Here is a 110640-nt window from a genome sequence, read left to right as displayed (position 1 = left end):
GTCTCAGGGAGTGTGAGTGACTTGCGGTCAGAAGCCATGCCGGGGCTAGAACCTGGGTCTCCAGACTCCACTGGAGGAGTCCGTGTTGCCTGTAATTTTAAAGAAAAGACTTTCCTCCCTGGAGAGGCTTCTGCAACTAGAAATTTATGCTTATGGACTTTCTACCTATCTTCCTTTGTACTTAAGTAATATGCTTGCCCACCTAAATGGGGAGCATCCTCCTTACTGTTGTAGCAAATTCTGTTCTTGCTTCTTAACCCAGTTCTTGAGGACTGGGAAGGGACCTGTTATCCCAACCTGTCCCTTCAGATATACCATGACAAGATACCTAGCAGCTAGTAGGCAGTATGGCGGAAGAAGTTGGGTTTGTTATCTGGCTAGGAACAAAACTTGACTCACAGGTATATGAGCAATGGGTAACTCCCTTCTCTCCAAATGTCTTTTAAAGTTAGGATTACCTCTTCCCCTTAAGTACATTTCTCAGGCCACACCCTCAGGTGTCTGGATGATAGAACTATGAGTGATTGTTTTTCTTCTGCCTCCCTCCCTCTCTCTCTTTTTTAACTTTTTGAAATGAATGTGCATTACTTTTGTAATTCAGGCATCGACCTCCTTGTCCTTGGAGATTGAAGTAAGAATGGGTTGTGGAGGTCAAAGACTTCCCTAAGATTTCTGCAAATTTCTGGAGATTTATATTCTTCTGAATCTCTCTGCCTCCAGGTTCCTGTTTCTGCCAGGCTGCTGTAGTGCCACAGTTCAAAAATGTAGAAACGAAGCCCTTCCTGAAGACTGCCCACACCTCTTCCCACACAAAACATTCATGGGCAGAGAAGACATTATGACGCTTTGGGCCCTGGAGCAGGGTCACATGATGCATTGCAAAAGGTTTAAACTTACACATCAGACATTCCTTAGAGTCTTTTCTGAACAACCTATTTGAAGTTTTCTGATTGGCCCTTCACCTCTTAGGGCCTTGCCTTCTCCCAAATCACTAGTCTCCTCCCTGGCCCACCATTCTCTCCTCTATCCCACCCTCTCTGGAGAAAAAAACAAATTCTTCCTCATTTCCGGGCAGATAGAGACATCTTAACCCCATCTCTTTTTGCTAGGGTTCCAGCCAACACTCCAACCCTGAAGATCTTACTTTCTACCCTTAGGAGGCTTATGGCTCAGTCAGTTAAGCATCTGACTCTTGGTTTTGACTCAGGTCATGATCTTGCTGTCCTTGAGTTCGAGCTTCACGTCGGGCTCTGTGCTGACAGTGTAGAGTCTGCTTGGGATTCTTTGTCTCTCTCTGCCCTTCCTCCTCTTTCTCTCTCTGTCTCTCTCTCAAAATAAATAAGTAAACTTTAAAAAAAGATAAAATAACAACAGCTCCCTTCCTAAAAGAAATTCTGGGAGTACTGTCAAGATATTACATTTTCCACCTCATTTCATTTTTATATTAAAAGATAGATAAAGAAAATATTTTACATAATATATTTAGCAAGTATGTATTTAACATTTAGAGCACATAATTCTATTGCTCATTGCAATATTATTTTTAAAAAAAACTGGAGATAACCTCACTGTCAACAACAGAGAAATGTTTAGGTAAATTATTTTGTATGCTCCTGATGGAATATTATGATTTGTAGAGTTGTAAAAAAAAAAAAAAAAAAAGGAAAAATGTTATGATAGTAAGTGGAAAAAAGCAGTATCTGATGATATATAGGGAATATATAGCTATGTATACTGTTGGGCAAACAAAAAGGATAGGAAAAAAACAAAGGAAACGCTAAAATTTTATCAGCAGTTGTCTTTGCGTTCTGTTTTTATGAGTTATTATCTTTCTACATTTTTAGTCTGAGCATTTTTTTCATAGTGGAAACATGGTTTGGTTTGGTTTTGTTTTAAAGAACAAAAAATAAAAATCTTCCTCATATTGAGCAGAAGTTTATATCTCTGGTGCACCTACCCAACAGTGTCTGTCCTCTCCCTTGGAAGTAAACTAAGTCGAATTGTTTTCCCTATAAGAGACCTTCTGGTGTTTGATCCCATTCCCCTATACAACATCCCTAGTTCCTCATATAAAATGATTGTGGCTCCCTTTGCCACCAGATTGCTAGCCTCAGAATGTGCCATTTTCTGTATATCCGTCCTCTTCAAGGCTTCCTTGTTTTTGGCTACCTAACTTCTGAACCATCTTCCCATATTTGGGGAATCTCCCATTTCATTTTTTTAAAAAAAATTTTAAACGTGCATTTATTTTTGAGAGACAGAGACTGAGCATGAGCAGGGGAGGAGCAGAGAGAGAGGGAGACACAGAATCTGAAGCAGGCTCCAGGCTCTGAGCTGTCAGCACAGAGCCCGACACGGGGCTCAAACTCACAAACCACAAGATCATGACCTGAGGTGAAGTCAGATGCTTAACCAACTGAGCCACAGGCACACCTATTTATTTATTTTTTAAAAGCTTATTTACTCATTTTGAGAGAGAATGAATAGGTGAGGGGCAGAGAGAGAGGGGGACAGAGAATCTGAAGCTGGCTCCATGCTGACAGCAAAGAGCCCAATGTGGGGCTCCAACTCACAAACCACGAGATCATGACCTGAGCTGAAGTCCAATGCTCAACCCACTGAGCCACCCAGGCGCCCCAGGAATCTCCCACTTTAGACTCTTCCTCCACAGTAGAAGCTGGAAAATGTCAGGCATTTGCTTCCAGCTCCCTTTTCAACTAGGGTATTGCCACGTGACCAAGGCTCCACTGGAAGTTGGGAAGATGAAAAACTGGGAAGCACACATAATCCATTTGGGTAAGTGGCCCAGCAGCAGCTCACCTGATTTCTAGCTGTAAGAAGCAGCAAGAAGAATACCAAACCAGTGGTATTAGCCACGGAATCAGCAGCGACTATACCCAGACGAAGCAGCTAGGGTGTCTTCATAAGCACTGCCATGTGCCATAATTTGAGGTATTGTTCCTGACTATACAGCCTCCAAGCTGGCTTTCTCTCATCCTCCCAGTTATTTAAGGAACTCTTCTATACTCTATTAATAAATCCCCGCCCCCCTTTTTTAACTTAAATCAGCCAGTTTCTGTTTCTTGAATCTTCATTTTGACTCGATTTGTCCATAGGCAACTCAAAGGGGGAAAAGCTGGTCGCTGCCAAGCCTCTGCAACCCTTTCCAGAGCAGCCAGAGGTCTCAGAACCCTGTTCTGATGCCTAATTATAGCATAACTGAATAATAACGTATGGTGTGAGATAAAGCTAGATTTGCTTTGAATTGGATTCCAACCTCCACCACAGCCATTTAGCCTCCTAAAATCAGTCTCCTTGGTATTTCCCTTCCTCCCCCTTCTCACCTACAGCAGGGGCCAGAAAAGCGACTCTCAGCGGGGGAGACCTTGCACTTGAGCTGGCGGCACCCTGGCGGCACCCTGAAGATCCTGGCAACAATGTGCAACAGCCTGTTGCACTGCAGCCAATCGCCCTACCTCCCTGCTCCTCCTGCCATACAAACTAGACTGGGATGACTTAGGACCACAATGGCTGTGCTTTTCACATGGTCCCCAGAGTTTATGATTATCTCTGAGGGCATCAGAGATTGGATACACACTCCTTTGTCCAGGATGTTGGAAAGGGCAGAGGAGTTACTTTCTAATCCTGGAATGAAAAGACTAGAAGGTATGGTGCACCTGGGTGGCTCAGTCAGTTGAATATCTGACTTTGGCTCAGGTCATGATCTCGCGGTTTGTGGGTTCGAGCCCCACGTTGGGCTTGCTGCTGTTAGCGGCAAGCCCGCTTCACATTCTCTTCCTCTGTCCCCTTTCTTGCCCCTTCCCCACTTGTGCTTTCTCAAAAATAAAATTTAAAAATTAATTTAAAAATTAAAAATAAAAAGACTGGAAGATATCTTCTCCTGCCCCCTAGTTATGTCCCTCAAGACTGAGAGCTTTTCGTACCGGTTCCAATATGGATGGCATTCAGGCATCAGGGCTATCTTCCCAGCAGTATCTCAACCATCAACGCCTCCCTGTGGCCAGTTATAGAATATTCCAAAACCTGGAATGGACCTCATTTACAGGTGAGGAAACTGAAAGTTTAGGGATTGGCTTGCCACCTCAAGACTAAACTCTACCTAGTCTCCAAGAATGTCTGCAATCAGGCTTCATTCTACCTTTCTAGTCACGGGTGGTAGTCTTCAGATTGTTTTGCCTCTCTATTCCTAAATAGTATATAAGTATATATATATATAGTATAAAGTACACAACTACGCATCTCCCTGCACATTTTTAAGGTGACATCTAATATTTCTCACCATTAGTTTAAAACTTAGAAAATGGATATAATTTCTATTTTATAAATATTGACATTGCCATATAAAACTGCTTTATTACCTTTTTCTTTTTGAGAGAGAGAAAGAGGGAGCAAGTGAGGGGCAGAGAGAAAGGGAGGGAGAGAGGGAGAAGCAGGGCTCACCGAGGCAAGGCTCAAACTCACCTGAAGTGGGGCACGAGCTTGCCCAATGTGGGACTCGAATTCATGAGCCATGAGATCATGACCTGAGCCAAAGTCAGATGCTTAATGACTGAGCCACCCAGGCACCCATTACCCTTTTAAATGTATTGAATAAGCCCCAAATCCCATAGTGATTTGATGCTTACCATCATCCATCATCCATCTTAAAAATACATGAAGAAGCTCTTCTTTATCAATAAAAAATTTTACATTGTCTCCTTTTCTCCTTGCACTTGCATTTTAGTTCCAATTTCCCCTCAAAAATCTGATCAATGTAATATATATTTTGCATTTTTTATTGATTACTGTATCGTACATCTCTGCAACCAAAATATGTGTATAAGTTGAGAATTTTAAAAAGTTTCAGTTTCATACAACTTTATAGTTTTATATAGTTTTTACAGTTTAGAGTTTTATAACTCTAAGTGAGAATTTTTTTCTGGTTTGAGTGGCCATTACAAAATTAGTAATACCCAATTGATCGGATCAATATAAATATTATGATTTTTATAAGTAATACACATAAACACAAACCATACATTGAAAATGTATTTTTAAAGTTTATTTATTTACTGATAAGAGAGAGAGAGAGAGAGCATGAGTGGGGGAGGGACAGAGTGAGACAGGGAAAGAGAATCCCAAGCAGAGCTTGAACCCACAAACTGAGATCATGACCAGAGCCGAAGTAGGTCACTTAACCGACTGAGCCACCCAGGTGCCCCGGAAGTGTGGGTTTTTTTTTTTTTTTTTTAATGTTTCATGTATTTTTGAGAGATAGAGACAGAGCACAAGTTGGGGAGGGGCAGAGAGAGGGAGACACAGAATCCAGAGCAGGCTCCAGGCTCTGAGCTGTCAGCACAGAGCCCGACGCGGGGCTTGAACTCACAAACCGTGAGATCATGACCTGAGCCAAAGTCAGATGCTTAACTGCTCAACCAACTGAACCACCCAGGCACCCCCAGAAAATGTATTTCTTAATGAGTGGATGGGCTGTTTTTTTCCCTAGGTAGTTCATATGCTTATAGTTGAACATGACTTACTTCAGGAATTCTGCATTCAGCATCCCTTCCAGGCCCATGTTTTCATTTTTAAGCTGAGAAACCTTGTTCATATCAGTAAGTATATGGGAACTGAGAGTTTTGACAGAGCAGTGGCATCTAAATCTCAGTTGTTTACCAAAAAAAAAAAAAAAAAAAAAAAAAAAAAAAATCACAAAGATCTATTATAAAAAGAGATTGTTAATGATTTTTCAGCTGATGATGCAATTAAGTCCTTCTAGGTTTTGAAAGCAAAGATTTAGAAACCTCCTGCTTGAAAACAAAAAGAATTTGTTGTCCAGCTTTTGAGCCATTCATTTCCTCAGCACCCACAGGCACCACCAGCATTGCAAATTGTTGCTTTGTTTAGTGTTCCAGGGCGTTTACCCCTCTGGGTAGTCCGCCATTGAAAGATAGTGGGTGAGTGAGTGGTGAACCTTGTTACTGAAAGTAGGGAAGTTGGCATTATGAAGGAGGGAAGCAGTTTTAGTAGAGGGAACACTTGGAAGTTGAGGATCTGCACATTGATTTTCTTAAAATTCGTTGTACCCTAGAGACACCGCACTCCAATTAGAGGACAATTGATCCTCCCAGTCGATATCCAGAATCCAGATTTCTTGTGCTCACAGATGTGTTATGCTTCTTTCTACTTACCTTGTTTCCATGTTCTCCTGCTTTCCTTCCTTTTTAATGTTTTTTACTGTTTGCTTATTTTTGAGAGAGAAAGAGACAGAGCACGAGTGGGGGAGGGGCAGAGAGAGAGAGGGAGACACAGAATCCGAAGCAGGCTCCTGGCTCTGAACAGTCGGCACAGAGCCTGACGTGGGGCTCAAACCCACAAACCGAACCGTGAGATCATGGCCTGAGCCAAAGTCGGATGCCCGACAAACTGAGCCACCCAGGCACCCCTCTTGCTCTCCTTTCTTATTAAAAATTTTAAGGGCCGGGGTGCCTGGGTGTCTCAGTTAAGTGTCCAACTCTTGATCAGCTCAGGTCATGATCTCAAGGTTCATGACACTGAGCCCCAAGTGGGGCTCCACACTCTTAGCAGAGATTCTCTCTCTGCCCTTCCCCTTCCCCTGTGCACGTGCTCTCTCTCTCAAATAAATAAACTTAAAAAGAAAAGCAGGGGCGCCTGGGTGGCTCAGTCGGTTAAGCGGCCGACTTCGGCTCAGGTCATGATTTCGCGGTCTATGAGTTCGAGCCCTGCGTCGGGCTCTGTGCTGACCGCTCAGAGCCTGGAGCCTGTTTCAGATTCTGTGTCTCCCTCTCTCTGATCCTCCCCCATTCATGCTCTGTCTCTCTCTGTCTCAAAAATAAATAAACGTTAAAAAAAAAAAGTAAAAAAAAAAAAAGTAAAAAAGTTAAGGGCCATTGTGAATCCCAGTTCCTGCCTAATGCTTCCCTTTCTTCTGAATTCCTGAATTGTACTGCACTTAGAGTTTGAACCTCACTTCCCATCCCTGAAATACGTATCATGCTATACTGGTAGTTTCGTTTCATGGCACTTTACATAGACTATAATGAAGTTCCTTGCAGTAGAGTTTGGGGTACTGGCAAAAGATTTGAACTTTGATATCAGACAGCACATAAGCTACAGGAGGGCAGCGACTCTCTCTTGTTTTGTTCTGTGCCCTATAGCCAGCACCTAGCATGATATAGGAGCTTAACGAATAATTCATTGAATAAATGAATGGGCTTGAGTTTGAATCTTAGCTACTTTATCACTTTTAAGCTGTGTGACACCCAGTCATTCATTTTAGAATTTAATTATTCAACAAACACTGTTGCATGTTTGCTAAGAGCCAAGCACTGTACTAGGCACTGGGGACATAAGTTGAAGAAGATACGTCCATGCCCTCAAGGAACTCATGCATCTAGTTATGAAGGCTGTTATGTGAAGTAAGGTGGGAAGGGCAGCCAGCGTGCAGGCCCAGGGGAAGAAAATGAGAGAACTGTTAGCAGATCTGTAAAGCAGAGGCATAGGAAGCTTTCCTGGGCCTCATGTGCCACATAAGGGAATGTGAATTTGACTTGACTGATTAGATATGGGGCAAGATGAAAAAGGAGTCAAAGGTGAGCAGGCAGGAGAATACAAAGGCCTTAGGTTAACCACAGTAGCAGCCACAGTGGCCATAGAGAGGGACTGAAAGCTATGAGAGAGTAGAGCAGAACCTACCACATTTCATGATGGTTTTGCACGAGGGGGATGAGAGGAAAGGAGCATCTTAGATTCCCATATCTCTGCCTTGGGTGACAAGGTCAGTGAGTCAAATAATATGGGAAAAGAAGCAAGTTTGGAAGGCTTTGGGCAAGTTATCTGACCTCTCTGAGCCTCAATTTCCCCACCTGTAAAATGCGAATAATAACATCCACCTCTCAGGGTTGCCATGAGAATTAAATAACAGGGAAGTTGTGGGGCATAGAATAGATGCTCAGTAAACACTTTTGGGTGATACTAATAATAGTCCTTGCTCATGTGCCAAGCACTTGATCCTCACAACAACCCTATAAGTTACATCTTATTATTATTCCTGTTTTACCAACACAGGAACTGAAACACTGTGAGGTGAACAAACTTGACCAAAGTCACCCAGTTGGTAAGTGGCAGAATGTACTTTCCTAGCCACTGCACTCCACTTCACTCCTGAGACTTATAACTGGACTTGAGGAAGGAAGAGAGGACGTGGCAGGAGAGATGGACGGCAGACCTGATCAAGGATTCACTCCAAGGGCAGTTTTTATTTAGAAACGTGCCTCTACAGCTTGGTGGCAGTCTGAGGGCACATGCCGCTGGCTTGCTTGCTTGTTTGGTCTCTTTTCCAGCCCAGGGCATAGGGTCCTTGGGGTTAAGGCACAGGATCAAGTTCTCAAGGATCAACATCCCAGACAGCCTCAGTGGTCAGGGGTCTGGGGCTGGTGCCCAAAATAAACAAGGCTCCGTTCTGGACTGTTTCATGGTTAGAGGGCCTGGGCTCCTGGCACCAGGTCCTCAGCTCCCTCTTCTGCAGGGGTTGGCATCACCCACAGGCCAGCTGTGGCCAGGTTCTGGTGGGTATGAGGTTGGGGGGTGGGGAAGGGGATAGCAGAGGCTAATTTTCTGGCGATGGGTCCAGTTTATCTTCCTGGGGGGTGGAAGCCGAGATGGGAGCCTCATCCCCACCGTTGAGGGACTTCAGCTGCTCACTGCTGCTGGGTGAGGGGGTCCTGTTGCCCTGGGATCCCCAGCGGGTCAGGCGCTTTAAGGAGGAGTCACGGCGGGCAAGTGGAAGGGGCTGGAAGCCTGTGAAGGAGCTGCTGGTGGTGGGACGCTTGTCTGGCAGAGAAAAGGCAGCCGTGTGTAAGGAGAAAGGTACGTGCAAAGGGGACAGGTTGAAGGGCCTTGCCTCAGTCCCTGGGGTAAAGGAGAACCTCCTGACCTTTGATCCCCTGCAGACTCTGTAGATCTGGAGGTATCCCTTTCTCCTTCCCTTCCCTCTCCCCACTCCAGACAAAGCTCCAGGGTCTACCCCTTCTCACCTCCGGGCTCAATTGGATGCATGAGTCGGTTCATCTGAACATTCCAGTGTTTCACATTGGTGCTGGCCTGGCGCAGCTTCTTCTGGGCAGCCTGTGGGGGACAGGGCCAATGGGGAGTGGGTCAGAGACCCACTGAACAGACCATCCTAAACAGGGTGCCTTGACCTTTTCAGGTTTGCAGGCCCCTTAGAATCTGACAAAGGCTATTGATCACCTCCCCAGAAAAACTCACACATGTTCATAAAGAGTGAGATATGTGAACAGAGTTCGCTTCCAGTTTCAGGGGTCTCGTGGGTCCCCAAAAGGTCAAAAATAATCATAATTATGGTTTCCATTCATTAAGCAGCTAAGATGTGCAAAGCATATTTATTATTTTAGTTAACCTCCAGAGCAGAGGCGAACAACAAGGAAGGGCAAAAGAGGTTAAGTGACTTGCCCAGGGACCGACGTTGACCACCGCACCACACCACCTCTGCAGGACCTAATGCAAAAGCTCTGCTCCGCTGCTCACCCAGCCATTAGCAGTGGTTGTAGGGTGAGGGAACCACGGAGGAACTTTCCCTTTCCATGGTACATATTTCTGTGTTCAAATTTTTTACTATGACCATGTCGGCCAACAAAGCGAATAAAATGACATTAATAAGAACATCAAAAATTGTAAAAGAACAACAACGACGACGACGACGACGACGACATCAAGCCCTCTTCCACGGAGATTAGAGCCAAGGTATAGGGACAGCAAGGGAGGGGCTTGGAAGAGTAGGAGAACATTTTGCGCAGATCAATAACCATGAAGCAAATAGCAGCTAATGTTCCCTCCGCACTTGCTACATGCTAAATACCACATATCATCTCCTTTGGTCTTCATAACAATGCTGTTACGGTCCCCTTCCCCGGGTGAAGGACTTGAAACTCAGAAAGGTCAGGCAACCGGCCTGAGGCCACACAGCCAGGAAGGGTTTCAGGGTTTTCGGGGTTTCAGGGAAGGCTCCGGCTCCTGCGGGTTAAGGCGCTCACCCCGCCGGCCCCCACCCTCTGCCACTGCGGGCCTCACCTCCACGTCCTCGTCGGCCCTCTGCCGGTTCTGCCGCACCTCCTCCAGCTGCTGCTGGGCTCGCTGCAGGGAGCGGCTCTGCAGCGCCATCTCCTGCTGCAGCTCTTGCTTCTCCTGCTGCGCCCGCTCGATGTAGCGCTCCTGCTCCTCTTTCAGCTGCAGCAGCTGCTTCAGCTTCTCCTCCTCCTCCTCCAGCAGTCTGCCGGGCGCACACTGTGTCGTCTCCACGGCCGAGGCACCTCGCGGGGGCCCCGCCAGCGGGACGCTGGGGAGTCAGGGAGGGGAACCAGGAGGGGTCCCGCTCAGTCCTACCTGGTCTGGGCTAGGCGCACAGCCTCCTCATCCCGCCGCGCTTTCACCTCCAGTTGCAGGGCCTCCTGCAGCCTCTGCTGCATCTCCTCCAGCTCTTGGATGCGCTGCCGCTGCCGGGCAGCCTCCTCCTTCTTCAGTTCCATCTCGGCTTGCATGGAGGCCCGGGCCTGCGCGGGGACACAGAGCCGCGTCCATGGGGGCAACGGCGTGGGGCAGGGAGGGCCGCCGGTAGGCTGCCCTTTCCCCAGGGCTCCGCTAGGCTGGCCCAACTAGCTGTCTCCCGGTGAGGGTCTGGGGGGGCTCCTTCATGTTGGGGTTTCCTGATCTGACCCCTTTCCGGGAGCCTGACTAGGTCAGATAATGGTCAGTGAACAGAGGCTACATGGGGGAAAGGGGCTCGTCACCCCCTGCCTAGCACCAGCCTTAATAATCAGTATTATGTCCTATTAATATTAGGCATTATAACTATAATTAAGGCTAGTACTAGGCAGGGAGTGACTATAATTATAATAATTGTTGTAACAACTAAAGGTGTTCCTTCACTTGATCCTCACCATACCTCTAAGAGCACAGTTCTGTTAGCACCAACATGTCACTGATAAGTAAATGAGGCACAGAGAGGCTAACTTGCCTGAGATCACGAGGCTCCTAAGGGGCAGAGCTGGGATTGAATCCAGGTGTCTGTAACTCCAGTTCTAGATCTCTTAAATCCTATATCTAATTCACCTACATGCCTATCCGCCTCCACATTCGTCCCTCCTTCCTCCCATCCTGCGTTCCCCGAACTGGTTCCACTGTAAACTTAGATCAAGTGTAGTCCAACCTAGTCCAGCGTGGGTCCAAACTCATCCCCAAACGCCGTCTTTAGTTGCCCCGCCTCCAGCCAAGGCGTCCGAATTCTACACCTGTAGCACTCAGCTCCCAGCCCCACCCCGTCTTCCATCTCCAGCCATCACTTGGATAGGTTCCTCCTGCACTCCCACCCCTTATCCCGCCCCTGGCACTGGCCCTGTCCCATACGCTTGTTTCATTCAGGTGCACAGGCTCTGTTCCAAGGCCCTCATTCCAAGCCCCGCCTCCGCGCACCTCCTTCCCCAGCCCGTGGGCTCCGCCCCCGGCCCAGGCCCCGCCCCCGGCCTTCAGCTCTCTAGCCGGGTCTCCCAGCATCTCTCTGCCAGCTGTCCCCCGCCGGGTGCGGTCCCCACCTGCTCCGCCTCGCGCAATTGGCCCTCGAGGGTCTGCTGCAGCTCGCGGTGCTGGCTGCGGCGTCGTTCCTCCTCCTCCTGCAACAGGCGCTCGGCTTGCCGCTGCGCCTCCTGTAGCAACTCCAGCTCCTGCAGCTTCCGTTCCTTCTCCTCCTGCAGCTGCTGCAGCCGCAGCAGCTCCTCCTCCTTGGCTGCCCGGCGCCGCTCCCGCTGCTCCCGCTGCTCGCGCCGCTTCTGCTTCAGGTCCTTGTGCAACGACGTCTTCCCCTCCGCCTGCAGCCGGATCGCGGTCTGGATGGCTGCGGCGGGAGAGGGAGGGGGTCAGCAGAAGGCTAGCCGGGGGCAGCGGGGTCCTCGAGGTGGTCCACCTCCGGAAAGGGGCCTTAGGAGTTGCTCGAGTCAGTCTCCGGCCTCCCGCTGGACAGTGTTACCACCCCCTTGTCACTAAGGAGGCGACCCAAGCCAGCCCGCGGCGAGCACTCACCAGCTGTCCATTCCTGGCGCTGGCGTGTGTCTGAGGCGCTCATCTCGTACGTTCGGGAGGCTGTCTTCACACAGAACATGCAGCGCTTCCCCTCTCGGTCGGGCAGCACCTGGGAGAGGGCAAGTGGCCCCAGATACGCTGGCTTCACTGGGGTCAGGGCCACACCGGCCGCAGAGACGCTCCAGTTCCATCCCCTACCGGTCCTCGCTGACCATCCACCCTGGGCACCGCTCCTACTCTGCCAGGAGCCTGGATGGCTTGGCATGGGGGTTAGTTATGGGCGTACTGTGTCCCCATAACTCTTGTAGTCCCTGCTCTTTGGAGGTAGGGCGGGGCCGTTTTCATCTTGGTATCTCTCCATGGGGCCTAGCATGTAGCCCATTACTGAGTGCTTATGCAGATCATTCTTGAACACCTCCTGTGACACGGTCCTCACTATCCAAATCATTCATTTTCACATAGCCCTGCCTGTTGAGAAAGTTCTCCACTCATTCATTCCACAGATATTTTGGAGTGTCTACTGCAGACAGCTTATTGTTCTAGGCATTTAGGATACCGAGGTGGAGGTGTGCCTAACAGACCGAAATCCCTGCCTCCCCTAAGTCATATTCTAGCGGAAAATAACAGCTACCACATATTGAACTTCTTATGCTCTAGAGGCCGTAGTAGTGCTATATGTGCATCATTTTTTTCACACCTCCCAAACAACCTTGCCAGGCAGGCATTATTGGCTCCACTTTACAGAAAAAGAAACTGAGGCTCTCACAGGTCGTGGCGCGTGCCCAATTCACACTGCCTGTTACTGGTGGGGCTCAGCTTTCTGCCCAGATCTATGCTCTGTCCTCAGTGACACCTGTTTTCTTACGTGACAAAAAATGGGCAGAGCCTAGGATGATTTTTAAAAATGTAAAACAACAAATGTTGATGAGGATGTAGACGGTGGAACCCACGTACACTGCTGGTGAAAATGTAAGGTGGTATGGCTGCTATGGAAAACAATTTGGCTATTCCTTAAAAAGTTAAACAGCATTTCCATATGATCTCGCACTTCTACTCCTCAGTGTGTACCCGGAGAAGTGAAAACATATGTCTACCCAGAAACTTCTGTATGGATGTCCAGACCAGCATTATTCACAACAGCAAAAAGACGGAAACAACCCGTTGTCCATTAATGAATGAGTAGATAAACAAAATGTCTGTCTACACAATGGAACATTATTTAGCCATAAAAAGGAGTGACGTTCTGATCCACACCACAGCATGGATGTACCTTGGAACATTATGCTGAGTAAAAGAAACCAGTCACAAAGGGACAAATATTATATGATTCCATTCTACTCCAGGTACCTAGGACAGGCAAATTTATGGAGACAGAAAGTAGAAAAGAGGTTAGCAGGGGGTGGGGGAGGGGATGAGTTATTTTTTAATGGGTAGAGAGTTTCTGTTTGGGATGATGAAAAAGCTTTGGGAATAGTGGTAATGATTACACACATTGTGGATGTACTTAATGCTATGAACTGTACACTTAAATGGCAAATTTCATGATAGATGTGTAGTTTTTACTACAATTAAAAAAAGTTTAATGTTTACTTACTTCTGAGAAAGAGTGAGACAGAGAGAGAGAGAGAAAACATGAATCGGAGAGGGGCAGAGAGAGAGGGAGACACGGAATCCGAAGCAGGCCCCAGGCTCTGAACTGTCATCACAGAGCCCGACTGGGGGCTTGAACCCACAAACCATGAGATCATGACCTAAGCGGAAATCAAGAGTCAGACATTCAACCGACTGACCCACCCAGATGCCCCTCCCCCCACTTTTTACCACAATTTAAAGAATTGTTTTAAGCCACTAAAATAATAACGGGACAGAGCCAAGGGAGGGAAAGGAGAGGGATGTGGAGAAAGATGAAGGAGGTATATAGAGTTGTCAAAGGGAATGGAATTTGGGTGAAGGAGAAAAACTTTTCAAGAGGATTCCTAGAACATTTTGCTGTGTTGTGTGAGGCATAAGCCATCTCTTCTGAAACCGTTAGCAAAATTCACACCTGTGTTCTACCCCGTCACCGTCTCCCTCACCTCCACGCAGCACTGTGCGTCCAGTGGGATGGTACCCCTTTTCTCCTTGCACTCTTCACTCCCAAAATAGCAGAGGCAGCTGGGCTGCAGCTGGAACCAGCGTTCTGTCCAGTTCCTCCTCAGGTGCCCTCGCTTCCACAGGTAGCCCTGCCAGCCAGAGCAGAGTCAGAGGCCTCACCGGCACGCCCCATCCACCCCAGCTGGGGGTCCTCCTCCAGTTCCCAGCTTGGCCTGACCTGCTTCAGGACATCTTGGATGAGTTCCTGATAGACTTCATGGATGGCCATGCTGAGAGTGTCCCGCCCCACACCTCGAAGGCAGCGCCCCGAGTTGAAGAGTTCCAGGAACTGCCAGACGCTGAGCCCTCCGCTGGTCTGGGCTGCCTGGGCTTCCTGGGCCAGCAGCTCTTCCAGCTCACCCAAGCCCACCTCCAAGCTCATGCTGCTGAGCACCTTCTTCAGCAGGTATTCCACCTGGAGGAGAAGGAAAGCCTGGTGGCTGCAGCAGGCAGTGTTGCCTGCGACAATACCAGAGGGTGCCCCCTCTCGCTCCCCAGAGCCTAGACAGGGGTGACCAGGTACAGGGAGTGGGGGACCAGAGGACTAAATGTTGGTGGAAACCAGGGTAGATTTGGGAGGGAATCCTGGAGCCCCAACCTCAATTCAGGCATCCCCTTCCCCTCCCCAACCTCCAGTCCCATGTCCCACTCCTTCATGCTTTAAATTAAGGGCAGGGTGAAGGCTGAGGGCTAGGGGCCAGGCAGAGGCAGCAAATCATAGAATACATCAGAGGGGGTGCAAGGGCTCTGTCATCCAATACCCTTACTTTGCAGATGACAACACTGAGGCCCAAAGGGGGAAGTGACTTGTTCTAAATCATACAGCAAGTTGGTGGCAGCAAGAACTCGATTCAGATCTCCTGAATCCCATCTGAGTCCTTATTCCAAGCCCAAGCTCCAACCCAGAGGATCCTTCCCTTATGGGAGGTTAAGGGGATTGGGGGTGGTGGTAAGCAGGGCAGGGACAGGAAACCTGCTACAGAGGAACAGGAAGTAGTGGTTGGGGTACATCCTGCTGCAGTTTGTTCATACATGTTGATCGCAGCAGCAAACAGCCTTCTGGCCAATGAGGGTCCACCTTGCCCTGACAGGAGTCTGACAGGGGTGCTGAACCAGGTGTAGAGAGACACATGTCCCTTTCCTGCCCCAGCAGCTTCTTGGGAAACTCTCTTGCTCTGGAGCCTCCTGGGTCTCAGCTGGGAGTGGGGGGGGGGGTGTACCAGTTCAGGGATTAGATATTTCCCTCACCCTTCCCACAAACAGAAGCAAGGAGACAAATCTGAGTGCAGTTGGATGTGCCAGGACTTGTAAACACGGAGGATTCCTCCCCTCTATACCTTAAGACCTAAATTGACCCTGGCATCTTCATAGTCACCAAAAGGTCAGGAGAAGGCTGAACAGATGGGGGAGAGAGGTGGGAAGTGGGTTGGGGGGCACCTGAGTTGAGGCAGTAGAGCCTCTACTCCCAGCATACCCTCTCTGGAGCCCTGATTTGGGTTGGCCCTGGCTCTCCCCAAATTACAGAAGACAGGAAGGGAAAAATCTAGAGCCAGAGCCAGATTTGGTTGCCCCACCCCCCTGGGGTAATTGGACAGCTATCCCAGGAAAGTCTCCCTTCCTCTCATATAGTACCCTTCTCAGACTGCTACGGTGCCTTAAATCCTGCCATTTGATCTTAAATGGTTTTCATTTTTAAAAGCCCAGTAAGGTATCAGGCATTTACAGCTCTGTGTACATAGAATCTACAGGTCATTTTCCTACTTTGAGGGTTAACAGAGGCTTGAAATAAGTGTAGTTTTGGTTCTCCCTGGGGGACGGCACAATTATTCTGGTCCGGGCAATTCTAGCATCTGGGGACAGCTGGGGGCAGAGAAGCACCAGCATGGGAAGACCAAGAAGAAGGGGGTTGTGGGAAAGTTGCAGAGATGATTCATGGTTTTGCTGAGGCCTGGCCCCAGTGATTCTGGGGCTGCCATTACCCTCACCTCATCAGGAACCATGATCAGAGGGTACTTGTCCTCAGACAGGAAGTTGAAGAGGCACCAGAGGCGGAAGGCATCCTCATTGGAGAGCATGCTGTTCCCGTTGCTGTCCACCCGATAGTTCTTCTTGGCCGTCAGGGTCCAACACAGCTCATCAAAGTGCTCCTTAACGAAAGCCCCCTCCTCCACCTGCCACCAGGCCTGCATGTCAGCCCAAAGGCCGCCCCATCCTTGCTCTACCACCAAACAAGCCTGCAGCTGCTTTCTTGGGGTCACCTACTCCCCTGCTCCCTACCCTGCCAAGTTGGGGCTCTAACTTGAGGAATCCCTGAGCTGCTTACCAGGTAACTAGCTGATTCCACACCTCCCACACCAATCCACACCCACCCGTGTCCCCTGCCAACAGAGAAACACTAGCCCCTCAGCCCAGGGGAAAGAGAAGCGGAGGCCAAGGGAGGATGGACAATCAAGAAGAGAAGAGAAGAGAGTGACAGCTGGGAGGAGCAGGAGGCACAGCACTGGGGAGGCTGGAGAGCCTTCTGTAAAGGTTACAGCTGGAAATGGGGGGTGAGTCTAGGTAGGAATGGGGTGGAAGTGTGGAGGCTGAGGTGAGGGAGATTGAGGGTGAGTTAAGGGAAGCAGGGAGGGGGACAGGGGGCTGCAGTGTGAAAGAAGGAGCTGGGAGGGTGGGGATGGACAGTGGGGACAGAAGTGGGGGTTTATAGGTGGGAGGGGTTGGGGTGGCAGTGTATTGGGGTGCTGGCCAGACTGGGGAGTGGGGAAAGGTTAGAGGTGCCCCCTCAAGCTAGGCCCCACCTTGTCCAGGATGTACTTGTTGAGGTAAGGCATGTATCCTTGGCTGGACACGGGGCCATCGTCATCGTCCCGGAAGTGCTCCTCCAGAGCCACAGGGTCGTGGGGGATGTGCAGGACCGTGTACAGGTTGTGGGACAGCACCTGAGACAGAGTGGCAGTTTGCCTTCCTGTGCCCCAACCAAAACTGGGCCAGAGGACTGTTCCCACCTCCTGGCTTGTCCCCATTCCCATCCTGGCTAAGTCCTCTGCACACATGATGCAATTCAATCATAACTAAAACTTACGTATTTATATAGACAACGGAATACAATTCAGTCATAAAAAAGAAGGAAATCTTGCCATTTGCAACAACGTGGGTGGAACTTGAGGGCACTATGCTAAGTGAAATCAGAGAAAAATATATACCATATGATCTCACTTACATGTGGAATCTAAACAACAAATAAACACCCCCTCCCCCGCAAGCTCACAGATACAGAAAGCAGACGTGGTTACCAGGGGCAGGGGGTAGGGAAGTAGGTGGAATGCATGAAGGGGGTCAAAAGGTACAACTTCCAATTATAAAATAAGTTATGAGGATGTAAAGTATAACATGGAGACTATAGTTAATAATACTGCATACGTATTTGGAAGTTGCTAAGAGTGGATCTTAAAAATTCTCATTACAAGAAAAAAGTTGTAAAAAAAAAAAAGAAAAGAAAAAAGTTGGGTAAGTATGTATGGTGACAGATGTTAACTAGACATTGTGGTGATCATTTCACAATATATACAAATATCACATCATTATGCTGTATACCTGAAACTAAGATGTTATATGACAATTATACTTCAATAAAAAACAAAAAACAAAGAAACCTAAAACGTATACCCTTACTATGCACTAAGCACACTGAGTGAAGTACTTTACACATAATTCATTTAATCCCCATAACAACTGTTAATATCCCCATTTTACAGATGAGGTGAAAGAGCTGGGCTTCAAACCCACGCAGCCATGTTCTTAGCCACTTCGTTAGGTAGGGATGTCCTCTTTCTACAGACAAGGACACTGAGGCTCAAGGGATTCAATAACTTGCCCAAGGATTCACAGTAAGCAAGAGTCTGGGATTCAAATCCATCTCTGAAGATCCCAAAGCCCAGGCGCTTCCCAGGATGCTGGGCTATCTATCAGCAGGGAGGTGGCTGTCACACCAGGGCAGAAGCCTCCAATGTCTCATCATTTCCATCAAAGACTCAGTGTTCGGGCTGCAGTGTGCCTAGCTCCGGGAAAGGCAAGTGCATTTCCAGTCACTGCCCTTCAAAGATGGAAGGGAGCTGGAAAGGGCTCAAAGAAGGGTCACGAAAAATGGTCTGTGACATGTGGAGGAAAAGGCCTAGAAGGGATGGTGGCCATGGTGGTGTGGAGGGGAAACACGGGTTGGTTAACAAACCCATGATATAAGAACAAAGAGGTTGAAGTTGGAACAAGAGCAGGAAAAAATAAAACTGCCTCGGGTAGTTCTCTTATAGCACGTATCACAGTGGTAATGATGAAAATGGTCATTATTGCACACCTACTATGTGGCAGCCACTGTATGAGGTGCTTTCTATACCCCATGTCTAAAATCCACAACTGCGATACACAGATATAATTATCCCCGTTATTTATTTATTTATTTAAAAAAATTTTTTTTAACGTTTATTTATTTCTGAGACAGAAAGAGACAGAGCATGAATGCGGGAGGGTCAGAGAGAGAGAGGGAGACACAGAATCTGAAACAGGCTCCAGGCTCTGCACCGTCAGCACAGAGCCCCACGCGGGGCTTGAACTCAGGAACGTGAGATCGTGACCTGGGCCAAAGTCGGAGGCTCAACCGACTGAGCCACCCAGGCGCCCCGGTCCCCGTTTTTTAGATGAAGGTGCTCAGCCTTGGAGAAGTTGAGAGTAAGTGGCCGAGCTGAGGCTGGAACCAGGTGTGCCTCCCTATTAAAATACTGACCCTGAGACTCTTTCTCCAGGTAGACGGTGAACTCTGGAGGCAAAGTTTCTGTTCATTTCTACCACCCAGCCCCTATGTCCTCTTTTGCACACTGAAGGCAGTCAACAAATGCTGTGTTTAAGGGCTGCTTCCACCCACCAACAGTTAAGCTTAGGGTCAGGTCCTGAGGCAGGAGCTGGCAACACCCCAGGGATGGTACCATGCCAAGTCTTCACTTCTTTATTCTCTTATGAGAGAAGATGGGACAAAGGATTGACACTTGCCCCCAGTATTCTGCTGGGCCTCAGGCTCGACTTAACAAAGAGGGAAGTTGGAAGACCCAGCAAGAGGGTGTTTCTGTTTTCGCTCATACCTCTCTGGGAAGCCATCCCTGACCCCCACCCCAACCCTGGTTCCCGTGCTCTTCAAATCATCTCATGTGCCATATTTGGTTTTGCTTCTCTTGTTCTAGAGGACATCTTAAGTTTCTTCCTGATAAACTCTGCCTTCTTCTCCCTTATTTGGTAATGGAGCCCTGATTTTTCTTTGAGAAGCACCTCTCCCCCATTCTCAATATCTGTGGTAATTGACCGCGTGTACCCTGACCCGACCTGGGGCAGGGGGTGGGCACATCAGAGTCACGGCGATTGGCTGAAGGAAAGGCACGTGACCAAACCTGGGCCAATAAAAATCAGCCCTACGATTTAGGCTTCCTCTAGTGGAAAGAGGTATACTTTGTTAAGCTGTTAGAAGGTAGACACCTTCACCCTCTACCCCTCAGTTTCATTGTCAGTAAAACAATGGGATAGTAACTGTCACCTGGAGAGGCTGTGAGGCTGGAAAGGATTATGGAGAGTGCCAGAGTTAGGTCTGCACAGAGCTAATGTTAGTTCTCTTTCTGCTTAGAAAGTGCAATTAAAAATTTTTTTTTTCAACGTTTATTTATTTTCGAGAGACAGAGACAGAGCACGAGCAGGGGAGGGGCAGAGAGAGAGGGAGACACAGAATCCGAAACAGGCTCCATGCTGTCAGCATAGCGCCTGGCGCCAGGCTCGAACAAGGCAGTCATGAGAACTGGACCTGAGCCGAAGTTGGATGCTTAACCAACTGAGCCACCCAGGTGCCCCCAAAGTGCAATTTTTTAACCTCACATATGGACATAGATCTTGACTGATATCAGGTACTGAAGAGACTATGAAGAAATGGGGATTTGAATGCTCTACTGCTGAGGTGTGAATTAATCTCTCTGGAGGGCAAGAACCTATCAAACTTAAAATTGGGCATGACCCCCAAATTTCTAATCATCTAACCTATAGATGCTCAAGGGAACAGAGCTACATGTACAAGAATGTTCACTGAAGCATTGTTTATAATATGAGGAATTGGAGACAGCTAGGCTTCTTCAGTAGGGGGACAGGTACACCGTGTCATGGACCTATGTGTGGTTGGAAATATTTTACCTCTGACACTTGTGTGCTTATGGGCAAGTGGTTTAACATCTCTAAGACCTTATCTCTTCTGTGAGAATAATAAGGGGGCCTACTCCAAAAGGTTTCTTAGGGGCGCCTGGGTGCCCTCAGGCAGTTAAGCATCTGACTCAAGTCATGCTCAGGTCAAGGTCTCACAGTTCATGAGATGGAGCCCCCACTCCCTGCTGAGTGTGGAGCCTGCTTGGGACTCTCTCTCTCCCCTGCTCTCTGCCCCTCCCCCACTTATGCTCTGTCTCTCTCAAAAAATAAACAAATAAATAAATAAATAAACATTAAAAAAATTCCCAGAGGTGCCTGGGTAGCTAAGTTGGCTAAATGTCTGACTCTTGGTTTTGACTCAGGTCATGATCTCACAGTTTGGTGGGTTCCAGCCCCGCATTGGGCTCTGCGATGGCAGCGTGGAGCCTGCTTTGGATTCTCTGTCTCCCTCTCTCTCTCCCCCTCCTGCACTTGCACTATCTCTCTCAAAATAAATTAACAAACAAACATAAATAAATAAATAAATAAATAAATAAATAAAGTAAATAAATAAATTTCCAAAGGGGTTTTTTTTTGTTTTTTGTTTTTTGTTTTTTTTTTAGAATGAAGAGGTCAGCATAGCACCTGGTAGGGAGCTCATTGTTTAATAAAAGTTGTGTGCTATTTTTATTATTATGCTTTTATGAACACACATGGAAAGATATGCATAATATACTGGTTGGTGAAAAAATAACAAGCTGTAGAGTGGAATGTTTGTAAAATAAATGTGTGCAAAGATTAGGTTGAACCATAGCAAATTGCAGTTTTAATAGGTTGAAACAATAAAATGTCAGCAATTTCATATGGCCCAACCTAATGTGTTTATTTGTATATAGGAAAAATCTAGAAGACTCAGCAGACTGTTAACAGCTATCACCCCACCATCCTTCCCCAGGGAGGGGAGGAACTTTCATCATATTTAACATTACGTTTGTCTTTGAATTTTTTTTAAACCAGTAACATGTTTTACTTGAATAAATTTCATCTTCTCTAAAATTATATTCTTCTACACTCTGAATTCTTTTTTTTAACCAAGAGGATTTGTTTTTATGACAAAAATTTAAAGCCACAGAGATAAAAAAACAAAGAGTGCCATTAACCACTAATGCACCCTGTTATTAAGTTGGTCTATAATGACATTTATTTGCTATTCCCTTTTTGTGCGAGCATTTCTGGGTGTTCTACATTCCTTGAGGGCAGCAAGGACTCTAAGCTCAGGCCTGATTCCAGAGTTCAGTACCATGTCCCCCACAAGATAAATGTTTTTGTCTGACTCAAGTCTAACTTACATGCTCCAATGGTTTCCCATTTTTCTCAGAGTAAAATTCCAAGTCCTTCCAGAGGCCTCAGGCCCCATGTGACCTGGCCTCCTGCACCTTCTCTGACTTCATTCCTCTTGCTCACTCCTCTGCCAGGCACACATTTGCCTCAGGGCCTTTGTACTTGCCATCCCTTCAGCCTGGAACATCCTTCTTCCAGGTGCAGGCATGGCACATACTCTCTTCTCCTTCCCGTCTTTAACTGAGATGTCACCTTCTCAAGACCACCTTATTTAAATCTATAACCCCATCCCCTCTACCCCAACCCCCCACTCTCCATCCCCATTTCTGCTTTATTTACTCTCATGTCATGGATCATCTTCCATCACGTGATACATTTGTACTTATTTTATCATCTGTATTTTCTGACTAGGATGGTAGCACCACCATGGGGGGATTTTTGTCTGTTTTATTCACTGCTGTATCATGGGTCTGGCACCTAAGAAACTCAGTAAATATCTGTTGAATGAAATTAAACGCTTCATGGGAAGAAGTGTGAGAAATACAAAGTCAGGCAGACATGTACTGAATCTCTCTGAGCAAATTAACCTCACTGGGACTTAGTTTTTGTATCTCTAAAAACAGCATTCAAAGAGATGCTGTGCAAACCCCCTTCCCACCCCCGGATGGAACCTGCCACACGGCAGTGCAGTTATTTGAGCTGTTCCTCACTTCGGTTCATTCGTCCACACTGTCCTCTAAGACATACCTTCCTCACCTGTACCTTTTGCCAGTGGAATCTGAGGGGCCCGGGACAGAGGCTCCAATCCCTGTGAGCCGTCAGGTGTCGGGACCAGAAGCAATTAAGGCTCCAGACACTCAGGGCTCAGGGCTTCTCCCCCAGAGAGCTCGGTAGACCTCAGACTGCCAGGCTTCCTGTGCCTGGGTGCTGGTTGGGGCTAGAGGTGGTGAGAGGGTGTGACCAGGGGAGGGTCAGGCTGGAAAGGAAATGGCAGGGGCGGAGGCCAGAATGCGCAGGAGCTCACTGGGCTGATTTCAATCAATCCTCAGCCCTGGAGGCAGGGACTCTCATTATCCTCCTTTTACAGATGAGGAAATCAAGGCTCAGAGAGGTTAAGCATCTTGCTGGAAGTCTGCCTCTAAAGCCCTACTCTTGATCTCTCTGCTACATTAGCTCTGGCTGAGCATCACAATCACCTGGGGAGCTGGTGAAACTGAAATACGCTGGGGCCCGCCCAGACTTACTGACTCAGAGTTTCCAGGGGTGGGGTCCAGGTGCCTGTCGTTCTCACAAGCCGTCATTCAGGCTCCCTCACAGAGGACTCTCACAGTCTCACCCCCAACCCAGGCAACCTCTGACCTCTGAGTTGACAGCAACTGACCTTTGAGAGGTTTCATTTACCCACTGTTTCCTGTGGAGGCATGTGGGGAAATGGTTCTCCTCTAGGGGCTTGTGAGTTCCCTAAAAACTCAAGTGTGGGGATGGGGCAGGTGCCATGGCCCATGGTCTTGCGGTTCCCAGACTTCACTCGGGAACTCAGATATGAGGGGTTTGGGAACCCATAAGGAGCACCAACTAATGGCTGCAAAGACAGTACATAATCTCTCTTTCCTATACGGCCTATCGTTTTTTAAGTGTATCTCGGTGTCAGGAGATACTTTTAAATTATATAGATCCTTTAAAGAGTTACAACCAGCAGATAATAAAGTATAACTACTATCAGGAGGGAGGAGCCCTGGGGATTTCAAAAAGGTGAGAATCTCTGAATGAGTTGTGCGCCTGCTGAGAGCAAGAAAGGGCTAGAAGGGGCTGAGGGCAGGCACCAAAGAAAGAGGCTCAGAAAAGGGAAAAGAGAGGCTGCATCAAGGATCAATTTCACCTACTTGATGTACTTTGTCAAAATTTATTTTAGTAGAAAAAAAACCCCTTTTTATCTTAGTAATCTAGCTGGATAGCTTGGAGATCCCCAGTTCAACCCACTGGCTTTACAGATGAGAAACTAGAAATTCAGAGATGGGCAGTCACTTGCCCAAGGTCACCTAGCTGGCAAGGAGTTTAGAAGTCCAGGCCTATGTGGCTCTGAGTCAAGTGTTCTGCACACCACGAAATCATCCTCCCTCTGCCCACCATCCTCGGCTGGGGAGGCCAGCAGTAGGTAGGGGTCAGAACAAAAAAGCTGAAGATCGCAGCCAGCAGGTTCCTGGACTGGAGTTGTTCTTAACCTCCCCTCCACAGAGGAGAAGGCTGCTGTCCCTCTCCTGAGGCAGAGCCTGAAGCTCAGGAGCCTGAAAGACCTAAAAAAGTCAAGTGGGGGGGGGGGGGGGGGTGCCTGGATGGCTCAGTCAGTTAAGCGTCTGACTTCAGCTCAGGTCATGATCTCATGGTTCGTGAGTTCGAGCCCCACCTCAGGCTCTGTGCTGACAGCCTGGAGCCTGCTTCGGATTCTCTTTCTCCCTCTCTCTCTCTGCCCCTCCCCTGCTCATGCTCTGTCTCTCTCTGTCTCAAAAATAAATAAAACATTTAAAAAATAATAATAATAAAAAGCCAAGTGGGTAAGGACCCAGCTCTTGCCTGTCAAGGGGAAGGGGTAGGCCTGCTGCCTCCTGAGATCTCATCGAGCCAGAGACTTTCTGCTCCATCCACATCCCCAGTCTCAGGCCCCTCACCCCCAATTCTCAGCTAATCCCCCACTAGGCTCAGAACCAAGACTGCTCCCCTAGGGAAGAGGAGTCCTCAACTCCTGGCAAATTTTGTGCTCAATCTAAATCCATCCTGGGCAGCAGTGCCATTCATATTGGCTAACTGTACTTTCCTCAACTGGACAAAGGCCATTGTACTTTCTACAAGAATTCAGAGAGAGGAAGACTCATCTGCTCTGTCCTCCAAGTCTTCTCTTCTCCAGAGAAAACAATCCTGACTCCTTGGGTAATTCTCAGAGGGCTTGCTGACAGCCAGTGGCAGCCCTTCTCCCAACACATCAGGGAAGTGGTGACTGTCACAGACAGGCACAGCTTGCTGGGCTGGTTCAGTTCTCTGGCCTGGTCCCAACTGAGGACCCCAAGGCCAGGGACAGTGTTGGTGAGGACAGATTAATCCCAAGATCTTTTCCCTTCTCTCCCAAGTCTTTTCAGGGGTGGGGTTGGCCCCACTGGTATACCTCTCATCTGCTTCTTCCTCTGGCTTCTGACCACTTCTCTATTGCTCCTTTGCCTTTCCGGCATCCCCACCCCCAACACTATCACTACTTCCTCCTCTTCCAGTATCCACCACTATGGTCTTGGGAAAGAACTGCCTTCCCTATCTTTCTCGTGTGTGACATGGGCCTTACCACTTCTGCCCCACCCACCACCTGGTCCAAGACTCCTACCACTAGCACAGATTCTCAGAGTGGACGCATTTTCTGTTGAGTGGGGGAGAAATCTACCTTTGATCCTATGTGGCCATAGCTGCTGGCAGTGGGCTCAGTTTGAGCTGTGAAGGGATACAGACAGTGGACAGTTCAAGTATGTAAGCTCCTAATATAACCTTCCCTGCAAATACCCAACCAGTGGGGGTGAGGTGTGGGCATCGATCCAGTTGGGAGGCCAAGAAAAGAAGGTTAAGGTAGAAAGCCTTACTGGCTGATAGCCAGGAAAAGGGGACCCACCTGAGGGCTGTACCTTCCATAGATAGCCTGGAGAGGTTATAGGAGCTATAGGTAATAGAGAGGCAGAAAATGGTATCTTGGAGACAACAAACTATGGAGGTTGGGATTATTTCTATAAAATATTAATGAGAGTGGGAGGTGGATGCAGGGCACGGGTTGTTGCAGGGATGGATTTTGGATGATCTACTTTTCTTCTGTCTGTACTGAAGTCCCTGCTAGATGACATGATCTGCAATAAAATGATTTAAATAGAATGTAAGGAAGAACCTGCCTGTTGAGGAATCCTCCCAGATGATCAAAGGTGGTAACGGACTATCTTTCCTGGGGGTGCCAAGAATCATTTTTTGGATGCTCGTAAGTCTGGCTAAGGGGTAGTTTATGGGATAGGACCAGTTTGGCACATCCAAGTTTATTGCATTGAAATTCAGCAAAGTAGGAGGTTGGATTGGGGGTGGGGCATAGTGCCTATCCTGCCCCACTCATCTCTCCCAGGTTTCCAGGCATCTCCTACCTTAATCATTAAGAATGGAGGTTTCCTTGAGGCTACATTCCACCTTTGGGGGTGCCCAGATCGGACACCAGAAATTTAGGGCCTAGCTTCACGCGAGGCACATAGTTGCTCAGTAAACATGTGAATTGAATGAATGGTCCCTTAAGAGAGGTCACAGAGAACCGAGGCTTACCCTGTTCCTATCTCCCAGTGTTCCCTGGTTTCAGTGGCCTAGGGCCTTGCTTCTTCCCCACTAACTAGGGTGGAGAAGGCCACACTAAGCTAGCACTAGAGGAAGGGAGGAAACTTTTTGATCGCCTAGGAATTAATTGTCTAGGACCAAGTACTGAACCGTACATAGGACAATCACTGATGGAGCTCTTCCTGGGCTCAGATTCCACTCCCTCCCTACCTGAGGTCCCAAGGCCAAAGGGAACAGTTTCCCAACCTGGTGTGTGGGAGGAGGGGAGGCTGAGCTGGGCAGCAGCAGAACAGGGTCTTGGTCCTTGCCCCTTCCCAGTGCTGTTGCACCTGGGAGACAAGAGTTCAGAGGAGCTGTTCTCTGCCAAAGATGACCAAGTCAGCCTGGTTTGGAACTGGGAGAGGCTCTTTAAGCCACTCTCTCAGCTCCGGGAGGAAGTGACTGACAAGTACTAGCTAACTGTCTCTCTTCAAAACCAGGAGGAAGCAGCAGGAAGGAGTAGGGTGCGTGCCCAAGCTTCACTCTGGGGAGACGTGTGCTCAACACACGGAGTATGGGATGTCGCCTGGCCTGTTGGCCTTCAAAACCTAATGATGCCACCTCCACCCTCCCAAGAGTTGGGGGGGGGGGGCAGGGCTCTGGGCAAAAGCTCTGCACGTACTTCCCTGGGGCCTCAGAACGTGGGCAGCAGGATCTACCAGGCTATGTTGTCCTGCTTACCCAGTACTGTCTCCCCTCCCCAGGCCTGGGCCTCTGGATGGCTGAGTGCCCGGGGAGCAGCACAGCGTTCATGCCTGGCTCCTGGGCTGCAGGGGCTGATGAGGCATGTCTGCCGGCCTCCCCTGGGCCCCGGGTGCCCCTCACCTTGAGCTGGGACTTGGAGACCTTGCCGCTCTTCTCCACGTCCAGTGCGGTGAAAGCGTACCAGATGGACTTAAGCAGCTCCTTGCGCAGGGCCATTGCTGAGGTGCCCGCCCGGCCCGGGGGCGGCTCTGACACCGAGATCCGGTTTCAGGAAATGCAAACGGCTGCAGAGACCGCAGAAGGGCCATGGCGCGGAGCAAGAGCTCCACCTGCCTGCTTGCATGGGGCTCCCCGTGCTGGCAGGAACCAGCCTGTTGCTCTTGCAGCGCTCAGTGGCCCCACTCTCTGCGTGGGACCTCGGCACCAGACCCTGGAAGGCCAGAGCCCTTGTTCTGTTCAGTGCAGCTCCCTAGGCGTGAGGCCCTTTAGAAGCCTCCTCAGCCCCACAACCTTCTGGGGCTTCCTGCGCTCCCAGAGGCAGCTTGCTGAGGGGGAAAAAGCAAGTCCACCCTCCTGACTGTGGAAGGGTGGCATTAGGGGATATCCTGTCTCAATTCCACACTTACCAGACAGGAGGCCTTGGATGAATTACTTAACCTCCTTGAGCAGTTTCCTCATAGTAAAGCAGAAAAATACCCACGTCACAGAGTTGTAAAGTCCGGGGATGGATGTGAGGCAGAGCAGGCCCTGGATAAAGCACATCTTTTAGGGCCATCTAACACTGTGGTGGTGGGGCTCCTCCCAGGCGGAAGAAAACAAAGGCAACAACACAAAGTTGGCGGAGGAATTGGGCCAGGGCACCTCTCCAGGTCAGGCGGACTTGGCACGTGACTTGTTGCCTCCCCATCCTCTATGCTTAGGCTCTCAAAGGCCTCAGCTCAGAGCACTGCCCACTCTGGGGCTCACTGGCCTTGAAGACCACAGCATTTCTGAAGCACATGGGGGTGAGCCTTGTGGGGGGGCCCGGCTTCAAGGCTACTGGCGGCAGGAGGCTTGGGATTCAGGGCCCTCCACATCAATGCCTCCCTTTCTTTAGATCCAATGCCTGTGAGGGCTGGGACATGCTCCCTCCAAGAACAGCAATCATGGATGTTGAAGAAGTCTGCTCAGATAACTGAGACACCCCTCTTCCTGGGGGCGTGCCTCTGCTTCCAAAAAGCCGGTAACAAGAGTAAAAGGAAACTTGCTAGACGTCCCAGGAGAGGATGATTCCTGGGCTGGGGGAGAGGGTTCCATTCTCAAGTGGCAGGAAGGGACTTGGGCACATCTATCACCGTGGAGAGAGGAAAAGAGGCACCCCCAGTCCCTGCAATGCTCCCATGTAGGAGAGTCAAACCCAAAAAGTTCTTTCCATCAGATCTCTTCCTCTGCATCCCTCCCTTCTCACCAGGGCTGATCTGGTCCTCCCACATACTTTTCACTAGGGTCCAGTTGTGCCTTTGGGATTCCACAGCACAATCCCAGACACCTCAGTGGGCATCCCCAGAACTGGGACTTGAGCACTAGAGCAGATGAGTCATCAGAGACCTTCACTAGCCTTGGCAAAGGCACCTCCTACCCCCACTCCAACGTGGTACTTTGCCCACTTGGAGCAGCTGACCATACGCAGTGTGTGGATGTGGAGGTGGCTGGGCATGGAAGGGCTCTCCAGTACACAAGTTAAGGTATGAAAAAACAGAATTCCTCCAGTCAAACATCCTGATGCCTGAGATCCAACCAGAGCCTGGAAGCAGTGGTCCCACTGGTCCTGTTTGGCCCCCTGCAGCCTACCTGCTCCTTTGTGGGCAGAAAGCCACTGATAGCTGTTCAGGGCTTTTCTTACACCCGGGCTTCCTCCCACCTGTGCCCCTGGTGAGCCAGACCCAGAGGTCTGGCACTGAGGCTCAGTGGGGTTGTGCCAGGGATACAGGGCTAAGAGCCTGATTTGACCAGTCCTGGAACCAGAGACCAAAGCTGAAAGGAGGGAGGGAGGGACCCAGGTGGAAACTTGGAACTTTATTAAATACTCATTCACCCATTTGCCACCACCAACCAGAGCAGGAAAAAAAATTATCAAAATGGAATTTTAAAAAACCAAACCAAACAAATGAAACCCAATCCCCAGTATATACAGGGCTAACTCCCTGCCTCTCTGCCACAGAGAGGACAGGGGGCAACTGGGGGCGGGTGGGGCTGGGCACCTTTTCTCCAGCCACAGGCCCCTGAGCAATTCTGACTATGATGGCAGGAAATCCCTGCTGCCAAATGGCCAGGCATCTTGGCAGTCCTCCAGGGAGGTGGTTATTGCTGGGAGGAGCAGGGCTGAGCCTGCTCTGCCCCTACTGGGCTGAAAAGCTGTCTGCCCCTTCCCCTGGTGGGCAGTGACCAGTCAGAATAGAGGACCAGTCCCCACAGCAGTCCCAATTGCCACCTGAGAAGGGGAGTGGACTGAGGGCAGGAAGGTTGTTCTCTGGAGGAAGGAGGGTGGGCACCCAGCTGATTCTGAGGGGAGGATGCCCCAGTGCATCCTGGTGACCAGCTCGTCCTCTTTAGCTCCTGAGGATGACACACTCCCCCGATTCCAGCTGTTCGGTCTTCCTCTTGGGCAGGGCCCCTGGACCCTTCAGTGAGGCTGTTTTCCTGTCGCCTTCTCACCCCGGAGACGTATGTGGCCACCTTCTATGTGTCAGCCACAGCCCGGGCTCTTGGAAGCAAGGATGCCTGTGTGGCATGGCACCTCCTCCAACACGGTGTGGGACCCAGCTCCCTGGGACTCAGCAGCCGTTCTCGGGCTCTGTAGCCTCCAGGGTCACGGCCCCTTGCTGCATGGCAGCGGTGGCTACACTGATGGCCTCCTCTAAGGTCTGCTGCTCCTCCAGCTGCGGAGAAGGGGGTGGAGAAGGAAGGAGAGAATGAGACACTCCCCACTACAGTCTAGTGCTCGTCAGTATGTGGTCTACTTTTCTGAATCCCCTCCATCCACTCAGTGCCACATCCTGAGCAGTTAGTAGGGCCCCAATTAACAGGAAGTTCACTGACTAGAGTCCTAGCAGGCTAAGCGTGGCCAGGGAGCCACAGAATGGTCCATGGTCAGAGAGTTGGGCCTGATCACAGAAGGGAATGACTGGCTGGAGGGGACCTTAGTCATCATCTACTTTAGCCCCACTTGTTTTCCTGATGAAGAAACAGACACATGGAGAGATAGGGGTTTAGACGACCACGTGTGTTGCCATCGAAATTATTCTAAAGGCCAGAGGGGGCTTCACCACTCTGCTTCAGTCAAGAAAGAGCCTGAGACAGGTGTGTGGATGCAGGCAGAAAGGGATTTGTCTTCTGAAATGAGCTCTTTTTGGGCCGAATGCCCTTCTCTTCAACATCTCTACCTCATTCATTTCCCTCCCATCCTTATTCCTTTCTCAGGGTATTGGACCTCTACACCCACCTGCACCGCAATGTGCGTTCCGTTGGCTGTGGCCAACAGTGCCACCTGTTGGTGATGAAGGGATGCTACACTAGAGTCTTCGGCCACCACAGTCCCAGAGGTAATGATTGTAACCTGAAATATAAAAGAAGGTTTTCCTAACCCACCTACATTACTCTCCCTCCCCCAATCCAAATAAAAATGTCTTAAGCAAGGTGGCTAGAAACAAGCCAGAAAGGGATGGATAAAACCACTATAGGTCAGATTAATTAGCACAGGGCTCAGAGCTTAGTGAGATGGTATTTTTCTCTTAGAGGCAACTTAATTTAGGGATTTTTGAATCATAGAAGGTTAGAGCTGTCAAAGGCCCAAAGATCATTTAATCCCCTCATTTGGAAATGGACTGGTCCATGGAAAAGTGACTTGCCCATGATAGCAAAGCCAAGCAAATTAGAAGTAGATCAAGATTTAGAAACTGTCTCATGACCCCCCGTGAAACTCTTTTCGAGAGGAGAGTTGCTGATGGCCCAGAGGAGCCGCGGGGGGAGTCTAGGTCCTGTAAAGAAGGCATGACTAAGTCAGCCTGCACCGTAACGCCCACCCCACACAAAGGAAGGACAAGAGAACAAGAAACCCCAAGCAAACCGCCTGGTCATACGGGCTGCGTCTGCGTGCCATCAGCGCTGACCATGGTGACCGTATGTGTGCCAGATGTGGCAAGGTCATCGTCCTCACTGGGTATGGTGAGGGTGGTGCTGCTGTGCTGGGTCACCATGCTGATAGCGCTCCCCAGGGCCTGCAGGTCTTCCGGAGACAGGCTGACCTGCCGATAGGAAGGAAGATGAGCTGGCAGTGCAGCGGAAGGTTGTGTGAAAGCCCCTAGGTGGACATACCTGCTCTCCCAGACAAGGGTAGCTCACCAATAAGCTAGCCAATTAGCTTCAAGTTATAGAGGTGTAGGGGGACAGGGACAAGCGAGTAAAACAGGTCTCAGGTTGCAAAAAGCTGGCCACTTCTATTTACCACCGCTTTGCCTTGGGGCTCTGCTCCATGCAGTTTGGGGTCTCGACCCAATTTAATCCTCATGTCAACTCCAAAAGACAGAAGTGCACTTGACAGTGAGGGTGCTGACAAGGGTCATGTTATACTGCTGGCTAGAAACTCTAGCTTCCAGACCCCATGCCATGATCTGGCCCCCACATCAACATGCTTCTCTTGAGAAGGATATCCAAGTGTCTCACTCAGACGATCAGGACCTGTCAGCCTCCATGTAAAGGGGAAGCTAGTGACTGCACTCTAAAAGTTCCAGAGGTTGAGGTGAAAGCATGAGGAGAAGAGGCTGGCTTACAAGACTGGCTACCCTCAGCCTCAGCTCCCTGAGATCCACAAGGCTAAAAAGAGAAACTGGGTAGAGGTGGGGCTGTCAGAACTTCGGGACTCCCCAGAGAGAGAGAGAGAGAGAGAGAGAGAGAGAGAGAGAGTACCAACCAGAGCGGCCCACCGCACTCCTTCCCCAGGGCCTGTACCTGCTGGGCACCATCCTGAGTGATCAGAGCCACCTGGGGGGCCCCGTCCTCCTCGGTCACCATGGCCACTTGGGCTGGGATGGCATCACCTTCTTCTTTCACCTCCGAAAGGTAAGCAATGCGTGGTCGTTTGGGTGGCAGGCTCTCCTCGGCTGCACACGCGGCTAGGAGAGGAAAGCCCAGGCTTACATCTGCCACCAGCTGGCCGCGGGAGGCCTGGCTTGTCCCCCCTCACACCTCCTATCCACACCCCTCACCCTCGAGCTGCTGTTGCTCATAAAGGGCCTGCTCGCTCTCCTCCGTGGCCTCCAGCTCGCCGTGGGCGCTGCGCTTGTGCATGGCCAGGGTGGAGGTCTGTCGGTACGTCTTGCCGCAGGTGCTGCAGGTGTAGGGCTTGCAGTGTGTGTGCACCACATGGTGCTTATACAGGCTCGAGTACTCGGTGAAGCGCTTCCCGCAGCCTGGTACCGTGCAAACGTATGGCTTCTCCCCTGGGGACACTGAGCTGTGAGGGGGGTGGGAACTGGGGCTGGCAAGGGGAAAACTAAGGGGATGGGAGGGGGAAACAGGGCTGGTGGAGCGGGAGCCAGAGGGAGGGAGAGGGACTGACACCCAGGACTCTGAAAAGACACAGCTGGAGATAATGGCCAGTGGAACACAGAGGGGACAGAAGTGTGGGACCACTGAGCCCAGAGATGAGGTAGGGAGAAAATGGGGAGATGAGGGAAGGCTGGGTGAGTGAAGGCACTGGCGGGGGCCGCTGGGGGCTTGGAAAGTTGAAGGCTGTCAACAGAAGAGGCAGGAGATGGGGGTAACCGATGTTATCAGGTGCGATGGGAAAGTGAGGGGACACATGTGGCCGAGAGGTGACACAGAAGGCTGGATGAGGGATGTGACACTGGGGAGGGTGAGGATACACAGGAGTCATATGGACAGTGGAGGCGGTGAGGAGGTAGGGTGACATTTCACTCTGCTTTTCCCCCCTCACGACTGACCCTGGCCTTTCCCCAAGAGCTCAGGTGTGGGGAGCAGGCAGGGAGCTGAGAGAGCTAGCTGTATGTTGGACTTAACCAGGGAGGAACCGCTCACTTCAAGTGAGACCGTGGTTCTGGCGATATGGCCGGAACCACAGAACCCCCTCTCCCCGCCCATGGGCCAGCCTGGACTGGCCAGCAGAAGGGCTCTGGGCTAGGAGCCGAGACCATTTCTCAGGTCAGAAAGCCTGTGGTTGAGGGGGCTGGGGCCTCAGAGGGGGTGCTTCTCGCATGCCAGCTGGCCCACCTGTGTGGATGCGCACGTGATTCTTGTAGTTGGTGGCGCTGGTGAAGCCCCGGCCACAGTGGGGCTCGGGGCAGGTGTAGGGCCGCTCGCCTGTGTGGGTGCGCACATGTACCTTGCGGATATTTGATGTGGTGAAGGAGCGGCCACAGCCCTCAAAGGGGCATCGGAATGGGCGTTCACCTGTGGAAATGGGGTGGGTGAGGGGGACCGCTCAGGAAGGGAGGTTGTGCCAGAGTGAGGAGCTCCAGGTCCAAATGTGAACAGGGCAGGGCCCAGCCTACCAGTGTGGGTCCGGACGTGCTTCTGCAGGTCTCCTGAGGTCTTGAAGGCCTTGCTGCACAACTCCTCTGGGCACTTATATGGCTTCTCACCAGTGTGGGTGCGCACATGGCTCTTCAGCCCATATCCTGTCCACATGTGGGAGGGAGGGATGAGAAGAGGCTCTGTGGGGCCTCATCCCCCTCATTATCCTAATTCAGAGGTTCTCCACCTTAAGGTCTGCTCCAGCCCTCCTCAGGCACAAGAAGCCTATGTCGACCTCTCTCCCAATCCAGCCTGGGCACATAAGAGGGGCTAGAAAAGCCCACACTTTACTCTTCAGGGGAGCCAGTGCCAGTCTAGAACAAGGGTCTGAGAGCTACGGCTAAAGGTTTCAGAGGGGAAATGAAGGCCGGAGAGATGCAATGGACCAAATACCCCACAGCTGATGCAAGAGGCGGGGGTCTCTCTACCAAGCCCCCAGGCTCCTTTGGCTGGCCTGGCTTATGCTGCCTCTCACTTCCATAACCGGGTTTCTTCCAGAGACGGCACCCTACAAGACAGAGTGCTCTGACAGCAGTCTCTCTAGGAAGGCAGGAAATTCCCAAAGCGAATCTAGAACTCTCTGTCCTCAACGGGAAGCAGGCCACCTTTAGTCTTCTTCCAGGTAAGTTACCTGTGGCAAAGGCCTTTCCGCAGCTGGGGAAATCACACCTGTACGGACGGTCACCCGTGTGAGCTCTTTCATGCACCTGTGGGGACAAGCAACCATGGGATTCAGAGGGACGAGGGTAGGAATATGCTCTTTGGTTTTCTTTAGAGCTCAGAGCATCAGTACTGGCCACTACCTTTACTTTGCCTCTTTAGCTGAGAGGCCACCTCCTCCAGAGGGCACTCTCTGATTCTCTTCCTTCCTGCACATGTGTGTCACAGGCCCCTGGGCTGACATTTCTGTACACTCATACCTTCTTTCCAGTAGCCAGTGAGAAACTTGAGAGCAAGGACTCGTTCTAGTTAACACAGGAAGGTGAAATTACAGCCTGGGCGGGGCAGGGGAGGAACAGCAAGGCTGAAAGCTGTGTGTGACAACCTTACCTTTAAGTGATGAGCAGTGGTGTAGAGACGCCCACAGCCCTTGTAGCCACAGCGGAATGCTCTGTCCCCAACCTGCTGTCCTTTGCCGTTATGGGGAGCCTGGCTGTCATGCAGAACCTGAGGAAAAAAATCTTGAGGTTCCTGTATGTATTCTCTCTCTTCAATGATGAAAGGGAAGAGGTAGGATATAGGGCCCAGCTGACAGCTCATAACCCAATAAATAGGGTTAAACCTGCCAGAGGGAGAAGGGCAACCTGGGATGATAGATCCAGACAGACAGGAAATACACAACGAAGCACCCTACAGAACAAACAGCGCTGGCATGTGAAGTCACCACCCATCTCTAACAGATAGAGGGAGGGCTAAATGTCACAGGGGCATGACAGCTATGGAAGAAAGGGCATCCCCTAGACAGCTAGGGTAAGGTGGCCTTTCAGGCCACCCCCGAGTGAGGCTGAGATTCAGCAGCCCCCACTTTTGGCCACACACACTTCAGAGGCCACAGCTCTGGACAGTGTTATCCTCTGATGGGAGGAGAGCCCTCCCTCCCAGTGGGAAACCTGTGCTCAGAACGGGCATTCACAAGGGGCCTGCTGTGGGGATGAACTCACCTGGGCTCACCAGAGTGAGGTGACCATAAGCAGCAAGCTGCAGAAGTGCCCAGGGCAGGCCAAGGCAGGGGCCTGCAGGTCCTCGCCAGAAGTCTAAGCTCTAACTATAGCCCCCAGCTGACGGGCAAGTCCTTCTCTGTCATGTCTACTGGGAACATTGCTAAAGCCACCTGCTTCACACCAGCCTCGGGCCTCAGGGAGCCCTCACTGCTCTTCTGCTTTCCTGGGCCAGATCCTGTAGGGACTGTCCCTTAGTATTTGTTTCTGGGACACTTTGGCCTTCCCGGGAGCACCGAAACAGAACTCTGGAAGTTATGGGGAGTAGGGAGCAGATGGGTGAGGCCAAATTCATGGCAAGGTCTGTCTAGTCAGCTCCAGGTCTGGAGGTCAAGCAGCTGACAAAATTTCATGGACACTTAAGCAGCTGGTGAGTGGTGGGGGAGTGTCACAGGCAGCCAGGCCTGCTTGGCGGGCTAACCCACTCAGGTGTTTGGATTTCCCATGTCTCACTTGCTCTCAAGGGAATCAAGGAACTTCAGGGTTGGAAGTGACCTCTGAAGTCATCTAGCTCTATCTCATCCTCCCAGAGGAACGAGCTGAGGCCTAGGAGTGGAATGACTTGCTCAAGGTTAGACTAGGCAGAGGCAGAGCCAGCATGGATCTCAGGGCTCATGACTCAAAGCCCAGTTGTCTTTCTAACAGCAGCAAGTCTCAAATATGGCTTCTAAAATACACCACAGGGAACGGTGGCAGGAGTGGGCGTAGCCCTAAGTGGTCCGCTCTAAACTTTTGTGCTTCATTTTGATAAGACAAGAGAATTTCTTCTCCTTTAACATAGCCACATAGTTTTATTATAAAAACAACTCACCCCAGTCTTTGGGTAACACTAGTGCTCCAGGGAGCCCCACTGTGTCCACCCTGAGGCTCTACAGCTCATCCTAGTGAGGCTGCACTCCAGTGTGGCATGCTCAGAGATCTCTGTGCCCTCTTCCCCCATGGGCAGGACCCTAGCTCCCACGGAGAGAGCGCTGACTGTTGACACTGGGAGAGCCAAGATCCTTTTCCCTCACAGCTAAGCTACTGTGTGGGCCTTGTGTTCCAGGAAGCTCAGGTGCTCTGTTGCATCTGCCCTTGTCATTGCCTACTGAGGTTATTTTTCCAAATGGCTACGTGAGTTGCAGAAAAGAAATAAATACCAGAACATCTGACCTCAGTGGCCTGGAAAACTATTAAAAGTCACTGGCAAGGGCATTCTCAGTACAGAGGATTATTACAACAGCAAAAGTGAAGCTGGGTCTAAATTGCCACTCTACAGATGGCACTATTTCTTACAGCCGCCTTCCCTCTGCAGAAGCATCATAAGCCAGGGCAAGTGTCAACAGCTGTTGGTGGCCCCATGTTATGCACACCCTGGATGGTGATGTGAGAGATGAGTCGGGGAGGCAGCGTGGAGGGACAAAGGGGGTAGTTCAGGCCACGCCCAAGCACAGGATGGCCCTCGTCCCCTAGGGTGGTGGCAGTTTTGGCCAAGGGAGCTGATGGGCAGCATCAGGCTTTGTGAGCTCACCTTGCTGGCATACTGCTCCAGGGCCACCACTGTGTCTGCGCTGAAGCCCTCATCGTCCTCTGCGGCCAGGTCCTCCAAGCCCACCTCTGTCTGCACGGCCAGGATGGCGCTGTCTGACGGCACAGCCACGGGGTGATGAATGTAGGCAGTGGAGCCGTCTTCCAGCTGGACGGCCTCCAGGGCACTGGGGTCATAGCCCTCTGCAGGGAACACGCGGTTAGCCCAGATGCTGCACAAGGGCAAGAGATACAGCTGGGACCCTGGCTTTAAGGTAACGAGAGGTACATATATCAAGGAAGGTTTCAGCATCTCCTGGTCCTTCACCTTGGTGATTCACTCTGGCTGGACCTCCTTCTGGGGCCACCTCTCCTGAGGACAAGGTCTCCTATGGGGCACTGACTGGGAACTCACAAGCTCCATGAGCACCTGAGGGGACCATCATCATCTTGGCCTAGATGACCCTAAGAACCTCCTAACATCACCTCCTCTAATTCCCTCCAGGCAGCACAGCATCCAGAGGGATCTCTGCAGGACACATATGAGATCGTGTTATCAGATGGTTCAACCACTTCCCACTGGTCTCAGGATAAAGACCAACAATAAAGCCCTTATCTTGACACTCAAGGCCCAGTGCACTGGCCCCCGCCTCTCTCATCTTACCCACCCCCCTCCTCTACCTTCTGGCCTTCAGCAGTTCCTTCAAACATGACATTCTTCCTCCTCCCATCTCTGAGCCTCACACGCTGTTCCTTCCTTCTCTTGGGAGTACAGAACCCTCCCTGCCATCCCTCTTCCCCCAGCTAAGTCTACCCTTTAGCTCTCAGCCCAAGCATCACTTCCTCAGAGAAGCCCTCCCTGAGCTGGATCTCCACTTGGGATGATCTGTTCATTGGTGACAGCATGTCTCACTTCTGTTTCCTACACTAGACTCTAGAAAAGCAGGGACTGTGTCTGCCTTTGTCCTCTCTTGTACACTCCACACCTAGCACAATGCCTGGCATGCAAGAAACTACTTGTAGAAGGAATAAACCGTTATTCCTCATTACCTTAGAGGCTTCAGTCTTTTTTTTTTTTTTTAATATTTATTTTTGAGACAGAGTGAGAGACAGAGTGCAAGTGGCAGAGGGACAGACAGAGGGAGACACAGAATCTGAAGTGGGCTCCAGACCCCAAGCTGTCAGCACAGAGCCTGATGCGGGGCTCGAACTCACCAACAGTGAGATCATGACCTGAGCTGAAGTTGGACGCTTAACCGACTGAGCCACACAGGCGCCCCACAGACTTCAGTCTTAAATGTCAGTTAAGTTTTTATTCTTGGTCTTGGATCATGTCCTTGGGTCCTGTTTAAAGCCCTAAGACTTTGTGGCTGTGCTAGAGCTAAAGCTGCCATTGAGGCCCATGCTATTGAGCCCCAAGGCTCAGTTTCCCGGAGGCAGAAACAGCCACTGATATAGTCTGGACCAGGGAAGGTAAGCGAGACCAGGGAGGGTAGGCGAGACAGCCAATCCAGGTGAGTTTAGGACTATAGCTCCCATGTCTATGCCCTGACCTCTGCCAATTATGCCTCCCTTCCTTCCTGCCATTCACGGTGACTGTGACCCCACCTTTGGGTGTGCGGTGTATGTAGGCCATGCTGCCATCTTCCAGCTGCACAGGTTGTCCATCCTCAAAGGAAAGAGGTTCTGTAATGAGAGCAATGCTTGCCTTTCTCTGGAGCTTGGTGCCTGGGAAGGGTCCCTCAGTGGGGGCTGCCTGGCCTCCCTCCATCTGGTAGAGGTGCCTTGGCGTGCTCTCACCTTTCTGCACCGTCACTTGGTGAATGTATGCAGTGGTCCCATCCTCGAGCTGGATCACCTGCCCTTCAAGCAGCTTCTCTCCTGTGAAGGTGGAAATGGAGAGAAGCAGATTAGGCCCCAAAGAGGTGGGAGGGACACCTGCCTGCTTCTAGAAGAGGCCTGCTTGAGGCATAGTCTGCCTGTCTAAGCACAGGTAACATGTCCCCTGCTCCCTGCTTCCCTGGGCCTGGGCCCCAGAGGTACTACACATGAAGACATCTCACCACGAGGAACCTAACAGCTTCCAACAGAATCCTTTCTTCTCACTCAAGGAGGAGCAACTTCATTTATTATTCTATCCATGCCCGGTGAAGTGGGGACTTCCAACCTAGTAGTAAGTTTCTGAGACTGATCTAGAGAACAAAGAATGCCCTGAAAAATACATTCCTCGTCTGCCACTGTGGCACCATGCCCAGAACTAGACCTTCTAATAAGGCAGTATAGCTTAGTGGTTAAAAGCAAGAGGCTTTGGGGGCGCCTGGATGGCTCAGTCAGTCAAGCATCCGACTCTTGGTTTCGGCTCAGGTCATGATCTCCTGGTTCGTGGGTTCGAGCCCCAAGTAGGGCTCTGCACTGATAATGCGTGCTTACCTGCATGCACTCTCTTTCTCAAAATAAAGAAAGAAATTAAAAAAAAGAAAGAAAAAAGAAAAAAGAAAAAAAGCAAATGGCTCTGGAACAGCTTTGCCTCTTAACAGCTTAATAGCTGTGTGTTCTTAGTTTATTTAACCTCTCTGTGCCTTAGTTTCCTTCTCTTCAAATGAGGATTAAAAACTGTGTCTTCACTGGGTTGCTGTGAGGGTTAAATGAGTTAATGAGTAGAAGACAGTGACAGGAACATGGTCAGCCCTCAGTAAGTCTGTTTTTATCATCATAAACCCAATCTGCATTTTTGAAGGAATAGAAAATAAAGCAACAGGGAGCTTATGTGTGAATGCAGCTGTCATGCTACTGCGTATCCTCTAGGTCTTATTCCATTGCTGCTGTGGGGAATGTCTCCTTCATTCACCTCTGACATTTTTTCTTCTTTTCTCAAGTAGGCTTCGCACCCAGTGCGGAGCCCAATGTAGGGCTTGAACTCACCACCCTGAGAACAAGAGTTGGACGAGTAACTGACTGAGCCACCCAGGCGCCCTGACCTCTGACATTTTCCTTTCAATTTTCTTATAAAAAGAAAAACAAACCCGACTCACCTAAGGCAACCAGCAAGCAGGATAGAATATAACAAGACTCCAGAGTTCCTGAGATATTTCCCATCTGTTATCTCAGATGCTTACTGGGGAGCACCTCTAAGAGCAACGGACTCTTCTGTTTAGAAGTAGAATTAGGCCTCTCCTCACGTCCAGTGAATTTCCAAGGGGACGAGGGGGAAAGAGTGAGAAAGGGAGGAAGGGAGAGGGAAGAGTTCATGCCAAGTGGTTTGCTTATTCCTTTCTTCCCGAGCTTCAGGTTTAGGAATTTGAGTTCTTATGATGTGGGAAAAGGACCAGGCAGCTGCTTCTGGCTCAACTCTCTGCTGCCTCCCCCGTCAGAAGAATCCCCAAAGTTGCCTCCACACTGAGTCTTCTCGGGTCTGTAACCAATAGTTCTACAAGCCAGCCAAAGGCAGGTAAGGCAGAGACAAAGGTAAGAAGTAGGAGAAAGGCAGTTAGGGTGCGGGAGTGGGATCCCCCACTTCCCTCCCACCAGGAAGCCATGGGCTTCCCCGCATCTAACACTTTATCTGTTGTGGCAAGGGCACCACACTTGGGGTTCTGAGAGCATTAGCAGAACTTCTGCTAGTACAGTGGCTATTGCTTCAAGGCAGGAGACAAAAGGTTGAGGAGAGTTATTGGAGAAAAGGTTTCAACCTAGAATCACCTCTCATACCAGAGACAACAATGGGGAGAGCCAGGGGCAGGGAGAGCAGTTCACATCCCACCTCATATCCCATTATGGAGAGGTGACCAGATGTTCCTGTTTGCCTGGAACGGTTTCAGTGCATTTTTATTCATAGCACACTCTTCCACCCTCAAAAGTGTTGGGCCTGAATAACACGTTTTGTACCTACCCTAATTACAGATAAGTCTCATAAAATTTCAGGGCTTCCTGCTGCCTAAGCTGGACTCAGAAGGAGCTGCCTGCCAACAAAGATGAAAGCACCCTGGTCAGGAGCTTCAGAGGAGCTCACCAGGGAGAGAGATGCCTTTCAGAACAGTGTGGTTCCAGCTCCAGAAGGCCAGCGCGACCCTCAGGAGTGTGCAATCTGTTGTGTGTGAGTCTGCGTACACACACGTGCACACATTGCAGCACCGTGCAGGAGCCAGAGAACAGGGATGGGAGAAAGCTATAAATGGGGACGTGGGGGAGGCAAAGAGACCCAGACATAAGAAAAAGAGGGTGGCTTTTTCAGGCCAAGTGCGGCCACTTGCTTTTTATTCATTCACTCGACCATTAATTCACAGCAGAAGACCAAGTCACGAGAAATAATTGGGTCTGTGCAGCAGCCACAGCCATGTCTATACTTCCTAAGTTCTTCCATCCCACTGAGACTGTAGCGGAGGGGCAACATCTGTGATGGGAAGTCTGCAAACACACAAGTTTTGGGCTTCAAAAGTATTCCAGGCACACCTGGGTAGCTCAGTCCGTTGAACATCTGACTTCGGCTCAGGTCATGATTTCATGGTTCGTGGGTTCAAGCCCCACATTGGGCTCTGCACTGACAGCACGGAGCCTGCCTTGGGATTCTCTCTCTTCTTTCTCTGCCCCTCCCCGACTTGTGCTTTCTCTCCCTCTCAAAATAAATAAATAAACTCTAAACAAACAAAAAAAGGTATTACAGGAGCACCTGGGTGGCTCAGTTGGTTAAGTGTCCAACTTTGGCTCGGTCATGATCTCAGTTCGTGAGTTCGGGCCCCGCATCAGACTCTCTGCTGTGAGCACAGAGCCTGCTTCAGATCCTCTGTCCCCACCTCTCTGCCCTTTTTCTGCTTGTGCTCTCTTTAAAAAATAAACATTAAAAAAAAAAGTATTCCAGACAAGTTCCACTCTCCAGAAAACAAAGCCAACCAGACCCACACATCATAGACAGTTCTTGACAAACAACCTTTCCAGAAGGCAACCTTTCCCCCCATATTGTCATATGGAAAGAGCTTGCTGATGAGATTAAGGGGCCTCTTTGTCGTCATCAGGAAGCAGACAATTTAAAATAAAATTAACAATTTATCTGTACACTTGGAAATTAAAACACACTTTCACAATGTATTGAAACGAAGGAGGGTGATGTTGTAATGACAGTCCTTCATGAGGATGTTCACAGAGTCTAAATTTATTTTGAGAGAGAGTGCGCTCGCATGCGCGAGACCAAGTGGGGGAGGGGCACAGAGAGAGGGAGACAATCCCAAGCAGACTCCTTACTGTCAGTACAGAGCCAACGTGGGGCTCAAAATCACAAACCATGAGATCATGACCTGAGCTGAAGTCAAGAGTTGGATGCTTAACTGACTGGCCACCCAGGCGTCCCCCCGCCCAATCACAGAGTCTAGAAGAGGCAAAATAAAGGGTAGGAACAAGGCAATGTTTGCCCATTGTTGTCCAAGGCAGGCCATCTGGTGGGCCTGAGAATGCAGGTGGGAAAGGAGGCTGTCATGACTGTGCATAGGCCCTGCCCTTCAATGACAGTCAGTTCTCACTCCATGTCCACCTTGATTTTCAGTTCCTTGAGAATTGAATTTCAGGTGAATCCAAATTTCAGATAAACAATGAAGTCTTTTTTTTTTTAGTGTTTAGTGTTATTATTTTACTATTTTTAAATATTTATTTATTTTTGAGACAGAGAGAGAGTAAGCATGCGCAAACAGGGGAGGGGGACAGAGGATCCAGAGTGGGCTCTGCACTGATAGCAGAGAGCCTGATATGGGGCTCAAACTCACAAACCACATGGCCTGAGCTGAAGTTGGATGCTTAGTCAATTGAGTCACCCAGGTGCCCCTATTTTACTATTTTTAGTATTCTGTCCCATGTTTACAAATATCCATCCCATTCAGTATTTGGCACATACTTGTACTACCAAATTATTCATTGTTTATCTGTAATTCAAATTTTTTATTTTATTTTTAAAATATTTTTATTTATTTTTGAGAGAGAGAGGGAGAGAAAGAGTGTGAGTGGGGGAGAAGCAGAGAGAGAGGGAGACACAGAATCTGAAGCAGGCTCCAGGCTCTGAACTGTCCGCACAGAGTCCCACACGGGGCTCGAACTCAGTGACCCACGAGATCATGACCTGAGCCAAAGTCAGACGCTCAATGACCGAGCCACCCAGGCTCCCGTTTATCTGCAACTCAAATTCAATGGTATACCCCGTATTTTTATTCCTGGAAACCTGAGTGGGGCCTGAGGCATGAGATCTATAACTGGGTGTCCCCCTCTGTGCCTAACCTTGCTTGAAATAAAATAAACTGCTTCTAGAAAGTACTGAGAAACTGGACAGGGAATTATTTGAAGAGCAGGAAGTTATAACCACCACTGTGTTCATTCGTTTCCACAGGTTTTATGAACTACTCTTCACATGTAAGGAATCCTGCCTTCCAGAGGTCTTGGTTGCTGCAGCTGGATAGTCTGATTTTCTAGGCTGGCCTGCCTGGATGGCACTTTATTTTAAAGCGTTCCCTTTTTGCCAATTACCTCAAGAAATTCTCATGCAGAGTAAGTTGTGGCATGCAGGTGGGAGGACAGAGTGGGGGTAAGACTCTTAGAAGGGGACACTCCTCTCCAGAGGCTGGGGGAAAGGGCAGGATTCTGAGGTACCTGGAAATACTCACCTTTGACAGCTTGCTGGACATAGGCTGTCGTCCCATCACTGAGGGTCACCGTCTGCAGCCCCAAGCTCTCCATGGCAAACTGCTACTTGTATACTCAGACATGAAGTTGGCTTCTGGCCAGCACCAAGAGCCACAGCTGAGGTCAGAGATTTCCTTCTGGGTCACAAGTCTGAGAAAATGGACAGTCAAATTATGAGTTGTATACCTTCCTCCTGCTACAAGGATCTACAAGGAAAGAGTGGATGAGGCCAGCCAAGAAGAAAAAGAGATGAATTCTTCCAAGTATACAACCGTGTTGGTTTTTTATGAAGAAGGTTCAAAACATACCTATTTAAGAATTCTTGAAGTTGAGCACACGACAGAAGCACACCAAACTGTTTGTAAAACCCACTTTTTTTTTTTTCCTTTCTGAAGTTTACTTATTTATTTTGAGAGAGGGAAAGAGTGCTCTACTGGTGCAGAGCCCAAAGTGGGGCTTGAACTCACGAACTGTGAGATCATGATCTGAGCCAAAGTCAGACACTTAACTGAGTCACCCAGGTCCAATCAAAACCCATCTTTAAATTCACTCTCCTCAGAAGGAAGCCCCGTTGAAGGCAGGCTGCCAACCCCAAGCTGCTGATTCTCTCTACACATTCTGACATCTCTCCCACGCTCAGATCTATCCATCCACTGGCCTTGCTGGCCATCATCAATGAATATCTCACAGGCATCACTAACAGAATGAGTCCCCAACAGAACTCACAATGGGCTCCCCAGAACTGTTCCCCTTCCAGTAGTCCCTATGCCTGGACTGGCATCTCTGCCCACCCAAAATTGGTGGGGTCATCCTTGATTCTTCCTTTTCCCTCAAAAATCTCGATACACCACTATCTGACACCATACACAAAAATTAACTCAAAATGGATTAAAGACTTGAATGCAAGACGTGAAACCATAAAACTCCTAGAAGAAAACATAGGTCATAAGCTCCGTGACATGGTCTTGGTTCTAATTTTTTTGGGTCTGACACCCAAAGCAAAGGCAACAAAAGTGAAAATAAATAAGTGGGACTGTATCAAACTAAAAAGTGTCTGCACAGCAGAGGAAATCATCAACAAAATGAAAAGGCAACCTACCGAATGGGTGAAAATATCTGCAAATCATATATCCAATAAGGGGTTAATATCCAAAATAAAGAACTTATATAAGTCAACACCAAGAAACCAAACAATCTGATTAAAAAAGGGCAGGACCTGAATAAATATTTTTCCAAAGAACACATCCAGATGGACAACAGGTACATAAAAAGATGCTCAACATCCCTAATCACCAAAGAATTGCAAATCAAAGCCATAATGAGATCTCACTTCATACCTGTTATAATGGCTATTATCAAAAGACGCAAAATAACAAGCGTTGGGAAGGATGCGGAGAAAACGGAACCCTTGTGCACTGCTGGTGGGAGTGGAAATTGGTATAAAGTGGAAAACAGTATGGAGCTTCCTCAAAAAATTAAAAATAAAACTACCATATGATCCAGCAATTCCACTTCTGGATTTTTATCCAAAGAAAATAAAAACACTAACTTCAAAAAAAAATAAAAGCATCGAGCATTATTTACAATAGCCAAGACATGGAAAATACTTAAGTGTCTATGGATGGATGAATGGATAAAGAAAATGTGGAGCATATATAAAATGGGATATTATTTAGCCATAAAAAAAGGAAATCTTGCCACCTGTGATAACATGGATGGACCTAGATGGTATTATGCTAAGTGAAGTAAGTCAAAGACAAATACCGTATGAGCTAACTCAGAAGTGTCTTTAAAAAAAAAGACTCCAAACACCCAAACTCATAGATACAGAGAACAGATTGGTGGTTGCCAGAGGCAAGGGTCAGGGGTGGGCAAAATGGATAAAGAGAGTCAAAAGGTACAAATTTCCAGTTATAAAATAAGCAAATCACGGGGATGTAATGTATAGCATGATTGACCATAGTTAATAACAATACTGTGTTGTGTATTTGGCAGTTGCTAAGAGAATAAATCTTAAAAGTTCTAAACACAAGAGAGAAAGTCTGCAATTATATATGGTGAGGGATATTAACTAAACTAACTGTGGTGATAATTTCACAATATATACAAATATTAAGTCACTATGTTCTACAACCCAAAACTTAGTATAATGTTGTATGTCAATTACACCTCAATTAAAAACAATTTTAAAAAACTTAAGAAGTATATGTACCTATTTCAGGTGAGTATCACCTCTCACATCTTACCATTGTTAAGAGCCTCCTAAAGTATGTCCTCAAATAAACTCTTGCCTGTTTCCTATTCACTTTGTAATACTGTGTCAGAGTGCCCTTAAGAAAAAGTACAGGGGCATCTGGATGGCTCAGTCCATTAAGCATCCTACTCTTGATTTCAGCTCAGGTCATGATCTCATGGTTTGTGACTTCCAGCTCCACCTCAGGCTCTGTGCTGACAGTGCGGAGCCTGCTAGGGATTCTCTCTCCCTCTCTCTCAAAATAAATAAACTTAAAAAGAAAAAAAAAAAAGTAGAAGTCTACATCCGCTACTTCCTTGATCAAACTCTTGAGTAGCTTGCTATATGGTCCTTGGACTCCACCTTGTCAGCATGGCTCCCAGCCATGATAAATCCCTGCAGCCCTGGGCGCTACCTCTTCCTGGTACTCACACTAGAGTCGCCTACTTCGGTACTTATCACTACCTCTTTAACATTTGTTGCCCACACAAGACTTTGGGCCCCAGCCTGGTTTTTGGTTCACTGTGGGCTCTCCACAAATCCTTGTGGAGTGACTCACCGGGTCCTTGTGTGCAGGGAGGGATGTGCTGTAGCGTCCTGCTGGCAGGACTTCCTTTGTACTGGCATACAGCCTGCTTGAGCCAGAGCCCAGACTTATGAAGCCTTGTTCTAGGTTTAGCAGTGAAGATTCTTATTGCCATCCATCCACAGAAACCCCCTGGACTTGGGATTTGGACTGCCTACTTGATTCTCACTGATTTCAATTAGTGCTGCCCAAACTGTTTTCACATCAGGGCACCCAGAGAGAAGGATATTTGTATATGGCAGATGCTGCTATTCGAAGCCAGGAGCAACCAGCTGGGGTTCTGGCAGGCCCAAGGCTGAGCGGGTCAACATTTTTACATGACTATAGCCTACTTGTGACACACCTGTTGGGATGTTCTCCTTTAGACTTGGTGTCCCCACTATCCATAAACATTTACTGAATGGGCCAAGGTACTACTAGCAGTAATAGTGAACAGTGCTGTAGAGCTAACTGTGTACTAGGCATTTTATATATAGTAACTCATTTAATCCTCACAACGATCCTGTAATTAAATAGTATTATCCTCACTTCATAGTTGAGGGAATTGAAGCCTAAGACACTAAGTAACTTGGCTCAAGGTTGCACAGGTAGTAAGTATGAGAAGAGGATTTTGAATCCAGGCTATCTAGCTCCAGAGTATGCTGTCATATACTTTACTCTGTAGCCTAGTACAGAGGTTTTTAGACGGGCATTTTTAGGTCTGGCGACCTGAAAACACTTTTTTGGCATGTGAGCTTGTGCATTTTTCTGAAAAGAAGGGAGTTTAAGATTGTCGTGAGAGTCTTACAGGAATTAAAGGTAAAGCACCACTGGTCTAGATGGGAATTCTGACATCTGACCCATATTATCTGGTCTACTAGGTTCCTGGCAGTGACCCCAACCTTGCCCAGAGCCTTGATAACCACAAGCTCTGGTCCTGGCCTCTCTTGGTCTGCTCCATGACCCTCGACCTTCAGAGTCTTAAGCAGGGAGAGAAATTCTTTTGGTACCCTGCTTCTGTTAACAGCATTGTCAGAAAAAGGATGCATATGAGACCTAGGTCTGGAAACAAAGCAGATTATGGGTTGAAAAAGGATTACAAAATGGCCTCAAATCTTTATGGCTGGCTCCTGTGGCTGCTGCTGCAATAGGTGGTTTAATTCAGCACATCTGTACTCTATTGAGACATTCTGAGGAAAACCTGTGGCATGGTTAAGAACGCAGGTTCTGGAGTCAGACAGTCTGGGCTCTAACCCAGGTTCTACCTCTTTGAAGCTGTGTACCCTTGGGCAAGTAACTGAACCTCTATGAGCTTCAGATTCCACTTGTAAAAAAATGGGGATAATAATAGCACCTTCACAGATTGCTGTAAGGATTAAATAAGGTCACATATGTCAGCATTTAGCACAGTGCTGCCACATAAGAAGTACCCAAGAAAAACTGGCTCTGCGGAGGGGGATGGAAGAAAAACCTAAAGAGAAATGCTTTTGAAGCAATGGGTATTCTTAAACGTAGCCAAATAGTGGAAAGAGCCCTGTACTAGGAATCTGCAGAAATGGTTTCTAATCTCTTTTTTTTTTTTTTTGAGAGAGGGAGAGAGTGCATGGGCACACGAGCAGGGGAGGGGCAGAGAGAGGGAGAAAGAGAGAATCCCAAGCAGGCTCTGAACTGAGAGCACGGAGCCTGATGCGGGGTTTGAACTCACGAACCATGAGATCATGATCTGAGCTGAAATCAGGAGTCAGATGTTTAACTGGATTGAGCCACCTAGGTGCCCCTATATTAATTAACTCTTTCAAAATCTTAAAAATAACCCTACACAGAAACAGGTACATTATTTCCATTTTATGGATGCAGTGACCGAGGCTTAGAAGTAATTTATTCCAAGGTCCCACAGCTAGTAAGTGCGGAAGCCAGGATTCAAAGCCAGACTGGCCGGCCCCAGAGTCCATACCTCTCAATATCTGGTGCATTTCTTCCTTCTGCTAATATAGTGTGACACAATGTCAGCACTCAAAACACTTGACTATTGATTGTTTAACTTTCATCTCACCCACTGTAACTTAGACCCAGTCCTCCTGGACCTGACCACAATGGAAAAAGGGAATAGCTGGTAGCCACATTTCCCAAAATAACGCTTCTTAGACTCAAAGAAAACAAATCTCCACTCTTTTACATGTTCTCATGTGCAGGCTAAATATTCAATTTTCCTCCTTAAGCCCATAATATAAACCTTTAAAACAGTCAACTCTTGCTCTGTAACTTTTCCTGATCTCCGATGCTGCCTTCCAACAGAGCCTGGCTGCGGGTGGTGAGAAGGTGTTTTGTGGCTGCCAGGCATATACAAGTGTCTGATTGCCATTTTTCTCCCTTGCCTTTGTGAATCGATGCTCTACTCTGAATCCTTCTGTGCCAGTACTGAACTAACAACAATGATACTGGCAGGGCCAAAGAGAGGCTTGTCACTGTCTCAGGATGGCTGTGACTGAGCATTTCCTGCCTGCACTTGACATTTCAGATTCATAACTCCTGTGGCCTTTTGAGAAAGGACGGAGGGGGAGCAGGGGCAGCTGCTCTGTTTTCTCCTTGTAGGGTATAAGGTTTGCCAGCCCCCCAGTGACCTAAGCTGGGTATTAGGGAGAGACAGACTGGGGGCTGGGGGAGGGGTGGATAATAGCCATGATAAAGGGTAGAAATGAAAAGGAAGTACTCCTGGGGTGCCTGGGTGGCTCAGTTGGTTAAGTGCCTGACTCTTGGTTTCAGCTCAGGTCTTGATCTCAAGTTTGTGAATTCGAGCCCAGCACTGTCAGCACAGAGCCTGCTTGGGATTCTCTCTCCCTCTCTTTTGCCCCTTCCCACTTCTCTATCTCAAAATAAATGAACTTAAAAATTTTTAAAAGAAAAGGAAGTATTTTGGACTCTACCATAACTTGCAGCCAGCTTCTGTTTGTTGACTTTTTAAAATGAACATGGGACACCTGGGCGGCTCAGTCAGTTGCGTGTACAACTTTGGCTCAGGTCATGATCTCGCAGTTCGTGAGTTCAAGCCCCACATTGGTTCTCGGTGCTATCAGCCCCATGTCAGGCTCACTGCTGTCAGTGCAGAGCCTGCTTCAGATCCTCTGTTCCCCTCTCTCTGACCCTCCCCGGCTTGTGCTCTCTCAAAAATAAATAGAACATAAAAAAAAAAAAAAAAAAAAAAAAGAAAAAAAGAACTTAACCTGGCTCTGATGCAGGAAATAGCCCTCTGGCTTCATAATATATACATGTTTCCTAATGTAAAAACATAAATTATAATTTATCTGGAAGAGATAACATTTGGAAAAGCTTTTCAGATACTTTGAATCTTTAGGTCTTTCCACGAAACAAGATGTGCTTCAATTATCTCCTCAAAGCAGAAAAATAAGGGTTATGAAAGACAGGAAACTAAACAGTAGCCACATATTTGTGTTTCTCCACTTTGGCACGGTTCAGATCTAATCTGATCCACACGCAAGCTAGGCTTCGCCTTGACTACAGGCACCTGTTCACTATTCCATCATTTTCTGCCAGTCCAAACTCCTCGGACATTTGAAATAAGGCTTTCTGTACTCTGCTTCAGCCAGCCCAGAGGGCAACTGTATTTAAAGCCAAAAAAAGGAAAAAAAAACAAAAAACAAAATATTCACTTGGCAAGAGAAGAATGTTCAACTTTGGGGGGAAGAAAAGACTTAATTTTCGCTCAGAAAATTCCTCATTTGGAAATAAAAGTTCTCAGAGAGGAAAAAGTGACATTAGGTTGGAAGAGACAGAGGCTCAGCAAGTCAAGTGGCAAACAAATTAGAACCAGATTTGGAAGAGCTGTAGTAAAACGATTCAGTATTTGTTATTATAGAAAAAGACTTCAATGCACACACAAAAACCTTGGTGAAAGAGGCTTGGTTCTGTGGGTTTCCAAACACTAAAGAGAAAACAGGAAATTAATAACAGAAACTTGCACACATTTAAAACATCAGCTAAACATCTCTTTGCAAATGGCACAGTGATTTTAAAAGCCCAAATCACTTTTTAGTGTGGTTCCTATTTAGCTACTACAATTTTATAGATTTGAATTAGTCACAGAAAAGAGTAATTAGGCAAAACGGATTATTTTTAATTCCAAAAGGGCAATGAAAATGCAGACCCCTTTACTGCAGAACAGAATTCATTTAAACTAAAACAGGTAACTTAAAAACTTAATTTTCAGTCATAAGTTTAAGAATTTTAACACCTTAGCTCGTAAACACCCAACACAGAATCACGGCTATTTCAAATCCACCTTTAGTCCACTGAAAAAAAGTCCAGAATAAAGTCATTTTGGAGGGGGTGTACAATGGGTGTACATTATACCAATATGCAAATTAATACAGATATTATCAAGTTACATCGGACTTGTTTCTGGAATTCAGCCTGGGGTCACTGCTGGCTTGAGAAGGGCTATTTGAAAATGAAACATGCCATCAGCCATCAGGAGGAACTGGATCATCATAGTTATTTAGGTACATAGTGTTATTTAAAAAACATCACCCTGGGACAAAAAGGTTAAATTTATGCCATCAGTTCATCAAAATGGAACAATACTCAAATCTCAACTAGGAAGAGAAGGTAGTTTTAGCTTCTGAATCAAAAATCAAGGCAAAAGAAGAGTTAGGTTTAAAAAAAAAAATCAACATTGGGGAAAATATTGAAGAAAGAAAACATAAGACATGATATTAAAAACACATGCAACTTAAATATACACTTAACAATGGTTAAGATGGTAATTTTTTTTTACATGTATTTTACCACAACAAAAAAAAATTGGGTGAAAAAAAAACACATGCAGACATATACAAACCTCCAATAACAGTCTCAAATTCCCACTAGACAAATAAGGCTATAATATGAATTCATATAAGCAAAAACACTAATAGTAAATAAATAATACAAAAAAGGTTCACTGTCATTAGTAATTAAACTACAAGAAAGAATAATCATGGTGGTATATATTTACTCCATTACCATAAATCAAAGTATTAATATCCAGTAGACAATGAGATACCACTACACGCCTATCAGAATAGCCCAAATCCAAAACAGCAATAACACTAAGTGTTGGCAAGGATGTGGAGGAACAGGAACTTTTATTCATTGCTGGTAGGGATGCAAAATGGTACCGCAAAACAGTACTCTGGAAGACAGTTGGGCAGTTTTTTACAAAATTAAACAGTCTTACCAAATGATCCAGCATTCCTACTCCTAAATGAGTTGAAAACTTATATCCACAGAAAACTAGCACATGGATGTTTATAGCAGCTTTATTCATAATTGCCAAAGGCTGGAAGCAACTAAGATGTCCTTCAATACACAAAACTGTGGTACATCCAGACAATGGAATATCATTCAGTGATAAAAAGAACGACTGGGGCACCTAGGTAGTTCAGTTGGTTAAGCGTCTGACTCTTGATTTTGGCTCAGGTTATGGTCTCAATGGTTGTGAGATGGAGACCCATGTCAGGCTCTGTGTTGGGCTTGGAGCCTGCTTAAGATTCTCTCCCTCTCCCTCTGCCTCTGCCCCTGCCTCCACTTGTGCTCACTCGCTCTCTCTGAAAGAAAGAAAGAAAGAAAGAAAGAAAGAAAGAAAGAAAGAAAGAAAGAAAGAAAAAGAAAAAAGCCACTAAGTCATGAGAAGACATAGAGGAAACTTAAATGCATTTTGCTAAGTGAAAGAAGCCAATCTGAAAAGACTACATACAGTATGTTTCCAACTACATAACTTCTGGAAAAGGTAAAACTGTAGAGACAATAAAAGTATCAGTGCTTGCCAGGGGTGCAGGGGGAGAGAGGAAGGATGAACAGATGGAGCACAGGGCATTTTTAGGGCAGTGAAATGATTCTGTAGGATACTGTAATGGTGGACATATATCTGACGCTGTATATTTGACAAAACCCATAGAATATATAGCACAAAGAATGAACCATAATGTAAACCATGAACTTCAGTTAATAATAATACGTCAATACTAGTTCATCAATTGTAGCAAATATACCACACTAATGCAAGACGTTAATAATAGGAAAAACTGGGAACTGGGGCAGGGAGGGGAGTATATGGGAACTGTCTGCATTTTCTATTCAATGTTTCCATAAACCTAAAAATGCTCTAAGCAATAGACTCTATTAATAAAAACAAAAATCCAAACATCAGTGTTGGCAAGGCCAGGAGGCAGGCACAAATGTGCATTGGAGATGGCACTAGAGACAGCTCCAGGCTCTCCAGGGCACAAACCATCAATGCTTAACCCCACCAGGGGTTAACCCCACGAGGAAAGGTTCAGAATCTGAGATCTAAGAACCTCATCTTCACAATTTATTCCACAAAGAGAATGCACAGAAAACAGCACTACTTGCACAGGATGCTTAAGCCTTTTAAATAAGAACCATGAAGACCATCTGGATTAATGGAAGAAAGTCAACAAACTAACACTAAGTAGTGAGACATAAGGTTGAACATTCACTCAGTTTCAACTTGCAGAAACCTAAACTCCAAGTGAGAGGAGAGGAAAAGAGGCCAAAAAGAAATGAACGGGGTATAACCTTAAAAAAAAAAAAAAAGTCGCTGGAATGGAAAGATACCAGCATGGAGTAGAGAGGTGCTTCTCCATTGGACACTAAACACATTTGGTTGGTTATCAGCTCCTCCCTCTTGGGGTTTCCTTTTATTCTTCCCACAGCCTGCCCATCACTAGCTGTACCTCATCCCTCTGATGTCCTGCAGAGAAAGACATTCCTCCTTTAATTCATGCAGTCTAAGGACTAAGGTAGGGAACTTCTTCCTCTAGAATTTTCCTTCTTTCTAACCACAAGAGGTCTAGTAGTTGTTTTTAAATGTGATATTCCTCGGGGTGCCTGGGTGGCTCAGTCGGTTGAGTGTCCAACTTCGGCTCAGGTCATGATCTCACAGTTCGTGAGGTCGAGCCCCACGTCAGGCTCTGTGCTGACAGCTCGGAGCCTGGAGCCTGCTTCAGATTCTGTGTCTCCCTCTCTCTCTGCCCCTCCCCTGCTCATGGTCTGTCTCTCTCTCTCTCAAAAATAAAAAAACATTAAAAAAATAATAAATGTGGTATTCCTCAAACTGGGCTGTGTTGTGCTTTGTATGTCTTGTGGCATAGAGTGTCATGGTGGGGCCCTATCATTCAGTATCCTATGGTGATCTCTGGGGAATCTGTATATTCTTCACTCAGAGCAATGTCCATGAGGCTGTGGGGAAACAGGCAGAGTCTTACCTTGTTGGGGACGGGTGGGGAGGGGCAGAGTATACATGGGTACGAACTCTGTGTAGGGCAATGTGGCAGTATCAATCAGAAGTACAAATGTGCCTACCATCTGACCCAGCAGATAGGTCATGTATGACATGTATGTATGTATGTAGACAGAACATGTGGAAAATGACACAGGTCTAAGGTTCGTCATGGCATCCCTGTATGCAGTAATAGCAAAAACATTAAAAGCAGCATAAACGTCTATCAATATGGAATTTCTATACTATGTAGACATAGTTAAATGAGGAAGGTCCTTACATACAAACACACAAAGATCCCCAAAACATATTAAATTTAAAAAATGGCAAAATATAAAACAATGCCTTCTGTATGCTGCCACTGGCATGCAAAAATCTGTAGAAAGACAATCAAGAAATTACTAAGTAGGGTTGCGTGCAGAAGGGTAACAGAGTGACTGGGGAATAGCAACAGAAGGATGACTTTTCACTGGACTTACAGACCAAAAAAAAAAAAAAAAAAAAGTTAGCCTCATGAATGTTAAATACACAAATGTATTTATATGTTAAATAAACAAATATAAATAAATGAACAAAAAAAGAAACTCTGGAAGCATGCTTTGCATTCCTTTCGTTGGCTACAGGAATATCTACGGTTCTGCATTTGTGAGGCATGGCTAGTCCAGTGCTGACAGCATAGATTCTGTTATACAGCTTTGCAGCAAAACCAAACCTGAAACTTTAGCTTCACGGCTCATGGATCGTATGGAAAGGTGACCAAGCTGAGCATGAGGCAACAGCAAATCTGCACAGGATCTGAGAACAGGTTGGCTCTAGCACGTGTGTCCCCAGCCTGGTTACAAGGGTCAGTCTGGATGAAGTGGTAGCTAGGCAGGGGCTGCCTTTCTCCCTCACTGCTTCTGTGGCTTCAGACGGTACTTCTTAGGTTGAGAGGACGATTTTCTCAGACAGAGAGAACTCTGGTCTCAGGTACACCCTTGACATCTAAGCCTCAGGTCAGTTCCACAGTCTCAAGGAGCCCCCAGGTCCTTGGTTCTTATCGTAACTGCATGGGTGCCATGCTTTATCAAATACCCCAAAGCAGCAGGGACTCCCAACAAATGAAGAGCGATACAGTGAGAAATAGTACCAAACTAACAAGTTCTATCTGTGCTTCTCGGAGATGAATCATTTACTGAGGGCAAGCCAGGAGTAAATGTTAACCCAGAGGCACCAGAAGAAGTGCTCTGACTTCCAGCTGGTGACAATCTAATGTGCTGTGAGGCTTTGAACGTCACATTCAACATCACAGATCTTTTCCGATTCTGAGCTGTAAGTGAGGAGCCTAAATAGGCCCTTCACTTCTACCGGCAAAACAAAGACAACCGTGAGACCCTCACATCAATACATAGTTCTCTACCTTGACTGAGCGCTGCCAGGGCAAGAGGCATCCAAGGTTTCGTCAGTAGCTTTTGGCCACCAGTTAAAGACAATAGCTTCTGCTGCACTTGGATTTGTATCTCAGTGGTTTTTTCCACTCACCAGGACAAAATTTCCCCATTCTGTTAAATGAAAGATGATGATTACATATCTACTCTAAACAAATTTTGTGGGTGATCTGTCAGTGAAGATGGGCTGTATCCTGTGCTCTTGTTTAGCTGGTCAGAGACTCTCCTTACAATATAAACACTGACATCTAAATGATACATGGATAAACATGGCACAGCGACTATGCTTCCAGATGCAGTGAAGGGATTACTCTGCCACGGTATGTTTTCCTTAAATTGGACTCTTCTAGGGGGAAAATAACACACTCCTACTTTCTGTTATACTGCTTATAACTTGGCGTAATCAGCACCTAACAAAGAATGTGTCCACAACTGAGCTCTTTGCTCAAATTTGAATCCTAAATCAGCTCCACTTACTGGGAATTCATTCTAATTGAAACTCTCAAGGCTGGATATGAAACCATCTACTCCAGAACCACGAGCTCCTTAAGAGAAGATCCCAACAGAGGAGTAAACGTTGAGTGAAAGAATGAGGGAGGGAAGGAACGGAGCCCCACTGCCTTAGCTCTGCCCCAGCTCTGCCCCAGCCCCAATGACCACTTGGCCTCACTTGAAACATCATCTTGCTTCATCTCTGACATCCACGTTCACTGTTTTCCCAGACCCAAGTCAGTAACAGGCTTTCCCTGGCTCATGTCACACCAGACCACTGGTGTCTGGCCTGTTTCCTCTGCACTTAGCAGCGAAGCTGCACCAGGCAGCTGGTCTGTACTGTTCCACGAGGGCACAGCTGCATCTTCTCCATCACTGTATCCTCTGTGCCCAGCACACGGCAGGCACTCACTGGGTATTACTTTAGCAAAGGAAGGATGGATTCTTAACACCAACACTGCTAGCTGGCATAGGGCTCAGCAGTTTTCAAAATGCTCTTCGATGTACAGATATGTTATCTTGTTTACTCTGAGCACGAATTCGTGGACTCTCACAATGGGCGTGGGCTGAGAAGATGGCTTGTTTCTAGTCTAATGCAGGCATTCTGCAGATGAAGATATGGAGGCCAGAACTGCTGAAGAAGTTCCAAAGGATCACGCAGCTAGCAGGTGGCAGAGCCAGGCCTCACTCCTGAACTGCCAGTGTTCTACTGTACTGCCCTGTCTCTTGCTCAGGAACAGTGTTCTTTCAGTTCTCAGGAGAGCAGAAATTTACTCATGTCTAACAACTTGTGTATCCAGTGGCTTATGCAACATCTCCATGCCCAAAAAGCACCTGAAACTTGACACACTCAAAAGTTAGTTCCTTATCTATCTCTTCTCACAACCTACCCCTCCTCCTGCTTCCCCATTTCACTAAATGATAACTCCATTCTTCAGCTGCTCAGGCCAAAAAGGAGAGAGCCATCCTCAACTTCTTCTGTTTCTTTTACATGCCATATCTAAGCCATCAGCAAATCTGGTGGCTCCTCTCTCTCTCTCTCTCTCTCTCTCTCTCTCTCTCTCCACGCACACACACACACACACACACACAGCCAGAATCCAACCACTTCTCACTTTTCCACTGCTTTACTTTGGATGCAAGCCACCAACTTCTCTTGCCTGGACTCTTGGAGTAGCCTCCTAACCAGTTTCCCTCCTTCCACTCTTGCATTCTATGGGTCACTCTCAGCAATGCAGCCAGAATGATCCTGGATGTCAGATCACATCACTCATCTGTTTAGAGCCCTCCAATGGCTTCACTCTCACAAGGCACAAAATCTTAATGTGACCTGCCACCAATCCACTCACGCTCCCACATCTCTCCTGCTGTTTCCCCTCTCTTACACTACTGCAGCCATACTGGCTGGCGCCTTTATGTTCCTCGAATGTAGAGTATACGAGGCATACTCCTGCTCTGGGGCCTTTGCACTTGCTGTTCCCTCTGACTGGAACACATTTCCCCCAGATATATGCTTGGCTCACCCTCTTAACTTTTTGGCTCAAATGTTACCTTTTCAGTGAGAACTTCCTTAACCAACCTATTTAAAATTTAACACTGACTCCAGGAACTCTCTCCCTTCTCTGCTTAATTTTCTCAACATAAATTTTACTTGTTATTTGTTTTTGTATGCCTGTCCCCAACAGGTGAGCTTCTTAAGTCCAGGAACTTTGTTTTATTCACTGCTCTGTCTCCAGGTACTAGAAAAGTACCAGGCCTCTAGCAGGGAGTCACCAAACATTTGTGGAATAATGAATGAATGAGTGAATGAATGAACATCCATACCTTTAAGATGTCCCAGTAATCTAAAGGCTTTAGGCCAAAAATGGAAGACCCTAGTTGAGCTCTGGTCTCCCGTTCACCTCCCCCCACTCCCTTCACCTTCTCACTTCCAGGGCAATAGGTGCTGGTTACCAGGATGTTACAATTCCTGCGCCACCAAGTACAAAATTCTGCAGGGTGCTAATTTTTGTTTTTAGCGCCCTATCTCACAAACAGAAAAGGTCAGGGATAGGTTAGACTAAATATACTACTTAACCTAGATAATAGTACTGACTCAGTAACATTTGCGTTGAGGTGTTTTCCAAGGAACAGTGCTAAATTTGCACTTGTTCAACTAGCTTTTTTTTTTTTCCAACTTTTATTAGGGATTTCAAACATACACAAAACTAGAAAGAACAGTGTAACGTATCCTATGAACCCAAATCCACAACTTCGGCAATTACCATCATTTTGCCAATCTGGTTCCCCCTATTCCTGGACCGTCTTTGCAACTCCCAGTAAAAATTTCACATTGCTGTTTTCTTGAAAACTGGTCTGTATATAACAGACCCTGGCCTTGTAACCATTGCATTCTATCAACAGCGGCAACCAATCTCTCTAGTCTTACCAAACATACAGTGAAAACAAGTACTTACACCCATTCCCTTTTGCAACCAATGACTAAAAAAGGAAGTGTCTAAATTCCAGACAGTTTAAATCAAGGGACTTGCCCATTATGCGTCTAGAGGGATTTGGGGAGGGGGGTTGTTGTGGCTACAAAATGAACATAGACGCAAACTGTTTTTACTTGTTTGTATCTGATGCAGAATTTCTGAGTTCATTCAATCCAGTCAGTATTACTGACTACCTCATAATACAGACACTAGATTAAGATGATATTAGATAAAGAAAACCCAGCCGCTATTCTGAAGGAAATCACAGTGGAGCCAGGGAGTAGGTTGAGAAGTACACAAATAACTAAGATCCATGGCAGAATACGTCCTGTGCCCTAAGAAAGATTAAACAAGCCTAAGGCAAAAGCTTATTTTTAAAAATCAATTTGGGAGCACCTGGGTGGCTCAGACTTTGGCTCGGGTCATGATCTCCTGGCTCCAGAGCTCGAGCCCCATGCTGAGCTCTCTTCTGTCAGTGCAGAGCCTGCTTTGGATCTTCTGTCTCCCTTTCTCTGACCCTCCCCGCTTGCATTCTCCTTCCCTCTCTCTCTCTCTCTCCCCAAAATAAATAAATCTTAAAAAAAAGATCCATTTGTAGACCCCAGGGTTTACCCTTTCCTTAACTCTAGTTTTACTCTCTGCTGTTATGTATTATTATATAGCCAACAAGAATATTGTAGGAGACCTGGGAATTTGGTGACCTACAGAAAAGACTCTTGGATGTGGTCTTTAATGTCACATTTTGCTATTCACCATCCAGTCTTCCGGTGGGAGGGCACTTGAAAGTCCTCCCAGAGCTGAAGAAACAATGGGGCTAATTCAATGCAGGCAGAAACCAACTCCAAACCATTCTACCCTGAGGGCATATATACCAAGCCACTTCAGAAACAGAACAGGATCATGGGAGTGTGTCCAGGAGACGAGGCTAAATCAATTCAGAAGGGTCTCCAAGATCTCTCTCTCTCTCTCCTTGCTACCTAAAGGACTGTGATCGTGGTGACCTACAATCAGAAGTTCCCAGAGAAGAGTGTAGTTCCTTGGACTAACCAAAGGGACCAGTGAGGTTTGGCTGCACAGTGCTGTGTGAGAAGGAAGGAGAGCTCAGAGTGGCAGGGTCATTTACGCAGCCCTGGAGTTAGATGCACAGAAGAATGGAAAAGGAGGAGTTGGGATGAGAGGGACATTTGCATTATAATCAGTGTTATCAAAATGGGTGAAGTGAGAACAGCTGGGAGAAAAAGAAGAGGAAGGATGGAAAAAGGTACTGTGAGAAGGGGCAGGGATGCAGGGAGAGGAAAAAGGGGAAGATTCTGGTTTGTAAAGGAGATCACTGATGACAATGGGGAGGATGCCATGGGATCTGGGAATATAGGAGGCAGAATCTCAGGGGGATACTGGACAGAACGTGAAGAGGAGGGAACTTAGAATGGGAGGATGTATAGTTTATGAAAAATGGGTTCATGCTGGGATGGAAAGGGCTCATTTCATTGAAACTAGGTAAAGGAAATCACTAGATAAAGGGCTAGTTAGATGAAGTCTTTGGGTAACAGGACAAGCTGTGGATGGTAGAAAGGAGGCAGCTAGAACACTGAGAAGAGACTGAAAATAGGGAATTATATGACTACTGGGCCAGCGGGTTTTAGAGTATATGAATTCCTGGGGGGAAGGGACTTAACAGTATGAAAGGGTTTGGCGGAGGAGAGCGCATTGAAGTGGCAGACCCCTTAGGGTGAGTGAGATCATGTAGTAAGGGCTGTGAGAGGATATCTAGACAAAAGGTGAAAAGAGGTATTAAGGTGCAGGGGACTCCAGGCACATGGGGTGCAAAGTCATGAACAATGGGTTGAGGAAGTCACTAAGCCATGAGGCAAAGGATAATAGAGACCTTGGGGGGGGGGGGGATGGTCACGGAATGAGCTGATGTTGGGCTTAGGAATCATTAGAAAATAAGGAACAAGAGGCTCAGGGTGACCTGGAAAACTGTGCAGGTTTGGGGACAAGAAAGTCAATGGAGCCAGTAGGTTTTGAAGACCATGGGTTCAAATACTCACTCTGCCACTTATCTGTCTCAGGTTCTTTATTTACAACCAAACCAAACCAAGAGAAATGGGAAATGGTGGTGGATATAGTAATACCAACTTCTTGGGGTTGTTGCAAGGTAAGTTTAATTTATACAAAGCCTGACACCCAGTAGGTGCTTGGCCAATCATAATTAAAGATGTGTAAAGAATAAGAGGAGAAGGCCATAGCAGAGAGAAGAGAATGGGGATTCCAAGAGCTTGGTGGTAGAAAAGTAATGTTAAGGTATGGGCCCTGTCTTCATTGTCTGTTGAATCCCTATCACCCAGGACAGAGTAAGATCCGTAAGAGCTTCTCAGTTTAGATTTAAGGGCTCCCATGGGCCAGGCATGGTGCCAGGTACTTTGCATGCACCATCTCAGGCAAGACTACTATCCTCCCTTAGCAGAGGTTGAGGCTGAGGGTTCTTAGAGGCTAAATGGTATGCCTGAGGTGCCACAGCTGAAGAACCAGAGACTAGAACCAGGTTTCTTATCACATCAATGCCCCTGGCTTTGCAAACATGTTAACTGATGGGGCCTGAGCCAGGGAAATGGGTATGGACTATTAAGAGTGTAGAGGGTCAAGGGAATGAGGGAATAAGGCTCATGAAGCAAGTAGGACCTGAGGTGAGGTTACAAGAGTAAACTTCTAGGGAGGGTACAAAAATGATTGCAAACAAATACCATCTTGACTGAGAACTGTAGAATTTCACAGCTGGAAGGAAACTCTGAGATCATTTAACCCAACCTTATCACAACACAGACGAGAGGCTGAGGCCGAGTGAGGCAGGGACCTCTCCCAGGTTTCCAAAACACAACGGTGGCAGAGCTGGGACTTGAGTCTGGGACCAGACAGACTCAATCCAGAATTCTTTGATGCCTCCAACCATTACTAGTACTTCATATTCATGTCTACATCTTCCTGGGCACTGGCATGGTGCTGGGGCACTTGTAAGTCATGTGTTGATTGACACTGAGGGGCTGAGGGTGCAGAGAGAGAGAGAGATGTCAGTGGGGGTGATTTTAAGATGAAGCGGGAGCATGGAATGAAGACCATGAGGTTACAGGGCAAAGAAGGGATTATCAGATGTAGAAGGTTATGTAGATGACGACTGGGTGGGAAACTATTGGAGTAGGGCTTAAGAGTTACAAGAAAACGTTTGAGGGGATTCACCGAGTTTGTGGGCGAACACAGGGTAGAACCGTGGGAGTTACCGGACCAATGATGGGGTTACTGAGAAGGTTGGGGGGGGGGTCACCAAGGAGAGGTACGGGGGTCTTGGATCTTGAGTCACTGGATTAGAACTGAGGGAGTCACTGGGTTGGTGGGTCCCCGGGAAGTGCTGGGGAAATTCCTGGGTTGGCAGAGTCAATGAATAAGAACTGAGGTGAGGTTTTAGGGTCAGTGGGTGGGGTGTAGGGTCACAGAGGTGGAGGCGGGAGTGGGGATGGGAGACGGGGTGGGGTTTAGAAGTCTTGGGGGAGGAGTCGCAGGGCGGAAAGAAGGGGCAGGGATGGGAGACGGGACCCGGGGTGGGGGAAGGGTCAGGTCGCCGTCTAGCCGCCCGGACGCTAGGCTAGGGCCGGAGGAAGGTGGGCACGCCGGGCTCGGGACCTTCCCGGGGCCCTGCGCCCGCCCGGCCTCCCACCTGGGCACGGTGGACCCACTCTTCCCGCAGCCACCAACCTGACAGCCCCCGAGGGCGACTCCGCCGACAGACCGCCATGCACCGGGCCCTGCCACCAGCGCCGGCCCCGCAACCCGCCTGCGCCATAGCCCGCCCGCCCGCGCGCAGCTTGCCTCGCGCGATATCCAGGTTCCAGGGCCGCCGCACTTTCCTCTCCTCTCGGCGCGCCTCTACCGGGCCCCGGAACCCGTATAGAAAATACCGGGCACGCTCCACCCCGCACCCCCTGCCGCCGCGGCAGCCGTCCTACTTATCCAGGTTCCCGGGCCCTGGAGCCCAGGCGGCTGGGCTCTGAACCGTGCCCCTCAGATCCCCGCCCCGCCCCCCGGCCGGGTGACGCACAGCCCGCGAGGCCGAGCGCCCGGGGAGGGCGTGATGACGTCACGACGCCCCGGTCAGGGCCTGGGCGCGGCTGGCGAGCCAGGTCGTCGCTATAGCAATGGGGAGCCGCCACCTGTCCCGCAGGGGGACTCGCGCACCTGAGGCTTGTGGCGGGAGCGGGGAGGAGCCCGAGGCCCCGAGGGCTCCGCGCCGTCTCGTCGGCTGCCTGCGAGCTAGAAGGGCGCTTCAGGAGCCAGGGAGGACAAGAGGGTCAGGTTATGAGGGGAGCTGTTCCCGCGGGTTCCGCTGCCTGCACTGAGGCTGCGGACCTTCTCGGGGCTCAGAGCCCCCGGGCTTCCTCCTGCGCCTTACCAACCCCGAAGTGCTTTAGTGTGCGCAGTCCGCAGGCACTGCCTAGGATCTTCGAGCCAGCCCCCTGAAGGAAGCAAATTGCAGGTATTACTAGCTCCTTCATGAAAAGGACGACATTGAGGAGCCGTGAGGGACTTGCCTCTCCAGGGAGGGCGCCCTGACGGTCCTCGTGGGTTCTCTCACTCTCATTCCCCCGTCAGCCCCACCCTCAGGCTTAAAACCAGCTATTCCCCCCTAGTCGGCTTGCTCCGGGGTGAACGAAACCAAGCCCTTTTGCCATTTCCCCCCTCCCACGAGGGAGGGGCTACGATCGGGGAACTTGCAGAAACCCAAGGGAAAATTCAAAGGGAGTGAGCTTTTGGTAAAACATTACAAGGAATTGAGAGGAGTTAGATAAGGGACTGGTAAAGGTTGCTTCTTAGGAGAGGAATTGGGTGCCTGGAGGAATGAAGTGAGAAACTTTTCCCTCTCTGTCCTTTTAGACTTTAACTTGTGTGGCTTTTTTTTTTTTTTTTTTTGTATCCTCCCTCCCCTCCCCCCCAAAAAAATTAACTTAAGAAAAAAAATTTTTTTCAAAGGAAGTATTCCGATAAACTAGAAACATTTACAAAGTACTGGGTTTGGGGTCTATGGGCGCTAAAGATGCCATTGAGGGCACTGACAGTTTCTTTCCTCCCCTGTGGAGCTTAACCAGAAAGCTCACTTTTCAATTTTAGGCATCCTTCTTCCCTATCTTATTTGCTTGCTTTGACCCAGCCTCTCCAGAGGTGGGACTGGGAGCAGAGTTCTCGGTTTCAGTGGGCACTGAGTGACAATTGATGGTCCATGCTTATAGTTAATAATTTAGCCTTTATATGCCTCTTGGTATAGAAATAAACAGCCTGATCACTGTGATGCCCTTTCTGTTCCTTTCTGGTGGAAGTTGGGCAAGTTATTTTACGTACCTACGGAGAGAATAAATAGCGTGTCCTGTAGCATAAACTCCTGGTTAGAAGTAAAGCGGGGAATAGAACTCAGGTTGTCCTAGTTTGTCCCCCAACTACCTTTTTCCGTAATAAAAAATACATTTGTCTTTTCTCACAATCCATGCAGATCCTAATCTGATTGGCTACTCACCTCTCCTACTATTATACAATGAACAAAAACTCTGGGAAATCAGTGTGTGACTTTGAAGTAATGAGATTCTGATGGTGGGTAATTTCAGATACTCAGAAAACTGGTGAGGAACATATTTTGGAGTGGAGGATTGAAACTCATTTCTAGCAGCTTGCCTTTGAGTCCCACCCTTACACGGTGGGAGCCCCGCATCAGGCTCTTTGCTGTCAGCACGAAGCCCACTTTGGATCCTTTCTCCTCCCTACCCCCACCCCTCCACTGCTCCCATGCTCTCTCTAAAAACAAATACAAAACATTAAAAAAAAAAAGTTGATATCTAAATTTTCCATCCCAAATTTAAGTACCTGTAGGGGATATAATTTCTGACTTGTTATAAATTTTGATGTTTTAAACTAAAACCATTATGTAATTCTTAAGTGTATCCAGTGGACTCCAAATACCCTAAATGTTTGGTGCCTGCCATCATCTATTAAAAAATATATGAACAAGTTCTTTAGCAGAAATTTTATATGGTTCCCTTTCTTCTTGAACTTCTAACTCCATTCACTTCCCATTCAGAACTGTATCCTAATTATATTTGTATGTGTTTTTTTTAAGTTTATTTATTTCTTTTGAGAGAGAGCAAGCATGGGGGAGGAGCAGAGAGAGAGGGAGAGAATCCTAAGCAGGCTCTTGCTGTCAGCACAGATGCAGAGAGCCCGATGTGGGGTTTGATCTCACAAATTGTGAGATCATGACCTGAGCTGAAATAAAGAGTCAGATGCTTAACCGACTGAGCTAGCCAGGCACCCCAGTATATTAGTGTTTTAAAGACTTATTGATCACTATCGCACTTCTTTGCAACAAGAATGAGTATAAATTTAAGTTTATTGGCTGTGACCATAGGCTTTAATTGTTAAAAAAAAAAAAATGTCTCATTTGAATTGAATTGTCATTACAGCTATTACTGGTACACAATTTATTAAACAACATAAATATATTACATAAATTTATAACTTGTGAAACCTGAAAAGTACAATTTTTATTGAAAATGCATTCCTTGGGGTGCCTGGCTGGCTCAGACAGAAGAGCCTGTGACTCTTGATCTCAGGGTCATGCGTTCGAGCCCCAAATAGGATGTAGAGATTAGTTATATGAATAAATAAATACTTAGAAAAAGATAATGCATCCCTTAATGAGAAATATGGTGTTTCTCAATTCAGGTATTCATGGATGAGTATTATCTAATGGTAGAAGAAGATAAGGTGCTGCTGTTGCTCAGTTCTCTGTTTTTTTATTTTTTTATTTTTATAGACATAAGCATTGGGAAACCTTGTTCATGTAGTAATTGGGAAAGGAAGAGATTTTTTACGGTAATATTCCTTGAGTCTTTGAACTACTTCTAGGGGCGCCTGGGTGGCTCAGTCGGTTGGGCGGCCAACTTCGGCTCAGGTCATGATCTCGCGGTCCATGAGTTCGAGCCCCGCGTCGGGCTCTGTGCTGACGGCTCAGAGCCTGGAGCCTATTTCAGATTCTGTGTCTCCCTCTCTCTGACCCTCCCCTGTTCATGCTCTGTCTCTCTCTGTCTCAAAAATAAATGTTAAAAAAAAAAAAATTAAAAAAAAAAACTACTTCTAAATTACATGCCAATAATCACAAAGTGTTCTATTACCAAATACTATTCTAAAGTACTATCAAAAAGAGTCTTTTAATTTTAGTAAAAGCAAAGAATTGGAAACCACTGAACTTGAAAAAGGTTTTGTTTTCAGTTTCAGTCATGTAAAAATTACTATTAGTTACCTGTTACTTTCTCACTCAGAGGCACCTTGTTAATCTGAGATTGATTTTCACACTCTTACTTACCGACACAATTTTGGTAAAATCCTTTTATTATTAACATGTTTTCAGGATCTTTTTGTTAAGATATTGAAGTGCAGGGGCGCCTGTGTGGCTCATTTGGTTAAGCAACCGACTTCGGCTCAGGTCACGATTTCACAGTTTGTGGGTTCAAGCTCCGTGTCGGGCTATGTGCTGACAGCTCAGAGCCTGGAGCCTGCTTCAGATTCTGTGTCTCCCTCTCTCTCTGTTCCTCCCCTGCTTATTCTCTGTCTCTCTCTGTCTGTCAAAAATAAATAAACGTTGAAAAAAATTAAAATATTGAAGTGCAGATTCACTTCAATATGGAAAATACCTGCCATTTGTGGAATTAGCAAAGCCAGTCTTCTTTCAAACCAGTCAGCCCAATCCGACTGACTTTCTGTTAGGAAAAAGTCTGCCTTTATTCTTCAGTTCAAATAAATACGTTAATATTCACTTTAAAGAATATTATAAAAATCACTGGGAAATAAATTAACAGCTTATAAAATAGATTACTAAAAACCAGTTATGATTAAAATTATATAGAGCTAATATTAACATTACAAAACTGTAAAAACAGGATAGTACTGTTTCTCATTATGTAATTTGGAATAATGCTGTATAATATGTAGCTAAATCCACTAGTTAATAAGAAGTAGGACAGAAGGTATGTTATCCCTGTGGCAGAAGTGGGTGTGTGTTCGTGCTGAATTCTGATGTTTGGCTTTGGAGAACAATTAAATAAGAATCATGTTTAAAAATCAGAAATAACTCCAAATAAATTTTTTAGACTTCATGATAAATTTCCTATTATGTATTTAATTAAAAAAAAAAGTATATTGGCTAGGAAATAATGGTTTGAACGGCTAACAAACAATTTGGTTTTGCTAGTTGGAGGTAGAAAATAGTAAACATTTTATAAGATGAAATAAGAGGATTGGTTGTAATAGAAATGTTTTAATATTATTGAATGAAAAAAGAACCCCTCCCTCCTAATGCCCAGGTTTTTATATCCTGGACCATGCATGGAGATTAAGTGTAGGTGAGGGATATGCCTTTCTTTTGTAAAGTAAGGACTATGTTGAAAGAGCAGGTGGAATGGAGAGTATGCATTAAGTAAGCTGGGCTGGTTCTCAAACAGATTCGTTGGGGGGAGGGGGAGATTTCTAATACAAATTGAGGATCTGGGGGGCACCTCCGTGTCTCAGTCAGTTGAGCATCTGACTTCAGCTCAGGTCATGATCTCACAGCTTGTGGGTTTGAGCCCAGCGTCGGGCTCTGTGCTAACAGTTCAGAGCCTGGAGTGTGCTTTGGATTCTGTGTCTCCCTCTCTCTCTGCCCCTAACCCACTGGCATTCTGTCTCTGTCTCTCTCAAAAATAAATAAACATTAAAACAAAAAAAAGTTGAGGATCTGGAAAGTTATTACCTTAAAATTTTCCTCAGATTGATTTTCTTGCCCAGTACCTCTTGGAAGGTCTTCACATACCCTTTGAAAGCATTCCTTGGAAAGTCTTTATGTGCCCATTTTAAAGATTGCTTGATATAGTCAGACCCATACTCTACTGGCTCTGATTATACATTAATCTGGGACATCATCATAAATGTCATGGGAATAAGGTGGAAGACTTGGTGTTTTTGGAATAAAAGAGGGTTCAGAAAGATTTCAGAGAGGATGGCCCCCAGTTGATGTAGTCATAATGGCCCTGTATTGGTCCTTGGCTTTGCAGTTCTAGAGACATGATTTTATCAGTCCACAAAAGTGATCATGTTTTGTCACACTAAATCAAACTTACAGGAAGTTAATGTATAAAATAGAATGCCAGTGAATTCATTTATACTCTTAGCCACCAGGTAGACTGGATTCTCTCTCCTGTTGGGAAATGTATGTGGAAAGATCAATTGTAATCAGAATCCTAGGAGTACAGATTTTTTTTTTTTTTTTTTTTTAAGAGAAAGAGGGCAAGCAGGGGAGAGAGGCAGAGAGAGAATTCCAGGCAGGCTCCATGCTGTCAGCATGGAGCCCATCACGAGGCTCAAACCCACAAACCATGAGATCATGACCTGAGCTGAAATCAAGAGTCAGAAACTTAACCCACTGAGCCACCCAGATGCCCCAAGGAGTACAGATCTTGAGCATGGCTATTGTTATCAAGCTATGATAACCTGATGCATGGCACATAATACGGAGCTCAATAATTGTGAAGTGAATGCACCTATCCTTTACAGGTGCTCATGGGGAAGTTTGGGATTCTAGTAGACCAACCCAACATTTGATTAGGTAGATTTTTCCTTGTTCCTTTTAAATTGCTATATCATATAGCTATTAAATCCAGTAAAATTTTATGTCAGGAGATTATATAATTGTAACCATTAAGTTTTATCTGTCCTCTCTGAGCCTGGAAAATGGTACTGTTTGTTTGTAAGAGATTGGACATTCCTGTGGTCTAGTGGTAATGGTGGTATGGCTGAATGATATTTTAAAATTCTCTCTGGTGGCCAAGAGTGTACTGCATAAAAAGAACAACCTTGGGTGACTCAGTGCTGGCATTTTGCTGGAGGTAAGACATCTTAATTAGGGAGCCCGTGGCCTGGCTAGATTTGGGGAAGTGTACTATAGTGAGAAGAAACAATACCCTAAATATCGTCTACTGCTTTGAAAAATAGAGAGACAAGCCTTTTCAGATTCCAAAATCATTAGGAATAAGATGGATAAATGAAAAAAAAATTTTTTAAGTTTATTTATTTATTTTGAGAGGGAGGATGCATGCATGCAAGTTGGGAAGGGGCAGACAGGAAAAGAGAGGAGGCCAAGCAGGTTCCATGCTTAGCATGGAGCCCGACTAGGGGCTCAGTCTCACGACTAGGAGATCATGACCTAAGCTAAAATCAAGAGTCAGAAGCTCAACCGACTGAGCCACCTAGGTACCCCATGAAAAAATTTTAAAAGTCCTATCTGGAAGCCAGAAGACACTTTGTTTCCTCGAACCTTTTTCCAGCTCTAGGATAAACTACGGAGACAAAGGAAAAGATGTCAGGCTGAGGAGTTTTATTTAGTATTTTAATAATAATAATAAAAAAAGACAATACAGAATCCAAACATTTCTTTTTACAAGTTCAGATACATTTTTTCCCCAAGTGCAAAATACTCTATGAACTGCATCATTTACTGTTTATTGTTGATTGTGTAGGAGATGCTTACTATATTGGCAGCAGTGGAAGGCAGATATAAATACAACATTTTGAGATTTTTTTTTTTGCATTAAAAAGAAGCCTCCCACATGATAATGATTATTCTCTGAAACTTCAGTTTAACTCACACAGAAGAATAAAGTTTTCAGTTTGTCCAAACTGCTACAATTTGTGTTGTCTAGATAAGCTGATAATAGAACTGGAAGTTCTATTCTCTCTAATCATATGTCTTCTTAAAGGGTTCCTAGTCCAAATAATGGCCCAAGCGCAGGGTGCGCGATCTTTGAGACAGGTCAGATTTAAAGATATCCTTGTGTTGTTTGCTTCCACTTTTCTTTTATTGTGCTTTAGAAAGAAGCCAAGCAGGTTAACATTATTTTCTGCTTATGGTCAGTTATACTCTGTCTCCCTTCCCCTAGTTTGAGCCTGTTATATTGAGGTTAAATAGCGAATACAAAAGTTTGAATGCTCTATAATGTTTTCTGACATTTTGATATACAACCATCTAATCCACTACAGAGTCCCTTCAAACATGAATATGGAGAATACTTCTTACATATAAACAGTTTCATTAGGGACAGAGACCATGACTGTATTCCTGAATTTGCAGCAACAAATCTGAGCCTTCATTACCTCAAACTAACTCAATCCTAGGGAAGTCAGAGTAGTGTCTGCCTCTGGGGATTTATAGCCCTGGGGCAGGGCAGCTCAAGTCCAGGCTTTGGTCAGTTCTCTTCTGACTGTGAGAGTTCCCTCACGTTTAGGGAATGGACCAGGCCTAATACGGAAAAAGGGAAGCAGAGAAGTGAAAAGGGATTGCTGCATTGCTGAGGATTGAAGTGCCTTTCTGATATGCATCACTTGGTGCTCAGAGCCCTTGCAGAAGTGGCTTCCCGCTCCCAGACCCAGAGCAGCGCAGGTTTTGTACTAGGATAAATGAGGCCTCACAGTACTGCAGTCCTGTAACACCCCGTCCTGCAGAGAGGCCTCGGGACTGGTTCATGAAAGTTCCCACTTATACCATCTTCTTCCTTCCCCACACTGGTAAAAACCTCTTTTTCTGTCTGACCTGTAAAGGTCTAGAGAATCCCTGAGTGTTGACTCCTCATTCAGTCCACTTAAGCCCTAGTTTGATGCCCTAGGATTGGCTTCCTCCTAGGTTCAGCAGCAGCTTTGCCTGGATTGTTAACCCCCAAGTGGGACGACCTAAATTAAATGTGGACATTAGCAGGTCATTCCCTGCTCACCAGGATCTGTCTTGACATCAGTTAAGAAGCCTAGTGGTCTATACTTTCCATGCTGTGGAAATCATTTGCAGTTCCCAGAAACCATGGAATAAATTATCGGAGGAAGTAGGTTTATGTGTATATATGGGGTGACAGGAAAGGAGGAGAGCAAGAAGCAAGACCCTGAAGGCATAAATTGGGAACTACTGTTTAACTTTTTAAGAGAGATGCAAAATGGTAGGGAGAGAATCAGAAAATTATCCTGGCTTCTGGTGGAGAATTAAGATGGTCAGAGCTGATTAAAGCAGTTTTCATGGCATTTCCTGGGAAGTGTGGATACTTCTATTAAATGACCATTTTCTTGCTTGGAAGTAGGTATTTTGTATCTTTTGCAGAGCACTCTTTGACTCAGAGAGACAAAGGAAGCCAGATATTCCACTCCTAAGAGCCATGGCATTGGCTAATGGATATCAGGGGAACTATCTGGGACATTGGCTACCTACTGCCTAAGGCTGTCTTTCGCTGGTGAATGCTACTGATTAGGTAGTGAGGGGATGGTATAGACTTCTTTATTTAGTGTTGCCTCTCCTGGGAGGAGCAGTAGCCTGGACGGTCAATTACAAATGAACCCTAGGAGTTAATTGGTAGCCTTTGATTGAATAAGACTACTTTGATTGAATAGCTTTGGGGGAACTAAAAGGAGCAAATGGGAAATAATTTTATAGGCAGCAGCAGAATGAGGGGAGAATGTGTGCACGATGTGGGCTTGGGCATGGACTTGATTCTTCCTTTTGAAAAGCAGTAATGGAGGAAGCTAGGCTTGAAGTCAACGCCGAGAGGGAATGGCAAACAGGTAAGGTAGGCAGAGTGGCTAAGGTCAGGCAAACTTCATGCCTGGGTAACTGTCCGATTCTTGGTTCCCATAGCCATAGCTTGTCTCTGGCCTCAGGGGCCTGAGTCAGCCCATCCCCAGGGGGGTTGTCCTGTGCACACCAGGGGAAAACAGGATGAAGGCAGGGAAAAGATGGAGGCTTTCCCTACTTGGGAGTAGAGAATCACTGACCAATTCATTGGCCTCTACAATCATGAGGTCCATGCTGAATCCATAGAGAGGCATAGAGATGGCAGGATTGGTTTAGCAAACATAGGTCCCACTCCTTCCTGCTCCATCAAGTCCCCAGAATTACTCTCCTACACATCAGGTGCCTCTGAGCTACAGTTCTGAGTTCCCCCAGCTGAGGGCTCGAGAGGTCTGGATGGCCACTGGTGGGGGAGCAGAGACAGATTAGATGTTCCAGCACTCAAGGTGTTCATGAGATTCAAAACTTTTTTCTTCCACTTCAGACATACACTCTTCTCTCTTGGGCAGCTATAAATAGGGTTGTTCTAATAGAGGAAAAAGAAACAAAAACAAAAAACAAAACCAGAAAACAAAAACCCCTCCCTCTAGACAACATAGGAAGACTCAAAATGATTGCACTTATTAGATGTGGACAGGGTGGGCAGAAGGCTTGCCAAGTGTGCACACATTCCTCTTGCTGCCCACAGCCTGGGGCCAGAGGTAGGTGGCTCTGGGCTGGCTGCAGAGCAGGGTCCTCTTTGGTGGAGCCCACAAGCCATCTGGGGCTACAGGGAAAGATAACTCTGGGGCAAGGCCCAGGCTGGCTTCTGGTCACAGCCATGTTTCTTTAAGGACAACACTTAGCAAGGGGAGTAGGGCTCCCCCAGGGAGCACTTAGGTAGGGGTGAGGAGATGGCTGGGCCAGGAAGATAAGTAAGAAAAGGGATTAGTGTTTGAGGCTGGCTTCCCAGTTGTTCTGTAGTCTAGTTCTTTAGATGATACATTTTCTTCTTCTTTTTTTTTTTTTTTTCTTCTTTTGGTGATGCTTTAAAACCTGGTTTCTGTCCTGCAGAGAGCTATAGTCTTTCTCTTGGGGAGTGACAGCGGCACATTCAACATGGTAATGCCTGCTGCTTTTCCTCAGTCAGCTGGTGTCTACTAGCCCAGTGGTCTGGGCCTTTTGTAAGCCCTCATGGATTGGACACCAGGCAGACATGTGGGGGAAGAAGGAGAGGAGCTGTATAGACAAGAAAGCCAGCTGTGTGGGCAGTCCAGCGCTCAGACCATGTGCCCCAGAGGACCGTGCTGGCAATAAGCCTACAAGTCAAAGGCTTCTTTGGCAGAACCCTGGGCGGGGGGCACAGCCAGGGGACATTTTGACTCCTGACTAGCAAGGCACAACCCTATAATGGCAGAAGCTCTTCTTCCCCCTCCTCATTTCCTACTAGACCCACTTCCTTCAAGGGTTTCTATCACCCTTACAGGCTGATGGGGCCAGGGATGTGAGCTGGTAAAATGGGCAGCGTGGCTGGGAAGGGGACACTGTTCTTTCACCCCTCAGGGGGAATAGAGCCAGCACTTAATGGCTTTTCCAGGGGGCATATAGGAAAAGGGAACACAGTGAAGAGAGAGAGAGGGAGAAAAAGAGAAGCAGAGAGAGACAGGAAAAGGAAGCTAGAGATACAGAAAGGGAGACTGCTTGGTCTATAGTGATTTTTTTTTTTCTCCAAAAAGAAAGAGAAGAGAGAATTCCTCATCTGAGGGTAGGGGCTGCTGGCTCGGAGGGCTAAGGAGTCTGGGGGCTTTAAAACCTGGGTCTTGGGCCTATGGGCACTATTTGTAGGGCCTCAGGAAGCTGGAAACTTTGGAGCGGAGTAGCTTGATGAAGGATTTTGGCAGCATCTCCTTGTGTTTCTCTGTATACTTGAAGTAGTTCTGGGGGTGGGCCAGCACCTCGAAGAAGGCCTTGATGAGCTTCTTGTCCTGCAGAGGATGGCAGGTGGTAATGTCAGCCTCAGCATTGGGGGTGGGAAAGAGGAACACCAGCCTCGACTCAGAAGCAGCCCCTCTTGATGCTAAATAGGCATGCCCAGAAATGAACTCTGGATTTTCATCCCCACCATCGTTCCTCCTGTAGAATCCTATAACCTAGTCATTGGCAACTCCACCCTTCTATTGCTCAGGTCCCAGTCCTTGGAGTCATCCTGAACTCCTCTCTCTTGCCCCCAATCACAGCAAATCCTGTTTATTCCACCTTCAAAATATATCTGGGGTCTGACCATTTCTCACAGTCTCCATAGCTACCACCCTGTCCAAGCCATGTTCTCTCTCACTCGGACTACTGCAGCAGCCTCCTAACCAGTCTCCATGCTTCTACCTACCCTTGTTCTTCTACAGACTGTTCTCCCCTACAGCAGCCAGAGTGACTTTTTGGTTTTTAATTAGATCATATCCTCTTTCTGTTCAAAACACTTCTCTGGTTTCTGTTTTCGCTCAGTAAAGCCAAGTCCCTTGCATGGTCCATAGGCTGAACATGATCTGTACCCCACTCTTTGTCCCCCATGCTGCTTTGACTCTCGTACTCTGCTGAGCTACACTGGCCTTCTCAAGGTTCTTGAGCATGCCACACTGCTCCCGTGCTCCTTTCCTGATCTTCTAATGCGTAGCCCTTTACCTTATTCAGGTCTTTTCTCAGAGGCCTTTCCTGACCATTCTGTCTGAAACAGCAACACGATGTGTGGAGAGCCTCCTAGGTGCCAGGCACCGTGCACCGAGACTCAGATCTTCTGGCTTCTAGGCTAGTATTCTGATTTTTAAAATAAGAAGTGGGGCTTCTAGCCTCTCATCCCAACTTCAATCAAAACAACTCCACTACTTTATGTATTGGAGTTCCACAGCACAAGTGAAATAAGGGTTCAGATGCTTTAAAAAATGTTTGAAAAGCATTGCTGAAATTTTTTTCTTTGTAGCCTGCAAGTCCTAAGCAATTTTTGTCATTGTGTCTCTTATTTTGAGGATAGTATAAAAATGATCTTATTAATCATAAAGATAAAACTTTTCCTTGCATTGATCATTTATGAAGGGTAATACTGTGGCTAGGACTGTAGTGTCCTAAGTACGATTTTCTTAAACTGGGATCCACAGACCAGGTTCATTCTTCAGTGTTGGTAACATTTCTTTTCCTTTAAGACAGATCGTATTGAATGGACTCTGAGAAACACTATGCTAGATCTGCTCCTTTTCTGTGGGAACTGAGGAGAGAGGAAGGGAAGGAAGGTACTTAAGCAGAAGCATCTTTCTATACCTCATTTTCCCTGTATTTCTTGGTGAAAGAAGTAGGGGACATTTCACTCCTCATCTTCCCTTTCTCTTCCCCTACAGTGTAAGATAGTACAGTCAGATGGGCTTGAACTCATTGGGCAAACTCAACTCTCTGTGCCTCAGTTTTCTTATCTGTAAAGTGGGAATGATGAAAGTACCTATTTCATAGAGCTGTTGTATATATCAAATGAGAATATTCATGTAAGCACTTAGCATACTGCCTGCACATTGTTTATATGTTCATTAAATGCTGGCTGTTCTTCTTGTGCATATTCACTTGCCTTTAAAATCTCCTGGTGGTTTTCAGATGCATAGAGCCGGCCATCTCGAACAATGTCTTCTACTAGCTGCTCGTAGTCCTCTGCACAATCAACCAAGAGGAGGGGTTTAGGGGTAGAAATAATTCCTGCTCCCCCTGCTCCCTCCCAAGACTCATGAGCCTCCCCTTTCTCACCCACCTCCCTGGCATTCGTGCCCTTACTCACCATCATAGGTGACGTAGGGGATCTGGAAGCCACGAGCACTGTTGGCCTCGCTCGTCTTGAAGTTGATCCAGAGCTTCCTGGAGCGGGCCGTGAAAGCAATGGGGCGCTCATAGGTCTGGCAGGTCTCATAGGTGGTAATGGAGGATGGGGAGGCTGGGAAGGCAAGCAGCAGGTCAGGGAAACAGCAGAGCAGGCTACCCAAGCCCTCCTGGAGGAGGGCTGAGTGGGGGAAGGAGTCATGCTGACAGAGACTCTCCCCCACGTACTTCCCCCACTCCCCAACGTACACATGTCCTCTCCCACTGCCCTCCACTTGTTCCACAACTCCTCTTTGACATCCAGGCACTCACAGAATGTAAGAAATTTGACATTTAAATAAATGGAATGGCAAAAATGCTAGAACAGGAAAGTGAGACATGTAACACTTTTGGAGTTCTAGTCCCAATGCTGGCATTCTTAACTCTGCTCTCCACCAATCACAGAGCACATTCATTGCTGTTTTCCTTTGTTAGCTTCTCCACTTCCAAGGCCTCCCTTCTCACTGCCCTAGTTCTTCCTGTACCAGTTTTTTCTCTCTCTGTCCCTCCCTCCCAACCAGATTTGAACTGCCCTTCCCTGGCCCAGCCCTGCAGCCACCCACAGTTCTTTCTCATGACGAGGACGTCCCCACACTCATCCTCAGATGGCAGGAAGATCTCGGGTACCACGATAAGGATCTTGCGCTTGGGTGGGGGGTTGATGTTCCAGACGCACTCCACGCCAGCTGGGTAGTTGCCTGGGTAGTTGGGGGACTCGATATAGCCAGTGAACTCACCCAGCTCCCCACCGCACTGGCGATCTGTAACCAAGCCCAGGTGGACAGAGCAAGAAAGAGAAGGGAAGTCAGTGGGGGAATGGGTTAGGGATGTTGAAGCATTTTGAAGTGGAAACCAGACACTGTAGGCAACTGCCTTCTGTTTCATCATCTTCAAGTTCTGGGTCCACCTTCCTTCCTGCCCTTTTAGTACCTTCTCACCTCACTTCACCTCTCTCTGTCTCCCCATCACCTATCTCCAGGGAGAGGGTGCCATGAGGCCCAGCCCAGCAAGTGGTCTTAAGATTGAGTGGGATGGGAGAGATGGAGGGTGGGACTTTCCTGCCCATCCACTCCCTAGCCTTGCTCCCTGTTGGTTTACTTGCCCCACCCCCCACCTCTTCCCATGCCCACTGTTCCCAGACCTCTCTGCCCCTTTTTCCACAGCTTGGCCTGCCACGTACTCTTGCACTGGGCCACACTGGTGGAGCCATCAAAGTCAGTGCTTGTATTTCCTGGACAGCGGGTGCAGAAGTTCTGACGGAAGTCAGGCTGATAGGAGCCCATAGCACAGCGGATACAGCGATGGATGGTGGTGTTGTAGTAGTGACCAGGGGAGCACTGGACTGCAGGCAAGGGGGAAAGGTAGGCGTTAAGATGGTAGGCAAGTGGGAGTTCTGGGGCACAGGATGAGCAGGACACAGGAGACTGAAGACACCAAAGTTCCTTCCGAGTCCCAACCTTTCTTTGTCATGCCAGAATTGAAGCCTAGGGAAAAACAAACTTACAGAGTGGTTGGCTACCATGCCAATCCTTTTCTTTCAGGCACTGACTGTAGTGCCAAACTTCTAGAAACTCATTGGTAGTATTGAGGGGAATGTGCCACCAGTTCTCCGAAGCAGAGGGGTAAGTGACACTGTTATTTATTCCCTAATTCCTAGACTTGGGACTGGTGGAGGGTCAGGATGTGTCCTATGAGCAGGATGGTCTGGTTGGTCAGGCAGCTGGGCCTTTCCTAGTTTGGGGAAGATGGTGTGCCAGCATACTCAGGTCTACTCTGAGGACTTGGAGAGTTTTTTTTGTAAGTAGTTAAAGTTGGGGAGTCCCCCAGTGTGTAGCCCATTCACCTTTGGTGTCACAGTCTTGGAAGGAGATGGCTCCCTCATGCTTGGTGGTGAGGCCCCCACCACAAGGGAAGCACAAGGTCCGTCCTGCTTCAGGTTGGTACGTGCCGCGTGGACATGGCTGGCAGGGCTTGAACCCATCAACGGAGTATTGGCCAGGAGAGCACTGACCTGCAATGAATCAAGGGCCCAACTCTGATGGGGATGGTCCTGGTCATCCCCACCGGGTCACCCAGTCTCAGGGGACAGAGACACACAAACAGGATGTTGACTAGGAGAGTGGTCTGGAGCCTGGGCCTGCCCTTGGGAAATCCCATGCCCATGGGCGTCCCAGTGCCCACCCTACCCCACTCTATATTGTTTGTTCCCCTGGCACCTGCACACGTGGTGATGTTGGTGGCTCCGAGAGGCCCGTGGGCATCACTCCCAGGGCAAAGGTCGCAGGAGAGCTGCCCTTCTCTCTCCTGGAAGGTGCCCGCTGGGCATGGCACACACTGCTCCGTCTGGCCGTGGTAATACGTTCCCTGCGGGCAGCTGACTGAGGGAGAGTCGGCCGTGCTAGCCACCCCGCCCCCCTATTTCCCGCCACCCAGGCCTGGGATTCCCCTTCCCGCTTCCCCAGATTCAAGGAGAATCTCTTTGTTTGGGAATAGACAGAATCCTGCTTGGGAAGATCAGGGGCCAATGCCATGTAAAGGAGGGTTGATGGCCCCTCTGTACATGATATCCCTCTAGATTTCAACCTGGGACCAGGGAGAGGATGATGACAGGCAGGAGGGTCTTGGCTGCCTCACAATTTGAGGTACAACTTAGGCCGTAAAGTGTCCTGCTCTCTGAGTCAGGCCCAAGTTGGGCCTTCCCCGTTCCCCTGCTCCCCCGCTCCCCAGCAAGCTCCCTTACCACACTTAGCCCCAGCACGGTGCTGCCCAGGCCTACAGGCCTCTGCTGGCTCAGCTCGCTCCCCAGCTCCTGGGCCCGGCTTGTGGGCCAGTTCATAATCAAGGCCTGCCAGGCGCAGCAGGAAGCGGTCCTGGTTGATGGACTTTCTGAGCATCTTCAGGGACCCTTTCAGCCGCCGTTCCATTCGCTGTCGGAGGCAAGGCAGTCCACAGCCAGCTGGTGGTAGATGATGGTATGAGTCAGGGAAGGAAGAGAAAGTGGCTGTGAGCAGGAGGGCAGGGAGCAAAGCTAGGAGCTAGGAGGGATGTGGTAAGAGAGACTGGCTCCTGGGCTTGGTGTTAGGCATGGTCTGCCCTTAGTACAAGCTCTGCCCCTTCCCTTTGCGGCTGAGACTTGTGGTTTCCCCACCTCTGACCCCTTGCTTTCCACCCTCCTCCCTGCAGTGCCCCCAGTCCCACCTGTGGTTTCTTCGGCTCTGACCTCTGCCTCCAGTTCCAGGGTGAGCCGAGTGACTTCCTTGCCTGGAGGGGTCCGGGCCCGCCGGCCCTTGCCCTTCCGAGAGGAGTCACACTTGAGGTGGATAAAGGTGATCTGGCAGTCAGAGCAGGGGGCACCACCTGGGGGAGAGGCCTTGTCAACCCCAGGGGCACCCCCTGGGGACAGAGAAGGCTCTCACTCCCAGCTCTCACTTTCCCACCCTAGCCCAAGCAGACCTCACCAGATCTCCGCAACTGTCTCAGTTCACTTTTAAGGTAGGATACCTATTATTTGGTGGAGGGATATCCTGGGACTTCTTCCTTGGGCCCTATGCCTACAAGTGCTTCTTCCCTCTGCTCTGTCCAGAGTTCAGGATGCCAGTGGGTTTTTAGAGATCTCACTAAGCAGAGGAGCTGAGGGGTGGGGGAGGGGTGTGGTGGCCAGACAACCCATTGGAGGGGGGTCCCCAGTCCAGACCTGGTCCCGGGATTCTGCTGGCCTCCTCCATTTTGCCTTTGTTTCTCAGGTGCAAACGGCATTTGGCGTCCTTGATCTTGAAGGAGGCCCGCTGTTTAACTGACAGCACTGCAGCCTCTAGAGGGATGGCAGAAGCTCAGCACAGCCTGGGGGCGCCGAGGGGGGTGGGTACTGCTGTGGAGGGTATTGAGAAGCTGGGCAATAAGCCACGGGCTTGGCTGGAGAAGGATTATGAGAGCCAGGGGACTCAGATGTTAGGGGCAGAGGGAGCAAGGCAAAAGGGCTGGAGAATGACAGAGCGAGGAAGGGGATCCAGGAAAAAGTAAAACCAGGAGAATTAATGAGGAGAAATCGGGGTTAATAAGCAAGAGAATAAGGTGGGAACAAGGCCTCTGGGCTGGTGCTCACCATGGCAGTGGTTGGAGTTTGTGCTGTTCCCGGTGTGGCCAGCTCGGGCTGGAGTGGCCCTGGGGCTGGGGGTGCCACAGCTCACCGTGAAGCCATTCTCAGACTCTGAGAGAAGGGGGCTGTCACAGCTCTGAGCTGCCCGCCCCCAACGCCTACTGGTTGGAGTAATGCAAGGGAAGCAGGAGAGCTACCTGAACAGCCAGCCTTTCCTCCCTGCCAGCCCTACAGCAACCACCTCTATGTACCTGGCAAAAACCGGGCCCGGGAGGGGCAGGTCAGGGCACAGGTGTCCTTCTTGCCAGACCGGTTGCAGCTGAGCATGGCTTTCGAGGCACCAGGACTGCTCTGACATTTGACCGGCTCTAGGAAGGGGAGAGAGACCTGAGGAGGAGAGGGCCTTCCTCTCCCACCCTCTACACTTGGCTGATTTGGGAAGAGCATTAGCTACATGCAGAACTGTAACTGTAAACAGAGACTGATGAAGGGATTCGTCACCAGAAACTTCACGTCAGTAACTCAAATGGCTACATTCTACTCCCCTACTACCTTACTCCTTCCTTGGCATGGAACTCCCCACTTTCCAGGACCCCAATTCCCACCCCCCAAAAATGTAGTGCCAGCTCTGGCCAGCAGAGGGTGCCGCCCACCTGTGCAATCTTTGCCATTCCAGTGCAGCCGGCCCTGGCCTGCGGGGCAGGTACACTGGTAGCTGCCTGGAGTGTTGATGCAGCCAAAGCGGCAGCCTCCCCGGTTGATGCTGCACTCATCCACATCTGGGGGAAGGAGAAGGGAGACACCAACAATGGTGGGGGAGTAGGAGCCAGGGAGTGGGCAGTGAGTGAGGACCTTTGGTGAGAGTTCCAGGCACTCCAAGATGACTACTGGCTTGAGAAAAGCTCAAGCCTAGGATCTCCTTCCTTTATCTCTGTCCCCAAAGAACGATTGAGAAGCGGCCAAGCTGACAAGCTTTGTAAAGCCTGCCGTTCCTTTCTGCCACTGGGGCTGTATTTGAGAGTTCAGGATGGGAGTGGGAGTCAAGAAGCAGCGTTGGGATGGGAGATAGAAATTTTGGAGGTAGGATGCTGTTCCCTGATCTCCTAGTCTCCCGGTTGTCTTAATTTCTCCCATTTATCATGATGGATGCAGACATGGCACATGCACCTGGGGATTGCCCAGAGCCAACGAGCCAAATCAGGAACTCATTCAACTGAAGGGTGTGGAGGTGAGAGGGGACAGGTGGCTGAGGGTCTAAACTTGCTGGCTTACCCCCACAGTGGGTGACACCATATAGCAGGTAGCCATGATGGCAGAGGCACTGGAAACTTCCTGGTGTGTTGACACATATGTGGTCACAGGTTCGATCAAAGGAACACTCGTCTATATCTGGAAGAATAAGGATTCAAGCCACTGAATCTGTCTTGGGGCATTTGACCCTGCAGCCCCTTGCTCAGGTGAAGGACCCAAATGAGGGGCCTTGGCCCTCCCTCATGGCCCAGCCCTAAGATCATTGATTTAGCAATGCCTACCCATCCCCTGTGCCCCCTCCACTTGTAGTCTTTGGAGTCAGGAACTGTGAGATCTGGTACCTGTGGATCAGGGTCACCACATGTGGTTAGGCAGGTTGGATCCTGCCAAGGATTTGAAGTGGGGTGAAATCCATCCCTCCTTGCCAAAAGCAAGGTAGAGTTGGTCATCAAGAGGAAGGGGTACATTTGCTAATTTGCAGCATGACACTGCCCATGGAGGCTCTCCACAGTGTCTACTGACTTCCTCAGACTCTGGCCCTCTGGCCTCCTTGAAGCTCTCCTAGCTCCAGAACCTCTCCTAAGACTTTCCCCTTGGCCCAAGTCTGCTCACCCTGGCAGTTCCGCTCATTGATGAGAAGCTTATAGCCCTTCTTGCAGCTGCATTCAAAGCTGCCCACTGTGTTGCGGCAAATGTGGTCACAGCCCCCATTGTTCAAGCGGCACTCATCTATGTCTGGGAAGGCAGGACAAAGTAGAGAGAACCAAAGGTGATACCACAGGCTGGGGACAGATAAGGAGACAACATCCCTCCCTCCCTCACAGAGACTGAGAAAATCAAGCAGAGCTCTGGGCCTGCTCTTCTGACTCCTCTCTCACTCTCTGGTCTGTTTCTTCCCTGCTCATGGAATCTGTGGCCATTAGGACCAGTTTCTTTCCTGGAAGTGAGCCCTCCCAGAAGGGGACAGATAGGAAGCAGAGTCAGGCCTTCAAGGACTGCCTGGAGTAGGAAGCAGGATGGCATTTGAACTACAGGGCTAGTTTCTGCCCCTCACTCTGGATGGCACTTCCACAAAAGGCTGGTGGATAAGGCTTATATCTTCCCTGTCCCTGACCCCTGCCTAGCATAAGAGCCCCGGGCAGTGGGCAACAGGGCAATGGTGGGGGGGGGGGGCACAGAGAGGTGGAGATTCAAAAGGGAGCCCCTCAGAGAGGAGGAGCTAGGAGAGAGCCGGCAGGAGGACCTCCAGGAGAGCCAGTGAGGCTGGGTAGCTGATGGGGGAGGGGCAGGGGCCAGGCAGGGGGCTGGACTGGGAGGTCTGGAGAGGCTCAGGCCTGAGGCGGCTTTCAGCACTAGGAAGGGAAGGGGGGGGGGGGCGGGCAGTGAGCAGCTTCCTTCCTGAGGTCAAGTTCCCCAAGCTGGTGGCAGACAGGACCCAGGCTATTCACCCTTACTTGGGGGAGGGGGCAGAGAGGGCAGTCTTCCACTTCACTCTTAGCATACCTGTCAACAGTCCTTCCCAGCAGGAAACCTCTCAACTCTGGCTGTCTGACCTGCTGCCCCAGCCCTCCCCGTCTCCCCATCCTTTCTGCCAGCTGTTGGGCCAAAAGACACAAAGAAGGAGCTCAGTCCTCTTTCCAGTCCTCCTTGTGACCAGGGGACACAGACCTGATGAATCATTATTTTCAGTATGGCTACTCTTCCTTTTTCCTCCCCCACTCCACCTTTCTCCCAGACCTGGCTAATTAAAAGGAGGGGAAATAGGATGGACAACATGGGAAATTATACCATAATGATAACTATCATTTGTCAGGTACTGTTCTAAGTACTTAATATATAATCTTTATATAACTGATCTAATCCTTACAACAAGTGCCATTATTATAGTGGAACTGAGGCACAAAGACACTAAGTAACTTGCCCAGGATTGCAGAGCTGGGATCTGAACCCAGGTAACCAGTCTCTAGCCTCAGTGCTTCCACTGCTACCCTATTCTCCCTCTGACCAGTATAGCTTTCCCAGTGGGAAGGTCTGGGGGAATGTGGGTTATGAAGGTTATGGAACACATCTGTGACCTTGTACACACATAGCCAGGGCTCAAATATCCTTCTAGACCCAGGGACAAATGAGAATAACATGTTCATTAACCAAGAGGGCTAGGGACCCAGAGCAGGATAGAAATGAGAGTAAGGAAAACAAGGTAGGGTGTGGGCAGCGGGCACTAAGGGACTGGCTGGACTTTTGTGCCCCTTGAACTGAACTGGGAAAGGTGGACAAGAGACAAGCCTTAGCCATGCTCCTAGTTCTTTCTAATCAGGATAGCCTCCAGGGGGTTGAGGTCCTATAATAGGTACTAGATCTCTGATCCCAGCCTCAGCCCCCTCACCCCTATGCTCTGGTCCTCTGAGAGCCCTTACCTTTGCACGTCTTCCTGTCTGGCTGCAGCATGAAGCCCACAGGGCAGCTGCAGTGGACACCCGTCGCTGCATCGTGGCACTTACTGTCACAGCCCCCATTGTTGACAGCACAGGTCTCTGTTTAGGAGGGAGGTGGGGGATGGTAATGGGGTTATTGGCTTGGAGGAGTCCCAAACTTAAGGGTAGTAGAGAGTGCAGAGGCCTGAGGGAAGGCCTGAGCTGCCTCCCTGTGCTTTAGAAGGAGCACTCAGTGAAGGCTCCCAGCCCCCTTCCTCCCATGGCTCCCAGCCCCCAGCCCCTCACAAGTGCAGCCAAGCAGTCCACTTCCCTGCCCCCTACTTGATTGAAACAAGGTGGACAGCAGTGAGGCAGGTACAAGCCAGAGCTGTCAGGCAGGAATGTGCTGAGGGGGTGGAGGAGGTGGAGAGGGGAGGGTGCAGGGAGGGATGGGAGCTAAGTAAGGGTGGTTCTCAGCCGCCAGGGAACAAGAAGGGACAGATAAAAGTTTCCTCCTCTTTCCAGTGACTGTCTCTGTGGTGGTTGGGGGGGGGGTCATAGTGGGGCAATCTTGGGAAGAGTGAACCTAGTGATTCTGGAGATAGCTGAGGGATTGCCCAGCTGTCTTAAAAAAAGATCCCAGTTCCAGGCCTGACTGCTCATCCTCAGAGGAGAGGCACATATTTGGTCATATCCCAGCCCCTCCCCAGCTACCTCCCAACTCCTCCCAAACCTTCCTTTTAGTTCCAGATGGAGATAAGCTGGATGTTCTGTTGTTGTTTTTCTTTCCTAATGGGGAGAGATTGTCTAGGTAGGGGAGGGGGCCAAAAGAGAAGAAGAATTCGGAGGAGGAGGCAGGGTGTAAGAAAGTAGGTGAAAGAGTTAGAGAACCTCAGAGCTAGGTCTCTTCTATTGCCCCCTCTTGACTGGTAAGACTCCTTTGCTGAGGGGTCAGAATAGAGGGAGTATGGATAGGTCACTCTCCCTATTTTCTGCATTCTGCAGGACATAAACAAGTTTAAACTGCAGCTCAGGAGAATGAGTTGAGCCCAGGGAAAAACCATCAGTTCAAATAGTGCAAGACCCCTCCCCCTTCAGGGACTCTGGAGGAGGTGTGGGCCATCCTCTGGGGGCCCTAGAATTCTCCCATTGGAAAGACAGAATCCCAAACCCTCTCCTGGGGAAGAAAGGAGAGTGGTTCTCCAAATCTGGGGAACTGAATGAGAAAAGCACCAGAGAACTATCATCTTCTTAAATCTTTGACTCCTAAAACTCAGGTCCAACCCTTGTCACCAAGGAGACCACCAAAGCAAGGGTTCCAGAAGAAGCCCAACCCTGCCTATGGGTCCCTGGTCATGCCCCAGTTATTCAAATGCCCAGGTCTGGGAGCAGCCACAGTGGGATCTCTTGTGTGCCACTTACACCTTAGTCTCCTTAAGTTCCCCAAGACCATGGGAGAAACCTGGGAGGGGATGTTGAGTTCAGGCTCCAAGCCTAGCCATTCCCCCCAAGAGTGCTCTTAGTAGAAGGAGAGGTGCCCCCAAGCCCTGGAGCAGGGAGAGGGGAACAGATCCTGTGCTAAGACTAGGTAGGTTCTGAGGGATCCAAGGTGAGGAGCAGCAGAGCTGGCACAACACACATCTCAGGTCAGACGAGGAAGCTGGGTACAGCTGCCCTCCCCTGCAGGGCAGCATTAGCCAGGGCAGGGTTGAGGCGGCAGGATGGCACAGCCTCAACCCTTTGCTCTTCAGGTCGCAGTATGAAACCACAGTTTAATCTGTGCTGACTCTGTGCCAGGCACTTACTAGATGCTCTGCACACACTGTCTCAATCATCTCAGCAACCCCAAAGGAGAAAACTCTTATTCTCCCTGTCTACAGAAGAGTAAACTAAGGATCAGAGAAGAAAGTAGCTTGCTTGAGGTCATATGGTTAGAAAGTGGCAGAGGCAGGATTCAAACTCAGGTCAGTCTGAATTCAGATGTCATGCTTGTACCCATTATGGTGGGACAGAATGGCGAGTGATGCTGGGGCTGTGAGCTGGTGTGGGGGGAACCCAAGGAAGCAGCCTCAAGGAGGGATGGCATCTAACTCTATCCCACCCCTAACTCAGCCACCTAGTGGGCACAACGGGTAAGATGGAGCTGCTGGGTTTTTTGCTGTGTAGAAGGCAGAGAGAAGGGAGGGGGCAGATGGTTGGGAACAGGTGAGGTGTTAGAAGGTGGGTGAGGGAGAAGGTGGGAGGAGGAGAGAGCAGGAGAGGAGGACAGTGACAGGAACAAAGAAAGACAAAACCAACACGAAGGCTCCTGGGCCAGCTCTTGGGGACTCAGGTTTCCTGTCACCCAATGGGCCCAGTACCGAGACTGCAGGGGAACCCTGCTAATAGGCTAGAGTCCAGTCAGGCTGGGCCCAGTGGGCATGCGGTTAGTGGGAGCCCCAGCGGGTTAGCCCTTCCCCTAGCAAGCCAGTGAGAGCAAGCGGAGAGAGCAGACATATTTACCATTAGAAACGGCCTGAGGGGGGATGTGCTGCTCTAGCCGCCTTTCCCCTGTTTGACATTGTAAAAAAGCTGTTTAGATGCTGGGCAGGAGCCACTGTGGCCCACTGTGCCCCAGCCCCCTCCCCACCCTCCTCCTCCACCCTGTAGACCCAAAGCACTAGCCCCAAATGATGAGCCCTGAGACTGCTATGCTTCATTCCCCAGCCTTGTCCTGCCTGGTATCCTCAAAGAAGCCAGGCTCCCACCAGGTGACTGATGGGAAACAGAGTCTCAGAGAGGGGCAGTCATGGGCCCAGTACCACACAGCATGCCAAAGGCAGAGCTGGGATGCAATCTCAAATCTTACAAGCTGCCAAATCCCAAAGGGGCCCACCCTTTCTGCTTTACTGCCCTCTCAGTCTCCCCACTAAATCTGAATGTCTTGGTGGCCCCAAACAATGATGTTTCCTCCTACCAGGGCTGGGGAGAAACATGAGATCAGGGCAAGGCAAAATAAGTAAGTTCTGTTGGAGAAGAGGGAGAGGAACTCGGGAAGGACATAGCCATGAACCCTAGGACCTCCTCCTTTGCTCTCTTCTGCCTCACTTGGCCATGGTCCAGAAGACAGAATGGGTCTTGCATTAGAGAAGAGCTCAAGCTTACAAGGGGGTATTTTCCAAATCAGCCATGCTCAGGACGATCTGAACAGGGGGACAACAGAGGGGGATCTGGCCCCACATTCATGGGTCCCGAGCTCTGTCCTGACACATGCAGCTTTTCTTTGGGGACTGCATGCAGTTTCTTTTGGGAGACTCTGGGGATGTGTGAGTGTGTCCAGGGGATGGTGGAGGGTTTAGGAAGCAGAAGATTTAGGCTTAGGAGGAAAAAGATGAAAGGAGCTGGAACAAACCAGCCAGGAGAAGGTGACAGGAGGACCTAAAAATGTTCTAGGGTCTTTGAAGAGTTAGTTCAGAGGGAAACGTGTAGCAGGAGAGGGTTTAATTAAAGAAGTTTAGAACTGTGTGTACAAGTCTCTGAAGCAGGTACTTGAAGGACCCCTTTAAAAAAATTTTTTTTTTTAATGTTTGTTTATTCTTGAGAGTGACAGACAGACAGACAGAGACAGAGCATAAGTGGGGGAGGGGCAGAGTGAGAAAGGGAAACAGAATCTGAAGCAGGCTCCAGGCTCTGAGCTGTCAGCACAGAGCCCGATGCAGGGCTCGAACCCATGAACCGTGAGATCATGACCTGAGCTGAAGTCAGATGCTTAACCGACTGAGCCACCCAGGCGACCCTTTGAAAGACCCTTTTAGCAGCAGCATCTGCTCCCCTGTTCTCATGTCTGGGGGTTAAGGCAGTGCTGTCTGCAGAGATGGGCCGGGTCTCTGGAGTGAGATGGGGACAGTTTGGTTCTGAAGGTGAATATCATGTCTGTAACAAATACACAGAGTGACTGTGTTCACACCTCCTCACCCTCAGCATGTTGTAGCCCATGAGATGAATGGCATCTGTTGGTGCCCACAGACCAAACTTGCCCTTGCCTGGCTCAAGACACAGCCCTTCTCCCTGCCCAAACTCTTCTCTTTCACCTCCCACTTCTCCAAAGGGACACCCTGTCCCCGTTGTGTTTCTCAGCACTCTGTGAGCACACAGTAATCGGCCTTCACAAAAGACCTAAAGGCATAAGGCATTAGGAATTAAACATCAGGAACTAAGGAATTAAGCTCATTTCTGGTACCTGAAAGTATGTGAGGGAAGGCCTAGGAATTCAGGAAAAGGGATCCAGGTGTTAAGAAGGCCCCGGAGCAGGGCAATAGGAATGGAAGGCTGGAGCTGGTGGGGAAGTGAAGGGCTACAGGCAGAGGTGAGAGAGTACCACTGAGATGTGGAGGAAACAGGAGGAAATGAGGGCTAGGGTAAGGGCAGTGGACAGGGGGACACAGCACAGGCAGGAAGAAGAAACCTGGAGTCAGGAAACCCCATTTGTCAGTTCTGGGATGGTTGTTCCAGGAGAGAACACTCCCTGCCACCCTCAGTTCCAGAGTGGGGACAGTGGGCTGTGACAGCTCCCATCTTACCACACTAGTCAACCAGGGCCTTTGGTCAGGCTTTCCCAGCTGCATTGCCCCAGCTCTCCTCCCCTTCTCGGGCACAGCCTTGGTCAACAAGCACCTCTGCTAATTAGTCCCAGTTTGACAACACTTTCTCCTGGATAAAGAGGATGGTGGGGCTCCAGGGGTGGGGCAGGAGAACTAATGGGTCAGGGAGGAGAAGAGGGTGAGCCCTGCGATCTCTCAGAGTCATCCCTCACTAGACCTGGCCTCGTCTGGGTCTTCAGTACACTCACCAGTCATTCTGTGCCCAGCACCTGGGTCCCATGCGTTCCCCCTCCCCTGGTTCCCAACCCCCACTCCCAGCATAGGTGGCCTTGAGTTCACCAGCCTCACCCACCGATGCATGTCTTCCCGTCGGTATGGAGCACAAACTTGACATGGCAGCCGCACCGGGGACCCTGCTCTGTGTCATCGCACGTGTGCTGGCAGCCACCATTACCATAGTTGCATGTCACTGTGCAGAGAGGGCAGGAGGCCTGTCAGCTTGCTTTTCCTTGGGTGCCACATATCTGAAGACTGACTCTCATATCTAGTTGCCTCTCCCATGCTCCCTTTTCCTCCCACCTCTTGCTGCTGAGTCCCTACACCCTTCCTCTTCGTTGCTTCTTCTCCCCAACGACCATCCCAATTATCTCACATTTACAGTCCCGTTGGTTCTTGGTGAGTTCGAAGCCAGGGCGGCATTCACAGGCAATACCCCCTTTGGGTGTCTCCCGGCAAATGTGAGCACAGCCATGGTTCTTGTTCATGCAATTCATTCCTTCTAAAAAGGAAGAGGAGGGAGGTGAGTGCTTTATATCCCTGAATGCCTAGTGGAAGAGGAACTAGTGGGGTAGCTGGGGCCTAGGAAATTGAGAGAATCCACTGGGGCTGCAACACAGACAGGAGACACCAGTCCCTGTCCTGCGCAGAGCTGGGTGCTAATGAGCCATTCTCAGTGATGTATAGGTATTGATACCCAGCCCTCCAAAACCCTGCACGAGCACCCTCTCCTGGAGACAACAAAAAAGTAGTGTCTAATAGTTACATATTAGTGGATTTAAGAAGGACCCAGAAAAATAAAAAAACATCTCTTGGGGCATCTGGCTGGCCCACTCAGTGGAGCATGTGACTCTTGATCTTGGGGTTGTGAGTTAGAGCTCCGCATTGGGCTCTTTGCTGTCAGCATGGAGCCTGCTTCGGATCCTCTGCACCCCCTCTCTCTGTCCCTACCCCTCTTGTGTGTGCATTCTCTCTCTCTCTCCCTCTCTCTCCTTCTCTCCCTCTCCCCCTCCCTCCTTCTCAGAAATAAACATTTTAAACTGTTAAAAAAAAAAAAGAAAAAAACTTACGGGGTGCCTGGGTGGCTCAGTTGGTTAAGCATCCGACTTCAGCTCAGGTTATGATCTCATAGTTCATGGGTTCAAGCCCTATGTCGGGCTCTGTGCTCACAGTTCAGAGCCTGGAGCCTGCTTCAGAGTCTATGTCTCCCCCTCTCTTTGCCCCTCCCCCACTTGCACTCTGTCTGTCTGTCTCTCTCTCTCAAAAATAAACAAACATTAAAAAAAAAACTTTAAAAAACTCAAAAAAATAAAAGTAAAATCTTTAAAACAAACAAACATGATTTCTCCTCAAAGAGCTTTCAGTCCGACTGGGAAGAAGATACCAATGTGAGTGGGAAGAAATTGGTACAGATTTTTTACTATAGAAATTACTATAACATTTGCTTTAAAGTAAACTCTGTGCCCAATGTGGGGCTCCGACTCATGACCCGTGATCAAGAATCACATGCTCTACCAACTGAGCCAGCCAAGTACCCCTAATTACTATAAGATTTTATTCAACAAATATTTATTAAGCTCCCACTGCACGCAGAGCAGTGTATTAGGTTCCGGAGATACAAAGATAAATTAGACATAGTCCCTGCCCTCAGGGATGTCATAGTCAGGGTTGTGGGGGGGAGGCTGCATCACAGAAATAGACAATAGTATTCCACTATTCCTGCGTCACCCTCCCTATCCAATTCAAGGAATAAGGCATTGGTGAGCCCATCAGATAACAGCAGCTTAGAGCCCAGCCATCTATACTTAGGCACGACATCCACCTTGGGTCTGACACAGAGGATGCCCCATAGTAACCTCAATCCCACACTGATCCCAACCCCAGATGGATTCCCCCAGATTTTGCTCCAGCACAACATCTGTCTATGGAGCCCTTAGGATGTGATGGGTTGAGGGACAAGAGAAGAAGGAGCTAGTGGGGTTGAGAATAGAGGATGAGACCCAGGGGGTCCTGAGGGAAAGCTCCCCAGCAGGTAGAGAGAAGCCTGGGAGTGCAGGGATGGGACCTCTCAGGTCATGGGCTGACCTTCTGGCCGCTGGATGCAGGTGTGCTGGTTGTCGCTGAGGAAGAAGCCCTCCCGGCAGTGGCACTCATAGCTGCCCATCATGTTGACACAGCTCTGCTGACAGCCACCATTGCCCTCGGCACACTCGTCCACATCTGTGTAGGATAGGTGGTTGGTGAGGCCATGGGGTGCAGGCCGGCTCCAGAGTATGCCCTGAGACTTCAGCACCAAGGGCTGAAACAGTCTTAAGAATCTAGCACACACTTCCCGACTCTAATTCAGCACCCAGCCTCAGGCCAGCAAGTTCTCACCCACTCATCAGCTAATGTTTCACTGTTTTTGAAGAGGCCACCTAAAGACGGCAGAGCTGGGGAGCTAAACAGGTGGAGAGGGGACATTTAAACCTGGCTCACTTAGGTGAAGACTTGCCTCCCTTTCACTCACTTGTCAGAATTGGGTGTGAAGCCAGGGGAAATCAGGAAAGGAGCCAGGGTAAGAGACACAGAGGTGAAAATAAAGATGGAGACTGGTCAGGAAGAGAAATGGGCAGTTGGTGGCAGCCAGGGAATGAGAGAACCTGGGATCTGATTCTAAGTGCAGGCAGAACTATGGCCATGGTGCTGAGGTCTGAGGGGCAACAATGGGTAAAGGCAGCAAGCCTCAACTCCTCGCAGGGCAGGGACCATTTTTGTGGACAGGCTACGGCCCCATCCTTCCTCTCCTCCCTCCCCATGCCTGGGCTTGCTGCCATAGTCCCTAGCCTTTCTCCTATTTTGGTTTAACAAAACAGTCTGGTAGCTTGGCAAGGAGGGATGGGAGGAGAGCTGCCAGGCCACACCCTAATCACCACCCCAAATCACCACCCTCAGGTCCCAGAGCTAAGCTTATTTTGGGGCTCTCACTTGAATGCCTTGACTCCCTCTCTGTGCTACCTACTGCTCTCCCAAGTCCATAGCCCTTCTCTGTCTTCCTTGGCCCAGGAGGCATCAGGGAGATTGGTCTCCAAACAGAGGAGCTGGAATTAGAGCTCCTGAGGCCCTCAACTGCTCCTCTCTTCCCATCCTCTCTGCTGATCCCTGAAACCCTGTCCTTTCCCCCATCTGGCCAAGGGCAGAGGGGCACGGATCCAGCAGGCTCCTGCCTGAGAGGTATACTTTCCTTTGCCTTATTCCTGTCCCTTCCCCTTCTGTCACTACACCCCTGATTTCTCCCCATCCGTCTTCCACTGTGGCCCATCCTACATTCCATCCTTCCATATGCTCCCTTCTAATCCAACCTTATGACTTTGCTGCTCTAGCCAAGTTCTTTCCTCCAATTCTCAGTGGAGAAACAGACCTGGGGCATGGATGACTTAGGGTTCCCCTAAAAGCCAAAGGAAGAGTTGAGGCTTTGAACCCCAACCCTGGGGTTAGGGTTAGGTAGACCTCTGCTCCCTCTGACCTTTCCATACCTACTCATTCTCTTATCCCTCTGGCTAGTTTCCCCCCAAACACAGGGAAATAAGACTTGGTGAGAATCAGGGGCCTAGAAAGGTCAAAGGCAACCAATCACCAGAAGCTGATGTTTCCGGTCCTGCAGGAAACTCTCTGTCCTGGTCAAAGTGTCACAGCTTCTCTTTCCAAAGGAGTCCCCAAAGAGGTCCTCACAAATAACTGGGCGGAAAAGTGAGGTCCTTCCCTGTAGCTACAGTGGTGGGAGAGGTGGCCAGGGCTGGGGGGGAAGGGCCCAGCAGGAATCAGGATGTAAAGGCCCAGGTTGGGAGTAGAAGCATGTAAGCCTGGTCCAAAGATGGAATGTGACTGGGTTTAGAGGCAGCTCTGTAGCAAGGAGGCTCTCAGACTAATAGAACGTCAGATAATTCACTGGTTTGGTCAGTTGGGGAAGCAGCCTAGCTGCTTTTCTGGGCATCATTCCTCTTACTTCTCTTCCTTTCCTGGTCTTCTAGTCTTCCAGCCTCCTATTTTTGTTCTGACAGCAGAGAGGAAGAATTTGGAAAAGGACCCCTGGCTTCACATCTCAATTCCTGTTCTGCTATGGGCTTCAGTTTTTCTGCTTGGGGAAGAATCTGACATGGTCCCAGTAATTTTCCAAAAAGATGTGAGACCAAAGTTGAGTTTAGTGCCCTAGAGATTCTCCTATCTCTGCTCCAGCCCATGGGACAAAGATCAGCTGAGATTGAGGCCTAAGAAGTGAGGAGAGGGTGAACTTGGGAGATTGCAGGATGAGCTGGGAGAAAACCAGCCTTAAGGGCCAGAGGCTTCCCAGGGCCAGGGAAGAAGCATCATCATCATCACCATCATCACCATCATCATCAACAACAACATTCCTCCCATGTATCGAACATCTACTCTGCTAAGGATTGTACAGGGCTCTTTATAAATGTTGTCTCATGGTGATTCACGCAACAGCCTTTGAGTGGGATATTACCATCCTCATTTTAGAGATGAGGAAACTGAGGTTCCCAGAGATTTAGTTGATTTGCCTAAGGCCCCACAGATAGTAAGCAGGAGAGCAAGGATCTGGTGCAGCCAAATCACCTTCCACCATGCTCTGCTCTATATGGCTAAACCCACTATTGTCGTCTTCTGACCCTTGCCCTGGGAGCACTTGCTAGCACCATCTCCTCTGCTGTTTTTCATCCAGCAGCAGGATTATTTCATCCTCAGTGCCCCGTCTCAAAGGGGAGACTGACCTTGTTCTCTATTTTGTGAGAATGCCACTTTCTGATCACTTTCCTCTTCTTGCCTGGGAACTGGGAAGTGCTGAAAACACCTCCTCCCCCACAAGACAGCCCCTGCCCACACCTCCTCTCCCTTGCTCACCCAGACAGTTGTGTCCATCATGTGCCAGGTGGAATCCATCATAGCAGGTGCATCGGTAATTTCCAGGGATGTTGACACAGTCATGCACACAACCTGCATTATCTTCTCGTTCACACTCATCCACATCTGTGAGCAAAGAGGATCTGAGGCAGCTGGACATGCCTCCCACTGTCCACCCCTGTGTTCAGCTTCGTGGTGGTTATGTATGTGTGTGTGTGTATAACCTTCTCTGTGTGTGTTTACATAATTACTTTCATAGCCTGCAAACCATTTTGCATTTTACTATTTTTTATCTAAACTTAAGTCTTAAACATTTTCACGTCTCCCCCAGTCTTTCTAATTACCACTGTACATGGTTGCAGAATATTCCACTGTGTTGCCAAATCATAATTCATTAATCTATTCTCTATTGTTAGATCCCTTCCATTTATTTTACTATGGTAAATAATGCATTAAAGGACATCTCCTGTGTGTTATTTTCTTTGAATTTCCCTTGAGTAGGTTCCCAAGAATAAAATTTCTGGGTCAAAGGGCATAAATACTTTTTAAATTTCCTGCTGGTGTGACAAAATCACTTTTCAATTCATAGTGTCACCAAGAATTAACGAGTGTACCTTGTCCTCTAAAGTGTTACCAACACTGAAGGTCATAAATTTAAAATAACATCTCAAGACTGCTTTAATTTGCATTGCTTTAATTATGAGGGGGGAAGAATGTGTTTGTTTATGGTATGAAATTCCCTTGGGGTAAACTGTTCTCATCCTGTGGGTATGGTGTAAGGGTCTAAAGATGGAGGTTCCAATGTCAGGGAGCCTCAGGCCTCAGTCCTGTGATCCTGATCCCCCCCCACCCCCACCCCGCCCCCGGCCAAGCTGTGAGACCGTGAACTATTCCCAGCAGAACCTCAGCTAGGCTATATGGTGCCTTTGAGCAAATGAGAAAATGGTGCCCTCTCTGGGAAAAAAGTAGCTGGCCACCACTCCCAAGCCCCTTCTCCATGCCTGCAGGGACTGCAGGCCTTACTGTCCTGCACAGTGTGGCTAACTCTGGGCAGTGGCACCCATTTCCACACTCAAGCAGGCCCCCCCTCCTCCAGGCACCCTCCCCGCCTCACCTTTGCAGTGTTTACCATCCCCTGTGTAGCCAGACTTGCAGATGCACTTGTACGACCGTGGGGTGTTCTGGCAGATAGCATCAATGTGGCAGTTGTCGGTCCCCTCCACACATTCGTCCACATCTGGCAGGGGCAGAGGAGGCATTTGAGACCCTCGGTCAGTGCATTCCAAGGGGTGTCTTGAAGGTGGTTCCCTAAGGGCAAAATCCCTTCTCCTCTAATGTAGAGACCGTGACCCCTCCAGAAGCAGGTGCTCTTCCACACCCTTCTGATTTCAGAGTGGGCTGACTCTGTAATTTCAGGAATTCAGAAAGAGCCCCCACTCCCCTCAGAAATACTTAATCCACAATGACAGCTAAAATTCCATCATTTGAAACACTTCTCTTTGATTGAAAAACAAACAAAAAACCCTTGGACTGGGTAGCACACTTACCTTGACTAGAAATGTTCAACTTAGCATGAATTAGTTTACCTCACTTCGGAGCAGGCTTAGAGGGAGGGGGAAGAGAAGAGGCATGGGGACAGTGGCCTCTGGAAAAGTGGCAGGGTCCAGCGGCCCTTGGTAATTGAGGGAGGAAGAAAGGAAGGAGAAGGGGCCACCTGAGAAATCCTCATCTGCCTCACAATTCTGCTTGAGACCAGGCCTGCTCCCACTTGCCCATCGTTGTGCGAAGAATCTTGAGAGGAAAGAAGTTCCATCCTGGAAGATTTCCCTCAGACCCTGTGCTGTCAACAGCAGAGGGACTGGGACCTGGCAGGGGCTGGTATCAGCAATCTGAAACCTGATAAGTGGAGCCCTTGTGGCTGTCCAGTTGACTCAGGCTCATTAGTCTGCCTCCCTGAACTCTTCCCTCTAACCCAAGGTGTTCCTCTTGCTCCTGGCTCTCACTCTGGCACAAGGTGCTACTCTATTCACAGAGCTATGTTCAAGGAAGAAGCCAGCCAAGATCTAGCAAAAAAGAGGATGGTTCTGAAAGGACCTAGGAAAGAGAATCATTGATCGTCTTTGCGCAAAAGATTCCAACTTCTGAGGCAATATTTTGGTGTACATAAAGCTGAGCTAAAATATGGCTAAATGTTGCATTCAGTTGACAATGTTTTATAGGGTGTTTTTATGAAAGGTACTATACTGAAGGCCATGGAGGCTCAGCAGTGACTCGGCCCAGCCAAAAGGAGAGACAAATAAGTAATATGAAGCAGGGTGTGGTTGAGTGCCCCAAAGACATTAGAGAAAAGAGGAGGGGGTCCTCAACCCTGGCTACACATCATTAGAGTTAACTCCCTAGGAGATGCCCAGCACCATCCCCAGAGGTTCTGGTCAACTAGCCCTCAGTATTTTTCTAAAGCTCCCCAGGTGAGTCCAATGTGCAGCCAGGCCTGACCACCTCTGTTAAAAGGAAGATCAGAGGAGGAAGAGATTACTTCTAGCTGTGAATTGGGAAACCCAAGTGTATAAGTAGCAATGTGCGAACAAAGAAATGGGATTTGAAATCAAGACAGTGCATGGGGTGCCTGAGTGGCTCAGTTGGTTAAGCATCCTACTTCGGCTCAGGTCATGATCTGATGGTTTGTGGGTTGGAGCCCTGTGTTGGGCTCTGTGCTGACAGCTCAGAGCCTAGACCCTGCTTCAGATTCTGTGTCTTCCTCTCTCTCTCTGCTCTCCCCCACTCGTGCTCTGTCTCTGTTTCTTAAAAGTGAGTAAATGTAAAAAAAAATGTTTTTAAAGAAATCAAGACAGTGTAGAATTGCCTGGCTTTTGTTAAAATGCAGATTCTCAGGCCTTATCGCCAAGCTATGGAATCCAAATCCTTAAGGTGCTTGATTTATTTTTACTGAACCTGAGTGAGTGAGTGGACCAGTAACTGCTCTCAATTTATAGACACCCATGAGCCCTAGCTTGAAACAGTTAATTGTCTTCTGTTTTCGTATTTCAAGAAGTACTTCAGGGGCAAGGACTGAGGCTTCCTGAGGCTAAGAAGAGAACTGGAATTTGGAAGAGTGCCCCCAAACACCCTGCCTCAAATCTTCTGAGCTTCTATTCAGCTCTGCAATCTACCTTCCAACTCTCTTCGACTGCTCTGCAGTCAGCCGTGCTGGGTGATTCTAACTGCCGTAACTCACACTCTTCACCTCATTCAGGCTCTGTAGTCACGGTGTCTGCCAACTGGCCCACCCTGGGAACTCATTCCAAAGTGAAAGAACAGAGAAGGGGGGCATGAAGACTAGTTCATAAGAGAGGGCAAGAAGGAGCTCTGTAGAAAGTAAGAGCCTGCATGGAGTATCAGTTGGTTCAACTGATGGAGAATAAATGGTACTAAGAAATGTACTCTCATAAATAGAGCCTAAGCTCTGGAACCAGTCAATCTCAGATTCAAATCCAGCTCTACCTCTCTAGGGAGGCTTTTCTGATTCTCTTATTTCTTTCTCTTCAAAATGGGGATAATACTGCTCATGAGAGTCTGCAAATAGTTGATAAGCTAATTTGTGTAAAGTACCTAATAACATGGCTGGTAAATAATATGTTCCCAATGTAGAGAAGCTGGTTCTGACAACAGGTACCCTAGGACTGTGCTGTCTATATGATGGTAGCCATGAGGCACATATGGCTATTTAAATTTAAATTAATTTAAAATTCTGTTTATCAGTTGCATTAGGCCAAATGCTCAATAGCCATATGTGGCTAGTGTCCGCCATCAGTGGACAGCACTTCCAACATCACAGGAAGTCCTATTGGAGCACTGCTCTCAGAATTAAGAAGGGGTACTCTTAGGCCCGGGGGATCAAAAAACTTCCTGAGAAGTGGGATTCAAGTAGAGTTTTGGAGGTTGGATAAACATTTGACAGTCAGAAGAAAGAGGAGATTTCAAATGTGGCTAAATGTACGAAGAAAGACAAGGCACCCAGAGGTCCTGTCCTTATTGTCTGTCCCCGCATTTATACACACCCTCCATGGTAGGGAAAGTTTGGTGTGTTTTTTTTTTTTTAACTAATTCCAATGTTTGAATGGCCTAAGGCTTGGTTTATATATTCTTATTGGGTCCCTGGAGGAGGCGGGACTGGATGATTGATCACCCCCTCTTTGTGGTGACCCTTGTAAGTCTTCGAGGCTGGCATGGGGCACTGGACAATCCCAGTGGCTAATAATCATCCTGTCTGTCCTGCTTTGAGCCGTCTTCTGTTCTTGCCATCTCTTCCCCAGCAGCCAGCAGGGCAGTTTGGAACCCCATCTAGAAGCTCTCCCTCTGGGGCCATCTCAGAAGTACATGCCTATCTCTGAATCCCTGGGTGCTTCGCTGGAGTCTGCACCAGGCTCTCTGGGCTCTCAGTTCTTTCCTTTGCCTCCTGTTCCCTGCTAACTAGTACCAGAGTGCCCCCGGTGCTGATGGCAGCAAACCCAGGCTTCCTGGTAATGCCTTTAGACTCTTCCAGCACCTGGGCTTCTCCCACCATCCTACCCACAACCTCATCTCCCTGCTCAGAGTGCTTCTCCTTCTCCAGCAAAGAGTCTCTGCTCTGGAAGACTTTATCTCCTACCTACTCCCCCTACAACATCTAAGCCTTCTGCCCCTGTCCAAGCATTCACACACATCTCCTTCTTCACATTGGATATGCAGTCCTCCCCTTTCTAGCCATTCTGTTCCCAGCTTCCCAAATCTGGCTCAAAATGGTCTTCCCCAAAGCCCTTCCTGGTAAGCCCTATTCCTAAAGAGTTTCAGGTCCCAGAGGACTCCGTTTGCCTCGGCTCACTTGCTGCCATTGCTAAGTTGCTCTGCTAATGCTGAATGCCGTCTCGTCTGGCATGTTCAACTTTCCTCACTTGGCTGGTTATTCACTGAGGACAGGACCCTTCAACCATTTGAATGGAATCTTTCGAAGCAGTTCAGGCCTAAAATAGAGCTCTGAAATAGGGCCCCAAATTATATCCAGTGTCTCCTCCTTTTGCCAGTCCATTCTTTCAGAGCTCCCTTCACCACATCTGCCCACCCACGATTTGTCCATGCAGGGATCCCTTCAATACCCATGGGAATAGTCTCATTTCAGCTCTGAGGGTGCAAGTATTTTCTACCGACCTGACAAACAGTTGATGCTAGTTGGACATGGATTGGTTTAGACTGGTGATTCCTGACCCTGGCTACACACTGGGATTCCCTGGGGGCCTTTTTAAAAATATGGATATCTAGGCACTCTTCTAGACCAGCTGCATCTGGATTTCCAGGGTGAGGCTGGGCTGCTGTCCGTCTTCCTTTCCCAACTCAGATAATGTGAATAGATCATTTGCCTGACCTGGGAAGACACTGGGGGCAGCAAGATGACAGAGTGTTTGAGAAAAGGGTTTCTGGAGTGATACTGTGTCAGTTCAAATGCCAGTTCTACCAGTGTCTGTGTGGTCCTGGGCCAGCTTCTGAACTTCCCTGCTCCTTTCTCTGTAAATGGGAATTATAATGATAGTGCCTCCTCATGGGGCTGCCATGAACATCAAATTAGTTAATACTAATCAAGTATTTAGCGCTGCAGCACAGGCATATAGTAAGTGCTCAAAAAGGTCCGCCATTTTTATTCCTTCTCTCCAACTTTCTCTTCAGTATCATTTCTGAACCCATCTCTACTCCTCCCTTCCCCTTATCGAAGCCCCATTTCAGGCCTGGTGTGGGGAAATGCAGCACCGAGAGAGCATGTGATGGTACAGGGAACTTTGGAGCGACACAGCCTTGAAGGTACCTTCTCCACCACCTGCCCCACCCATGCTGGAAGCTGCCCAAGATGGAGGATGAAGTATATAAGAGGCCAGTTTTAACCAAAAAGCTGCTCTCCACAATCCTTTGTGATTGCTATCCATTTGTGCTTTTACCACCACCCCAGGTATGGGGCTGGATCAAAAGCTGAATTGGGGGAGAGTGGCAGCTGCAGAGATACTACAGATAAGACCTCCCTGCCTCACCCTCTCCTGGCATGAATGCATGGGTCTGTAACTGCAACAGCTTTTCCCAGCACCATCTGACATTTCTTCTGGATTTGCTTCAGCACCTAGCAGAAGGCTCCATAAACTCTGCTCAATATGGGGAGGACGGGTGGGATATGGGGTGGCGTACAAAGGAGGAGAGGGCAGACCAGAAAGGGTGGATTATTTGAACATAGGCAATCCTAAGATTCTCTTCTGAGGATGGGGAGTATATCCCAAAAGGAAAGCAGGAGGACCCTCAAGGAAACACTTCATCTACTTCAAAATTTGGCCCAAGTCCAGCTCAAGAATAACAACAAATGGAAATGAGCAGAATGCAGGCTGCAGCTAAGCAGACACCCCTAGGGAAAACCTACCCACCTTTACATTACTACAGTAGTTACCCTACCATTCACAGCAGCTGGAGGTAGTGTGGGCAGATTGGCTGGGCCCAGTGAGAAGGTCCAAAGCAGCCTGCCTGGGGTCCTAATGTGCCCACCTGACTGACATCCTTCTTGCCCAGGCCAGGTTGGCCCAGGGTATTTGGGCTTAGTGCAGGCTCTCTGATCTCCTGACCAATCACTTGTGATACCCTTGCATGCTGCCTTGTACCATTATTTAACTTTTATTTAGTTCACATGTATTACCTTCCTCCTGAAGCCTTCCTGAGGCTGTGGCTTCCGAATCTTTGAAAGCCACATGGCTGCTAGAAGGGAGTTGAACATATTCATTCAGCCACTCAACAAATAATTATTGGGCATTTGCAACATGCCAAACACTGTGCCAGGAGCTGGGCATCCAGCTGTGAACAAGACAGAGTAATATACTTGAGGCATTCAGTAAATATTTGTAAAACAGATGGGTGGATGTATCGGCGGATAGATGGATGGATTGGTGGATAAGTGGATGAGGTCCATATTTGTGGCATCTTCTCTGTTCTATGTTACTACAAGGAAAAAGCTTTTTATCTTCCTGTGACCCCCCCTACTGTTCTAGGTGGAGAGCAGTCCTAGGAAATTTATCTTAAATTAAGGGTAAGGGGATAGGAAACTCAGAGAAAGGAAGATACCCACTTAAAGGCATCCATTTGGTGATGCAGAGGCCAGAAGAGACTGGGACCAATGAATCCAGGGTATAGGAATAGGATCCATAGGCTCTCAGGGTCTTCAGATAGTATCTGGAGCTGCTCTGGTGTCTCTTCAGAACATCCTTATTCAATAGATGTTCTCCAGCCTCAGTGTTAACTAGCTCTTGATGACAGGGCACCAGGGTCTACTTGAGACCAGCATACTATTACTGCTCCTGGTTAGTTCTCTTAAACTTTTCTCCAGGTTAAGTAACATCCAAAGCAGAACCACCTTTGGCCATGACACCCTAACCTGCAGCCTGCACACACATACCTGTATGTGTGTACATGTACCCTACCTCTAGATCAAAAGGGCAACTCGGGAAACTGGTGGAGCCTGGCTTCCTAGCTATGGCTTCTCAGGCTGTCTTCCCGATTCGGAACTGGGTGGAGACTCTGTGACCTCAACTGGAGCCTGGGCCCATCCTCAGCCTGGGCAAAGTGTAGGCAGGGGCAAGAAAGGCCTGGAGAGAGTCCAGGAAATCATACAAATGACCCCAAAGAGAGGAGACAGAGCACTTTCTTCTTTTTATTTAAAAAAAAAAAAAAAAAAAAAAAAAAAAAAAAAAAGTAGGCTTCCTCTTATATAAGCTTAGCCTACTCAGCTGAAGAGCCAGGAAAAGAACTTGGTGCCTGGTGACTGGAGGAGAGTGGGGCTGACCTGAGAGCCTTATCACCATCAAGAGGCCTTGATGAGTTTCTCTCTGAGGTTCCTACCACCTTATCCCTAAACTAGCTCCTTGCTCATTTGAATGTACCCCACATGGACAATAATTTTCTCCTTTTCAGTGTGGACAGATGAAACCAACCCTGAGTCAGAGGCCTTCAGAGGCTGGGTTGGTAGGGGATCCTAGGGGGAGGGAGGAAAGAATAGAACACTGGAGAGACGGGGGCAGGGAGGCAGGTGGTGGGCAAAGGCAGGTTCCAGTTTCATGATTATCAGTCTGATCTCTTTAAACTGATGGAGAAAATAACGTAAACAACGATGATGTCAGATGATGCATAATTAGGTGTGCAGAGCTTTCACATACGTTATTTCACGTGGTCCTCAAATGGTCCCGTCTGTCAATACATAGATGGGGAACAAGCCCAGAGAGGGAAAGAGCAAACAGCTTGTGCAGAGCCAGACCCTGGGTTTTCTGACTCCTCATTCAGCACTTGCTCACTACGTGCTATTATCTATAAACACCTGAGGGAGTAATCCGTGCCTTAGTCATTGTGTCCCCCCCACCCCCCAACCCTGCCCCAACTCAGCACATGGTTCAGCATGAAGCAAGCATCTGATACATAACCATGGAATGGCCTGGAACTGACATCTGGATGTTCCTGGTAGGAAATCAGCAGTAGGCATGTGGGTGCCTGGAGGCTTTGGGCATGGGGGTAGCTGGAGGGAGGGCAGGGCTGAGTGGTGGGCAAGGAGGGAGGGCAGTGCAGTATGGTAGGCACAGACAGATGTGCAATGAGGAAGGGGTGGGCAGTGCGGCAGAGGGCAGGTGTCTCCTGCCCTTGGATTCACTATGCTGGGCCAAGCAGCTGGTTAGAAACAAAAACAAACACCAGGGATACAGGTTCCTGCTGTTAACAGCTTCAAACCGCCAGAGGAAAACTCCAAATAAATATAATTAGAAACTTGTAAAAACGTCCTCTCTGTAAACTTGCTCCCCAGGGTCTAGCCTTTAAGCTCCCCCTTTCTTCCAGTCCCCCTGCCCCCCATGTCCACATATCCCAACACTCTACCCTCACCCAGGGACTCCTTAGATCTGTTTCCTTATTCTGGATCTTCCCGCCAGCCTAGCAGCTCCTACCCAGGTTTTCCCTCAGCTTGTCACCATCAGTGACCAGATGTGGACAGCCCCTAGCTTGGGGCTCCAAAATCCAAACCCCACAGCTCTCTAGGGCTATGGTTACAGCCACAGGGAAACCATAGGTTAAGAGTGAGGGCCACAGTGCCCTATTTAGGAGTCATCTTTTCACCTATAGGGCCGAATCAGTGCATCCAATGGCAACTACAAAACAGTGCCTTGGTCTGAAAAGGGGAAAGTTGTTGAGGCTGGAGCCGAGTACAGAGGGCTAGTGTTGGAGCTGAGAATCTATGATGTAGGACCAAGGACTGGGGCCTAGGGGCCTTGCCCAGATAGTATTCAGTTCCCAGAATACAAACATTTCAGCTCCACTTTCCAATGTTGTTACACGCACGCGCAAACACACATTTGTTTTGCAGGGGCTATTTTGAGGGGGAAATACTCTACTTAAGGACAGAGAGCTATCAGGTACTTGTGGCCCCAGGAAACTGAGGTGGAGCAAGAAGGGAGGAGTAGCCAAGTGACAGACTCAGGCAGGGAGCAGTAGAGTAGGGTCCAGGGAAAAGAGGGCCTGAGTGTCAGGTGAGAAGCCTGCAGAGGCCTGGCTGCAGGACCAAGGCTTGCTATAGTGTCTTCTGCCTTCAGCAGGAAGGATCTCAATGAGATATGCAGAATCTCAGAGCTGAAAAGGACCCTACTGATACTCTAGTCCATTTTACAAGTGAGGAAGAGAATTTCAGTTATTTCCTCAAAGGCCTCAGTCCTCAGGCTCTGTATCTACCAAAACCCACTGGCACCAAATGCCCCAGCACATGCCATTTGGAGCTGGCAGTACATGGCATGGCAGGAGAATGGCCCGTCTGGTGACAGAGGGGCCAACGGGGGAGAGGGGAGGGTCTATGCCCCCTCTTAGCCCAGGTGACTGTCTCCTGTACCCCTCAAACATCCCTGGGTTGGCAATTGTATCACTTTCGCCCCAAGGACGAGCAGTCCCTGCTTCCAGACTCCTGTCTCATAACTGAGCCTGAAGAAGCTGTCCCCAGGTCTGGGCCTCTTGCGGGCACTGCCAGCCTCAGAGCAGCTCTGCAGTTTCCAGCCCTGACAGGGACTCTTTCTTACAAGTGGTCATGTGCTAGGGGTACGGGACGTCAAAGGAGGCCCACGCCCTGACACGCGGGGACCAGAACCGGGAGCAGGGACTGGGGTGAGTTCCGGCAGCGAGCCCCTCCACCTCCATCTTCTCAAGAGGGTCTGAAGCCATTCGTTCCCTTCCCCCACCCTCAATCCAAGGCACTGGACCAAGCCATTCCTCTTCTTTACTTCTCCAACGAAAACAAAACGCACACTGCCCTGCTTCCTTTTTCCTCTCACTGGAGCACTGCGCGCGCGCGCGCGCGCCACACACACACACACACACACACACACACACACACGCACACACACACACACACACACCCTGAGTCATGCACACGCACGCTCGCACGCCCCAGTGAACGCACACCTCACATTCCCAAACTCACACCCAGGGCCAGCTCCTTTTACAACAGGTCCCAGCCGCTCACATCTCAAACCGGTTCTCATGCTCTCAGATTCCTGAAGGTTTCAGAAAACAGTCTCATTTAGGGGTTGCTGATAACTTTCTTCTTTCTCTGCCTGTAGTAATTCTGGCCTCCGTGTCTTCTGTTCCCCTCTCTCATTCCACCCTGCAGACACTCCAGGAGATGAGGGGGAAGAAGTAGAGAAGTTCTTCCCTGGCCCCAGCCTTTCCCCACCACCCTGGGGGACATGTCACTGAGAGAGGAAAGGTCAAAGGGATTCCTGAGGAATTTCTAAGTAGTCCACCCCCTTCTCCACCCTTCTGGAAAAATGGGAGTAGGGGGGGAAGACAGGCTTAGAAGCAACTGATCGAAGATCAGGCTCCAAGAGTGGGGACTGACTCTCTCTCTCTCCCCAGTATGGCCTGGATGGGGCACGGGCAATAGCCGCTGCCGACGGGGCCACCCTCACCCGCTGACACGGTTATGGTTTTCATTTCATATTTTGGAGGGAGGGGCTAGGAGGAACAGTCCCCTCACTGTAAGAGCTGGCCACAGGAGCCTAGGGAAGCGGGGAGGAGAGGAAACAGCCACATTAAAGAGGAAGAGAGGGGTGGGGGAAAGAAAGAGAGAGACACACATACTCCCAGACAGAGACCCGGAGAGACGTACAGAGACAGAGAGACACTGTTTGCTGCCAGAGGAATGCTCTCAGTCCCAGGGATGGTGTTACTTGGAAATTCTAAATACAAGACTTTATCAAAAGTTTATCCCTAATGAAAAGAGAAAACAACCAGGTAAACTAAACGGCCAGGCTGGCTCTCCTGAGCCAGCCCTGGGGACAAGTTTTCCCCGGGAGGCCAGGAGACCTTTTCATTCAGCTGTAACTTGAGCCCTAAGCAAGGATTAGGTCTTTTTAACCACTGCTGCACCCCCCCCCCCCAAAAAAAAAGCAAAGCAAATTAATGCTTTTAAGTTAACAATTATCTGGGTTATCCAGTCTGTCTACTTTAAAATACAGAGACAGGCACTTGAAAAACACTCAAAACCATGTACCTTCATGCTCACTCACTCGTAGTCACACAAGCTTACCCACCCACTCAATCCACACACAGTTCTCAAAGATACTAAAGTGTACATATCCACGCTTAATAACCAAATCACAGTAGACACTGACACCCAACTACATCACCTGTGGGTGAGCATGGTAAACTTCCCTCTCACACACACATTCACCTGTATACTCAGGGCTTCCTTCCTTGTCTCTCCCCATCCTCCCAATCCCTTTCCACTTTGGTTCTTTGGGAGGATGGAATCTCTGGAGAAAAGGCGCTTAAGTATAGTACCTGTACTCTACATATAAACACACACCCGCACACACATATACACACTACATCCAGAGGTATAATAACTGTGCAAGGTATTTGCCAAGAGTTTCTATAATTTAAAGAAACCCACTAGAGCTTCCTTTAAAAAGATGTGGCATAAGGGCACACCTGCTGGCACTAGTGACACCTAGGAGATATGTTTGGGAGCAAGGGATGACCACAGCACTCCCATCTATGGGTAAGGCTGCTTGTCACTACTTGTCCTTCCTGTGGCACTGGCCTGCAGATTGGGGTCCAGAGATAGCCCTCTAACCCAACAGACCTGTTGTTAGGCAATCTCTGGCAGTCCAGGTTGATATATTTCCTGAATAGCAGCATCAAAGGTAGCTGAAATGACAAGTTTCCACTCTGCCAGGCTAGACTCAGGGATCAGAAGGAAGGAAGATGCACAGCTAATTGCAGCCCAGTCAGAGTGAGTGTGGCCTGAATAGGAGATAAATAGTGAACAAAACTCTTAGTAAGTTCCTTGAGGGCAGGGGCCTCCACTCTGGCTGCATATCCCCACAGCACCCAGCAGGGTGTCTGATGAAAGAGGAAGCACCTTGGAGGGATTCTGAGTCCTTCTGTCCCTGAACAATGAGCTGATCTCCGCTTGGCACCTGTCCCTTCTAGGAGTCTCCATCAGCCCTGGGAACCCCCTTGAATATACTCTTTGCTCCCCCTTTTGCCCCCAGTCCCCCCAGCCTCACTAGGCCACTACAGACACTGGCTCCAACTTGAAAGAGGTCCTTATCTTGTCTCTAGATTACTCGAATGAAATCTGTTCCTTCCTTCAGACTAAACTCCCTAGCTAATTCCATGTTATGAGTAAGTCAGCACACACTACAAAAGCCAGCTTTGTTTATGAAAACACAAGCAAATCCACAGTGGGAGAGGGGCTGCTCCCAGGCTGGGGGTGGCAGTGGTCGTGGGCTGTCTGGAAGCAGGATGGGAGAAGAGGCAGTTTGGGGTGGGAAGGGGTGGGGGTGGGGTCTGGTCTGTGACAGCTGAGAATCTCTAGTACTCGGGTTCTGTTAAAGGACAGGTTGGAGGAGAAAGGGGGTGGTTGAAGAGGCAGTGTTTGGGAGAAGAGGATGGCATTGATATGGCACCTTCCTTTTAATGAAGTGGGAGCCTATCCAGTACACAGAGCAGCTTAAGGGCCAGGTGCTCAGTCTCCGGGGACACAGCGACCCGACTGCCAGAGACTCAGGCTTCCCCAACTCCCAAGTTCAACTTTCCCTTCTGGCTCAGCCACTTCCACACCCCAGCTTGGCTTCAGGAGCCCCTGGGACAATAGGCAGAATCATATCCTCCTCAGCAAAGCGTTGCCAGGAGGAATTTTCTTTTTGTCCATATAAATCTCTTCCTGGGTGAGGACATGATGGGGGAAGGGTGCAGCAAGAGGTCAAGGGGGAGGGGAGGCTGTCCCCAAGAGATCTGTAGCCCACCAGCCTGGTTTCTGCCAGCAAAGCCTTGGGACTGGCCAGGCAATGAGCCTGGGGTCAGGGATGGGGGCCGGAGGGCCTCCCTGTCTCTCTCTCTGTAATTCCTAGAGGGATCTGTCAGAGCTCCCCGGCCTGGAATTTTACTTTGTTATTTTAATGCAATTCTGACCTGGATTTAAATGGAATTGGAAACCCGAGGCCTTAATAAATAAATATTATGATAAGAAATGAAAGCCATGCAAGACGAAAGAGATTTCCCCCCAAAGAGGCAGAAAGCGACATTCTTGCTGGGAGCCAGTCAGAAATTTTCTTCTCTTCTTCAGCCCCTTACCATCCAGTGAGAGACGAGCTGGTTTTTCCAGAAAAGATCCTATTTTTCTTTAACATTTTTCTACTGATAAGACAACAACTTGGAAATTTTGTCTGACTTTGCATGAGGGCTGGGGGTGAGGGGAAGAAATACATGGCATGGCTGAAAAGTTTCATTCTCTCAGTCTCTCCAGGCCACAGCTTAAGTTTCTGGCAATGTCTGAGAAGAGAAGATTCTCTCTCAAACTTTTGGAGGACAGGAAGTCTTTCGAAGATGCTGGGGTGGCAATGAAGTCGGGAAGAATTCTGAGGTGCGTGGCGACTTCTGCCCAGGGCCCCCCAAACTTCTCACTGCTCCGTGTCGCTCCTGGCTCCTCCAGCCTTTCGCCCGGGACGCAGCGCCCAGAGGTTAGGTCCCCAGCCGGAGTGCGGGTGCACAGTGCTAGGCTCTGACAGCCGCACGCTCCCCAGCACCTGCCCTGCCCCTCGGAAATCGCACCCCCGCCCTCGGGCCCCGCAGCCCCGGCAGCCCCGCCGCCGCGCGCCCCTCCTTCCTTACCTTGCGCGGCTTTGCTGTGCTGGGCGGCGCGGGCGTGGACCAGCAGGACGAGCAGGCAGAGCCCGGGCACGCGCCCCGAGCCCATGGCTGGAGCTCCCGGGGGCCGGGCGGCCGGGGCCGGTCTCGCAGCCCCCGGAGGGCGGAAGCCGGCCGGGCCCCCGCGCCGCGGAGGGGGGAGGGGAGGGGGCGTCCCGCCGGGGCCGGACCCGGGGCTGCGGGAGCGGGGTGCGGACCGCGGTACCCTCGGCGGGAGGCTCCCGATGCTGCCGGCTTCTCCCGGCCCGACGCCGGGGAGAGCGAGGCGGAGAGAGGCTGGGGGCGCCCGGCGCCGATGACGGAGGGGAACCCCCGCCCTCTCCAAGCCGGGATCGGCTAGCGGCGGCGGCGGGGCTGCTGCGTATAATCCCACCCAATTCCCAGCTTCGCCCGGAGAGAGCTGCAGCCGGAGAGCGCGCAGAGCCCGAGCGAGGGACCTGAGAAAGGGGAGGGGAAACGCAGCGCCAGAAACACGCCCTTTCTGCCTCTCTTTCTTCCTCTCTCGCTCCTTCTCCGTCTCTCAGGCTCCGTCTCTTTTTCTTCGCCTTTCTCCTCCTCCTCCTCTTTCTCCTCCTCTCCTCGCTCCTTTTCGTTTTCTTCCTCCTCCCCCTCCTCCTCCACCACCTCCTTTTTCGTGCCCTTTTTTCTTTCAAATGGGGCCTCGGCGCGGCGGCCGCTCCCCCTGCGCTCCCGGGCGCAGCGGCCCCCTCCCCAGGCTGCCGGGCCGCTGCCTGCAGGAATTTACAATCCGGCGCTGGGGGAGCGGGCCCGGTCTCCATGGAGACGGCTTCCCCGGGAGCAGGGAGGTCAGGCACAGACCGCGCACAATCAATGGATCAATGCAAGCCCCGCTCGGCTCCAGACCAAACAGCACCCGGCTCCGGCTCGTCCTCTCTCCCGGAGGAAAGTGTGGGGGAGCTAGGGTGCGCCCCCCACTCTCGCACGAGATGAGGGCCGTGCGACGCAGGTTTGCACGCAACACCTCCACGAGGAGACAAAGAGAGCTCGGGGTGTCGGGGAGGCTGGGGCAGACAGGACCGCACTGGCGCCCCGGCACGTCCGCCGACACAGCCCGACACGCGAGATACAGCCACATAGGACCTCGAAAAACTGAGAGTGACACCGATTTCGGGCCGAGTGACGCCCTTCCAACTCTTACCTCCACCACATCCCCCACCCTCGGGTCTCAGTACCCATTTCTAGTGCTGAGTGCACTTTGAGGACCAAGAAGAAAGTAGACTTGCCCCCAGCTAAACCTGCCAGCTCCAGGGCAGACTCCCTGGCCGTTAAGGCCTTGGAGGTAGACCACTGAGTCACCCTACCCATATAGAAGTGGGCTCACATGTAGAACACTCTCAGGCACTCAGCACAGGGGCAAAAGCTAACCCCCAGGAATATGCGTATGTGTGTAAATACAGACACAAAGATCTGCACAACATACTTCTCCAAACCTGCCCTCACAGCTTCAAGATGTGGTCCTAACTAGCCCATTCTTTTTTTTTTTTTTTTAATTTTTTTTAATGTTTATTTATTTTTGAGAGAGAGACAGAGTGCGAGCAGGGGAGGGGCACAGAGAGAGAGGGAGACACAGAATCCAAAGCAGACTCCAGGCTCTGAGCTGTCAGCACAGAGCCCATCCCCGGGGCTTGAACTCACCAACTGTGAGATGGTATCATGACCTGAGCTTAACAGACTGAGCCGCCCAAGAGGCCAATAACTGGTCCATTCTTAACCCTTCGTGTCTCCAACTGCAGGGTAACAGAGGAAAAATAAATGATATTTTTAAAAATAAAGGCAAAGGGCATAAAAGCAGTGTCTCCAAACCGTGGACACTGTCTCCTGGATGGATTTATAGACATTTTCTTTTATCTTAGAGGAAAGACCCCTTGAAAGGTGGTGAAGGCTTTCTTAGAGCATGGGGCTTCAGTCAACCTGAGACCATGCCAGGATCCAGGCAGTTACTTATGCTTCAGAGCCATTTTTTTTTTTTTTTTTTTTTTTTTTTTTTTTTTTTTTTAAAGAGAGAGGGAGAGCATGCAAGCAGGGGAGAGGGGCATCTTAAGCAGGCTCTACGCTCAGCATGGAGCTCAACGTGGGGCCCCATCCCACGATCCTGGGGTCATGACCTATGCTGAAATCAAGAGTCAGACCCTCAACTGACTAAGGCACCCTAAGAGCAAATTTTCTGCAGGGAGGAGGACCCTGAGACTCAGACTAACTTCACAGAGCCCTTAGGGTACCTAGGAGGAAGGGACAATGACCAGAATCATGCATCAGTTCTTAGACCCTTGACACTGGCAGCCCACATCAGCTAGGTGACAGGTGTGATATGTCAGAGATCTCCTGAGCCCCCAGGGAGAAGAACTGAGCCCTTCCTTCCCTAGGGATTGAGTAGAAAAGTAGGAGGATGGAAACAGACTTAAGCATTTGAGGTTTTTTTTCCTGTCTGTATCCTGGGATGAAGATTGCCTTTGGGCAAGTCACATCTCAATGGGCCTCAGTGTATTCTAGAAAATGAGAGGGTGGATTAGCTCCTTGGTGGAAAGGAGACAGTTGCCCTTAGGAAGCCTGGAGGAGGAGGTCTTGAGTATGCCTGCTTGGCATGAGAGATGATGGTTGGGATGGAAGCACACAGACGATGGAAATGGTGTGGAGGCCACAAAAGTTTGGGTCAAATGATCTCCCAGGTCCCTGCCAGCTCTGTCACCCTAGGACTCCCTCCCTCTTTCATTCCATTGGCAAACCCCTCCCCTTGAAGCTGCTTTACCTGCTGCCACCAATTACGTATAGGGCTGGGGGACAAGTGCAAACTTGCCATCCTTTCTGCCCCAAACAAGAGAGTGGTTAAAAAAGAAAAAAAAGAATTGGAGGTTGCCAGATGGTGCCTGATCTACATGGGGGGACAGGGAGAGAGCTGAGGAGCCCCCCAAGGCAGGGAAGGGAGATTCCACCATGCCTTGCTTTGTCTCTCTGCCTTGCTGTGCACACTCGTGTGAGCTTCTCTGGGTCCCTAGGGAGGAGGGCTCCAGCTCACCCTCTAAACCACAGGTGAGGTGGGCATGAAGGATTCTATAGGGGCAGATTAGTAGGTTATCTCGGACCTTCTCTCTAATTCAGTATGACTTCTTGGTGCCTTGAGTGTGGACATTGCCCTACCTTAGCTGCTAAGTCTCTGGGAGTTTCAGTGTCTTTAACTGTAGCTTCCTTTTTTTTTTCTCTCATTTTGCCAGCTTGTCCTCTGCTCCTCTAGGACCGGATGAACTTCCTCCACATCTGGGCAGAAGAGGCAGTTCCCTGCTCTGCTCCCCACCATCCAGTCTGGTTGCAGCCCGTCCCCAGCCCTTCAGAGGATTCTGTAGGAGAAGAAGCAAGGCTTATATCACTGGGCACTGTGACCTGGGGGGCCAGTTCCATTTCCCTCTGCCCTGTCCACTTCTGCAGGGACTCACAACTGGGTAGTGATGCAGGAAGATGACAAGAAAGGAATAATGAGATGGCTCTTGTAAGTGGTATTACAAAAGCAATAGCATATGTCGTACCCTCACTGGCAGGAGTGAAATGTCCCTGGGTTCTCTGGGCCTCCAATATTCTCTCAGGGCACAATTTGCTTTCAGGCTGCACTTTCCTTCAGGATTGCTTCTGACATTCCATTTCATTCAATTTTCCCCTGCAAATGTCTGGGGAGAGGACTGGGCTGGGGAACCCATAGCATATATACCTCGGTTCTGATCCTGCTTAGGGATACCTGTGCTGGGGCTCTGTCACACTCAGGGACTTCCCCTCCCCCGCCAAGTCTCCTTCCATGAGCCTTTGCTTTTTCTCTTGTCTCCTCAGCTTTCCCATCTATAAAATGGGTCCACTGACCCTCCTTGACAGGCAGTATAGTCTAATGGAGAACACATACAGGTCAGAATTAGCCCACGGACAAATGTCGGGCCCTACCATTTTCCAGCCATCTATCTATTTTTGTTGAGTTATTTCACTTCTCTGAGCTTCCTCATCTACAAAACAGGTAGGATCACACACGACCTCAAATGTGGGCATGCATCAGTGTCTAACTATATTGGGCTCAAGAGTAAAAGAAATCCTGTGGTTCAAATCTCAGCTCTGTTAACTTTCTAGCTATGTGACTTCAGATAAGTTATTCATTGTCAGCTTCAGTTTTCTCTTCTGACAAAGGAAATAAAACCTCAAAATGTTATGGTGTTAATTCAATAAAATAACGAATGGACTCCCCTGCCCCCCACCTGGCACATAGTAGGCATTCAGTAGGCAGTGACTATTGTTATTTTTACTACTGCTCAGAAGGAAAAAAATCCACAATGTTTTATAGTAAAGGTATAGTAGTGCCTGGGAAGAAGTAGTTCTGTCCCAGGCCCGACTTTGATGCTGCTGGTTGTGAGTACAGCCTATGGGGCTCAATTCTCACCACCTCCAGTAGGTTCTGTCACACGTTGTTACTGAGAAGTTTCCACAAATGCCATGCATTACAACACACTGCGCTTGTCAACAGCACTTTCAAGTTGGAGAATAGAAGGAGATTCACCTGCCAGGTAG

At 48.7% G+C, this 110640-nt stretch overlaps 3 protein-coding genes and 2 long non-coding RNA genes across 12 annotated transcripts; 2 read left to right on the top strand and 3 right to left on the bottom strand.

Annotated features, from left to right (window-relative positions):
* Positions 1-6893: 6893 nt before the first annotated feature.
* DEF6 (DEF6 guanine nucleotide exchange factor) lies at positions 6894-27757 on the bottom strand. Of its 2 annotated transcripts, XM_042986186.1 has the most exons (12): positions 27498-27756; positions 26992-27155; positions 17043-17183; positions 16230-16415; positions 14423-14659; positions 14187-14333; positions 12112-12220; positions 11628-11926; positions 10423-10589; positions 10111-10309; positions 9057-9147; positions 6895-8853 (listed from the first exon to the last, which is right to left on the bottom strand). In XM_042986186.1, the coding sequence occupies exons 2-12, from the start codon at positions 27085-27087 to the stop codon at positions 8630-8632; spliced, it is 1896 nt and encodes a 631-aa protein (XP_042842120.1). In that variant the 5' UTR covers positions 27088-27155; positions 27498-27756; the 3' UTR covers positions 6895-8629. The 2 variants fall into 2 exon arrangements, with proteins under 2 accessions (XP_042842121.1, XP_042842120.1); XM_042986187.1 differs by lacking the exon at positions 26992-27155 and having other exon boundaries at positions 6894-8853; positions 27498-27757.
* A 1148-nt stretch (positions 27758-28905) lies between these two features.
* On the bottom strand, positions 28906-61868 carry ZNF76 (zinc finger protein 76). 3 transcript variants are annotated; one of them, XM_042986184.1, is made up of 15 exons: positions 61558-61868; positions 54817-54958; positions 43304-43472; positions 38466-38546; positions 38274-38351; positions 36670-36869; positions 34492-34608; positions 34073-34148; positions 33420-33545; positions 33139-33318; positions 32115-32348; positions 31858-32021; positions 30990-31154; positions 30353-30466; positions 28906-29789 (listed from the first exon to the last, which is right to left on the bottom strand). In XM_042986184.1, exons 3-15 carry the CDS (start codon positions 43374-43376, stop codon positions 29685-29687), a joined length of 1713 nt encoding a protein of 570 aa, XP_042842118.1. In that variant the 5' UTR covers positions 43377-43472; positions 54817-54958; positions 61558-61868; the 3' UTR covers positions 28906-29684. The 3 variants fall into 3 exon arrangements, with proteins under 3 accessions (XP_042842118.1, XP_042842116.1, XP_042842119.1); XM_042986182.1 differs by lacking the exon at positions 54817-54958; XM_042986185.1 differs by lacking the exons at positions 33139-33318; positions 54817-54958.
* LOC122238611 lies at positions 36850-37288 on the top strand. The gene is made up of 2 exons (XR_006217604.1): positions 36850-36940; positions 37171-37288. It is a non-coding gene; the product is annotated as an uncharacterized LOC122238611 (long non-coding RNA).
* A 185-nt stretch (positions 61869-62053) lies between the features above and the next one.
* Positions 62054-110284, top strand: LOC122238610. The gene is made up of 3 exons (XR_006217603.1): positions 62054-62335; positions 105674-105799; positions 109314-110284. It is a non-coding gene; the product is annotated as an uncharacterized LOC122238610 (long non-coding RNA).
* SCUBE3 (signal peptide, CUB domain and EGF like domain containing 3) lies at positions 72161-106132 on the bottom strand. Of its 5 annotated transcripts, XM_042986181.1 has the most exons (23): positions 106048-106132; positions 92963-93085; positions 91849-91974; positions 89047-89181; positions 87338-87463; positions 87038-87154; positions 84608-84655; positions 82109-82225; positions 80304-80426; positions 79713-79829; positions 79094-79219; positions 78692-78808; positions 78447-78551; positions 78039-78155; positions 77543-77701; positions 77085-77300; positions 76561-76722; positions 76188-76355; positions 75525-75686; positions 74908-75105; positions 74268-74420; positions 74064-74143; positions 72161-72444 (listed from the first exon to the last, which is right to left on the bottom strand). In XM_042986181.1, the coding sequence occupies exons 1-23, from the start codon at positions 106130-106132 to the stop codon at positions 72295-72297; spliced, it is 3030 nt and encodes a 1009-aa protein (XP_042842115.1). In that variant the 3' UTR covers positions 72161-72294. The 5 variants fall into 5 exon arrangements, with proteins under 5 accessions (XP_042842115.1, XP_042842110.1, XP_042842112.1 ...); XM_042986176.1 differs by lacking the exon at positions 84608-84655; XM_042986178.1 differs by lacking the exons at positions 76561-76722; positions 84608-84655.
* Positions 110285-110640: the final 356 nt, after the last annotated feature.

This window comes from Panthera tigris, chromosome B2, assembly GCF_018350195.1.
Source record: "Panthera tigris isolate Pti1 chromosome B2, P.tigris_Pti1_mat1.1, whole genome shotgun sequence".
Taxonomy (NCBI): domain Eukaryota; kingdom Metazoa; phylum Chordata; class Mammalia; order Carnivora; family Felidae; genus Panthera; species Panthera tigris.
Note: the sequence above shows the minus strand (reverse complement) of the source record. Positions and strands in the feature narration are given on the sequence as shown.

Excerpts from the sequence above, each read along its gene's own strand:
- DEF6 (XM_042986186.1), bottom strand. The coding sequence starts at position 27,087 with ATGGCCCTGCGCAAGGAGCTGCTTAAGTCCATCTGGTACGCTTTCACC. Across the intron at positions 17,184-26,991 it reads TCTCCAAGTCCCAGCTCAAG|GTGCTGTCCCACAACCTGTA; the intron begins GTGAGGGGCACC and ends ACTCTGTCTCAG. Across the intron at positions 10,590-11,627 it reads AATTGCGCGAGGCGGAGCAG|GCCCGGGCCTCCATGCAAGC; the intron begins GTGGGGACCGCA and ends GTCCCCGCGCAG.
- ZNF76 (XM_042986184.1), bottom strand. The coding sequence starts at position 43,376 with ATGGAGAGCTTGGGGCTGCAGACGGTGACCCTCAGTGATGGGACGACA. Across the intron at positions 34,149-34,491 it reads CCACTGCTCATCACTTAAAG|GTGCATGAAAGAGCTCACAC; the intron begins GTAAGGTTGTCA and ends TTGTCCCCACAG. Across the intron at positions 29,790-30,352 it reads GAACGCACATTGCGGTGCAG|CTGGAGGAGCAGCAGACCTT; the intron begins GTGGGTGTAGAG and ends CCTTCTCCGCAG.
- SCUBE3 (XM_042986181.1), bottom strand. The coding sequence starts at position 106,132 with ATGGGCTCGGGGCGCGTGCCCGGGCTCTGCCTGCTCGTCCTGCTGGTC. Across the intron at positions 82,226-84,607 it reads CCCTCAGGCCGTTTCTAATG|AGACCTGTGCTGTCAACAAT; the intron begins GTAAATATGTCT and ends CCTCCTAAACAG. Across the intron at positions 77,702-78,038 it reads CAGCAGAATCCCGGGACCAG|GTGGTGCCCCCTGCTCTGAC; the intron begins GTCTGGACTGGG and ends CCTCTCCCCCAG.